Consider the following 144,179-nt stretch of genomic DNA (forward strand, 5'->3'; position numbering starts at 1 on the left):
AAATTCTCAGAGCTCTGCTCATTTCTTGATGTTACTGTTATACTTAAGGGGAATTGGAGTTGGATGTTCTATTTCATATGTGAATCCCTGTTTCAAGGTCACAGTTTTTCAGAGCATTAACATACCAATTATTATTATCATTTCAATTTATTAAAGTTGACAAAAAGTATATAAAATAAACACAATAAGCGGATCTTTTATGTTCTGTTTGAAGCATCTTCTATTTAATGTTGTAGTAATGTCACCATTTGGGAGGCATGTTTCAGGTGTTGAGAGCCCAAAGGAACTATCACTTGGCAGGCTGCTTTCTCTTAGGGACCCTCCTAAGTGATGTGGCATGTAACCTCATTATATAGACAATAGTTATAATCTGGTACTCTCAAGAATTCATCATTATTCCATAGAATACCAAAAAGCATTGAAATCTTTTTTGTTGTTGTTGTTTTAACTTGGACTAGTGAATTGACATGTCTTAAGTTCCATTGTATACAAATAAGTAATTTTCATTTGTCCCTTGAAACCACTTTTCTGTTATTTTTTAAAATTACTAAGTTTTTTGAGATGGGGTCTTGCTATGTTTCCCAGATGGGCCTCCAAACTTGTGAGTTCAAGTGCTCTTTCTATCTCGGCCTCTGACTTAAGCTGGGACTGCAGTCACTTGCTACCATGCCTGGCTCTAAACAATCTTCCACAGATGATCCTACTGAGGCTCAGAGATATTATAAAACTTTGGAAAAGGTCACATACAGTCATTATAATGTAATATTGATATTAAAAAAATTGATTCTGTTTGGCATAATTACCAAACTAAAAATTCAGTATAGCAAAAGCTAAGGAAAAAAATATATATAACTGCAATGAATGGGAAGAAGCAAAACAGGAGCAATGTCATATTGGTAAAGACAATGCAAGTCTTGAGAAGTGGGTGCTCAACATTGCATTTGTGGCAGGGATGGGGAATTATTAGAGATTACAAGAAGACTACTTGATTAGCCTTGATCCACTTACAAGGAGAGTGGGGTACTGGCACGGTGATGGGATGGAGGACAAATGAAGAGTTTAAGAGTGTTAGGAAATACAGAAAGAGATAAAATAATTCAATGTTGAAAATAAAGAATAGACAGCAACTAGAAGAATGGAAGAAAAACATCTGCTGGTGCTATATGTTATAGTTTGCATGTTAAATGTCTCCCAAAGATCCATGGGTGAAAGAACTGGTCCCAGGATGGGGTTATTGGAAAGTGGTCAGATCTTTATGAGATGGGTCCTAGTGGGAGGTTCTTATGTTGTTGGAAGTATTCCCTCAAAGTGGATTGGGACCCTGGCCCTGTCTTCTTCTTTTACTTCTTGGCCATAAAGTAAGCAGTTTATTCTGCCACACACTCTCTACCATGGCCATTTGTTATCCCAACTAGAAGCTCAAAGTAATAGATCTGTCTAATCTTGGACTGAAACCACCGAAACTGTGAGCCAAAATAAACCTTTTCTATTTTTGAACTAATTATTCAGGGGTTTTGTTATAATGATGGAATGCTGACTGACTGGGAATGCAAATAAAAAGAAATAATCTTGAACCTTGATTCTACAATTTAGTAGCCATAACTTCGGTCATTCAATTAGCCTGCTTGAGCTATAATTTCCCATCTAAAAATCAGGGGCAATAATAGCTCATTAATGTTGCAAGGGTAAAGTACAGTTATTAGATATCATTAGCTCTAGAGGATTTAAATGGTAAAAAACAATGGACTCTCTTGAAGTCAAAAGACAGTGCAGAGAGGAAAAAAAAGAAGTCATAAAAATGTTGGTCTGTGAAGAAATTTAGAGGTAAGGGAATCTAGAGATGAGGAAATGTTACACACAGCCAAAGGTCTAGATTGTATTTGTCTTTTTAAGTAAAACCATAAAGGAATTCCATAGCAATGAGATCACTACCCTGCAGAGAACTCAGAACAGGGGGGAAAAGGCTCTTGGATCTCCTTTCAGCTCTCTGGAGTCTCATCAGCGTTACCTGTCTCTACCAACTCCCTTCTGAAGCATCTGCTAAGGAAGAATGTAAGTCCTCAGAAATGCTTCTCAAGACCAACCATGATGATTAGGCTTCTGATTTGCTGTCTCAGAAGGTGGCCTAGTGTACAGTGGTGTGAAGGTGAAGTCTGGCACCTATGGAAATGTCATCTCTTCAGGAGAATCACGGTCAGTTAGGCTCCTGTGCATTTGGAGTGAGTGATGTGCTCACTCACCCTTGTGAGTGAGCACATCACTGCCACAATTGGAGTCTAGGAGGGAAGGTGACTAATGGACTATATTTGAACTGTGGTCAGGTTAAGCTATGAAGTTGTTCTTTCTTTTTCTTTTTTTTTTCCAGGAGAAATCATTACAACACAGAAATCAGCATGACTACTCAGTGCCTTTTCATATTTAGCCTCATAAAAAGTATCACTTTCCATTAGATTAATGCCAGGGAGACTTGACTGTGCCTCTTGACATCATATGATCCTTTTTTATCAAACATGAGCAAAAAATAGAGCACAGCCGTTGTGCCCCATTTCCCCACCCCCCTTTCTTATAGAAAACTCAAAACTAAGCAAAACACTAAGTGAAGTTAACTGTTATTTTGGGGCCCTTTGAGGGATTTTTATTTTTAAAATTCATATGACAATGCTCAGTAAAAAAAAAAGCATACTTATATATTCTACATAATTACAATTTTAAAAAAGATACTCAGAAAAGAACTACAGGGAATCAGCAAATGTGAATACAAATTGTGTTTGAATGATGGGATAATAGGTATGATTTTCTTTTTTTACTCGTATTCAATAATTTGAGTAGTTGTACTTTTAACATAAAAGAAAACAAAAGGAATTTATTCTATATGACCTCAAATCTCTCTTATCACATTTTAATCTACACATTTGTTTGCTTCGTTATTTTGTGTTTCCTGTGTCATCTCAAATTGATCATTCTTTGGAAACTATCAGGGAATACATAATATTTTACGGAACACAAAATGCTTTATTATGGAAATACTTTTGTACAGATCAAAGACATATCATTTACTTCTATCTTAATGCTTTTCTAAGTTGGTTTTAATTGTAAAGAATGTCACGTTGCATTTGAGGATTCTGAGTGGGAAAATAAGAAAAGGCAAGTGAACAGACAGAAGGCAAATCAAAGATAATCCAGATCCAATGGGAGAGACTTTCAGTACTAGACAACTCAGCCTGGGGTATTTGTTCTATTCAAAAGTGTTATTTAAAAAACAAACAATACACAAAATTATAAGAGGTTATGAGGGGCAAGGGGGTGGGGGGAAAAAAGGGGAGAGAATTGAACAACAGCAGAGGAGGTAGAGAGGGAAGATGGGAGGGGAGGGGAGGGGAGGGAGGATAGTAGGGGATAGGAAAGGTAAAAAAAAATAAAAAACAAACAAACAAAACAGAAATGTGATCCCAGAGAAGCTTTGAGGGGAATAAGATACGCTCTGTGTTATGGCTGGTGAGATCAAGAAATGGGGGTGTCCTGTCTGCCCCAGGTTGGCTCTTCTGGCCTCTTCTCCTGGTGTGTGTGTGTGTGTGTGTGTGTGTGTGTGTGTGTGTGTGTGTGTGTGTGTGTGTTTTGAAAGAAAACACAATGGAAGAGAAAAGAAGGAAGGGAGAGCTCTAAGCATCACACTTGGTGGAAATGATGAAGAGTTATTAATTTTGGACACTGAGGAGGAAAAATGTGGTGCAGTATGGACTGTTTTAATTTCTTCATTCTTTATATTTTATTTTTAAAGAGTTTGTCAATGTTATATGAATTTACTCTGGATGCAATAAAAAAATATACAACTTATGCTAAGTAACTGAGTGATTATGTGGAAAGCATTCTAATACAACGAGTCAATAGATTTGCATGTGAGTTTGAAAGCCTTGGCGTTGAACAAGTTTCTGCCTTTGTCTTCCAGTGTATTCTATAGTCTTTCCACTCTGTGCTATCACTAGATATAAGGAATATTCCATTTATGTTTTTGCTCAAGATAACTTTAGGGGCTGGAGATATGGATCAGTTGGTAGAGTGCTTGCCTAGCATGCACAAGTCCCTGGGTTCAAACCCCAGCACACACACACACACACACACACACACACACACACACACACACACACTAACTTTAAAATTTGAATAGGAAAAGGTTCTTAAACTTCCATATGTCATATTATTTAGACTTAGACATCAGTTAATTTTTAAGCCAATCTACTGCTGATGCTTCTAACTATATAATCACACACCATGAGTATTTTTTCAGCAATAGCTAAAAAAAAAAAACTTATTATTGACTTCTTACTTTAAACACTGTAATACTTCTATCTCTATGATAATAGAAAAATGGTAGAACCATGATTCCTGCCTCCAAGAAAACTGGAATTTAGTTAAGGAGATAAGAATATATTTAATATGATTTCCCTTGTAAAGTTTATGTGACCGGAACAAATTTAGAGGTATGAGAAATGAGAATAGGAAGAAATCTGTCTTTTCTTACTTGATCCAGAGAAGCAAATAATTGAAGATGCAGTGGCTTTGGGTAAGTAGAAGTGAAAGAATGGGCATTCAGACAGAGAATTACTACAGCTGAAACCTGAGGTAGCGGAAGCAAAGACATTCAGAAAAGGTCAGATCAGAAGAGGAAAGTCAGTTAAGTGACTTTAACAAGGTAGGTAAGCAAGTAGTGATCAGTTTTTGTTTTTTTGTAATTTTTATTATTTGCCTTAAACTCAAACCTACACACTTTCCCTTTGATAAGCTGTCTTTCTTTCTTTGACTCTCTAAGAAGATAGGAGGTACTCAACCTAGAGGCACTTAGGGACATGACTACAGGTGAGCTATGCAAAGATGGTTTTCAAGTGGTGTTTCATGTGGAGGAGTAGATTTTAGTCATTTATTTGAATACTACTTGTCTTGCTTGCCAGAGAATTCTTATTAAAATCCATAGGCTACCTCTCCATCGATCCATCTTCATCTAGCTCTTTAGACAAGTGCAAATTTTTCTATATTGACATGATGGATCTAGTCATGCGGCCTTTTTATGTTGCCAAAAAATAACTTTTAAGACCTATCAATTAAGATTTGGAAAACAATCTAAACCCTAGAAAATGGATTCATCTTTTAACTGGGATCTCTTAGGCCAGGTTTCCTAACAATGAAGATTAAACTGTTGTCTTGAACATAAACATCATCCTCTGGTCATTTGCAGCTCAGAAAGCATTCTGTAATCTATTCTCTGGGTGGAAAATCTTGCAGTGAAATTTCATCAGCTCTTTGAACTATTTACCAGAATCTTTTGTTAAAAATAGTGCCTTTGGGGACTGAAAGAACTAAAAAATATTTTTAGTTACGATAAGCACAATGGCAAAACATACATACTGCAAAGAATACAGGAAATCTTGAATTTGAGAACACCTACTTTGCAGAACAAGTTAAGAAAAATCACCGAATTTCATTCCAATCTTCTGCATTCAATTAGGTGGGGATTCCATAATCCCCATGCTTACCTTTATGGATCAGTAAATGTGCTTTGAAATGTTTACACTGCTCTGCAAATATTGTCAAGAGAATTGAACCAAATAATAAGCAACACTGTTTTAAGAGCAATAAACTCATATAGAGCTTTCCCATATATTATTTAAGGTCTTATATATGTATCATGTCTATATAGTCAAAGATACAGACTTTGTACAATCTTTCTTAGTTCCTCTAAATGGAAAGCACATTGTCAACTAGAGGAAGCAGGATAATCAGAAAAGACAGGTTGGACAAAGGTTTGGGAATAGTTACATTAAAATTCTCTGAATCTGAAATTGAAAACTTTTGCATTTTCTACTTTAAAATGTGGTTTTATTCCTGTTGGCTCTATCAGTTGTTCTTTTAAAAAACAATATTCTACAAAACTTTATAAGAGAAGGTTAAAGTTTTTGGCAAATTTCCTAAAGGGAATAAATAAATATGTATTACCTATATTATAATAAAAGTATACACCTAAGTAGAATAAAGCTTTTAGACCCCAATAATTAAACTCTATCTTTCCCATAGGCTATTTTAAAGTTAAAAGTTGTTTTTTAGAGAATAATGCTGTAATTTCAAGTTTTTATTTGAAATCTCAAATTCGAGATCATCCAAAATAAAGACCTGTGTTTTTTACTTTTGACATTTGCCTAAGTTCTCTATTATCTGGGCATTTGTTTGTTATTCATTTCTTCATTAATACTGTACAGTGGGTGTGACTACCTTGCTTGCTCCCATTCCAACATAAAAGTATTTTTAATGGTGGAAACTTGGGAGAATTTAACTTGCTAGATTTTCCTGTTCTTTGCATAGTGGGACAGATGAGGCTGGACACCGAGGGATGTCCAGAAGCAGGTTTACTAACTGCATCCAGGTTCAAAAAGTGGGGTTTGCCTCCATCAAATCACCCCTCAGAACCTAGAGTTCAGAAAGTTTTAGAACTTTATATATCCAGTGTGTAAGGGAGGGGCTCAGAGGCTCACAATCTGTAGAAGTTCACACAAAAGTGTCTTTGTATTTTTTCACTGTTCTGGGCACCAAATTCAGGCCAAGGACATTCTCTGTGAAAATCAGTGTCTGTCTGGGAAAGGAAGAGTTCCCCTTCCCTTTCTTCCTCCCAGCTGGCTAAGAGGATATGACTACAGTCCTTTGAGATGCAAATGCCTCTGTGGAGGTTCCAGACTGTGGCTGGAGGCCTTGAGTGATCACACTCTGTCTCTGCAAACACACTTTCCACCTGAAAACTCTGTTGTAGAAAGTCTTGCTGACAGTCTAAGAACAATTATGCTAAACAGAATTTTTGAGGGTCTCTGGAGAAGCTAAGTTAAGACCAGGGTCTTCTGGGTGGGGATCTCTGGCCTGCTTCAGTACTATTGGAAAACAATTAATTATAAAGGTAGTGAGAGCACTTAACATTTGTATTGAAGATACTCCTAGGATGTGCATTCATAGCTAGACTTTAATGGAAAGTGTGAGTCAGCTTTCCATCACTGTGACAAAATACCTGAGATAATCAATTATAAGGAGGAAAGGTTTATTTTATACCATGGTTTTGGGGGTTTCAGTCCATGACCTTTTGGTACCATAGCTTTTAGGTCTGTGGTGAGGAAATGCATCATGACAGGGGCATGGAGCAAAGAAAGCTGCTCATCACATGGCTGCTGGGAAACACAGAGAGGAAGCAGTCAGGGTTCCAATATGCCCTTAAAGGGTAGCTCTCAAGGGTATGCCCTATATGACTTAATGTCCTTTTACTAAGGCCTACATCCTAAATGTTTCACCTTCTCCGAATAGCACCACAGGCTGAGGACCAAGCTTTCAACACATGGGGCCTTGGGGGACCTTCAAGATCCAGACTTTAGTACAAGTTCAACATAATTTTGTGATTAGGTCCAGGAAAATAGCCAGAGCTTGGAATGTTTCAAACTTGCTTTTTGTTAGTTTTCTAAGATTTAGAGTTTCCAACTCTATACTACTAGAAATGCATTTGATTTACAAAGCAAGGAATTTAATGATGACTGTCAATAAAATGGCTATTTTTAAAAAATTATCTACTATACGTAAGAAATTAATTAAGCAGGTTTTAAGGTGTAAATTCCTTTTAATTTCTTTGATGGATTGATGGGATTTGTTTCCTGTAGAATGTAATGTAAATTTATGGTACCAGTCCCTTGTCCATGGTTAAAGGAGAAGATGGCTAACTAGATGGAGAACAATGGGGATTTGTTAACCCTTGATTCTACACAATGACTTCAAGAAAATGAAATAAGAAGTAGTGTATAAATAAAAATAAAGCTGAAACTTTGATCTGTTTTAATTCTGTAGTTCTGTACCATATTTTATAATTTGCTATCTAGGAGTTGACTTCAAATTTATCAGTATATACAACCCAGTTAGCAGATCAAGTAGAAATGTTATAAAAGATTATGAATCAGTGACTTTTTCACAAGATTTTAAAATTCAGTTAATAACAACAAACACTTAGGGAGTATCAGCAGGTCACTGAGCACTTTACTACAAGCTAGGATTTATATATGATTTCCTATAATCTAAGAGAAAGCTTTCTTTATCCTTCTAAAAAGAGGGTTATGAGTTATGTTTATCCTTACAGAAAGAGGGTTATCAGTTATGTTTAAAATCCATGTATTCACATGATCATTTGAATCTTGTATGTAAGTCTAAAGATTTTGTTACATTGATAATCCAAAATGAAATGCAATTTTAGAAATTAAATTGAATTGTTGAATGTTAAGGCCATGAAGAATCTAATATAGCATTAATATTATGCACATATCATTTAGTTATATAGGGGAAATTGATACATATTTAAGATCATATTCACCAACATTGTATGAATTAATTATTGATAGGACCATAAAATCTCCCCAGATTTTTATTTTCTCTTCATGAGAGAAAAATTTTCATAGATCTATAATTAATTTTCAGTTTTATTTTTAATAGAAACTCAAAATCAAATAATATCATTGGATTTAGTTGCATTAATACTCCAAATAAACAAGCTTAGCTTATATTTTTTTCCCTCAAGTTTAATTTTATCTTTCTATGGACCAGTATGCAAATCACATTTATACCTATACCTATAAGCTGTTCCTCCTCTTTCATTTTTCTCCTTTAATCAATGGACAATTTTCTCATCAGAATCCTATATTAAATGTGGTGTTTAACAGCAAAAGCTCTTAGTTAAAAGTTTCAGTCTTAATTCCTTATGTGGATCACTAACTATGCAACTTTAGACAACATATTTAATTACGGTAACTTTGCTTTCTCATAGTGTTCTTGCACAAATTAAATTGCTAATTACATGTGGAGTCAGAGTGCCTACCACAAAATAATTGCTCTTATTATATGGTACTGTGTCCATCAAAACTAAATATTTATATATATTTAGTTTTGATGGACACAGTACCTTTATTTTATTGATTTATTTTTAATGATGCTGAGGATTGAACCCAGTTCCTCATACATGTGAGGCAAGCACGCTGCCACTGAGCCACAATTACAGCCCTGTCCCTATTATTTTTATATGTAAAATATATAGTATACAATTAAATTTATATATATTTAGATATACATAATAATGTATGCAATATAATATATATGTGGGTGCTCAGTTGGAAAAATTTGCATCTGCTCATTTCCTAGGGACATATATTTTAAGAAGCTAACCCTTTCATATGTCCTGATGTCTTGGCTCTGAGAGTCTGAAAAAAAGTTTATCTCCAAATACTTGTCAAGGGCCAAAGAGTGAAGCAAAATAACCCTCGTGGGAAGAGAGGATGGGGTTGGGAGTTTGATGGTCGACCAGAGGGTTTGCTGTTGCTTGTTCTTGAGGCAAAGGGTGAATTCATACAACTTTTTGAAAAAGAATGGTGGAATGGCATTGGCTTTAGAAACTTGATATGTCCATGGGCAAGCGTTCAGACCTCAGCCCCTGGCTGTGGTAGATTCTGAGGGGCAAGTGAGAATGACAGTTTCAGGAGAACAGTGCAAAATCTGAGCCATGTGGCAAGCCAGGTCTTCAGGGACTAGGAGTAAAGGTGAAACCTGCGATAAGAAGTGTGTGCTCTCTGAAAAAAGAAAAGAGATCATATGTTCCAGTACCAGTGGTTGACGGAACATCTAAAAGTGAAGAGCAGATAACTCAGTTGACTTCGAGGTAAAATTTACCAAAGTAGGGTGAACTTCTATGTGGTCCAGACCCTAAGTATTCATAGAGCTAAAGAGTGGCCTGCTCCGAATGCCCAGCGAGGACAGCCAGGGACCTAAATGTAGATCACCACTGTAAGCTTCTTACAAGGAATGAAAGATTGAGGTCTTTCAATCATATGACTTCACCATCCCCAGCATTTTGTGGGTTGGTATTTACTGACCCTTGACCCCCAGTTTATACTCAGTGGCCAGACTTGCTCACAGGCAACAATTACATAGGCATCACAGCTGATTCTGTCCCACTGCTGCTAGAGCCATTCATTCCTCTTTCTGGAGCAGATAGAGACCTCCCGATGGGTTCACACACCCAGGCCCTCTACAGTCTCCCTCCAACAGCGTGATGCTCCTCTCCCTTCTTTTCTCTGCAGTGCCCCACCCCCCCCTCCTCTTCATACGTCCCACGGGACAGCTCTGTTCCTGTTCTCCTCTCAGGATCTATCAGGTTTTTCAACTAATCCACCACTGATCAAGAGTAGATTGCCTTCCAAATGGCAGGTATTCCGTTGACACACTAGAATTATTCAACTTTTATGTAGCTTTAGAAGAGTGATGAGAGGTGGTGGCATAAATTAAAACATTGTCAGCTTTATCTCCCTTTCATATGCACTAAGCAAGCTGAATGAGAAAAAGAAAGCACCCTGATTATTTTAATAAGCATTGATTTAAAATTTAGAAAGTGAGAATTCTGTATAATTCAGCAAGTAAATGGATTTATATAAACAAGAAAGCTCAATTGAAACTTAAAAAGTATTTAATTCCCAATCCCCATCATGCCCTGTGTATATAAATCCTCCAAAACAAGTGAAGCAATTTATTGGTAAGATGTTTTTTCCTACTAAAGTACCTTATTTATAAGTGATTGCCCCAAATTCTTACTTAATTGCTATTTTTATGCTCTTCCTAAAAGTGATTCATCATTACTTATCTTGCTGCAAATAACACATCTCCTCCCTTTCTCTCTGTCTCTCTGTCTCTCTGTCTCTCTCTCTCTGTCTCTCTGTCTCTCTCTCTCTCTCACACACACACACATACACACACGTACAAACACGCACAAAAAGAAACTCATTTTCACAGATTACAGAGATAGTATGTCTGATAGCATTTATCTTCTAAATTCTATTCTTTTAAAACATTACTCAAAAATTTAAGTTTCAAAACAAATATTCCCAGGACAGAGATCATCTGTGTCACTCAGGCATGGCATGATGAAGATAGAGGAAGGAGAATATGTTTCACCTCTTCTCAAAGAGAATTACAGGGAGATTTTTGTAACTTTGTGTTCTCCAAGGGGGAGGGAATCCTAAACAGATATAAAAAAATCAATGTTTCACCATGTTAGAACTTTTATCAAGATTATTCTAGTTTCTGTCAATGTTCCAAAGATAGATTTGTTTGGTTTTGAGATGACGTCTTACTATGGTTGCCTAGGTTGACCTCAAGTTCTTGGGCTCAAGTGATCCTCCTATCTCAGCCTCCCCTGTGGCGGGGAGTGTTGGTATACCACTGTAACTCCCATAGGTTTTTAAATGGTATTCCCCAACCCTATTTTTTCCCCTGTAAACTCTGTAAGAGTGCCAACCTAAGACTTTTAAGAAATGTATTACATTGGAACAGAAATGCTTGGTCTAAGTTCTTCTAAATTTTCACAATTTTATTAAGTAGGGAAGAAACATTAAGGCTTCAAGAGACTATTTGCACTCTGAAGTGTAAGGTGAAATCTGAGCAGCACAATTCAATCTTTCGTTCAACTCAGTGTGAGATTTATGATGGCAACACCACAGCCAATTATATTTCATGTCAATGCATTCAAATTTGAACGTGTGGTCTTATTTCCAAGGAATGTTGTTATAATTAAATGTTATAATTAATGTCTTAATTGTTTCCGAGGTATTCACAGAGCAATAGGATGGGGAACTAGGTCTCATTGATTAAATATTTCATATTTATTTTCTTCTAACCCTTGCCCAAGTGGGAAATTTAAAAAGAATTCATAGTATAGAAAATCTGAGCGTAAAATATGGCTGAGAAACAGGATTGAATCTGGTAAAACCAATTACATGACTTTATTTGAACACATTTTCTTACGGAGTATGGACAAAGGAAGAAAATAAGGTTAGTAATTACTTCTTAAATTAGGAGCATGGTGACCTTGTGCAAATTCTCCTACAATTCTGAGTAAAAAGACACATTCTGCAGCCCACAGTAGACAGCAATAATTACAGAAGTAATTCTAGAAGAAAAAAAAAAAGAAACAGCCTCAAGTTGTTGACTCCAGCTGTTCTCTTCAAATGAATCAGAAACTGAGCACTCCAGACCTCTCTTAACAATAGCTTTAGAGGAACTGAGGATCAAGGGTACAGGCTTGCAGAACAAGGCTGAGATATCTGCAATAATATATCATAGTTCAGACCTGGCTTTAACGACAGTGACTCAGTCATATTGATGATCACTATCAGGCAATTTTTCCTCTTTTAATTTTAACAACAATAGGCTTCATACATGGAAAATTTCTTTTTTCTTAAAAGTAGCTTTTGGCAAATTCGACAGGTTTGTATGTAGGTTTATGTTAATTTTTTTAGGTAATAATGATATAGTGAGGCATGAGACTAGTAAGTCATGAAGCAGTCATGCTTGAAGAATCCGGATAACTTCAGGAAAAAGTGGTTGAAGAAAGGGTTTTAAATCAGAGAAATTGAATTTGAATTCTGGATGTGTTGTTTATTTGTTGTAGTATGACCTTGGACATATAACCTCACTGAATCTTAGTTTCCTCAGTTACAACGAAGTACAAAACACATGGTTATGTTTTAACGCTAAGAGTCACTACTTTTAAATACATTTTTAGTTCTGATTAGAGACTTGGGTAACTTGTGAACTGGAATAGCTAGATAATCTCTTGCTATGTCAATTCACATCTTTTTTTTTTTTTTTTTACCACCGTAAAGCCATAAAATATGGTTACCAAAAATAAAAATGTAACTAATTTTAATGTGAAAATTTAGCTTAACTTCCTTTGACTGATCATAATTGAAGAGAAATATTGGTTGAGATCAGAAAGTTGATCTGTGACTCATACATTTTTCATACAAATGGAAAAACCCTCATTCATAGCTTCAGGTGTCAAATGCCATGTTATTTGGCTGCCCAATGAGAATGCCTCACCGAGTTTCCCACCACCAGCTTAAGGCCACCTTTGGATCCCAAAGGTTTTTGGTCTCTTGTGGTCAATGTGGGAGTGCATTAAGTGGTCTCAAGCTGGGAAGAGAAGAGAGAGGACTATTCATCATCATCACACTCGCCTTAATGTAGTTTAAAATCGATACCACCATTTGATCTTCTAAACACAGGATGGAGAGAGAGCAATTCAAAGACCTCCACATCATAAACTCGGGAAAAGTTCAGCTCCATATTTTTGAGACTAGGAAAAGATTTTACCTAAAAATATTCAGTGCTTTTCAACCTTTATGTAAGGAGTTTTAAGGAAACTGTTGTTCATTGTATTTCTTCTTTGGTACCCAGGGCTAATTGTTGGTGTCATTGAAAAGCACCTAGTAAGGAAATTGTGTAAAAGTAAAAAGAAAAACGAGTGAAAAGTGAAAAAAAAGGAGTTAACTCAGAGACAAATCCCCAGCTCTCTCTCTCTTTTCAAATTTAAAATAAATGATTTTCCCCCTCTCATTTCAGTTACATTGATTCTTTCCACAGCATGTAATCTAGTTTAAAAAGAGTTGTTGGAACTAACTGCTTTATAGGTACTGTTATCAGTTCATAATTTATCATTAATGGAAGGAAGATTAACAAAGCTGGGTGAATTTAACTTATGGTTGCTTTAGACTTCTGAACAGCATATGCTCAGCTCAGAAAACCGTGTCTCCACTGGAATCTAGAGATCTCATCCTGCTCAATATTTGGGGGAGGGGTTGGAGATTTGGAACAGAACCTCCCAAGAAGTTCAGCTGATAAAATTTCCAGAGGCTGTTGCCAATCATTTACTATATGAAGGGTTTTATATTTATTGTACCTTGTAGTCCTGAAAGGGAAGTGTAAGTAATTGTTTCCATTTCTCAAAGAAGAGTTACACTATACCAAAAATATGTGGATCAGCAAAGTGTTTCACATTAAAGCCTGTGTAATAATGTGTTATATAGGCAAATCAAGCTTGTCTTTCTCTTAATGATTTTCAAAATACTTCATTTAAACAAAAATGATTAGTTTTCACAGAAAAGAGCTTAATTATGAAACAGAAGCAGATTTATTACATCTTAGGCAAAATGCATTTGCAACTTTCATAATTATCTGTTGTCTCTGCAGTATTACTTCAGAACTTTTACTGGTGAAGTATGAAACATCTTAAACACCTAGAACATTTAAAAATAAATCAACAATATGACTGGAAGTTGAACTCTGTATTTTTTTTCCCATCATTATAGTCAACTCAGATTAGTTGGTCATTTATCTTGGAAAAAATACCATATTACCATGTATTTTTGCATACGTTATATTCAATTTTCAATAGTTTATTTCAATTTTCAGTAGTTTATTTTGTTAAAGATCAGAAAGGTTAAGTCAATTGTCAGACAAACTCAGACAGCTAATAAGTACCAGAGCCAGAATAAGAAATGAGCCTTATTTCTAATGCTTGTTAATATGTCAAAATTTTTACATAAAGAGACTCTACTGCTCTACAGCAGATTTCTCTTTGAGGTGGTAATTCAAAGTTCATAATGTATCTCAGATGTACAATGAAAATAGAAATCATCTGGGGGAAAATCTATAAACTAATTAATCTTAGTTTGGATTACACTGAGTAACAGCTTTTGGGGTCTCAGGGTCATTTCCTCTTCCTCTTCTTTCCCTAAGTTTGGGGTCAGTGTTTAACAAAGAAGTAGCAAAGTGACAGGACAGGGATCCAGTGCCCATCCGGAGTGGCCTCTGATCTGGTTGGTGGGATGAGACCCACATTGACACTTGTGTGGGTGCTGTTCGTCCTTGTGGGTTTTATGGTATAAGCATGCATCGAATTCGAGGCCAGTCTAGTTATTATCAGCTTGCGTAGAGTAAGATGATTTAGCCAACCTCAGTCCCAAACTCCATTATAGATGCTTCTGAGGTCTGGTTGATATTAATTATATTTTATGATGGCTTAAAAAGTCTTACCAGCAGTGCTTGCTGCATAATCACCTCTCGTATCATGTTAGCATACTCCCCAACCTATGGGCATAGGGATATATGACTTAGCAGAAGCAAAAAGAAAATCTGTCCTTTCTTCTGACTGGGAAAGAGATGAAAGAAGTAAAACAGAGAGTGAGAACAGACCACAGAAGAGAAAGGGGTTGTGTTAGTTAGGAAAGTAAACCCACAACTGGGAGGGCTTCCTAGTCAGTTTGACCACTTCTCTTTGTGCTGTGAGAAGGGCCACCTCCCAAGATTTCTAATACCACCCACACCACAGACCTGGAAGAGCAGGCTGGCGGTATCAGCATTTCCAGTCCCAGGGGAATAACATCCCCAGGGGAACTAACTATTTTCCCAAAGGAGGTTCTACTCTCAAGACAAATGCAAACATATGTCCACAAGTAAAGTGTAGAAAAGTTGATAACAAACTCATTTATTATAACCCAAAACTGAAAACAAGCTTACTCTCCTTTAAAGGAGAAAATAAGACCAGGTCCAGTAGTGCATGCCTGAAATCCCAGCTACTTAACAGACCGGGGCAGGAGGATGGAAAGTTTAAGGCCAGCCTCAGCAACTTAGTGAGACCCTGTCTCAAAATAGAAAATAAAAAGGACTGAAGATGAAATGTAGTGGGAAAGGACTCCTGGGTTTAAACCCTAGTCACACACACACACACACACACACAAACACACACACACACACATACAAGAAAAGAAAATACAAATAAAATTTTTGGCATGTTATATTCATACACTGGAATACTACTTTGTAATTTTAATGAAAATACAAAACACAAATGCCTAGTGTCCACAACATAGATAAATTGAATCTCTAAAACCTTTCATTGAGCCAAAAAAAACAGACATAAAAGAGTACTTTAAACTCATAAATAGAGAACAGAACAATCTGTGGTGATATAAATTAGAAATCATTTCCTGTGCTAAAGAGGGTATATTGACTAAAATATAGAAAGGAAAGTTCTAATTCTGTTTTGAGTGGTACAGAGGTACATATAAATCCCCGCCCCCTTCAAATACCAACAAAGCCACAATCATTTGCCTTGCAAAATGTTCTGATTTCCAGTGAGCCACCAGATTATTCAGGAAGTAACTATACTGTCTATGCATCAAGGCCATTCACTTGCTAATTTTGAGATTAGTCTATTTTATGGCCTGACATGTTCTCCTATGCCAACCCCATTTATGTAGGTAGTGGGAGGGAAACTTTCCTAAAACCATTTAGGAAACTTATATTTGTATTATGTTCTGAGTCTTAGTAAACACCTACATTTACTTTCTCATTTAATCTTCAATATACCTGTAAGACATAGCCACATAATTCATTTTGCTGGTAAAAAAAATTAAAAGTGGAAAGAAGTTAGTAACAGGCAGACACGGAACTTAAGTACTTTTCTTGGGTCTTAGTTTGGGCTGCGAACACAGCACACTATAGACCAGGTGACTTAAAGAACAGAAAGTTATTTCCCACTGGATTGTGGCTGGGAATTTCAAGATCAAGGTACTGGCAGATTTTGTTTCCTGGTGAGGGCTTTCTTCCTGGATTGCAGAAAGTTGTTTTCTCTTTATATACCACACAGTAGGGAGAGAGATTATCTTTCTCAATGTACTTTTTTTTTTTTTAAAGAGAGAGAGAACTTTTTAATATTTATTTTTTTTTTATTTTTAGTTCTCAGCAGACACAACATCTTTGTTTGTATGTGGTGCTGAGGATCGAACCCGAGCGTGCTACCACTTGAGCCACATCCCCAACCCTCTCAATGTACTTTTTGTATGAGCATTATACTATTCATAAGACTCTACTCTTCTGAACTAATTATGTCCCAAAGGCAACTCCAAATAGATTGGAGATTTAGGCTTTCACATATGAATTCTGGGGATACATAAATGTTTAGCACATAGCATCTTAAAGCTTTGCTAATATGAATTGCACATTGTCTGTTCTTCCTAAGTATGGCTGCCACAAACCATATCTTGAATTTATGTTTCTATACCAGAATTTTCTTGACTTTTTTTCATCAATCTCCCAGTGATCCTTGTTAGCCTGTTTAGGTAATAGTGAAGCAATAAGAATACTACCTTGTAAAACAAAAATATAATTGCACATAGGAGGGAAAAGATGCAATCTTAACTGACAAGTAAAACTGTAAAACAAAAGTTATTCCAAAGAGTAATATAAAAGAATGATAGCTACAATCTATCACATTTGCATTATCAAATCAGTGGTGTATATTGAATAATCATTAAAGCAAGTCTACATACAAAATAGTTTGGTAAGAGGTCAAACTTAAATATTTTATAATCGACATGACTCAAGAGACAGAATAATGGTGGTAATATTTCTGCTCTAATACAAAGAAGTTATATGTGCCTCTGAAGAAATGTCACATGTAGTGTTCACATGGAATGACAAACATGTTTTGTTTGCATGTCAATTCCCAGTTGCTTAGTGATGACTGCCTGGATATCCATGATGTGCAGGACTAACAGTCCTTGGTTGGGCTTTATGTAAGTGTCACTAAATGGGCACAGGATGAGAGTGGTGACCTTCACAACACATTTAGGACATTTCTTGACTATGGCTTTAAGAGATTCCTAGTCCCTAAGCACAGCTTTAGGAAAGCAGCCCCCACCACCACCTTTTTATTGCTTCTATACTTCCTCCAGACATATATTATCAAGAGACAAACAACTGCATTTCATATGCTTAAGATGCCTAAAAAGTAAGAGGCTGATGTCAGGACAGGTAATAGACATCAATGCATAGTGGCAGATACAATGCAGTATTAATCCCTGCGTCCCGCTTAGGGTAAGACCTTCCTGGAATCATCTGTCATAACTGTGTCACACTGAGGTATCTTTATCTCATCCAAGCACATAGCTTATTCTCTTCCCCAAACTCTATGTCTGCTCATCTGAAATGCTTTCTGTAACTCTTGTCTCTGCTCTATTTTCTGTGAAACAAAATAATAATAAAAATTTTACCTTGCACTTTATGTAGAAATTTAAATTCTGCCCTTTTTTCGGATGCATTAAATAATCTTAGAAGTTGGGCCAATGTAATTTCAGTGTCTTGTTTAAGGGAGGGGGAAAAAGGAACAAATGTGCAAGTAATCAAAGAAACAGCTTGTTTTCTTAAATTCAGCAAAACCTTAGCTACCTGACTTTTCTACCTTTAATATTTATTTGCTGTCTAAAAGCATATGCAGTTATGGAATATACAGACATAGCGTATGCAAAAGCAGAGTAGCATAAATATCCAGCAGAAATACATGCTGAATATATTAAGGTAGGCTCCAAACAATGCCAATGTGCATTGTCCAGCTCTTCTAAATACTGTGGTGGGATCTCCGAATTCAATCAATTTAGGTCCATGATGCTTAAAGTGCATCATGTATCCCAAAATGCTAACCAAATACTCAAGGAGAGACAATGGTTAATCTGATAGTTCCTTATTGCATGTCCTGCTACATAGAATATAAGAAATGAAATGTCAGAACAACCAGAAGTGTAAAACTTCACTTCGTATTAGTGGACTGATTTTAAAGATTTTTCTATTTCTCATATTCAGTGTCTGTGCCAGTGTGATTTGCACAGTGCCAAGGTAAATGCTACACTTTCTGCACTTAATCCTGGACAGCAGCTTCTCTGTTGTGTTCAAATAAACACACTGATCCCTACCAAGATTTGCTGCAATGCAGTGGTGATTTAAGATAATTGTGTCAATAGAATAAAAAAGAATCAATGATTCTCCCTCCCATTTATGGTAAGACATTTTTCAATCCTAGTATTTTTTGGATATGGTTGAGAAAAGAAAAAAAAATTACAGTGGTTTGTGTGAGGCTGACTTTCCTTTTTAAATAATAATAAAAGTGAAATGATATAGTAAATAAGTTTAAGTCCCTTTTTCATGTTTATTTCTTATGTAATTAGAATAAAATGTGTGTGTGTGGGGGGGAGGGGTGTGTGTGTGTGTATTGCTCCAGGGTTTTTCAGAGGATTAAATGGTATAGTGAATGGGAAATTATGGAGGAAAATGTTCTTAACCTGGATATGACCTGGGGATTCAAGATCAAACTGACACTATTCAAGCTATTAGAGTTCATGGACAAATTTTAGGAAAATGGGAATAACTAGATTTCTATGGAAATGTTTTTTGTGGATGTGCATTTGTAATGTCTCATATTTAAATGGTGCTTTTCTAATATCAGTATTTCCTTTAGTAAACACAAGTTGGGGTTATCCTTTTCCATTTAGATGAAGAAACAAAGGGCAGATAACACATTATGTGAAATGGACTCTGGTTCTCAGAATCTGGTTTTCTTGATTCTAATTCTCTCTTTTTTCCACTATCCTAGATATTCTCTCACAGTTACAGAACCAGAATTCTCCTTGAATGTATGCTATTGTAATTTCAAAGATATTGAAAAACATCTCAGTCATCTAAAACACATCCCTGTATAGATTTTAATGTTATTTATGATCATATTCTTTTAGGCTATGTTTCCTTTGAATAATGGACCAGGTAAGCTGAGCCAGCATTTAAATTCAGACAACCATTCCTCATTTGGGAGAAGTTTCTGGGTGAGAATCTGCCCCCTGCTGGAATGCATTCATATATGGCAAATGTTCCAAGAGGACATTCATTTAGCAGCTACTTATCAGCTTTGTACCTTGTACATTAGTATTAGATAGAGGAAAGAAAGGAAACCTGTCTCTTTCAGTTTCTCACTTGAGAAGGGTCTTGAGTATGCAGAGATATCAGATTAGCATTGCACAAAGTGAATCATGTGTGCTATTTAGACCACAGAGGGGTGAATAGCCTGGTGTATAGCTGAGTGATCCCTTAGGATACTGTTATAATAATTCAGCTGACAGTGATGAGTAGTGGAAGGAGGAATGGCATTAGTAATGGGAGGAAAGGGTGGATTTGGTAGGTATTTACAGATTCTTAACAGCTGTTGGATTGATTGATGAGTGGAGTGAGGGGAAAGATGGTTTGGTGAGGGTGCCTGGATTTCTTACATGCGCCTCCAGGATGGGGATGATGGTGTCATGAGCAATTGAGAGTGGAGATTTTTATTTAATGAAGTTTTTGAGTTTAACCATAGAACTATTTATTTTTCCTCAAAAGATAACATGACAACTTGAAAGATTGGGTGTAAAGACTTGAAGTTGTTTTTGATTGTTTCTTGCTTGTTTTTTTTTTTTTTTTTGGATGGTCAGAGGAGCTATCATAATGCATAGCAGAGAAATTTTCCACAGTTGAGGTCAGATCCAGCCAGTGGTTTGATTGTGTGAACTCTGTCCTGTCTCACCGATGGCACAATTTCCACGCCTGTCATGTTGTGGTGCGTCATGGAGACAGTCAACTGGCAGGAGTGCGTTCTGTTTACCGGGAGCATTCGTGGCTTGAAATTGATTTGTTAATTTCATCAGTGACTGCCAGGCATGCTAGGAATAGGAGGTGAAGGGGAACTTGGTACCCTGAACGATAGGCAGGAAACTTGGAGTTCTTCCAGGCGGTTCCCAAGTGGCTTTCTACATGTTGCCAGAAGCAACCTCAGGATATGTGCCACTTCTCCTTTCCCTGCTGTGAAATGAGGGAAGCTGCAGCTGTGAGATGCTGTGCTGTGGAGGTCCATTCACTCCATGGGGGCAGGAGGCCAGCACATAGCATCATGGGGCCAGAAGACTCAAGGAATAACCCTTCAATGCCACTCATGTGTGAGGTGAAATGACCCTCTGGCTTGATTCATCTGTTTTAAATGTTTCCTTTATTATAGAAAAATATGAATAAGGATTTTTTATAGCCACAAGTATTTCTAGTGTGACATTTATTTTTAATTCTCACTTCCACACTAAAGTGTAGGCAACAAAGGTAATATACTCATTTTTTAAAGAAAAGAACATAAGCAAGAGTTTCAGTGACTTGCCTAAGGTGGTTATATAGTGAACAGTATAAACCTAACCAAAGTACAAACCTAATCATTCACAGCAATAACAGAACCAGGAAGATTTTTGCCCCCAGGAGACATTTGGTGATGTCTGAAGACAATGGTTGTTGTAGACTGAGGGTTGGTAATAAGATGCCAAGAAACATCCCACAATGCACAGGAAAGCTCCCAGCCCGCCTCCACACACATGCTGCAAAGAATTATTCAGCCCCAAGTTGTGTAGTTCTAAGACTGGATTCAGGTAGGATATGTCTAGACCAAAGTTTGTAGGTAATTGTGGAGTTAATCTATGGAGTTTCTAGTTGTCCTACATACTCTACAATTTGCAATTTCTGGGGGGAAAATTCCAGTAGATGTGGAGATGGGGTCACATAGCTGCTAGAAGAAAGATTAGAAGACACATATTGCTATCTGGGAAGAATAGCCTATCCATTTTATCGTCATTACATAACTTTTCACCTATTTTTTGAAGAGTACTGTCGAGTACTCTGCAGAATGGAGGGAAGGTGGTGAGACCAAGATGGATCCATGAAAAACCACTGACACTGGGTCTCTGTGCTAGGACACTGTGGGAATCCTGTGGAATACAGCTACACCTTGATATTTTTCATTGTTAGTTCTGTACTCATGCCGAAGCTCTTTTTAAGAGCATGCAGAGGTTTCATTTGAACACATTCAGCCCTTCTTGCTCACCAAAAATGCTTTATATTCTCAGAAGTAATGTACATAAATCAAAGGACTGGGAAACGTGAGCAGTAATGCATCTATCTTTGGAAATTTCCTCTTTAGCAGTACCTTATTTATTGCTTGCTCAGAGAAAATGTGCCAATTTGAGAATCGTACAAAAGAAAATATTCAGTAAAGCTATTTCCTCTGTATGTACAATCACTCCATAAAAATACTGTTTTCCCATTTTTCCCCTGTGAAAAACAACCTAAGCATACTTTTTTTCCCCCTCACTGATTTCAGAGATGGACTCTCCTGTCCTGGATCGGGTAAGTAGGAAGTTCCATCTGTCTATTGCATTGTTTTCTAGGGTTATGAGCACCTCTATGTCCTTGAGACATCCTTTAGAACTGCAGTTATGAATACATTTAAATGACATTACAATGCATCTTACATGACATACTTAAGACTTGGAAAAATCATTGGTAATCCAAGCTCTGACAAATCTTGACATAGGTAGTAGAGATGAAGCTAAAACAATTAGAAGGGACATATGTTCTCTAAGAGCAGTATCGATCAGAAGTCATTGATGTCCATAATTGCTTCACATGGCTCCAGTGTCTGCAAATCCACAATAAATTTCCCTTCAAGTTAGAACCTGAATGTGGCAATGCAATCTCAATAAAAAGTGAGAGATCAAACCAAGTCAGTGAGATGGTGAACAAAAGGTACACCCCTATTTAGCATTGATGACAATGATCCTTGCAAAGAATCAGCATGTGATGGAGCACAGTATCTGTCCTGTCATAGGGGTTTATGGCACACACCAATGCCTCTCATTATGTCCCCTGTTAATAGAATCCTGATTGTATCTGGAGAAGAAAAATACAATGAATACAAATTTAGGGTTTTGCTCTCCTGAAGAAGGCAGACTTGCATAGTAGTGTATGGTTTTTTCCCTTTTTCTCTGTCTCTCCCTTGAAAGCAGACATGAAACCTGGAATTGAGCAGCCATCTGGATATTACAAGGAAGCAAATGCAAGGATGGTGGAAGAGAAAGCAGAGCTGCTAGAAGTCCAAGATGATCTCACTGAGCACCTGTTTGTCTGGCAACAAGTCTGCTCTGGACTTTACTGTATGATAAGACGTGAGTCTCTGAAGCATGATATACTCAGAACTGTTAGCATGATTTTTTAAAAATTGAAGTTGTATAATCAGGGTATGATATTTCTGTCTCACATGTTAGTATAGAATTTCAAGAAGTGCTGAAGATAGAAAGCCACTGTAATACATAAGGAGTAATTTCAAATGAGTTTTACAAGGTTATTTGACCCCTCCTTTAGTTATTACAACTATTCTAGTGATAGTGGTGGGAGGTGAAGCATAATGAGAATAGAAATAAGAAAAAGGATAATGGAAAAGTTGAGAATATAGAAAACTAAATATTAGAAATATTAGATGTGTTTCATATTTATATAGAACATTTTGTATAAAGATGTTAAATAACCCCCACACACATGTATGTGTCAGTATATGTGTATAAATTTATGTGTATATCATATATATACATATATATATGTGTGTACATATGTGTGTATACACACACACACACACATAGAATTTTATGCCTGATGCTGTTTTGTCCCTAATAAGCCATGTGTCATTTAACAAATCACTTAGTTTCTCCAGTCCATTTTTTTATCAGTTTGTAAATCACATTTTATATGAAACCCTACCTGCTATGCACGTCGCCTTTAAGTCTTATAAAGAGGTTTCTCTAGATAACCTAGATCAATTACCCTCCTTGACAAGAGCAGAGTTGATCTCATTGCTTCTAGTGGCTGAGGGAAAAGTCTAAGGTCATCAGAGGTTGTTTGCCCTGGGTGCATCATTTGCTGTCTTTTCATGTTTTTTGCCTGTGCTTTCTTTTACTCTGGATGTGCTTGATAATCTCCTGGCTAGTATAGACTGAAAATTTCCATTCACAACTCATATGTCAATTCCCTAATTGCCACCATAGCTATCCTTGAACTTGGGTCCCCAAGTAAGTAACTGGGGTTAACAAGATTATAGGGTGAGGCACTGATATGATAGGGTTGGTGTCCTTGTAAGACAAGGCGCCTGAGAGCTTACTCTTTTACTCTATCCCTATGTCTGCACCAAGGAAAGGCAAGAACACAGCAAGAAGGCAATTGTCTGCAAGCCAGGAAAAGTCCCCCTCTGAGAAACTTCATTTTGTTTAGTTGATTTCCTAGAATCTTGATCTTGGACTTCTAGCTTCCTTTATGGTTGCAGAATCAATTTCCATTAAGTCCATATTTTTCTGTTATGAGAGCCTGAGCAGACTGACATTATTCCAGATATTCTGCCTTCAGAGTCTCTAGGACTCTGCCCAGGTGGCTATCTGTTGCAGCCTGGAGTGGCCAGTCTTCCCATGATGCTCTGAGTTTTACCACATGAATGCAAAACCTTAACTTCAATTTAAACATTTTCTGAAATTTCTGTTGGATAAAAAGTCTTGCTGTCTGCCTTCTCCTAGCTGATGGCCACTTTTGTCTCTTGTTGGAATTCAGACAGATGTCTTTCACTTCTTCACAAAGTCTTTTTCTTTTTCTCTTTTTAATCTTTCTTTCTTTTCTTTTCTTTTTTTTTGAGAAATACCTAGATTTCATATATTTGATCCTAAAAGGATTTAATTATATTAGTCAGTATTCTCCAAAAGAATGAAACAAATAGAAGAAAAAAAATAGATAGATAGATAGATAGATCCAATGGCATCATTGCAAAAGCCTTAGTAGTATAATCAAGAATGTCAGAATCAGTTATGGGCAGATCATTACTAGTTCCAATGCATATTTTCAGTATTAAGCATTTAAATGGTTCTTTTTCTATCCAATTATGAATCTTCTTCAGTCTTTCTTTAAAGATGTTATTTCCTTTTGAATTCAATAACATTATAGGATATGATATCAACATATAAAACAGTAACCTTTTATATACATAATAACAAACATATTAAAAAAGAAATAATGAAAGCAATCTCAGTAACTCTTAAATTTGGTCTTTTTATGTATCCCATATTTCTTGAATTTCTTATCATTTTCTCTGTGTGGTCTATGTTCTTTTTAAGATGATTTATTTGATCTTCATTGTCTGATGTCCTATCTTCTAAGTGGTCTACTCTGTTGATGATGATTTCATTTGAGTTTTTAATTTGGTTTATTATTTTTTTCATTTCAAGGATTCCTGTTTATTTTTATTTTTTTGTATAACCTCTATCTCCTTGTTGAGGTGATCTTTTGCTTCTTGGATTTGTTTATGTAGCTCATTGTCGAAGTGATATTTTACTGCCTGTATTTGTTATCTTATGTCTTCTTTGAAATCCCAGAACACTTTAACCATGTATATCCTGAAATCTTTCTCTTGTCTTTTTTTCTGCTGTAGCTGCCAATGCTTCTAATAATGTGTTGTCCTGATTTATTTGCGGTACTTTCTTCCCTTGTGTTTTTATGTTGCTCATGTGTCTTCCTTTCCAGCTCTGTGAATCTGATGTGTTATTGTTTTTACCCTATAGATTTATGGTGCTCTTGTAAGGTTCGAAGAAATCTCCTTTGTGGGGAAAAACAATGTTAACAGATCCCTATATCAACAATACATCATCTATGAACAAATTGTTTTTATTAAGACATTCAAAGTTTAGTCTCAATGTCCAGAAATGTTGGATTCAATTATTATTTAAAATATAATCAGTAGATTCATAAAAAGGTTTACAGGACTTAAAAACAGCATACTACAAGGACACAGCCACATCAATGTTTATAGCAGCACAATTCACAATAGCTAAACTGTGGAGGCAACCTAGATGCCCTTCAGTGGATGAATGGATAAAAAAATGTGGCATATATACACAATGGAATTTTACTCAGCAATAAAAGAGAATAAAATCATGGAATTTGCAGGTAAATGGATAGTGTTGAAGAAGATAATGCTAAGGGAAGTTAGCCAATCCTCCCCCCAAAATGCTGAATGTTTTCTCTGATATAAGGAGGCTGAATTATAGTGGGGTAGGGAGGGGGAGCATGGGAGGAATAGTTGAATTATAGATAGGGAAGAGGGGTGGGAGGGGAAGGGAGGAGGCAGGGAATTAGCATGGATGGTGGAATGTGATGGACATCATTATCCAAAGTACATGTATGAAGAAACAAATTGGGTGTCAACCTACTTTATATACAGTGATATGAAAAAATATGGTATATATGTGTAATAGGAATTGTAATGCAAAAAAAGTACATGTATGAAGACATGAATTGGTGTGAAGACACTTTATATAGAAAAATATGAAAAATTGTGCTCTATATGTATAATAAGAATTATAATGCATTTCACTGTCATGTATTTAAAAAAATAAAATCAATAAAATAAAATAAATTAAAGAAAGCAATTTCATTTACAATAGCTCCAGGAAAAGAAAAAGAAAGAAAGAAAGAAAGAAAGAAAGAAAGAAAGAAAGAAAGAAAGAAAGAAAGAAAGAAAGAAAGAAAGAAAGAAAGAAAGAACGAACTAGGGATAAATTGAACCAAGAAGTTGTATAAAGTTTGAAGTAAAAATTGCAAAAAAAAGATGAAAAAAATTGAAGAAGACATTAAAAATGAAAAACCTTCCATGTTTTAGGATTAATGCTGTTAAAATGGCTATACTACCCAAACAATTTACATTTTCAATGTAATCCTATCAAAAGACCACTGTTATTCTTTCAGGAATAGAAAAAAATAATCCTAAAAGTCATGTGGAATTATAGAAGACCCTAAATAAGCAAAGTAATATTTAACAAAAGAACAAAGCATTATAATACCGTGTTTCAATGCATACTAAAGAGCTATAGTAACCAAAACAACATAGTACGGGTAAAAATAGACATATCTATCAACAAAACAGTGCAGTGATCTCCAAAATAAAGTCATTAATTTATAGCCATCTGATTCTCCACAAAGGCACCCAAAATATACATTGGGCAACCTTTTTCCAATGGTGCTGGGAAAACTGGATATCCATCAGCAGAAGGTTGAATCTCCCCCCTCCTCTCAGGGAATTATTCTGACATAAATTTCTTATGTACATAAATGGATACACCACAGTGAATCTCAACATCATGTACAACCATAAGACTGGGATTCTAATTAGAATGAACTGTACTCTATGTTTGTATAAATAAGTCAAATTATACTCTACTGTCATGTATAACTAATAAGAATAAAAATTAAAAAGAGGGGCTGGGGATGTGGCTCAAGTGGTAGGGCCCTCGCCTGGCATGCGTGTGGCCCGGGTTCGATCCTCAGCACCACATACAAACAAAGATGTTGGGTCCACCGAAAACTAAATAATAAATATTAAAATTCTCTCTCTCTCTCTCTAAAAAATTAAAAAGAAAAGTTAAAACCAAATAACAACAGCAACAAAAGATTCAATCTTCTGAAGATGATATTTCAATGTTTCATAAGATTAGACCCTGCCATTTACCTTAGGAAAACCAACAAGAGTACTGAGGCTCATCCAGTTGGAATTCACATACACATATGAAGTTTCACCAAACTCTCCTACATAAAAATTTATTAGGGCACTGGGTGCTGTGGTACATGCCTGTAAACCCGGCAACTTGGTAGGCTGAGACAGGAGTATTTCAAGTTTGAGGCCAGCCTCAGCAATTTAGCAAGGCCCTAAGCAACTTAGCAAGACCCTGTCTCAAAATAACAATAAAAAAATTAAAAAGACTGGGGATGTGGTTCATTAATTAAGTGCTCCTGGGCTCAATCTTCAGTATCCCTCCACCCCCCAAAAAAAGTTATTGGCTTTTTTCCCCCCAAAACTGTATTTTAAGTTGGTCTATTAACTAAGAAGGATTTTATTAAGATAAATTCAGATACCTCTAAAATTTCCTATCATGGTCAATCAGTATAGTTCCATGACTTAATTAGTTTTTGCAGGTGAGCAGTCTCAAGATGTAATCCTTTTGCTAGCTAGCCCTGGAGCAGCAAAAAGGAAAAAAAGAAGAAGAAGAAAAACTATCCACCTGAAGGCTGAAATTAGAATTTTTTCATTAGTAGCAAACAACTGGATATAAGAAAAAGAATCATAGTATCTCAGAGCTGCAGTGGTTCTTGCTAATCTTTTTATTCAAATTCTACATTTTTATAGAAAGTCAATTTGGGGATTAATGATAATGTATATTCATTTAAGAATAGAAGGTATTATAATGCTAGTAATTAATAAGTTAGGCCTCTGAGAACTTCTGAAAATGTATATATCCTTAAAGGCTGTGAGTTCCATATTGGTACTGAAAATTTCAGAACTGTGAAAAGAACTTGAACAACCCAGAAGCTCATGTTACTAATCTGACATCGTGAAGTATAGTATACCTTCTCTCTTTCTTTCTCTCTCTCTCTCTTTCTCTCTCTCTCTCTCTGAAAGATGCTGACTCTCTTCATTTCCTGATATGAAAGCTCCTTTTTTTTGTTTTGTCTTTTAGTCATTCTGAATAGTATCTGCTAGAAATGGTATTACCAAGACAGAATTAACCATTTGTATTGTCCCTAAGCTCTTTCCTCCCAGTTATTTTCTCTTGATTATGTAAAATATCTACCTGTCACTTACTTTTATTTTTATTTTCTCTCCATTGCAGAAAATTATCTTCTGGCCTCTGATGGTCTCATGGAAAGTAAAGTAGAAGACAAAGTATTTGTATTTCTATTAAAACAAAAAAAATCAACATGTTGATTTCCGTGTTAGTTGTTTTATATTAATTATCTCTATTATTTTAAAAACTATTAGGTATTATTGTTTCTGTACTACAAATTAAGAAAAGGTAAGCTGAGAATAGTTAAATAACAGGTCATAGTAACACAGTTAGTGTGTAAATTAGTATTCAGACCTAGTGTCTGCCTTTCTCACATATTCCTAGTCTTTTTACCATTGTTTCTGCAATGTCTTCCTACTTTAATAGCAAAACCAACAGTGAATAACAGTTATCCCTGAAGAGGGCTGCTGTGTGCCAGGCATGCTACTTACTGCATCATCACAAATATCAGTGTACATATGTGTGATATAAAGAGTGTCATTGATAAGAACACAGGTCATGCAAGACACTTATTATCTCTGAGATTCAATTACCAATCAATAATGACATCACTAAATCCTTGCTTTCTTTATTGCTGCCTCCTTGGAACATTATCCAAAACCACAGGCTCTCTAGTTCAAACTAGCTTTTAATATATTTCCATTGCCTGAGAATCTAACTGCTTATAATCTCCCTAGGTATTCCATACTCTTATGACTCGGTACCTTCACTTCCTATATTTTCTCTATTAAAGATAAATTTCTTATTTTATTAAAAGCCTTTCATTTTTTTTCTTTGCTCAAAATGTCTTATTCTCAGGAAAATCTCCCTTAATAAGCCATTCTTTATATGGATCCATCTTCCTTTCTTTTGGTTCCCAGTAGCATTTCTAATATATTTACCTAATGGACCCATGACTTTAAAATGTAGAAATAGATATTTCTACACTTTATTGTACTGTAGGATAAGGAATATTTTGTTTTTGAAATATTAATATTTATTTTCTCATTTAAGTTAGCATATTTTCTGTCAGAAATTTTTGAAAATTCAGAAATTTATGGGGAAGAAAAAATCAATGAAAACTTTATTATTCACAAATAAGTACTTTAAATACATAAGGACATTTTATCTTTGTTTGACCATAAATAGATATTATATTATTTATGATTAAACTATAGCTTTTAATCCAACTTTATATGAAATGATATCATGTATCTAAAATTTTTAAGAAACAAGAAATTTTGATGATCAGCATAGTAAGATTTTGTATTCATGGTTAATAAACATAAAAATGCACTCTTAAAAGCACATTACAATATGTAATAAGGGATGAGGGGCTGGAGTTGTGGCTCAGTGGTAGAGTACTTGCCTGGTATGTGTGGGGTCCTAAGTTTGATCCTAAGAACCACATATAAATAAATAAATAAAATTAAAATCCATATTAAAAAAATAAGTAATAAGGAATTCATGTTATTAAATATTTTGTTACCTATTTAATTCTTCTTCATTTGATTTTCTGCTTGCTAAATGTGATTCTGAGTGCTGTTTGCTTTTTGATGCAATTTATCTGCAAGGTTAAAAGATAGATGTTGGTTCATTTGCTGTGAGGACAGACTGGATTAATATTTTGTGACTAATGTAATTAAATTGCCAATATATTACATATTTTTACAGAAAACACACATGCAAGTAAATGTTTTCCAGAAATGTTTCTAGGATCACTTGTAAACTGTATCATGTCTAATATGAGGAGAAATACCAATGACACTTTATCAATTACATGAACATTGAATATTGACAAGAAATGTCATTTTTCCTTGGAATGTCAGAATGCCTTTTACAAGGCAAGATTTCCATAAATGAGTACTTATCAGAACTGAATGGCCTTGTCTTAAGCATGATGCATATAATGGCATAACATTAAAAAACATCCTTAGAAAATCTTGTTGTACTTCTTATGACACCATGCAAATATTGCTCACCCAGATTCACCTATAGTTTATTGTCTTATTCTATAAAGTCACATTTGGCTTGCATTTTGGTGCAAGAATAAAAGGAGAGAGAAGAAAGTGAATGTCAACAATAACTCAAAGGCACAAAAGTAGGTTGAAAGTTTTCTAAGATTCCAACACTGGAAATATTAAGTATCCAACTAAAGAAAAAAGACAGGCTGTCTGAAAAGAAAAAAAGAAAAAAATCAGAATTCTAGATTATGAGGAAGGGAGAACAAAAAGCAACTAAAGTTCTTTTGAACTACACAATTCCCATATTTCTTAGAATTATGGACAAAAAGATTTTTAAAGTTAGTGGTAACCTTGACTATGCTTAAGTTGATTATGATTTGAAAAATAAACAATAGGATATATGTTGATTTTTTAAAATTATAAGATTACAAGGCATCCTTGACATTTTACTTTAAGTATTCTTAAAGCAGCATAAAATAGTGTAACTTTGCAAATAATTTACACATGTTGTATTACAATAGTTCATTATTCTATAATAGTTAATTACTAGCATAGTTGTTTTTTTTTTGTTTTTTTTTTTTTTTAGTGGCTCTGGGGATTGAACCCAGGTCTTTGTGCATGTGAGGCAAGCACTCTACCAACTGAGCTAGAATAGTCCTCCTAGCATAGTTCTTTAAACTCTCTTTCTAAAAATGAACTGTCAATTCTGAAGTTTAGGTGACTAGAATGAACCATATTTCATCCACCTCTCTATTAGAGTCCATCCTTACCAAAAGGCTGGTTTACAAGTCACAAATTCTTTCCCCTCCTCAATGAAGCTTGCTTTTTCAACTACCTTTATTCCTATTAGCAAGTATTCTCCCTTTATTAATCATAATTTCTTAATAAGATGACAATGTAATTCAGTTTTCTACAACAAATAGTCCTTACCAGAGAAAAAGTTGGAGAATAAGAAACAAAATGTCACTTTTAAGGACATTGCAGAAAGATTTCAAGTACTTAAAACTATACATTTTCACGTAGGTAAATATATGTATGATCCTTAGGTTTCTTAAGATCCTATCAATTTCACCTGAGAAATTTTTATATTCTTTTAAGATTGACTTTAATATTTTTATTTTAAAATTGCTATTTTATAAGAATATTTTGTAAGGTTCTTTTTTTATGAAGAATTCCTGTAGGTAGGAATTTATTTTAAATAAAGTAACAACTCTCATGATACTCCAACAGAAAACTTTCCTTCACTATTCAAAAAGGCAACACCCCTTTCTTGAACCAGAGTCTTCATTGTGGAGCTAATTTATAATCTTGAACCAAATAAATGTCAAGAAAGAAGGTCTTGGTAATATTTTCTCCTGGACTTCAAGAGCCAGCCATGTTTTCATTCCATTAATATTTGAGGGAACTTTTGATTACAGAGTATCTGTGCTCACAACAGTCATTCCTCAAAGCAAACAAAAATCCAATTTTAATTATTGACCATAGCCCCCTCTTGTTTGCAGATTTTCTACCTTGAAATCCATTTTTGAGTGAGTAAAGTATTAGCTTTTCTAGTCATGAGGTGCTGTGAAAAATTTTAAGTCTGTTTTCATTGGAGATATGGCAAAAATTTTAACAGAGGACGTATGTCTTGTGTTCTTGGTCTGCCTCTGATAGTTTGGAGCTAGAAAGTCCAGTTGCAAGATCTTAGACTCAGTGTTTCAGGAATTGAGGTATAATTTTTTCTCTGAGACTTAAATAATCTAGGTGAAATTAATCAGCATGGTATCTAGAACTCAGTAGACTACCTCATAAACACTATCTTCCTTTTGTCTAACAAAGATGAAAGCAATTCATGAACAAACCAAGGCTTCATTTATATCAAACATAAACTACTTGCAGGAATAGTGCCAACCTTTAGGTCACTTTAATAACTTAAAATAAGTTTATTTAGAGACTCATTTTATGTCAAACAATTCATAATTAATATCCACATTAAAAACCTTCAGGTTGAGTTTTTCACTCAAAGATTTGTAACAATTTGTTTGGTATCCTGTATGTATTTCTCTTTAAGAGATTTAGAAGCTGAAACATATCTATGTCTGTGCAATTACTTGTAATTAAATTTGAGTATATAATCCAAGGCTGAAAACCTCCTTAGATTTATGTAAGTTTACTTCAGAGAATGTGGTTAGTTTTCAAATTTAAATTCACTAGGGTGAATAAAAGCACCTTGAAGAAAATGTCATTTGTCTTATGATTATATATGATTATGAAAAGGGTGTATTTCAAAGACTGCAATCTGAATTTTTGTTTTTAATCTTATTTTATCACCAGAATGTTATGACAGAGAAACTGTCAAATTACAAACAAATTCAGTTGAGGTAAGGAGAGGATTTATTCAAAATGGTAATTACAGGGGAAAGGAGAGCCATGACAATAGGCTTCAAACAGCATCTCCAAGCATTTCAAAGGTCACACAGGAAAGGCTTTTCTTTTACTGGGAGGAGTAAAAACAAGGTTGAAAAAACAGGTGTCAGATAGGTGATCATGGAATGTCCTCTTTATGGTCAGCAATCTGGGGAGGGCTGGTTTTGGGCGGGAGGGGGGGGTGGGGGGTGGAGGAAGTGGGTGGTGGTTGCTGATTCTCATTCTGATTTTAGCTCAGAGGAAGGTGGATCTCCAAACTCAAGATGCTGTATGAAGGAGAAAAACTGAAGTTTTAAGTCAAGTTAGCAAGCCTTTTGTTTGGCTTGATCTGTAGAGACAAACAGTTCAGGTAATCTGTTACATAGGAAAATAAAGAATTTGGAAACCATGCCTGGCTTTGTCATAGGTAAACAAGGGAACAACTGGAGTTTTACCTAAATCATATGGGAAAGGGTGGTTCTTTGGGTTTTTTTTTTTTTGTTTGTTTGTTTGTTTGTTTTTCAGGAACACAAGGTAAAATGCAACATTGTCAGACCCTAGGTAAATTTCTGGACTAGTTTTCAACTATTGGTAGGCAAATATCCAGCTGAGAGCTATGGAGTTCTGACTTGATAGTTGCATCATTCAGGGTCTTAACATTGCTTCTAGATTTAATAAACCCTTAAATGAATTAGTGGTGTGACCTTCTGCAGTTTCTAAAAGGAAGTCTCTTAATCACTCCCTTAATTGCAGTATCCTTTAATTGCAGAACATTATCAGATACATGTAGGCATTCATTCTATTATACACTGATTGAATGACAACAATTCACATTTAGTTAGTAATTACTAAGAAAGTAACATATTCACCATTCAAATCCTTGATTTCATGAGTACAATGGTAATATGTTAGAAATATTATCTATAATCTTCTTCTTAATTTTATGCATTTGAATGGAATATACCCTTATTTTAAGGAGAAGAGGTGTGGTTTGTAGGAAAGAAGAAGACTTAAAATCAAACATACCTGGGTTCAAATTTTGACTCGGCCAGAAAATAGTTCTATGATCACAAGCAAATGACATATCTTCTTTTCCCTCAGATTTTCTTTCTTTTTTTTTTTTTCAATACTATGACTCTGTAATGCCACTTTGAACAATTCTTCAGAGAACTAGAGATAATGTATACAGTCAGTCCTCATGACTATACATTCTGTATTGGCAAATTAACCTACTTGCTAATATTTGTTGGTAATACCCAAATCAACTGCTGTGGCATTTTTACAGAAGTTTATGGGTATGCACAAAGCAGCAAAACTTTAGGTCACCCAAAGTGCATGTCCCCAGATGGGTTTAGATAAGGCTTTGCTCCATCTGCTGCTTCAGCTCTCATATGTACATTTAATCTCAGGGTTTTCATGCTTTTGTGCCTTCCTTAACCATGAATTCAAATTAAAGGATCAAAAGTCCGTTTAAATAAGGTGTGTCTTGAAACAGAAACAGATGAAAAACAAGCTTATTTATCAAATGATTGACAAAAATATTGGAATTAAATATGGAAAACTAATCCCGTATTTCCCCCAAGAGGTATTTTCCCATATTCATAAATTCAATGTTCATGGCGATTTTATGAATATGTCAATATTTACTAATAATGAGAACTGATTTTATTTGTGTTTCTCTGTTTGTCTGCATAAACAAATTTAATGTTGCATACATTATAGTGACAAAGAAGCAATCCTGGACACCTAGAAGTCTAGCCTGGGCTGTCACTCATAGTAAGCTCTTGGTGTTCTCCTGCGGAGCTTAAATAATTTCACAGAAAAGGGGCCTCTGTGACCATGATGGCTGGGGACAAAAACAATACTACACTGTAATTTTGCCTGGACATAGACACAACATGAACATTGTACAAACCACCAGACACCACACCAAACACTTCCCTCTCACAATTAATATGCATGACTGCTACTTTTCTCCCGATTCACTTATTACTCTAGTCTGCTCTCTTCATAGATCAAGACTTACTGAGATAAACAGTCACAGAATGGGAACAATAGCCAGAGTTTAATTCTCTCAAAGAAAGTTAATTTTATTGCCACAGGGATGTTGCAGTGTCTGTGTTGTGTTGCATGGTCCTTCAAAGAATTAAAGTATGAAACTTTAGTTTATTAACCACACATTTTCAGCTGCTTTTGACTTGGGACTTTGCCAATCCTGGAGTGACTGATGGCTGTCCAGAGGTTATCTAACTCCTAGAGAGAGCCAGCAAATCCCTCTTGGCTTGCCTTTCATATGCAGACCAACCAATCCAGATCTATAGGCCCAACTACCTCTTCTATACTCTAGATCTCTATTTTCCTGTCCTAACACTTTAGTTCAGGACAGACAACTAGGGACTGTAATTTTTTTTTTTTTTTTTTTTTTAACAAGCTGATGTTAGGCCTGTGTTTATCCTACCTTTCCATGGAAACCACAACAAAGACTTGCCCACAGTTCACCCCACCTCTTCCCTGTTTCCTCTGTGTCCTGCCTGATCTCAGCATTTCCCATGTGGCCACCCCATGATCTAGTGGCCCTTGTTATCATTTGAATGTGAGGTGTCTCCATAAAGCTCATGTGTGAGACAATGCAAGAAGGGTTAGAGGAGAAATGATCCGGTTCTGAGAGCCTTCATCCAATCAGTGAATTAATCCTGTGAAGGCTGGTAGGTAGTGGCTGAAGGAGGTGGGTCATTGGAGTCGGGGGTGGGCCACTGGTAGTGGAATCTTTCTCCCTGCGACCTGATCATCATGTGAGCAGCTTCCTTCTGCCACACTCTTCCGTTATGTTGTTCTGCCTCATCTCAAGCCCTGAGGAAGGAAGCCTGCTGTTTATGGATTGAGACTGCTGAAACTGTGAGGCTCCAAATAAACTTTTCCTCCTCTACAATTCTTCTCGTTATGGCTTTTCGTCACAGCAGCAAAAGCTGACTAAAACAGCCCTCTTCTCTTCCAATCTGTGAGTATGGCAAATTATCTCTTCAATGGCAGATATGTCCTGTTCTGTTGGCCTTTCCACACCTCCATATTAATAAAAACTATGCTTTTGACAGCCCTTGTCATAAAAGAATTTAGACCTTTGAAATTGGAGACTTGATCATTCCTATAAGAGGTCAAAAAGGAAGCAATCAGACATAATATATAACTAGTGCGAAACTAGGCAAAATCAAGTGGGGAAGTAGGTGTGAGAATAACCAATATTGTTGGCACCACACAGGAAAAGGCTGTACGGGAGAGTAGAGACCGCTCTGTTTAGAGAAATGGGGTGCACTTGTTGGGTGAAGAATTTGAAAATCTTTTGGTAGAAGGTAATGAAAGAAGACTGAAGCAGAGTATTTGGAAATACTTGTTCCCCTGTGAAATTACTTGACTGAAGTGAGGCATTAATAATTTTAATTTTTCACTTTCTGATTTCAAGTTGTTTTTGTTTAATAAGTTTCATTAAATAATGGATTAAAATGGGTCCAAATGATGTTTATGCTCAAAAGCAAGCATCTTTCTGAGATCTTTTTAGAAGCAAAATGGAATCCAGGCTCTTGTTTTTATTTCATAAAAGAATGTCCTAGAAAAACATGATACTTATGGATATAAACTTCTGTATCTAGGCAACATTGCTTTGAAGTAAAGGGAAGATTGTTGACATTTTATAACTGAGGTTCCAAGAACACCAAAAGAAAAGCCAGTTGTGAAGCAGAAATAGCCCACAAGCCAGGGATCCTAGAAAATTGGGATAATTACTGAAATCAATTTTAGCTTACAAAGAACATAAAAGCTGAACACACACTGTTAAATTGCATTCTGCTCACCTGTGGTTTAGCATGCTGGTTTTTATTTTTTTATATTTTCTGTTTTTAATGCTCAGATTTTGTAAAGGCCAAGTAGAATTTCTAACAGATCATTAACGAGAAATAATGGAGGCACAGCTTTTAAAAATCTAGATTGTAGCTAGGTATGATGGCACATGCCTATAGTCCCAGTGATTGGGAGGTTGAAGCAGGAGGGTCACAAGTTCAAAGCCAGCCTCAGCAACTTAGCAAGGCCCTAAGAAATTTAGTGAGACTTATTTCTAAATAAAATGTGGCTCAGTGGTAACGTGCCCCTTTATTTTATTTGGGTTGGTCTCCAACATCAAATAAAAGAACCAAAACCAAAAAAATCTAGATTGTATATAATCTTAAAATTAATCAAATGAAATAAAAACTAAATTGATTTCAGCATATGACATTTATGTTTATCATGCATGCAAAATAATTTTCAAAGCTTTTAACACAAAAACCAATTTATTCATAAAATGGCCAATGTTACTTGGATTTGAGGTCATAGCTATATGAATAATCCTGTGAGTGTCTACTGATTATTCATTCATTTCCATGTCCCACACGTTCCACACATAATTCATGGATCATGTAGTTGAGTTTGAAGGTAACAGACAGCTGTGGGCATAAGTTCCACAGTGTGAATGACCACCTCCACTGAGGAAGGAATGATCCACAGTGTGCTGGCTTCATGCTCAATGATTGAGAGACCAGGAGACAAATAGTATTACTGCCTAGGAGGAGGAACAAATGCTTCAACCAAAGAAATGGTATTAATAAGGCATGAAGTCTACTTAGCCCGTAAGAAATTGAGGCAGTCTAGTTCAGTACAACTCTACTGAAGTGAATCAACCCCCTAGTGCATTCTTTAAACTTGTTACAAGACTATATCAGGAGTGATAGCAAAATTCATTTCTACTGCCTGATTAATATAATTCATATTTATACAACCCATACAATGGGATGGCAGGTAAAGAATAAAAGATTTTGAGACAGACTGAGTTTTATTTCTTGGTTTTGCCATTTTCTAGTAGAACAGCATCTTCGAGCTTTTCCTTCTGTATAATGAGTATGGAAACTATGTGTTCAAAAGCTTATGAAAATTAAATTGAAATGTATATAAAAGAACGAGGCTGTCACATAGTAGGTACTCAAAATACAGATCACTCTTGAAAGAATGAATTCCAAAGTAAATTGGGCCTTTTGGAAGCAATGGTGTGAAGTCAGTCCTGATCTTACCCGAAAATGAAAAGGGAGGGGTTTATCTTTGTCACCCACCAGTGTCCCTTTCTCAGCTGCTCTCTTGTGGTGATTAATGCTCACCATCATCCCTGATTAATTCCTGCTTTAATAAGAAAATCTGTCATTCATTCACCTGAGGTTTGTTACTAATCAGATTGCCTCTGCAAGAATGTAAAGGCTTTAACCCAGAAAAATAAAGCCTGTAAGAGTAGAGGCTTCAGCTAGTGCATGCAGGTTTTGTGGAGCTAGTGGGATGGGAAGTGATCAGGGAAGATAAATAGAAGGGAATTTAGAGACTGGAAATGTTTTAGATATTACTGCAGCATTCATTGGCTAAATTTAAACACCACAGATTATAATCAGGTAAAAACGAATTTCTGAAGGAAGATTTTGTCTTCTCTTTTAAGCTACAATATACCAGTAAGTAATTGCATTCAGAATATTTTCCATAAATGCAATTTCAATACAAAGTGCTTGTAATTGTATTTTTTAAATCTACAGAAATTTTGAATAGGTTTCCTGTCTAACACTGACCCACATGAAAAATTAAAAATTAAAGGATGATAAAAAATATTAACCTGCACAAAAGCCATGTTCTTTAAGATTTTAAGAAAATGTTTATCTACTTCTAGGTGTTCAGCTTTATTCACTTGTTTTTTGTCATTTTCAAGGTCAGTGTGCCCCTGTGCTTATTACTCATGTGTAAAAGAGAAACATAACTGATTGGAGATATAAATCCCTCATTTAAAAGGAGAGAATTATCAACAATTTAATATGCAAAAAATGAATATTTTAACTCACAGAACTAAAGCAGTTTGCTTATTGGTTAACCACCCCCACCAACACACATACATTTGGGGCACTAACATAAATGTGGCTGGATCTCTCCCTGTATCAAAAGGTAAAAAGCAGGATTATAAAATTGATTTGGGAAGATAAACGAGCATAACTAATGATTTAATCCTGAACGCACCACTTTTTCTAGTCAACAAACTTTTCAACATCCAGAAAAGAGTTTCTTATGCTTATGTGATCAGAATGTGGTCTATACTCCATGTAGCCTGGGAATTTTCTTCCCTGGGAGGAAAAAACATCACATGCCATTGAATCAAAATAATATCATATGGAGAAAAGCTCCATTTGCAAGAATGTTAAATTGGGTGCCTACACCTGGAGGCTCAAAAAGAAGCACATTATAAAATTAAAAAATAATTTGACTTGAAGTTCTAATGTGAGGAATATATGCTGTTGATTATTTTATATAGTTATTGGTGCTACTTGAAATGATTACTCTTTGGAGTCTTAATTCCTACCCTTCTCTGAAGGCAGGGTGGAACTGATTACACAAAAATAAATTTAATCTTCTTCCAAGTCATATGTTTTACAAATGCAGCTTAACTTTGGGCAATTGCATTGAAAATTAAAGGATTTTAGCTGAAGGAAAGTCATTTTAAAGGCAGTGTGAATTCTAAGACCTTCCATTTCCTTAAGCAGCATCTAACCAAATAGATATGTAAAACATAAACATTCCACATTTTTTTCTAACAACTTTCTTCCTTCTCCAATTGAAACGAGGTCATAATATAATAATGATCTTTGAATTTGCTGCTGTTAACACTATCTCCCTGTTCTTTCCCTGGATTGCTGTTACTTTTAAAATAGATGGCTTGAAATCCATGAGGATCTCAGAGATTGTCATGGGAAGAATCTCCTAAGAAGAGTCCAGAGAGTTCTCAAAGAGAAGGGGAATCTGACTCAGGGCCTCTGGGGTCCTTGGTTTACATGATAGAAAAATTCAGCATTCAACAGTTAGAGGCATAAACAGAGGTTTGCTTAGGAAAGTAGATATACATTCAAGGAAGAATGAGGGCAGTCTCTAGAGAGAGATACCTGTGGGGACAAAGCAAGGGATGCACATTAAAAAGAAAATGGTGCCATCACAAGAGTGTGAGGTGCATTTGGGTGTGTCTAGCTCTTCTTTTCAAAGGAAACTTGGTGAGGGGTGGGAATGGAAGGTTATTAAGGAATGATATCAGTCTGGTGAGCTTAAGGCAGGTTCTGATGGTATGGTCAGTCTCCAGATTTTTAGTCTGATGTGCTCTTCATTATCTGATCAGTAGATAGTGCTGTGGAAAGTCCTCCAAGGTATAGATTTCTCAAAATATTACCTCTCTCTGTACTATATTTATTGAGGACTTAATTTTAATAGGTAGATTCACAGACTTCCTAGGAATTTGGAAGTGACAGACATAAAAGAAGAGAAACTGGCTTAGGGAGTCACAGGCCTGGAAAAATATGCAGAACTTCTAAATTAAAATCTTATTTCCTTGTCCTTTCTTTATGTCTCCTTCCTACTACCTATTTGTTTTTATTTTATTTTATTTTTCTATCCTACCTCAGGGTAACTTTTCCTTAAAAAGAAACATACCTTTCTTAAATCTATGTAACTTCATTTGTTAATCATACCTCAATAAAACTGAGGAAAACCAAACTTCAATTTTAAAAAAAGCAGATAGATTATAAATAGACAGATTTTTTAAAAAGTCCCTTCTAGCTACAGTTTGTTCATGTTGGCTAATTTCTAGTTATTGATATGTTATCTAGCTACTGGTTGAAAAAGTAGTTGGAAGAGATACTATAGTATATCATTCTTCAATATTTCCACCATTTTCAAAAAAATCTCTAATTGATGCAAATAATTTCAAAAGCAAAAATGGTAAAATGCAGGAAGTGATACATTTTGTATAAATTAATCTGTTTTTATTGTAACATATTTAACTGCACATTAATATGTTTTTAAATAATATTAGTGTTCAACAACTGGCTCATCAGATTTCTAAAAATTTAACGGTTGGCTCTGATGGGGTAGCATGAGATGGCAGCATTATATCACTGGACATTTTAAATAGAAAGAAAAAGCAGTAATTACATAAGTTTTGGTTTCTCTACTATTGATATATCTTAAATAGCAGTTGAAATAACTTCCGTTACCCTTGGGTACGTTCATATATTACTTTTACATTTAATAATTTCAGAACATTTTGCACTTACTCTGGAATGGAATTGATATTAAGAAATCTAAAATTTTGTGTAGTTCAACTGTATTTTTAATCCCCCCAGAAAGGCAGTTAGCTACCTGAGAGGAAGAAGAGATGAATCCTTGCACTGAGCTAAATTCAGAGGCCCCACTTCCTGCATTCCCACCCTGGCTTCTCTATTGTTTTGTTTGTGTGTTTAGTTTTCTTTAGGCAAGTTATTTAGTTTCCTGTGTCTCTGTTTCTTTATCTTAAAAAAGTGCAAAATAGCAGTCCTTACTTCCTAGTGTTTATAGTGTCTTTGAAATGTATTCAATGTTTAATAAAATTTATTTGTCATTTGCTTTAGACCTTTGGAAAGTTTTCCCCTTCCAAAAAAAGGTCCTTCTTTCTAATCCTTCCCAAATGCAAGAATTCCCCAAAGCTGCAAAAGTAATGTACTGAGAGGTCATTATTAATTTCTCATAGACAGTACTCTTCTGACCCTGGGTCCCTTGTTGATGGGAGCAGAGCTATACTCCATTAGAGTAGATTCCTATTAGACAAGCATGCATTTTTCTGTGTGTGTCCTTTCTTACACTCAGTGACCTCTTTGCCTTCTATACAGTCTCTCCAGCATCTTTCATGGTGACTCCTTAATTTCCCTATTTCAGCCTACGCCTTCACATTCCTTTGCATACAAATCTTAACTTCGGTAATGTTAACAGGGTTTCATTTGGATAAAAGATGTAATTTATCCCATCATTTTATTTTCCATAGTATCCAGTAACTCTAGTTAAGATCAACCACTTATTCCTTCATTAAGAAATTACCTGTTCTTCCATTTTTTTATGAAAGAGAACAGCTATACATGGTTTTTAAACAACTTCATTGCTTTGGTAAAGATACTACAGGGGTGTTAAAACTGAGATCCCTTTCTAATGTGTATGGCTTAAGTTCCTGGAGGTTGTAAGATTTCATGGTAGCTCCCATTTTAGTTATTGAGTTTAAAGTAATGTGTGTGTGTGTGTGTGTGTGTGTGTGTGTGTGAGAGAGAGAGAGAGAGAGAAAGAGAGAGAGAGAGAGAGAGAGAGAGAGAGAGAGAAAGACAGAGGAGAAAAAGCTTACAAATGTGGATCAGAATTTTACATTACTTATGTTAGTACTAATTTCTTGAAAGATGTTCTCTCGTCATGCAGAGGATTTTTTATTAAATTCTCAAAGATTAATGCTTGCCCGGTCTCCTTTCCATTCATCAGATGTCCATGTCCTGTCTCCCTCCCACCTGAACAAAGAATATTAGTAACAGCATTTTCTTTCAGTCCTCTAGCTTAAAGATGATGAGAAGATATGGCTAGTTTTCCTTTCTTGTTTGCTTTCTTGATTTTTGTTATTTTCCAGGGGGAGTAGTTGCTCTGAAGTTTGTCTCAGATCTCAGTACCATCTACTCTTAACATTCTTTCAGTATGTATATGTTATTGTATGTAGATTTATCATGGGAATTTAAAATCATACAATGTGAACTGATAGTAACCTCATATTTTCTTCTAGTTAGGTAAATCATTAGAACTAATTATAACTAATTAGTTTTATTTTACAAGAAGATCTTGATACCAAGAGGAAAAAATCCACAATATTCTCATTTCTTTAATTCATCATATATATATATACATATATATGTATATATATATGAAAATAACAAGATTAAGATAAAAAAACAGAATTCAAATGACTTCTAAAATAGGTGAATTGTTGCAACATATCATGCAAAAGTCAATTTAATAATTTTTTCATTTTTCAACTTTGGATCAAAATGACTAATTTTTGTAAGCAATAGTTCTCAATACTTTCTTTTCACTCATGCATTTAATTTTCTATACAGTAGCTATATACACCACTTTTGAAGTGTTCTTATTACCTCAGACAACTAGCAATATTTATAACAACTAAATTGAGGCTATTTATGCCCTTGTAACACTTATTTGCTGGTCAATATTCACCTTAATTTTTTTTTTTAGACAGCCCTGTAAATAGCTTCTAAAATAGCCCCCAAAGATACCTGCCTCTTGTCTCAATGCCTTCTATTCAGTATGGCTTTTCCCAAAAGCTGGCTTCTGATGAATGAAATCAGTTAAAAATAAATTTAAATTTGAAAAGTATAAAATAAATTTAATGAGGTACCACATGTGTAATTGGATATTAGCTTTTCATTGCTGTGAAAAAGTACTTGAGAAAAACAACTTATAGAAAGGTTCATTTTGGCTCATGGTTTCAGAGGCTTCAGTCCATGGTCACCTGGCTCCATTGATTCTGGTCCTGTGGTGAGGCAGCAATCATGGTGGAGAACCTGTGGTGGAGCAGACTCGCTCACTTAGTAGTGGCTAGGAAGGAGAGAAAGAGAGAGTTAGGAAGGGCTACAGGGCAGAAATATCCTTCTTTACGTGGCCCCAGTAACTCACAGCCTCCTCCTAGGTCCCTCGTCCTTAAGTTTCCACCACTTTCCAATAGTGCCACCAGTTGGGGTTCAATATATAAACATTTCTGGTTTAAAAGTATAAAGTTGGGTTACAAAAACATTGTTGTTATTTTCTTAAAACTTTTGGGATGCCCCTCTGACTCAATTCCTCAGTGAGAAGTCAGCTGTCATCTTCTGTGCTGCCCCATGAGGAGGTGCACATTAAATGAACTGATAACTAAATGAAATAGCCAATGAGGACAAGGGGCCAGTCAAGAGACATGTGAGTAAGATCTATAAAGAGAGCTCAAGAATTTATAATCACACCTCGAATACTGCAGACCTGACCAACACCTTGAATATAACATTGTTAAGATTCTGACCTGAAGCACTCAACTAAATGCCCCATTCATGATCCATGGAGACTAACATAATAAATGTTTTTGCTTTAAGCCCATAGGTTTTAAAGTATTTGTTAGTTATTATTCATTGATAATAAAGCAGATAGATTTGTGGCCTAACAAATCTTCTAATTTATTACAAGCATAATTTGCAATGATATAGCATTAATTTTCCAGATTCCATTCTGTTCTCTAAGTGACTATATTGAAACCACGGGTTTAGAGAAAAGAGTCATCATCGCACCCTTTTGGTACTTTTACTTCTCATTATATAATAATAATAATATTTTCTTTAAAAATACAGAATATTAGTTTCAATGGATAATGATCTAGTAAAATAATACTTTTTTAAAAATGGATAGATCAACATAGACATCTGCATGAACTATTACTTTTCTTTAATTATATAAAAGAATCAATAATAAATTAAATTAATGTAAGTCATATGGGCATCCCTTCACTTACAAACAGACTTTTTAATTGAAATTTCCACCCCAAAATAAATAGAGCTCTTAACAGATAAAGAAATGAGAAATTAGCCTATGTTTAAAAAATATTAAATAAATTCTTAGTCACACTATAAAAACCTTTCTGAATGTCAAAAAACCTTATGGAGAACATGTGACTGGATTTTTATTGGGCTATTAAAATTTGTAGGACATTCAGAGAGATGAAAATACTTCATTTTGAAATTCTTCTCCCTTTCACCCCAGGAGGCTGCAATGGAAACAATCCATCCCTGTGGTTATATGCCCAAAATGGTCAACTTGAAGCATGCATAAACTTTACCAGATACATTTGACTATTTAGGGAGAAAATGCAAGAAAGTGAATTGTCTATTTTTATGTATTGTGTTTATTTATATTCACTGGGGTATGATTATATTCACTGTTTCCACAGAATTTGGTTCTGAATTTAAAATCATAGCAATAGACCCTTTGATTATGGTAAATTGCTTTCTGAAAATGAGATCTATGAATGGGAAAATATTGTCATTGCAATCGAGTGACCTGCTGAAGTGCCCCCTGGTATGCATATTGGGATGGATCTGCTAGATGCCCTCTTGATTTCAAGGTCTTAAGTTCTAATTTAAGAGGCACTTCTAAGCGCCTCCTGTTGGCATAGTTCTTGTAATAAGATAGGAAGTTCTCTGCTAAATGTTTCCTCAAAGTAAATGGGTAGGGAATAAAGAGAAGTTCAGAGGTGGGACTGTTGAAAGAAAGTGTTGTGTATTTTCCTGATCAACTATATCTTGGAAGAGACTTTAACATCTGTCTAGGTTTTTCAAGAATACATAATAAATTGCTGTGAACTATATCTCACCAAAAATAAACATTTAAGGAGATGAGAAAGGTAATTACTCTGATTTAATCATTGTACATTGTATACATGCATGAAATTAAAGAGTATCCCTAAAAATGTATGGTTGTTTTGAGTAAAAAAGAGAATTAAAAAAAAAACAAACTATCCTCAGCCAGGCATGGTGGCACATGCTTGTAATCCCAGTAGAGGATTACACAGGAGGATCACAAGTTCAAAGACAGCCTCAGTAACTCAGCAAGACCTTAAGCAATTTATAGAGACCCTTCTCAAAGTAAAAAAAAATAATAAAAATAAAAAATAAAAATTATATATATATGTGTGTACATATATATATATATATATATATATGTATATATATGAATGAATATATGACTGGGGATTTGGCTCAGTGGCTAAGCATCCCTATGTTCAATACCTGGTACCCAAAACAACAAAAAACTGTACTCAGCTTTCAATAAGTTCCACTTGAAAAGAATTATGTCATCCTATTGCAAGTTTCTTGTAAAATATTTATCAAAGAAAGTGCTTATAAACCTGATATGAGCAGGTTGTTTATGGCCAATAGCTTTACCTACAAATGAATGCTATTTCTTCTCCTATTAAATTAGAATTTTAAAAAATACTGCTATTTGGCAATTACTCTAGAATATATACTTGTGTATATATGGATATGCATATGGATATATATGGTATACACACATAGAAAGAGAAATAAATATGAATGCATAATATATATGCATATAAATAAATAGTTATCTATATAAAGAGATTTAAATCTTAAAATTATACTTAAGGCTTAATTCTAATAACATAATTTTATTAGTCATTTTAACATTTTTCTAACATTTCCCAAGGGCTTCTTTATTATAAGAGTATATTTGATAGTATTTTTAAACATATAAAGTTCTCAAGAAAATTATCTTTTGTGGAAAAGAATTTTGGCAGAATAGTTGTAATGAACATAGAAGAATTGACCAGAAATTTCTCGGAGTATTCAGAGTATTCAAAATAATATTGCTTTTAAACCTCAGGCACAGTTGAAATTGGTCTTGACAGTATAGCATTCAGATTAGTTGTAAGAGTGTATATTTAAAACAATATTAAAATAAAGATAAAATTTAAAAAGAATACAAATTTGTTTCACAGTTGTTTATAGCCCACTAACATTAACTTTTGGGGTAAAAAAAAATCATAATTCTAATTCAATACTCTTGACAAAGCTTAGTTTTTTCATGAGGTTTAAATGTCAAAATGCACTTTCCTTTAAATTGGTCTATTTTCAATCTGAAGACTATTTTTCTCCTGAATGAATGGTTGTGATTACAAATTCAATTGCTATAAAAATAATCTAGTGCCTAGAAAAAAATATATATAAGAAACAATCAGGATGTTAGATAAGAAATTTGCTCTATTGTGTTTAAAAGCAATAACTCGGTAAGTTGAAGGAAAGTGCTCAATGGACAATATGCCTCAAGAGGGATGAGAAGCACATTTATAAACTGAAAAAATACCTGCAATTTTAGATTAATGTGACAGAGGTAACATCACAGAGAAGAAACTCTTTTTACCTAATCAAAGCTAATCTTTTCCAAATTGATGAATTTTACTTCTTCAGAGAAAATCTTGCAATTTTAACATAGAGCCCTCACTTAATCTCAGCAAATTGTTTATCTAGATCAGTTGATAGGAAAGCCTCTTCATCATATAACATATGCAACTCTGATTAAAGAAAAAGTATACTTATTTTGAAGTAAAATTATGTTATTTAAAAACAACCTTATAAAGAAAATAATATGTAAGCTGTTCAACATTTTTGTGAATAAGATCAACCACTAATTGCACTAAAACTTTTAACATCCCAGCATTAGATCCCATATCATTTTGAGTAATGTTAATCATAAAATTAAATAATCATTGAACGTTATTCTAAACTCATGTATTTAAAGACTTAATTTAAATTCATTTATTATAGACTAGGCTCATAGGAGTATATCAGATCCTTAACAATTTCTCACTAATATGAATTTTTGAAATTTCTAGCCATATGTTTGAAACTTACAAATAGTAGTGGAATATGTTATTTGGTTACAGATGTAATAATATAGTAAATAGGGAAAAATAACTTCAGCAACAAGTTTTTGGCCTGAAAACACAAATCAGAAGTAATATGATAGAAAACAGTAGTGTAGACCAAGTTAAGTGGGCTGAATGCTTTGGGGTGTAGGAAGGAAAAAGAAAAAAAGCTTGAATTGAGCATCTATATGTGTCAGGCATTTTTAAACATACTCTCTATTCTTTATCATAGTTACAGAATGACAGAGTAAATAAATGTCTTATGTGTTTTGCAGTTGAGGACAATGTGAACAATTTTTTTTTTTTTTTTTTTTTTTAGCCAAGGCCACAGAGTTTATAAGTTCTATATCCAGTTACTTGTAGTGTCTCTGTTGAAATAGTTGAATAAGGCCTTCTTGGGATATTCAGAGGACCTTGCCATTTTACACATTCACATGTGGCTTCAATACCTATTCTTCTTTTCCTATACCTGGTAGAATCATATGAGCAAAGCCATAGGGATATATGAAATATCATTTTGTGTTTAGATAATGGACATGTGGCAGGAATCTGGATTATTAACTAATTTGGATTTGGATCAACATGGCTGTCTGTAATTTCACTCTCTGGTTTAAAAGAAATCATAAATATCAATATAAGGATTTGCATTTTATACTGCATGGAGTGAGAGACCCATCAAATATTTTGACTACAAGGGTCACCCAAACAAAATTATGAGCTGAATTTGTGAATTTTCTTAGTTTATTCCAGGGGGAACACATTCTCTATCATAGCATTCTTTCCAAAAATTGCTTAACTGAAATATATTATAGTTGTTTTATTTTGAAATAAGTTTATGTAATATAAAGTGAAACTGATTTCTATACAAGTTTTCCTTATAACTAAAATTTTAAATCTCCTTCATGGTTAAAAGAAAAATTTCCCCATAATGCACAGATATCCCTGAGGGAGAAAATAGAAGTCTGTAGATGGACAATGTTTATAGAAAAGTTGAGGTTTATGTTTTGAGGTAGAAGGAAGCTTGGAGTTTTCTCTAGTAGTCAACAGATATATGTGTGCACAGCAGTGAAGACAATATGTGACCTTGGTGAGCTGAGAAGGTAACAACAATAACAAAAATAGCCAAATTCTTAACAAATGAAACACAATGGGTAGTTGAGCTTTGTGGTGCAAACAGAAAGACCTGAAAGGAATGAGGAAGTGAGTTGGAAGCTTATCCAGCTACCATTTTAAGACAGGAACAAGTGCAAACTGATTTGCCAAAATGTTCCTGAAGTGCAAAAGCACTCCAGTTGTTCTCAGAGTATGTGATGGGATGGAGTATAGGAGAGAAGGAAGTGACCGGTCCAGGGATGAGTATCTGCAAGTAGCTATGGAGAGGCTAGAACATGATAGGATCTTGTAAGACATTGAGTTTGGCATTTCCTCAGAGAGAAGGGAATTTCTTGAAGTTTTTATATATGAGAGACATGGTTTTACATACATTTTGAAAGGATCATTAATGAATAGGGACAAGGACAAAAACAGTGATAGAATTTTTAAACCATTGCAATAATTCAGTTAAGAAATATTGGTGGTTTGAAGTTTACTTGTAGTGATAAACTTCAGTTCTGTTTTTAAGTTCAGGTTAAAAAATATATATATATATATATATATATATATATATATATGGTCTTAATGGTGGCCATTGGATTTTCCAGAATATATACATCACCACTGACCATGACAATGCGTGTTTTCCAAAGTGGTGGAAAATTAGTTCTGATTACATTGGATTAAAGAGAAAATGAAGGGGACTAAAGGGAAGCTATGTTTGTAAAGAGCTTTATTATTTAAGGGTATAAAGAAATAGAGCATTAACTGCAGCAGAAAGTCACTGCAAATATATCTTTTAAATGAGCCACGAATCATAACAAGTTCTTTTTCCAACTGAAAAAATCTAGCAGAAAGAGGAAAACTGTTAATGTGGTAAAGCTGGGGATTAAGAGGGGATTAATGTCATCATATAAATATACTTTGTCAAAAGTAAGAGGTGTTAGTTAGATTGGTAGATGTGATCTTAAGAGGACGTGGACATTCTCTTTGATTGTTTCTATTGGGGTTTTTGCTATATATCTATTGCCCTTAAAAACACATATTATTAAAATCATAGACTGAGCATTATCCCTATAATGATATCTGAGAAAAGGTGATGATCTGTAGGTTAATGAATAACTTCAGGTCTTCTGACCTCCAAACCAGTGTTTTAAAAGAAAATAATAAAAAAATAAATATTTATAGTTCCAGAGAATAAGTGACAAATATTTACATCATTTTCATGAATCTAAGCTTTTAATTTCTTTTATTTTTTTATTACAGATATTATTAATTTTTCTATGTTTTCTTACTATTTTCTAACTGGAGCATGCTAACTTCTCAATAAATATTAACTATTATAGCAAAACTCAGTTAGGAAATATAATTTCATGGTGGATATCAATTTATGACACTCATTTGAGACTTCGGACGTTCTTTAAAAAAAATATAAATAAAAGTCACTTCCTCAAAAGTTTGTTCAATTGTGGAAAAAAACATTCTACTAGGAATAAAAACTGGGGTAGCATGTTTAGCAAGTCAAGGTTGCATCTAATTTGCATTTCCAGGAAGATATCTGTGGATTTCTTAATAGAAATCTTGAAGGCCAAGAGAGACTGGAATGAAATATTCAAAGTGCTGAAAAAAAATTTGTCAGCCTAGAAAAGTGTCCTCCAGAAACAAAAGAGAGACAGAGCATTTCTCAGACAAATAAAACCCAGTGAAGTCCATCACCAACAGAACTACCTTAGAAGAAATGCAAAAAAAAGAATTCCCTAAGCTGAAATGAAAGGCCGCTAACTAGTAACATGACATATGAAAGTTTAAAATTCACTAGCAAATGTAAATATATTGTCAAATTCAGAATATTCTAATGTTGTAATGATACCGTGTAAGTCACTTATAACTCCAGCGTATAGGTAAAAGGATGAATGTATTAAAGATATCTATAGTTAAAGTAACTTGTTAGTGGATACACAGTTTAGAAAGGTGTTTATCATAATATTAAAAACATAAAATGTGGTGATCAGGGAGTAAGAGCGCAAAGTTTTACATGCAACATTAATTTGTTAAAGTTTAAAATAGACTTACAAGATACTGTGTGTAAGTTTTATTATAACTATAAAGCAGACACTTTTTGAAGATACATAAAAGATAAAGAGCAAATAATCAAAACATATCATTATAAGAAATTATTGAATCACAAAGCAAGACAGAAAGCAAAATTTATCAGCATAATTATCAGAAAACAATTAATAAACTGGTGATAGTAAGTCTTTGCCTATTATCAGTTACTGTAAATGTGAATGAATTAAATTCTCCAATCAAGACAAAGAGTAATGAAATGAATTTAAAAAAATACAAACCAGGCACTATGGTACACACTAGTAATCCAACTAAGGAGACTGAGGCAGGAGGATTGCAAGTTCAAAGGAAGCCTAGCAACTTAGCAAGGCCCTAAGCAGCTCAAAGAGACCCTGTCTCAAAATATAAAAAGGGCTGGGGGTATGGCTCAGTGGTTGAGTGCCCCTGAGTTCAACTCCTGGAACCAAAATCAAAACAACAACAAAAACCGCCAATTAAAAAAAAAAAAAACAGCAAAAAACCACAAACCCACAAAAACCTTATGTTAGCTTTAAGGACACAAAGAATGAATTTGAAAGAATTTTTTTAAAAAAAGACATTCCATGCAAATGTGAGACAGGAAAAAGAGCTGGGATAGTCAGATAGGAAACTTGGGCCCCTTCAAGGTAAGGCTTCTGTATAATAGGGCTGAGAGAGCACAGATGCAAAAAGCTGGGCCCCACCAAGTTCAGACCAATTCCTGAGAGGGCAGAAAAACTCACTGACAGTGAGACATCTGTTGCCTGGTGCCCAAACCCTCTCCAAAAAATGTATGGTAGCCTGATTGGACCAAAAGATGTGTGAGGAGCTTGTAGATGTGGAATTCCTTACTCAGGATTGAGTCAAAGGCTAGCTTCCTTACCTCTGTAGATTCATATAACCCTCCGTGTGGGACCCCTCTCCTTTCAGAAGCTGTGCTTTCTTTCTTTGTATTACTCTAATAAACCTTGTTACTTTGCTCTCCTCTTTGTGTCCATGAATTTTATTCTTTGAATTCACAAGACAAAGAAACCAATCCCATACTCTCTGCTATGAATGGAATTCTAAAGAAGAAAGGGTAGCTATACTCACATCAGACAAAATAGACCTGAAGTGAAGATCAAAATATAAGAACATAATACATTTAAAATCATAATTTAAAAAAATCTGTCACAAGAGGCAAACATGTAAATGTAGAGAATTCATTAAGATGATGTAACAATTGTAAATAAATATGCACCCAACATTAGAGTGCCAAGGTATATGAAACAAAAATGAGTAGATCTAAAGGGAGAGATAAACTTTAATACAATAATAGTAGGAGACTTTAATATCCCCCTTTTAGTAATGGACAAAATTTAGACAGAAAATCAATTAACACCAAACTTGAATTATACTTTAAGCCAAATGGACCTAGCAGATGTTTACAGAACATTCTACTGAATGGCAGCAGAATACAAATTCTTGTCAATTGTACATGGATATTCTGCAGATAGATCACATGCTAAGCAATAAAAAAGGCTTAACAAGTTTAAGAAGAGTGATCATATAAAACATGTATTATGAGTATGTGCCATGAAAGTAGAAATTAATAATAAAAGGAAAATTGGAAATTTCAAAAGTATGTTCAAATTAAATAACACATTCTGAGCAATCAAAGGGTCAAGAAGAAATTGAAAGGGAAAAGTACCATGAAGGAAATGAAAATAAAAACATGAACTACCAAAACTTATGGGATGCAGCAAAAGCACTTTCTAATAGGAAAGATAATAGTGATAAAATCCAACAGGAGGAAAGAAAAGGAGAAGAGATGAGGAAGAAGAGGAGAAGGAGAAAAATGAATAAGAGGAGGGGAATGAAGAAGAGGAGGAGGAAGAGAAAGAGGAAGAGGAGGAGGAGGAGGAGAAGAAGGAGGAGGAAGAGGAGGAGGAAGAAAAGGGCAAGCTGAAACCTAACTTCACAAAGAAGAACAAAGTCCAACAACAGTAGAATGAAGGAAAAAGCAAGATCAGTGCAGACATAAATTAAATAGAGATTATAAAAACAATAAAATATAAGTGAAACTAAAAGTTGTTTTTTAGAATAGATAAACAAAACTGACAAACTACTAGCTAGACTAAGGGAAAGAAAAGAGAAAAGATAGATAGATAGATACACCAGGAGACACTACAACTGATAGTACTATTCAAATAAACTCATCCAAGAATTTATAAGTTTGGGTTTGGACTGACTTGGAATTTTCCTCTTTCTTCTACTATAAAGATATATATTATTGAGCACTGAAATAATACCAAGCAAAAAACAAATTTCAGGAAGGCGTTTTCCTTAGTTACATTCTCATCTATACTTATGAAAGTATACAGAAAAGTTACAGAAAAGAGACTACTACACAGCAATTAATCTTTTCTTTATAAAAGGAAAAGGGAAAGTAATTAAAATTTTTGAAAACCAAACAAAAGTATTGCTTTTATGACAGCGCATGAGACAACCAACCTCTGGGAGAAACTAGTAATTTCCTTTAGGACTGAATTTGAAAGCAGATATCAATGGACATCCACACTTTCTTAAGAATAATAGCATTTAGCCAGGTGCAGTGGCACACTCCTGTAATCCCAGCAGCTTGGGTGGCTGCAGCAGGAGAAGACAAGTTCAAAGCCAATCTCAGCAATGTAGCAAGACCCTGAGCAACTTAGTGAGACCCTGTCTCAAAATAGGAAATAAAAAGAGCTGGGAATGTGGCTCAGTGCATAAGTGTCACTGGGTTCAATCCCTAGAACGGAAAAACCAAACCAAAACAACAAACAAACAAACAAAAAACCCACACATTTATGTGATGGCTTCTTCTCAGTTTTGACTTTCTTATAGTAAAGAATTGGAATAAGGATGTTTTCTCTTTCCTTCCAATCCCCATGTGAAAAGAGGCAAATGGACCAAAGCCTAATTTTAGTCAATATTTATTGGAATCACTCTATTCAACATCAAGGATTACATACCATTTTTTTAAACTACAGGTACTTATAGGATGAAAATTGAGAATTTTAAGAGACAAAGACAAAAGACAGGAAACAAAATGGACTTATATAAACTGATTTTCATCAATTTGCATTGAACATGCTTTTAGTTCTAGCCTTTTGACCACATGGACCACAGACTACTTGCTATATAATACTAGGGTTAGAGAAACTTTTGGACCCTAACAAACTATTAAAGGTTTTTGAAAGTCAAAAGGAGTCTTCTTGAGGCTTTTCTATGTTCACAAAATGAAATTATTTTCTCCTTCTTTATGTTAATCATCTAAACAAAAGCTATGTTTGAATATCCTGTAAGATTTGCAAAGCAGAACTGCCTCAGAGTTGGTTTAATAATAACATAGGAATATCCAAAGAAGTTATTTGAAAAATTCATTTTCTCTTCATCCCACATGCTCCATATCATTCATCTACCCACTAGCATGACTTCATTTTCTGTGCTTATTATCATATCAAAACAAAAGGCAATTTTTATACACATTGTATTTTATAAGATACACATGTATCTTATTACATTATATAAAGTATAGCTGGAAAGTAAGGAGAATAAAAATCTTTGCAGTAAGTATGATCAAGTAGGTGAAAAAATATGGAGATCATCAAATGAAACAAGAAATGCTTCATTGATCAACTTTAGAGCATGTCTGGACAGACCAAAGTGAAGCAAAGTTTACTCTCAGATGACTGCAGGGTAACACCTCTGCTGGGAGTCAGACAGGTGGCACTAATCATCACAAGTGATCTATGAAGAAACAAAACTACCACCTTAGCATCAATCTCAATAGCACACATTACAATTTCTTATTTTGAGTAAGACTGTATGTCCAGAATATTAACCTGAGAGTTACATGTTTCATTTATTCTTTAATTTCTTAAAGGCTGATAAAGTTTTTATTACATTAGAAGCTGAATAAAATATATAATATCTAATAGATTGATGTTTTATTGGAAATCATGTATTTAGCCTACTATTACCCATTTTACAACCCAGAGGAGAGATCAACTTCTGTGACTTTAATTACTCAGTTGAGAGTGACATCACAAGGGTTGTTTTGGAAAAACACATGTTTAAACAAAAAAACACACGGTGACTAATTCTCATTATTGTGTTCTAACTGTTCTCACTCTAAATATCAAATGAAGAGTGATCTAAAATTATAGCTCACTTTTGCAAATATACCAAAAAAAAACATTGTCTTTACCATAAAAAAATGCTCAGATTTATCTTCAAACGCCTTTCTGTTTTATCTTTATCTGATATGATTCTTCTTTTTACCAATATGAATGTGAGGAGAGGAGGCAGCCATATATAACCAACATGATGGAGTGGGAAACGGGTATAAACCTTTATGGCTTCAGTTTTTGGAGAGAAAAAACTGATAGTTACTTGAAGTGACTGGGCCTTATGTCCCATGTTGTCTTCTACTTAAGAACACTGCTTTCTACATAGTGATTTAGGATTATTGGGTGAAATGGTGAAGTATTTCTCAATATAAAAAAAAAAATTTCCAGTTAATACAAATGTAACTGAGCAGGGGTCCAAGGAGTTTCCCTAAGATGGATAAGGGGACTTCAATGGGCTTTGTCAGGTACTCGCCTTCACAGGTAGTACTTTCTGGCTAGGACTGACTAAAACAATAATCTTCCAAGCCCAACCTTGAATAAAAAAATTATCTCAGTATAAGAGCAAGGAGAGCCGAAGAGAAAAACAGAGGGAGCCAAAAGCCTTCAAGTTTTCCCTGTAATTAAAGTACAGAAGCTTACACATTGGAAACCAAAGTCAAAGCACAAAGTAGAGAAAGAAGCTTGGCTAAACTTCCCAAGGTTGGTGTTTCAGTTCACCTCCTGACTGGCTCACGACAGAAAGGTCTTGGGATAGGAGTGTGAGTAGGTTCCCCAGGAGAGAGATGGAGACCTCAAAGCAGCCCTTGTGGGTTCATAACTTTTGTCTCAGAAAGGAATTTTAGGATACATTAAAAGAGGTACAAGCAAAGATCATTTTCAGGAAAGCAAGCAATAGAGCAGGTTGCACCTTCAAAGGAGAGGTTTGGGCACTTGTGAGTGAAGTGCCCCTTTGGAATCTTAGGCTCTTCTTTTAAGGGAAACTTCTTAAAAAGTAACTTGAGAACTATAGGAATGATGTCAGCCCTGGCAAGCAGGATTCTCTCACTCCTGCACACAGGGTGGGTCATAGTGCTCTCGTTCTGTTCATAATCTCTAATTTGACACCATCCAGTCAATAGATAATGTTTAGAACATACCTACACCACAAGTCTCTAACTGCATTTTCCCTTGGCTTTATTTCGTGTAAAGAAAATATGATGTGTAAGTTAGCAATGTGTGTAGGCATTAATTAACTAGATGGGCAATGCTCTAAGATTCATGAGCTTTTGAAGAAGTTAGGTTTGGAGAATAAAGGTGAGGGTGTTCAAGGCTTCTTAGATTTACAGTGTTTTTTTTCCTGCCCTATTAGTATCCTCTCTACCTATCCTTATTTCTTCTATCCTACTTTAGAACTACTTATTTTTATAAGGGTTCTTTTTATATTCTTTCAGAGAACTTAAATTGACTAATATGAAGTAATTATTTGAAATTGAGATCAATCTTTTCTGAGACTCCATTTCAGAGGAAATATGAAGATATTCCTAAAACAACTTCTATCTTTGGTAGAAGTGTTACATGGAGGTAATGTATGTATAGAAAACTAGTGTCCTCCAAGTATTGGAAGAAGTTTTCTAATGTTTTGTTCTTTCCAACCATATCCATATTGATTAGATAAAATCTCAAACTCTGGGAGGAGCTATATTTGTTGTCAAATGCATGTTTTAAAATCAGTTTTGTTCAGAAGTTAGAAAACCTACAGTCTTGGATTATCTGAAAGATTTAAAATGAAACACAAGTGTAAAATGTTTCATAAGCATAATAGCCATCATGAATTAAGCATGATCTATGAGGAACAGTTTCTCATCAACACTATGTAGATACTTCTATCACCTATAATTTGCAAATGAAGAGATTCAAGCATCAGCAGGGTAAATAACTGTCCATGTGCTCACAGATAACTACATGGTGGAGCTGGAATTGAGATCCATGCATTTAGGTTGTGGAGTTCACATGCTTAATGATGATACTAATTATCTCATCTAACTCAATGTTCGAAAGGCAAAGTGTTACCTATTTTAGATTCTTCTTCCCCCTAAGAGATTTTCTAACTTTGTAACTGCTACCACAGAAGATGCATTGAGAGCAAGTAAAGAAAAATTCATACTGAAGGTTTAAAAAATATTAATATCAATTTGAAATCAGGTATCTCTTTTTTTAAATCGTAAGTTTTGTTTAATATATATACAGCAAAAAGATTTATAAAAACCAATTATGGTTCTAATGAGAAAAAATTACTTAAATTGTGCCTAAGACATTGAATTTCTTTAAAATTTGTTCTCTTGAATTTTTTTGAATTTTATTTTTTAATTTGTTTTAATTGTTATTGTACATGACAGTACAATTACCTTGACATATCATACATTTGAATCAGATGGGATATAATATCTCATTTTTCTGAGTATACATGTTGCAGAATAAAAGTTAAATGTACCAGTAGGCCAAAATGTATCTGAAACATTGGAAAATAGTATACAGAACAAAAGGCATCTCAAGGATGAAGACTTTGCTAGTTAAGGACAATCTTTTTATGATCTATCTATGTATCACCTTTAATTAAGGATTGCTATGATTAAAAATGAAGAAACTATTCACTTTCCACCAATTCCTTGTGAATCAGAGTTGTATCCATTTAAAATAGTAATTTTGGAATCTGTTTTAAATACATTTAAATTTACTAGTTGTAGCTCAACAGTATTGAGGGTTTGTACCTTCCTTTTTCATGTAGTTTCAATTTTAAACAGAACTAAACTATTTCTATATTCTATGCACTAGAATTCAGATATCAGAAAGTGAACCACATGCAAAGAACTGAAAGCCAATGCTGTAAATAATTTTGTACTCTTATATGCAATGAAATTAAAAATGATTCTAATTTTAAAAGATGGGACTTCATATTTTTACCTTTTGGTACATAATTAGAAGTTTAAAAGATCTTGTCATGGATTATTACTGACCAGAGGATCAGGAGTGGGGAAGATATGTAATTCCTAAATTTCAGAATGAAAGGTTTGTTCTGGTTATTGGTGAATTCTCAATTTTCCTGTTCTTGAATACTTCCAAGAAAACTCTAAAATAAAGTGGTATAAAGCTGTCGTGAAGGGACTTCTCAGACATGGATTTTGAATTGAAAGTAGAAAATCTCATCAAAACAGTCGTTCATAAATGTACTTTCTTGTTTTGCCCTGAGACTTTATGTTTCACCTATTCATCATCCTCAGATTTTATAGAGTTCAATGGTATAAAACTCAATCTATAAATAAAAAGAGGGAGAGAAAATCAATGCTTCCTAAACCATACTGAGAACTTAGGAAGTTTTACTTGTTCTGAATATACAGAATTCTGTTATCTAAGATGAACACTTTAGATATTTATTAACTTGTTGTTATTCTTACAAAATTAAGAATTCTGGGATTAAATTCATGCAAAAATTTCATTTTTCTTTGGAAAGTTTTTTTTTATCCAGAAAATTTTTAAGTGGAAGTATTTCACTTTTTTGCTCAATACCTGGAAAATATTACAAAATATAGATTCTATTGGCACCTCTTTTGGAAAAATTCAAAATAGAAAATAGATTTATACTGAGTGAAAATTAAAACTAACCCATGTTTTTAATAAAGTAAATGTGGCTGGTCGTTGCGCCTCCTAGCAGACCAGCACACACTTCTCTCATTTCATGGACTCCAAAGCTCCATCATTTTTCTGTGGCTATTCCAAGGTAGAGGGGTGTCCAAATGGGCTGCATAGAATTATATTGTGTGCATGTACCAATAGGTAACAAGAAATGCTACTAATATTATAATTATAATGTACCAATAAAATGAAAAAAATTAATAATGCATGCACTATTATGAGCCTGGCTGTGAATTAGCTTAATTAAAAAGAAGTGTTTTATTCTGAGTTTTGTTACTTGGTTTATTTTATTAAGCTTGACTTTATGGAATTTTCAATTAAATCCATATAGGACAACTTCAATTTTAAGTTATCTCAAATATATATATATATATATATATATATATATATATATATATACACACACACACACACACATACACACACACACACATACCAATAATATGTTGAGAACTACATATTTAATCTTAAGGTAAAAAATGCAAACTAACTCAATTAATAAATATTTACCTTTGTATATCTTAGATATGTATTTATATGAAGCAGTTATCTTGTACTGACTTATTTACCAAATGCACAGAGATTTGAAGACTTAATTTTTATTATCACATAACTGCAGGAAAATTTTATACACATACTCACACACACATAATTTTTAAGCACAGTTCTAGTATATATCAAGTTTAGTTACTATGATATGGTTAGATAATACCAGTCCCCAGCAAAGCAGCTCAAACTTTAGCTATCACAGTTTATTAATTTTAAGAAAATTGTATAAAGCACAAATTTTACTATGGTCCTTTGGTCCACAAATCATTGCATAAATAACAGATGCTCATTATGATCAATGAACAATGATGTCACTTTTTTCCAGGTCTGTCTATGGGTAGTCATTGCTCATTTGTTATTCAGTCCCTATGCTGACCTCAAAGCATGTAGAAGTGTTGTCTCCTTGTTTCCCAGGGATGCACCATAGAACATTGTACAAAAATAGATCTCTGAAAGAAAATTACCCAACAAAGTTGGAAAAACAGCAAAGAAACTGAAAGTGAAATTTGAATGATATACAATGGACTTATAAGGAAATTGATGGCCTTACGAATGTAACCACTGGTTTTATTCAAAAGACTGTATATATGCAGGCAGAAGAACTTAATCAACTCAAGTTTATTGACATTGATGGGAATGATGGTTGTGATAAAAATATAGATGAACATGACTCAGAAGATATGGTGTGAGGAAAATACTCCACATAAAATGAACTCTTGATGACATTTTACAACATTTATTAAGGAACCAGACTGAAGTTTTGGAAGACTACCTAAACTTAGCAAAGAGTGTGACAATTTACTAAGGCATAGAAAAAGTACTTGCTCAATATGGTTATTTATATGATGAGAAGAACAAGGGACACACTGTTCAAACCATCCCTGATTACGGTTTTGCCAAGAAATAAAATACATTAATTCTCAGTGGTTTGAATACTGCAAATGACAGCATGCTGTGACTTGAATGTTTGTATGCTCTCCAAAGTACAAGTTGAAACATAGTCCTCAAAGCAACAGTATGAAGAGTAGGGCATTGGGAGGTGATAAAATCATGAGGGATCCTCCCCAGTGAATGGGAGTAAGGTCCTTATAAATAACCACTCACAGTGTTTGGTTCATTTTACTCTTTGGTCTTCTACTATGTGAAGATGTAGCAACCAGGCACCATTTTAGCAGCAGAGAGAGTTATCTTCACTGCACACTGAACATGCAGGTACCTTGATCTTAGATTTCCCAAGTTTCCAGAACTGTTAAGAATAAATTTCTTTTGTTTATAAATTACCCTGTCTTTGGTATTTTGTTATAGCAGCACAATGGACTAAGACACAATATGCAAAGTAAATATTAGTTTTACTGTTTTTTATTGTCTTCCCTATTTATAACCGATGATAAGAGAACTTGGAATGTTTTGACAAAAATTTTAAAGATAATGAAAAATCATATATTTTTCTTATCCATCATGAAGTGCACTTTGCCCAGTTTCCAATTTCATGGTCATTTCATCACTGAAGACCTCAACCAACTTACAATAACAATTTAAAAAATACATTTCTTATGACAGGTTCATTTCTTCTTTTCCTTTACTAAACTGAGAAGAAACGGGCTCACCATTCTGATCCTAGTATTAAGTTCTGGGTAAGAAACAATATCAAAAGGGAAATGTTTCCTTAAAGACAGATACTGGGAAAAGTCCTCAATGCCATCTGATGACTTAGCAAGATTAAAATGAAGATTTTCTTTGTAATTATGTCTATAATACAGCAACTCATGGCCATTTTTAACAGCTTGAGAATTCTGTTTCTTCTAGTCATCTGCCAGTGAAAGGGCCATCAAAAGTAAAGATTCTTAAAGAATTTCAAAAGTAGAGAATCTCATGTTCTGATGTTATTAGATATAATCACAGCAATTCAAACCACGAAGCCCAGTGAAAGGAACCAACTAGTGATACACACAACCCAGATGAATCTCAAAATGTTATTCTTGGTGAAAGAAGGCAGACACTTCAAATCATTCAATGACTCTATTTACATGAGATTCTAAGGAATGAAAACTGGTATAGTGGTAGAAAGCAGGTCAGCAATTGTCTGGGACATGGGGTACAGGGAGCGATGGACTTCAGAGATGCACAAGGAAACCCGTGGAGCTAGTAGAAATGTTTGCACCTTAATTGTGTCTGTGGTTCTCAGGTATGTGCCTCTGTCTAAATTCATTGAAATGTACCACTTCTATGGGTGCAGTTTATTGGCTGTAAATTAGAATCATAGTAAAGGCATTAAAATTAGACAGATTTAACTAAGATTTGAGCAAGTTCCAGCTGGAGTGTGTCAAACCCTGGAGGTAATAAGATGTGTTCTTTGAATTTTATAAGTTGTCTATATATTTTTTTTTCATTTCTATGTTCTCAATCACAATGAAAACCTAGAGAAAATGAGTTCGAGCACTTTTCACAGATAACAGCTTCCTTATCTTGTCCCATTTGCTCTTGGACCACAAGTTCATTTGGTGCTATACAGAAATAGTATGATATTTTAATCACTGAAGTATGAGCAGAAATGAAGAGGTATATATTTTATATGTGAATTAAAATTTCCATTGAGTGAATATTAATCTATATTAACCAACCGACAAGTTTAAAAACTCAGAAAAACAAAAAGTCATTAAATCTACACAAAAAGTTATGCTGTTGACAACTCAAATGTTCTTGCTATACTTCTTTAATAAGGTAAAAATTATTCTTTAAATTTTAATTTTACTTTTTGATTTTGCAGATTATCTTGAAGATATGAAGATATCACTTTATGTCATGTGCATATATTTTTATGCACACAAGTTAAATATTGTTAAAATGACAAATATTTAAGTCATTTTTCCTTTCAAATGTTTTCATCTCCAATTTATTGAAATATAAGTTTTCAAAATAATCCCTAATGACCCTCTGCATTTCAGTGGTATCTGTTGTAATATCTCCTTTTTCATTATTAATTTTATTCATTTGAGTCTTCATGTTTTTTTCTTTTGGTTTATCTAAAGGTTTATGCATCTTATTTATTTTTTCAAAGAATCAACTGTTTTTTTTATCATTGATCCTTTTAATTGTTCTCTCATTCTCTATTTCATTCATTTCAGCTCTGATCTTTATTATTTCTCTCCTTGTATTCATTGTTAGAACAGTTTATTCTTGTTTTCCTAAGACCTTGAGATGCTTCATTGTTATTTTTTTTGGATATTTCCAATTTTTTTAATGTAAGCATTCGTAGCTATAAACTTTCCCTTTAGAACTGCCTTTGCTATATCACATGATTCTGGTACATTGCATTTCTTTTCTTGATTCTCAAAAATTTTAAATTTCTTCCCTGATTTTTTAAATAATCTATTCATCATTCAAAAGTGTATTTTTTAATTTCCATTTGTGTTTATAGTTTCTGTAATTTTTTATGCTATTGGTTATTAATTTCATTCCAGTATGTTCTGATAAAATGCAAGGAATTATTTCAACATTTTGTATCTGCTGAGACTTCCCTTGTGGCAAGAAACATGATCCATTTTGGAGAAATATTCATGACCAACTGATGAAAAAATGTATTCAACTGTTGTTAAAATGTCTGTTAAGTCTAGTTGATTTATAATATAAATTACAGTGTCTGTGTTGATTTTATATCTGGATAATCTATCTTTTAGTAAGAGAGGTGTATAGAAATTGCCCAGTATTATCATCTAGGGGCTCCTTTGAGACTTTATGTCAAGTAGTATTTGCTCTATGTAGTTAGGTAAATGAATGTTGGTCCATAAATATTCACCATCATATATTCGTGCTTGATTTTTTCCTTTACCAATATGTAGGGACCTTCTTTGTCTTTGTTAACTAATTTTATTTTGGGGTCACTTTGTTGGAAAAGAGAATAGCTACTTTTGTTTTCTTTGGGTCTTATATGGGCTTAGTGAAGAGAGGTTTTTAAAATTTTTTTAAATGGAAAAGCTAACAAAAGCTATGTAAACCTGCAATTGTGCTTCTTTTTCTTCTTCTTCTTCTTCTTCTTTAATCTTTGATTTATTAATTTTTTTAATGTGGTGCTGAGGATAGAACTCAGTGCCTCATACATGCAAGGCAAGCGCTCAACCACTGAGCTACAACCCCAGCCTACAACTGAGTTTCTTTAATATTTTTAGCGCGGTCAGTTAGTTTTACAAACTAAAATCTCCCTGATTTTGCACGAACAGGGCTCATACATTACATGTAAATGTGCCACACTAGAGATTAATTGTATGACTACATACAGTATCACCTAAAGCAAGTTAGTTTAATGATACCGGGGATTGTAATAGCAGCTCTTGTGAACTGTCCTTTGCTTTTGCCACCCCTCCTGCCTTCTGACCCTCCCTAATTCTTTTTTTTTTTCTGAAAAGAAGCCCTTCCTTAAGTTTTAGTTAACCCCAACTCACTTCAGAAGGTTCAAATCCCTTGCAATGTTCCAGCCACAGAAGAAAAGAGACTCACCTCTGGCTGATGAAGACTCCATGCAGTACATATAGCCTTCGGGTTCACTGTACCTCCTATTCCTCCTCCTAAAAGTCCTTCATATCCCACAAATCTGTTTCTAAATTTATCACCTATGATAGAACTTTGAAGTGAAAATACCAATTTTGGGTTTTTCACCAATGTATATCCTAAATTTTTGGTCACGGGGCAGGCAGTGCTGATAATTGATTTCAGTAGCAAGAAGAGACCCCCAGCTTTATTTAAATACACTGAATTCTGGATTGGCTCTTCCAAGTTATTTTTACCTTTCTAAATCTGTTTCATGTCTTTAAATGGGTGGACTAGATCTGACATTTTCGAATTAAAACTTTGATGTAGATGCCTCAGGGGGCCCCCAGGGATTGGACTGAGCAGGTGTTTATCTTCCTATCCCCCATCCCCATTAAATTGTAAAATACAGCTATTACAAATTTATATCCTTGTTTCAGTGTGGTTATTTTTGCTGCTGTTTTTAAAGGAAAATGGACCTAGAGATCTGTTTTTTGAGGGCTTGTAGTATTGGAATGGATTATTTCTATGGTGCCTTTTAACATCTATAATTAAGCCTACTGGCAATGAAAATTGGTGCCCAGAACTTGTTATTACTGTTAATAATGACACCACCATGTCACCCAATGACAGACATTTTCAATATAATAAGTTCTCCACATAATACCAGGTTTGAGGCAAACATTTGTTCATAAATTGTTTTCTAGAGAAACGGAAAACGTTTTTTCACAGAAACAGTTTTTAAGATGAAGTGGTTAGACTTGCTGAAAGAAAAAAAAAGCTTAACAAAACAAAATTAACTGTCATAGAAAAATTTGTTTTTTCAGTAAATTAGAGTGGGAAAACTATTCTCACAAAAGGTACAATTAAAATTTAGTAAGAAATCACTCTCACATATTGTTTTCAAAACTTTATAATTAGCATTGGAAGACAAATTATTTTAGAGACAAAAATATTTATTCCGTTATCTTCTTTGGTTTCAGAAGTTATCTAAAGAGATATGAGAAGAAAGATGGCTCTTTACTGAGATTAACATGGTGAAAAAATTTTGAAATATAAAATTGAAAACAAAAAAACAGTACTCACTTAACTTTACTCAGAACAAGAGATTTACTCAACTCTCCTTAATCCTTATATCTCTTTCCAAATTAAACTGAAAGAACTTGTATTAAAATTTTCAGAAAAAGCTTTTACCATCTATTCCTGCCTCTGTATAAATATGTAGAATGTTTTAGTCTGAAGATGTTAACTCAGGAACTAGCTTTATTAAGACTGATATAATGCTTATAAGTTTTCAGATTTTCCCTTTGATGCAAAGTTGAAAAGTGAAGAAGATCAGTAAAGGGAGATATAGAAAAACAATTTAAGAGAATCTAAATAATTTATTCTATAGGACTACTGTATAACTTTTATGCATACTATTAGTTCTACTTGAATTATAATATTGAAAATAATTCTTAATACTTAATATAAAATTTCTTTCATTTATGCTGAAATATTTTCCAACTAAACATTACACTTGACAAAGATGGTTCAGAATCCAGTTTATTAGTGCATCTTTCGGTGTAATGAATCAATGAAATACTTCAAAAGTGATCATCACAGCTTGGCATAGTGGTGCATGCCTGTCATCCCAGTGACTCAGGAGGCAGAGGCAGGAAGATCCCAATTTCAAAGTCAGCCTCAGCAACATAGCAAGACCCTCTACAATTTAGCGAGACCCTGTCTCAAAAAATGTCAAGAACAAGAAAATTCAAGATTGAGTACATAACCACAAGATTTTTAAACATTAGAGGAAATAAACTTCTTAGGCACTTATTTTTAGAAAGATGTTATGTACTTTTCCAGGTGGAGGTGCCATTTTGATGTGAGAATGATTGATATAACCCATAATATAATTCTATGTTGTTTGATGGAGATAAACATTACCAAAAGTAAATATATATGCATGTAGCATATGAAAATAATAGCTTACAAATTTTTTAAAATTTTTATTTATTCATTTTTTTAATTTCAGGAAAGACAACAGTATCTTAGAAACATAAATTTCAAAAGGAAAGAAAAGTGATTCCACATTCTGGAAAAGCAAAACCAAAAAGCCAACAATGACATTGCTTATCAAAATGTCGGCATGGTCTTTCAACAATGTCAGCATTTACTTGGATCTTGTCTTCTTTCTATATATTCTTTCTCTCTGTGTAAAAGCTAAAAGTGATTTGGTGGAAGAAAGTAATATATTATAGATTACAGGGGTCTTCAGCAGATATTTGAATCTCCTTGCTTTCTTGGTTCATTATCTCCTCCTAATTGTATAGAGAATTCTACATCTAACCAAAGTAATTATTCAATATAAAATTAAAATTTAAATACCAATAGTATTAAAAACTATAAAAATGCATTTTATAAGCCTTTAAAAGTATGATAGAATAAAACATTCTAAAAATGTTAACTTTCTTTCTTAAAATTTTGGGTTTTGTGTGTTTTTCTGTTTCTAAAATAGCAATACGTTTTCTCAAGGTAAAATATTGATTTTGAAATTCATAACTTTGATTTTCAATTGTAAGCATTCTGTTTGCCACATATTTTCTCTTATATATTGAATTGTTTATTTGCTCTTATTTCATTTGAGCCATTTCCTCCAAAATATAAATATAAAAGTGTGTGTGTAAATATATATGTGTATATATATGTAGATATGTATATATACATATACATGTATATTTAATATATATATATTAAAGTTGTTCACATGAGAAATCATATTATATATTGTATCTTATTGAAATTAATAAGACATCTGGATATTATTTATGATCATGCTTGAAGTTTAATAAATATTATTTTACCCAAGGTGGCTAAATTTTTCCCTTTCTTCTTAAGCTGCATGTTTGTGTATCGTTGCTTTAAAAATGAATTTCCAAATGATCTATTTTAAACATTAAAAGTTCATAGACTTTAAGATTATTTGAGAATGCTTATTTTATTCAAAATTTGGTTTTGAACTAATACATAAAACATAAAAGTATACTTATTAATGCATGCCAAGTGATGTTTTGATACACATATATAGTGTAACATTTAAATCATATCTCATCAATCATTTGCCATATCTCTATAGTAAAATCATTCAAAGTCTTTTCTTTTTGTTTTTTGAAATATATAGTAAATAGTAGTTATTTATATTCTTAGTCATGTATTTATTATGAATTAATGTGTTGTCTTGCATTAATGCTCTTTTTTCAATGATTACCTCAATATGCCAATGTTCTTGAATTATCAAATAAAATTTAGGAAAGGAAAAGCCAGTATCTTGATGCTAACTGACTCTAGTGTTAAACTAAACTTACCTTCTGAGGTGAAAGGATAATCACATTTTATGTTGTTGATATAAGAAGCCCTAATTTCATTTAGGCATTACCAAAAGCCTTTCATGATAACACTTCTAGAATATTGGAGAGATTTGCATTATATGATATATACACTTAGAAGCCCCCAAAGATCTTGTGGATTAATGAATTCACAGCACCTTGAAGGCTGGTCTCTTAAGGCTGATACAAAGCTATCAAGACTTTATCAACAACTTAGAAATATGAGAGATAAGTCACAGTTATCAAATTTATAAATGACAGGAAACTGGAAAAGTTAATTAGCATAAGAAGCAAGATGCATGAAAATGTCTATGATTATGAAGGGCTCAAGTCAACAGGATGAAATTTGACAGGTATAAATGTAAAATATAGATTACAAACTAAATATATATATATATATAAAAGTAGCAGATGAAACCAGCTTGATAATAACTGTGTGTGAGGGGGTATGGGAGTGTGCATGTGTTTAAGCAGGAGATTTTATGTGTGTGATGATAAAAGACTTAGTGGTTTTATTTGCAATTAAATTTAATCTGAACTCAGAATATCACATGACAGAGGTGCCTGGAAGCTTGATTTGTAACTAATAGAAAAATAGTGTTTCCATCAAGGGAAATATCAGACTATTTGTGCAAGCTTAAGGTTGTACAAGTTTGGGGATCACGTTTTACAATCAACAATAGGAGACTGAATAACGTTTTCATCTCTTTGAGCAATCACAGGTGATCTCCCACTGGGAAATGTCAATGGAGCCATTGATAATTCTACAGCGAAATGTGTTTGATTACATGCACACAAAACATTGCATACACTTTCAGAAGTTTTGCCACTTTCCTTGAACCTATCTATAAATTCCCTACGAGTCAGTGGACTTCAGCTTCAAAATCTCTGATCTAAGACCAAGTGGAGAGGGTGTTAAGGTGGCTGATGCCCTAAGATGTGAAAACATTTAAAGGAATTGGAAATGTTTAGTCTGGAGTTAGGAAGACTGGGAGGATGGAAACAAAATAGCTGTCATGAAATGTCTAAAGATTTTTCATGTTCAAAAGTTATATTTATTCTCTGTATCTCCAATGAGAAAAACAGGAACATGAGAGAAACAAATGTTGTGAATGTGGAAATAGGATGAATGAGAGGAATTTAATTCAGCATTCAGTCAGTACGTTCCACATGGCATGCTAGACTGGGAGGGTGAATGTGAATATCAAATGAATAAAACATTGTCTCTTTCCTCAGGATGTTTAGAGAAAAAGTTCCAGCTTATTTTTTTCTTTAAGAATTTAAAATATATACATGCCAGCCCTTTTATGACTATGAATGTTCACCTAAACTAGAGCAGATTATCATTAGTAAAAAAAAAAAATGATGCTTTGAATGATCCCATTTAGTAATATAAATCAACACTATTTTATTAGGGCTAATTTCCCTGGGGAAAAGTAGGACATGGCAGAAATGTTTGAGGCTCACATAGCTCTTATTTGGAAATTTCCTTTGTTGATGAAAATAATAGCTGGGGCACAGAAGAAAACGTTTGCATTAGAGATCATGGGACAGCTTGAGAAGAAATAATCTGGATTTTTTTTTTTTGCCTCTTTGAGGATTTATCTTTATTTCAGTCTCTGTAATAGTCTGAAATTTTCTGCTGAAATTCAGCCTGGAAAGTAATGTTGGAACTTACATGTTCTCATGTGAGGGCTGGTTCCAGTAGGGCATGCTGTTTATTTTGAAAGCACGACTTGATGCACTCCATTCACAGAGCAGTTCGATTCTAAGGAAAGTGTTTGAGCTTGCCAGTGGAATCCAGATTTGTAAGCTTGAGACGATCATCATCCTGGTATATATCAGAATTACTATTATTCAAAAAGAAATAAGAACAAAATTTGCTCCAAAGATCATTGAATCCTACAGGGAGTATACCTGAATTGGTAGATGTGCATTTTTCTTTGCAGTCTTGTCTAACACAAGTTAGAGTAATGACGTAACGATGGGAAATCATAAAGAAAATGATGTCCCACTTTATTTCCTCAAATTAAAGTCTAAAAGTCATATTAGAAGAAAAGAAGATCAGTTTATTCATATTGTGTGTCTGTTTACTATTAAACATCTTTTCATCTTGAATAGAATTTCTTTCTTTTCTTTTTCTTTTTGTACCAGGGATTGGACTCAGGGACATTTGATCACTGAGCCACATCCCCAGCCCTATTTTGTATTTTATTTAGAGACTGGGTCTCACTGAGTTGCTTAGTATAACACTTTTGCTGAGGCTGGCTTTGAACTCGAGATTCTTCTATCTCAGCCTCCTGAGCTGCTGGGATTATAGGCATGCACCACTGGCCTTGAGTAGCATTTCTGTACTCAGCAGATTATTATGAAAAACACAACTCTGAGCATAACAGAACAATAATTCTTCAGGAGATGGACATTATTGGCAAATTGACTCTGTGCCCCACACACTAATGAAATACAAATCTCTGAATCTGAAGCCTGGTCATCCTTATTTATTTATTTTTGGTACTGGGGATTAAATCCAGTGCCTGTGTATGCTAGGCAAGTTTTCTACCACCAACTAGAGAGCCTTTTTAAAAAAATTTTATATCAATATGGGGTCTCAATGAGTTAGCCAGGCTAGGCTCAAACCTGTGGTCCTCCTACCTTAGCCTCCCAAGTAACTGGTATTATAGCCAAGCACCATCATGGCCAGTATCTACAAATATTTATGTGCAGCCAGGATATTCTTTTTAAGGGGACAAAGAGATGTGTGCATCCACTTTCTCATATGAGTTCAGCCATCTGCAAAACAACACCAAACCTGCCAGCATGTTGATCTGAATTCCCATCCTTCAAATCTGTGAGAAAAAAAATTGTTCTATTGTTTAAGCCCCCCAGTCTGAGGTATTGGTTACCGTAATCTGAGCTGGCAAAGTAAGACACTGATTATGTTCATCCCGTACCAAGTCCTTTGCTTCCAGTGTGTTTTATTTTCCTCTGTTACTGAGGTGAATAAAGACAGATAAAACCTTGCCATTCACATATTCAACAGTTATTCACCACGTCTGTGGCTCAGTGCCAAATCCTAGTGTACAGTTGTTGGAATACTTTGGTGGGCAAAATAGACTAGAATCAGCCAGGCATCGTGGTGCATGCCTATAATCCCAACAAATGGAAGGCTGAGGCAGGAGAATCACAAGTTCAAAGCCAGCCTCAGCAAGGCTATAAGCAACTTAATGAGATCCTGTCTCAAAAAAAAAAAAAAGACAAGAAGAGAGTACCTCTTTGTGATGGAATAAATATAAAAGCCAATAAATATAAAAGCCAAAATGACATATTTGAAGAGTCATGCATATTAAGGAAAAATAATAAGTAGAAATAGTAAAGAGAATCAGAATGGCCGAGATGAGAGGGTGTATGCCATTTGCAATGTAGAGCAGATAATATGACTCTTAGAGAAAGACTTGAACGATGACTGGAATGAGGAGAGGGGGTGAGCTAAGCAGGTGTCTGCATGAAGAACTGTCTAGAGAGAGGAAACTGAGAAAAAAGTCTCTAAGGCAGGTTTTCCTGGAGGGTTTGTGGACCATCATGGTGGCCAGCATGGCAGGATCATTGTAAGCAAGTTGGGGAGAGCAGAGAGGAGGCCCAAGAGGATACAAAGCCCCATCTCTGAACAGAGTAGAGGGCCTTGTGGGCACTGTGAAAGGTTTTAACTTCTGCTATTTTCTGTGCTAGTCAGCTTTTCGTTTCTGTGATCAATATACCTGAAATGACCAACTTTAAAGAGGACAGATTTATTTTAATTTATTTTAAAAAATTGTTTGTTCTTTTAGTTAGACATGACAATAGGATGTATTTTGACATCTTATACTTACATGGAGTATAACATCCCATTCTTGTGGTTGTGCGTGATAGGGAGTTACACTGCTCATGTATTCATATATGAACATAGAAGAGTTAAGTCCAGTTCATTCTACTGTCTTTCCTATTCCCATACTCCCTCCCTCTCCTTCATTTCCCTTTGTCTAATCTAAAGTATATCTATGTTTACCACCCCTCTTATTGTGTGTTAGCATCTGCATATCAGAGAGCACATTCAGCCTTTGGTTTTTTGAGATTAGCTTATTTCACACAGTATGATAGTCTCTAATTCCATCATTTACTGGAAAATGCCATAATTTCATTCTTTTTATGTCTGAGTAATATACCATTGTGTATATATACTATCTTTTTCTTTATACATGCATCTGTTGAAGGGCACCTAGATTAGTTCCATAGTTTAGCTATTGTAAATTGAGCTGCTATAAACATTGATGTGGAAGCATTACGGTATTAATGCTGATTTTGGTCCTTTGGGCATATATTGAAGAGTGGGATAACTGGGTTAAATGATGGTTCCATTCCAGGTTGCCTGAAGAATCTCTATACTGCTTTCTGGAGTAGCTGCATCAATTTACAGTCCCACCATCAATGTATGAGTGAACGTTTTCCCTCACAACCTTGCCAACATTTTATTGTTATTTATATTCTGAATAATTGACATTCTGATTAGAGTGAGATAAAATCTCAGTGTAGTTTTAATTTTAATTTCTGTAATTGCTAGAGATGTTGAACATTTTTTCATATATTTGTTGATCAATTATATTTCTTCTGTGAAGTGCCTATTCAGTTCCTTTGCCCATTTATTGATTGGCTTATTATTATTATTATTATTATTATTATTATTATTATTATTATTATTATTTTGGGTGCTAAGATTTTTTAAAAATTTTTTTAATATATCCTGGAGATTAATTCTCTGAGATGCAAATGGCAAAAGATTTTCTCCCATTCAGGACAGATCTATTTTGGTTCACAGTTTCAGAGGTTTTCATCCATGATCAGCTGGCTACAATGCTTTGGGCCTCAGGTGAGGCAGACTTCATGGCAGAGGTGTGGTCCAGGAAAGCTGCCTAGTTCATGCAACCAGGAAACAGACGGGGGGCAGGGAGGAAGAGACCAGTCACAGAAACACTCTTCCATGCACATCCCCAGTGACTTACTTCCTCTAGCTAGGTCCTGCCTCCCAGTTTCTATCACCTCCCAATAGTCTGTTTAAATTATTAATCCATCAAAGGGATTAATTCAATGATGTGGCCGTGGCCCTGATGATCCAATCATACCCCAAAAGCCCCATCTCTGAACACTGTTGCATTGGGAAGCAAGTCTTCAACAAAACAAGTCTTTGAAGGATACTTCATATTCAAACCATACCATGCACCGTAAAATGGGAAGTCATTAAAATGATATAATGTGGTTTACTTTTTTAAATTACTTTAGCTGCTGGCTGAATCAAAAGCAGAAGAATTTTGTCAGAAAGAATTTTGTCAGAAGAATTTTGGCAGAAATAAGAAAGAAGGGATGATTGTTCAGATTAAAGTGGCAGCAGGATATCTGGTGTCAAGATTCTGGATCTATTCTGAAATTAGAGACAGAGAATTTATTTATGGGTCAGATGTAGATGGGAAAAATAAAGAGAGGAGCCAAAGATTGTAAGTTTTTTTGACTCAGGCTACACGAGGAATACCAAACAGAAATAAATTAGTGGAAGTATTTAAAAGTGTATAATAAGACTACATACTCTCAGGGATTAACTTACCCCTTCTGCCTAAAAATGTCCATTTGTGCTACTCAAAAAAAGAACACTACTCTTAGGTCACCTTGGGCTTGTCTTGTCAATTGATTGCTGAGTTTAGGAATCACGGTATTTATGTCCTTTTAAACTGTCATAGTACTTTCTTTGAAGCTGTGCATACCTAATAGATTTTTATTCATTTATATATTTAGCAAACATGAATCCGGCCCCAGGCGATGCAAAGACGCTGTTGAGAAATTGCTAACAAGACAGATAATGGTGCCGCTAATATGGAGCACACAGTAGACAAGATAATTTGATCATGTAGGATCCTTCACTTAAACTTGACAACTCATTTTACCTCTCTCCCTTTCCTGGACTGCCCGAGTGACACCTTTTGTTTAAAAGAAAAAAAAAGGCAATCTTTCTAATTTGGCTGACACAGCCTAACTGGTCTTGGGAACAAATACCTATAGATTTAACACAGGTGCAGGCAATGCTGTTTCTCAATATGTGAGAACACATAGAAAAGTCTCCAGCATTCTCTGAAACTTTAAGAACCTGTTGCATGGACCTGTCTACAACAACTCAAGCAAATTACTTCATTCTTCTTGAACAAGTTATATGAAAATGAGAGACATAAATTTTTTTTATGGATACATTAATATAGTTTACAAAGAAATTTGACCTAAGAACGCTTTTCTTCTTCTTTGCTTTACTTAATTGTGTCTTATCCTTCCCTCGCCCCCCCCAAAATGAACACTATAGGTTATGTTTAGGGAGATAGTAATTATTAGGCATTGACTTATTGAAAGAACCATCTCTTCTTCCGATAGGACTTCTTGGTGGACCCATAGGTATTAGCAAAATTATTTCCACAAAAAGCCAAGGACTTTACTAACTTACTTAAATTTTTTGATTTTAATATGTCATAAGCTTTAAAAGACCAACACCAAAAGGCTATCATTAATAATTGTTATTTTCTATAGCTGCAAACTCAGTGTTTTTCCTAGCACTTAAGGCTTTAATTATGATTTCCCTATCCCAAAGCATGTCATGAAATTGATGAATTAAATGCAATACATGCAGCTTTTGATGAGATTTTTTTTTGTCTGTTTGTCAACTCAGAGGACTTTTTAAAGCCAAAAGATAAAATAAACATATTACATGTTGAAACTTCCTTTGGGGAAAAAATATATATATGCCTAAATTTACGCATAGCAAAATGAGTTCCCAGAATATTGTTACAAAATATATTCCTCTGTCTTCATTTCTCTCCCACCCCCCAGCAATAACAAAAACAAACCAAAATAAAAATAAATCTTACAGGAAAACGACTCTCAGAGGGACGATTTAGCAATTTTAGTATGATAGGCATCATCTTGCAGCAATACAGACCTCCTTAGAAAAGCGTTGCCAGGTTCTGTTCAGCAGGCAAGCTTCTGCTCCATGCAGCATCACCTGGGCAGCACAGCTAGCGCAGACAGCAGCCTGTCATTCAGAACCCCTGGTGATGCACCAGCCACACGCAGGGCACCACAGTTTTCACTATGGGATCTCAAGGGAAGCATCTGTTACTGTATGAATGTGCTTCCAGAGAATACAGAACATTCTAATGAGTAGGGTAGAGAAGATGTGTGGAAGAAGAGAAAAAATAAGAGAGAGATTATTATATGAAAGCAGGCCTAGGGTAATCTTTAGAATTGATGACTGTGAAAAACTGGTTCTAAGTATCCTCAAAGACATCTGTGGCATTCAGAACAATCACTTATGCATTATTGGCAATGCATATAGTTTCCAATTCGATATTTGAAAGATCTAGGCTATTGCTTTTGTATGATGTATGTACATAAGTATGCATAATTGTATGTACACACGCACCATATGCACATAGTCCCTACACACCAGTATAGATGTGCAGATGTCTACTGATAGGATCCTGAAGTTTCTTAGATGGAGAGATAAAGTTGAGTCTATTGAGGTACAGAAAACATGAGTCTGTTTTGCCTGGTTTATGACCTTCGATACTCTACTCTCTTATTCCCTAAACTCATTTAGAAACTCAGTTTCAAAGGACTATATCTGCTTTGCTCTGGAATGGTATGCTTATCAGAGAATTATGTCTTCTTCAAAGTTAATACTTGAGAGAAGAACAGATGCCAAATAGAACAAAAATTCTGAATATTTGGTTTTTCTTCATAGATCAATTGAATTTTTAAAAAAATTAAATTGCAGTTTAGGATGGCATTCAATTTTCTCCTCTTCATATTTTAAGAGTCCTGGATATCTTGCCAACTATATAAAACACGTTGTATTGGAATTGTAACACTTTAAGAAGTCTCAGATACACACACACACACACACACACACACACACACACACGCACACACAGCAGGACAAAACTCTCATTAGCATCTTTTATCAAGGTCTCAATTTCCTCTCTTGCTAAATGTTCATAAGATTTCAGCTTCTCATTGACTGTCTTCTTGAGCTCATATTTTGGTCTTTAAAGATCAATTTCATAAATTTTCTTTCTCTCTTCCTTCCCCTCTCCCTATCTCTCCCCCTCCCTCCCTTCCTTCCTTCTTATACAAATTACACTGTTCATCTAATGTCGTTTAAGAACTTATTTGCCTCTTAGAAACATTGCCATTTCCATCAATAGGACAGAACTGCTGCATGAAAAGTCCTTCTCCTTAATTCAAATAGCGAAAGCAGGGTTTTAAAATCTGAGTTGTAGCTAGTCACAAGAACTTCTATTTAGACCAGCCACCATTTTATCGTGTCTGTCCTCTCTGAGAAGAACATTATTCTCTGTAAGCATTCCTGACAGGGCTGGGAAGATGAATTGCCTAATAGTGTGGTGAAGAACAAGAGAAAAGAAACATCCCAGTCTTCTTTTTTACTGATTCTCCAGATAATCCATGAAATTTAAATAAGGTATTTTTCAAAAAAGCACACTAGGGCAAAGATTCTGGCTTACTAGTTAAACAAACAAACAAACAACAACTACAACTACAACAACAAAAACATTATGAGGCAGAAAAATCAAGTGTCTTTTATTTTTAAGGCAGAATTACTATTTCTTCAAAAGAAATTTGAAATAGAGGCACAACGTAAAATGTCTCAATAGCCAAAAATGTCAGAAGGGAAAATCAAGGATTTTGTAGCTCACTTCACACCCTCAAAGGAAACAGAGACCTCATCAGAATCTTGAGAGCTTTCCTGACACAATCAGAAAACAAGAGTCCTAAGTCATGCCAAACTCTGAAAGGTAAGGTTTAATGTATCTGACAATCCCCTCATGATGCATTCTGATTTGGTGATTGCTTAAAGTCAGCTCTTGAATATCCATGCTTCAAAGCATATTTAAAGAAAAATAGTGTTATAAACAGGTTCAATTTTCAAATTTTATGGCACTACTTCACAGAGTGCTTTAGAAACTACTATATCTCATTCCCAAATTGAACTGTATTGCATCTTAAATAGTAATGGTAAAATGTGACCCGTTTCCAACAGTCTCACTTCAACGGCATTCTCACAGGACAAACATACAAGGGAACCAAAATATCAAATGACAGACCCTCCTCTGGAAAGAAGTTTTGAAACTGGTTGCATTCTGGCACCACCCAGCTGTTATGGTAATTTTCACCACTCTTGCTAACGTCATCTTTTTGAAGATCACCTGGAACTATGAAAGATGAAACTAGTTCTATGATTCAAATAGTATTACTTAAGTTTTATTTTTAGTTAAAAATTTCACTCATTTAAGGTAACTGCTTTTACTCCCAAAGGAAAGTGTGTTTTTCTGATGAGGGTTCTTTAAAAAAATTGACAAATTTTCTTTCTACCTTTTTGTTGTTGTTTGTTTGTTTGTTTTTCCCTGTTCTGCATAAAACGTTGAATAGCTCCATGTTGATTTCAGAATAAAATCAAGGGTCTTCAACTTTAATTCAGACATCTTTTGGACAAAAATATCTTTCCTACATTCAGGTTGGCTATCATTTTTGTAGTACTGGAGACTTCCTGCCTCTACAGTTCTGTTGGTGTACACCTGATCCCAGGGTGACAGATTTCAAATCTCCCTCCTTATAGAGACACTGAGTCAACTGCCTATCATATTTTAGAAATCATTTCAAATCCATATCCTTATTAAACTTTCTTAGTCCCTAGTCCTCACCCTGTTTTGAAGCCTTATACTATTTAGTTGATGGCTCTCAGAGGGTTTATCCTTCACAGGGGAAGAGATTCATGCCTATGTTGAAATCTGTCAAAAGCTGCTGTTGGTTAAGACGATTTATTAAAACAAGTTTTCTGTCTCTAGAAAACCAGATGAACATCAGTGGAAATTACAGCTACAGAATAGACTTCTTCATTTTAGCTTTGAGTCAGTTTCAACAAATTATCAGCTTATGAACCTTTAGAAAGGGGAACAAAACCTCCAAAGACATATAATCTACCCTTGGAGGTAACATTAAAATAGCTGTGAAAACGGAGTAATGAGACAGCGATCACCTCTCCTCATTTCCACAGTAGTTTTGTTTATTTAGTTTAATTTTAACAGTTGGTAGTTACGAATCAGAGGCAAAGGCATATGAGAAAATATGCCAGAGAAATATTGGACTAATCATTGGTTGCCTTTCATTGGGCTCCATGGACAGCACATCAGGAGAATAGAGCTGAAATGGACAAGAAATTTCAGCACAAAATAATTTCAACCTTGAATTAAATTAAAAAGTGATTTCAATAGATATTTTAATACAAGCCAGGAAGTTGCTAATTATAAAGTAAACATTACAAAAATTGAAAGTTACTTGAAGATCTTAAAAACCATGTAGGCGTATTATTCTGTACTATTTGTATATTTGATAATAAAGTATTTATTATAAAATGAATTTTATAATACTATAACTTTAGAGTATTAGAAAATGAATTATTCCTTGAGGAAAATTCTCTTGAAATGATAATGTACATACTATAAACTGATAATTCGACCAAATCTGAATAAACATTTGGAATAAATCCACAATGGTTTTCCTTTAAACTTCATGAACCTCTTCTCTAAGTGCTGCTAAAATTATGAGAGATTTTATTAAATTTACTGCATTTACCATCCATGATGACTTAACAAAGGCTCATAGGATATGTGTGTAATGTTGAAGCCTAGAGTGTCAAAAAGCTGTATATCATTATTTACATGATTCTGGTGTGAAATCCTGTTAATAGTCCCCCCCCCCTCTGGTGGGAGCAGCCATCTCAAACTTTGGGTTTCTTCTTCCCTTAGGGCTCATGTGCTCTAAAGACTTTAATCCGCTGGCAAATGTGTGAAACAATGATAGACAAATGGAATGTCTAACCTGAGCTAAAAATGGATGGCAGGTATCAGTCATCTCTAGCTTTTTCCCTGAGTGAACATTTCCTCTCAACCTGCTCAAGGAGAGATGGACGGCTTATAGTTCTTATTTCAAATGGCTTCATTTACTCCAGTGATCCAAGGAAAAGAAGTCCCCACTCTTTCACTTGCAAAATATTATATGAAAGGTCAGCTGGAACATAATTTCTAGAACCTTGCCAGAAATCTTCGCTTATAGTTTAAAAACAACTCAGAATTTCCCAAACCTTCCTGTGTAGCGAGTGTATCACATGCTATTTAACTGATTGCTCTCTTTCTCCCATGGTTTTAAGCTACTGTGGATTTTAGCTGTTTGGTCATCAAGTACTTCGTTGCTTTTGCTTCCTTTTATGCTTCTTGGGACCTGTTGAGTTTCCAGAACCTCAAAATTTATATCTTTCACCGAATTGTGAAATTTTTCAGTCATTATTTCTTCAAATACATGCTTATGCTCCATTTAATGTCTCCTTAAAGGCCTTCATCTATTTGGCATTTCAATATTGTCCCACAGGTCCTTAACTTTCTGTAGATTAAAAAAACATTTTTATCTGTTTTTGAGATTAGACTTTTTTTTTTTTTTCGAACTATCTTCAGGCTGTCATCCATATTCTTCTGGTAAGTCTATTCAGTGAATTTTTAGCATCAGATATCCAGCATACTTTTAGCTCTAGATTTTGCATGTCATTATTCTATTTTAGTCCTATGCCGAGTTATCTTACAACTCCATCATCCTTTACCACTTTGAAAGTGTTTAGAATAGCTATTGGAAGCCTTGGAGTCTTTATTTCTTATCATTTCAACATCTGTCAGCTCAGAATTGGCCTCTGTTGATTTTTTTTTTATCTTGAAAATGTGTTGTCTTCTCCTGCTTTATTTACATCAAGTAATTCTTATTTTTGTATCCTTTGTTAATGTAATCTCATGGAGATTCTGAAATAGTTTATATTTATTATTCCAGAGTGTTGAGTTTTTGGTTTGTTTTAGCATGCAATTAACTCTATTGGACTCCAATTGTAATTTCTGTCTCTTGGATAGCAATTAAAATCTCACTTTTTGTTATCTTTTCCCCATTAGCATTCAGTTTAATACCTGCCCCACACATGAATGATGGGGTTCAGTCAGAGACCCAGATAGAAGTTTTCACAGAATTTAAGACTTCCATTGTTAATTATCTGAAAAAACAAATACAGTAGAATTGCCAAAATTGGAAAGAGGAATAATGAGGAAGAGCCTGTCTTGTCAAATTAAAATATAGCATAAATTCCTATCATTAAATAAGCAATTTTTATCATTAAACATTTAATAACTGAAAAAATTAATTCTCAAAATAGACCTAAATAGACCTACATGCTTATTTAATACTTAGTAAAACTGGATTTTTAACTCAGTGGGTTAACTGATTTATTTTCTAGGACTTAATAAAACAAATGCCTTGCTTACTGGAGAGAAAAAAGAAAGGAAAATGTCAATTCATAAGTCACTAGCTATTCTGAAAACAATAATATAGATAGGTCCAATACTCAAATATAAATGATATTTTTCTGAATAGTTGACATATACTCATGTTTTGTGGATGTACAGGAGCTCTGGAAAGATACACTGGCATGAAGAGATGCGGAGTGGTGACTGTAAGTACTGACCATCAACTATCACAGTTTGGAAGCCGCATGAGCTTAGCAGCACATTTTAAATCATGTTTTAGTGTGTTCATTGCCAGTTAGGAAACTCAAAAATAAGGGAAGGTGGGTGATCACACAGGAGGAGGAATCTGGTCACCTATTGCTGGGAAGATACCAGTGGTGAAAGCGTTACCAGCTGCTACAAGAAGTCTACCATCCTAGGCAGAGGGTTGGTAGAGGATGGCAGTAACACAGCACAAGAATCAAATGGAAGAATCTGTTCTTAGACGACAAAATGTCCTCTTTTGAACCACAGGACATAGTATCTTTTTATTTGTTGAGATTTACTAGGTCAAAATTCAGTTTTTGTTAAGATAGTTTTAAGTATTTGAAATAAAAAATATTACATTTCCCTTTTGAGAAAAATATTCATTGTTTCTTATTACCATAACCATTTTTCATTCATCTTTCACCCTTGAGAGCTGAATTTACATCTTCCTTTGTGCTATTCCACATAGTGCTTATATGTTCCTTGTCTGTTATGTCTTATATATTTTTCCCCCTACCTCAACACGTTTCTTGCTCTTCGCCTTTAATCCTCACTTGGAATCTTGGAAGAGTGGGTTCATTTGTTAAGTGATCTCTGCCAGCTGTTACCATTTTCTCTCTACTGGCTTTGTCCTTAGCCCCTACCATCTGATTTCCTCCCCAGCAATTTTCTACTCAAAAGACCTAATTATTAAAGCCAAAAATATGTTTAGAAACAATGCTTCAACACTTCCACCATGCCCATGGTCACATTCTTCACAGCTATTTACAGTACATGACTCATCTTTTTTTGTCCTCCTTAATCAACTCCACTCTCCTATCAGTGATGATAAAATCCAGCCAATTAAACCATTCCCTAAAATGTCAGTACTCATATCTAAAATACTCTGCCAAATTTCAGATTTAAAAGAGGGAAGTTTGATTTTTCAAGGAAAAAAAATTACCAAGAGAAAACTATAAGTATTTTAAAAGTATAAGTAGGAAAAAAGGCAAATAAGAAATTTGCAATTTGCATCCTGACCCGAAACTTTCGAGTTGAATGTGGTAGCTTCCACTGCCCCAGATGAATACTGTAACCTCAACAGCATTTTTAGGCTTATGGTTCATGGTCTAGTGGGCAAGATAACTTTTGTAGTCTCTTAGCTTTTGTTGAGAAAACATCTTAAAAATTTTCCCCAAGTATTAAAGAAAGTAGTAATCAATATTTAATAAAGAATTTCAAATGACACTTGCCCAACACCAAAAAATTCTGGTGATTCTAATACTTCTTCTTTACTCCCATGGTAGAGTGAGCATGTGAGTGTCAGGAGGAGAGAGGCTGATTCATTAGTTTTGTAACCAAAGTGGAACTTTATATCCACAAAGTTTATAGAAATTTAGGATGGGCCAAATCTCAATGAAGACATGAGACAGAATTTAACATTCATAATTTTTAGATTGTTATTATGTAAGTCAGCTTTCTGTCACTCTTATAAAATACCTGAGAAAAAAACAACTTAAAGAAATATTTATTTTGGCTTATAGTTTCTCAGTCTTTGGTTGGATGGCTCCATTGCCTTTAGGCCCACAGCAAGGCAGAAACATCATGGTGGAAAGCAACCAGGAGAGAGAGAGAGAGAGAGAGAGAGAAAGGAACTGGGGCAAAATGTTGACCCCAAGGGCATGCCTTCAAAGACACTTCCCTTCAACTAGGTTCTGTCTCCTACATTGTCTATTACCTCTCAATAATCCATTCTGCTATGAATCCATCAATGGATTCATCCATGAATGAGTGTGGTGATCCAATAACTTCCCTAAAGCCCCGCCTCTGAACATTGTTTGTATTCAGGACCAAGACTTCAACATGTGAGCCTTTGGAGGGCATTCCAGATCAAACCACAATAATAATTTTTATTAATAAAATTCAGAATACCTGGTCAACTTTTATTAATATATTTATAGTTGGGAGATTTCCTCTGAAAAATCCAAAGTATATGACCATTCTGGATATGGGCCTCATAGATGCCCTTCCAAAAAATATACCAGCAACACACAGAACATGATTCAGTTAGATGAAGTATTCAAGAAGACTGTCCCATGCTGCAAACAGTGCGGCCAACCTAGCCCAGCAAAGGGTGAAGGGAGATTGGAAGAAATAAAGAGCCAACACATACAGATATTGAAGATAAAGCTGGGATCAGATGGAGTTCTGCTCTCTGATGGAGAAGCAAGTGTCAAGAATTACACCAGCAATCTTTATTAGATATGTCTCTGAATCAGATTAAAGACTATACAAGCATTATTCTTTATATTCATGAAAGTTAGAGTTAGCAACAGTATGCAGCTATTTCCTCAGTTACAATCTACAGTTGCAATGTGCAATGTTAGAAGCATTGTGCAGTTCTCAAGAAAGTCCATTTTGTTTAAAGCTACTAATTCTGGGCAGATTCGGGAGCAGCAGAACTGGTGAAATATTGTGGTTATCTTAGCAAGGAAGTTCCTTCATTCCCAGGAGCTGCTGTGCCTGAGAATAAGGTCGAAGCTGATAAGACTCTAGCATGGAGGACATTTCCACAGCAACCAGGCATCCTATGCCTTAGCTCAGAAACTTTCCCAGCCACCAAGTATGCCACAGCCATGAAGTCATCAGGGACCCCAATCTCAGACACTGGTGTCCTAGTCACTGTCACCGCTCTCCACAGTCCCAAGCAAAGAGACAAAATCTAGACATGAATTCAGGGCTACTACAATGAAGGGCAGGAAGGGCAGGAGGTGTCATGGAAATTCTTGCATGCCAACCAGATGCCCTCTTTGAGAGGTACTCATTCTCCCCAGCCACCATATGCAATGTCTGCTCATGGCTTACAACTGCATTCCTTCCCGGGAAATGTCTCAAGATGAAGAGATATGCCATTTGCAAGTATAGGCCTCCTCCCAGGTAGCCTCATCTAATGACTGTTGATTTGGGGGTATGCAAACCCAGCCCCTTGTTTTATGTGGAACAATATGAAAAGCCTTTGATGTTCCAGAGTCACTGTGGGATGGAGGAGGCTTCTATTGCAGCTGCAATACAGTGGAGCTTCTCCTCTTACCCAATCCTGCATTCTTTACTCCTCTCACTGCGGATATTGTCACTGAAAGCCACTCTGTATGCTAATTTCTGTTTCAAGTTGTTTCCTGGGGAACACAAGCTAAGACAGAGGTTTGGGTTCCAGTTCTATTGTGAGTCAGAAGAATGTTTAAGTAAATGTTGCAAAGGGAGAATCCAGGCAAAAGGGATTCCATAGATATGTGGTGCTTCTTGGGAATCCCAGATCATCCCTGGAGTTTCCATCTCAAAAGTACTGGAACCGTGTATGTTTACAGAACTATTAGGAAAAAGGAGAGCCCACCAATCTTGCTCACTGCTTGAATGCAAAGATGTTTTGGATTCCAAAAATTCAAATTCTAAACATGATTTTGCTTTTTGTTAACTATGCATACTATAAAGTGACTTCTGTGATTGCTGATTTTTTTTTCCTCTTTAATATTATGTGAGAAAATTTGTGAAGGGCACAGTGACTGTAAAAGAAAAAAATAACCATCTCCTTATATTTCTGCAAATGTTACTTCACTTAACTTTCTACATAATTATATAAGGCATCTTTTTTTTTTTAAACAAGGATAAGTAAGTAGTTAACATCAAAGTGGTAGAAAGTAGTGAAGTAAAATAAATGAAAGAGTCATGAAATTGTTGGTAGGTCATATTTTGGAAGGAAGAAGAGATCCGATGACACAGAAGGATAAGTAGCTTTCAGGGACGAGCAGGAACTGGTACAGGGGTCTCCTGGGGCTCTTACCACCCTCTATGCTCTACTATTCAATAAATACTTGATTAACTTAAAAATTCATCATATGAGGCAGAAAGAAAAAATTTCCATCATAAGCAATAGCTTACGTGGAAATGACTTAAGAAAATTGAAACAGAAGCCCCCAAAGAAAATCATCTGGATTAATTGGGGACTTGAAACTTCTAGAACCATGTTGTAAAATTTTTACCATTATAATTCCACACTTAAAAGAAATGCCTTAGTCACCTCAGCAGTAGTTTGAACAATGTGATGCTATGTGGGAGGCACTGTTTTTTTTTCTAATGGAATCTTCTCTTTGCTTAAGTGGTCATCAATTGAAAAAGACATGGAGGTTCTTATCAATATTTTTGGGGGGGGCATAGAAATTAAGAAGGAATAAATCCAATTTCTTCAGCTTTTGTAGGAAGATTTCTCTGTTCAGTAGCTCACTAACAGTGCGTTTCATGGTTACATTGTATTCATAAAATAGGAGACAATCTGATCTCTAGTTTTATTTTTCTATTTATACCTTGATGATTACTTATCCTCGGTAATCAAATAAATATTTTTTTTTCACATTTGAATCCTAGTTGAATTTTAAAAACTGGGATTCACTGGGAGTTAACTTAGTCACCTCCATCTTTGCACACTGTTTTCCCACAGCATTTTTTCTCTTCATTCATTATTGTAGTAGGGGGAGCACAGTAATACAAAGGAACATAAGGAATGTCCCTACAGGGTCATCCAGGTGGTAGATCTGGAAATAATTGGGGGATATGATATCAATTCTGAATCTAGTTTTCAGTTTCGTAGGTTTGGGTATCTGCCACTATTGCTGAGATGGCCAGATTCAGGGATATGGACTCACATTAACCAATATCTCAAGAAAACAAAATGTAAACATATTAAACCTCACTACAAAATTTAGTGATCATATAACATGCAATTGTCCAAACACTAATTCTTTTATTCACTCTCAGAAAGCTGCCTGCTATTATAATTAGAAAATCATTTAACCAGAGTGATGGAGTTGGATAATTTTGGTGGATCCTGGAATCAGCCTCTAATTTTCCATTGCATCCATCTCCGCACTGGGTATGTATGCTAAGCAGACCCATATGTTAATGACCATAGTCCACAGGACTCCCACCATAGGAAATAAAGGAAAAAGTTGTTAGCTTCTTTTTTCTGAATTAGCATTTCTGTATTTCTTTAATCATCTGTCCACTTTCAATGCACATTCTTTTCTTTCTAATTTATTAAAAGCATTATGTTAGTCACAATTTGAAAATGGTAATGTAGTTATATTTTGACAGAAATGACACCCTCGTTCTTTGATTAGGACCACCCATTTCTAAGAAATTATTTCTTAGGTGGGTGTTTTTCCATGTGGCTGACTTCATCCATTTACATATTGACTTTCTGCAATCTATTCTCGAAAGTTAACAGATTTCTAAGTTCTTAGGAAAACATGTATGTTGGCTTATCTCAATCTTTTGAATATGATTGAGATTAGTTCATTTAGCTTTAACTGTCTTGTGATTAATTTTATATTCAGATTATATAAGGTTTTAATTAGGGCATCTTTTACATGGTTCAACATCCAAAAGTAAAAAAGAAAAAAAGGGAAGGGAGAAAAATATGTCCCTAATTCTTCTTTCTTTTTTCCTTTACTCACTCTCCTATGAACACCAATTAGTTTTTACTACATCCTTCTAGAGTTTCCATATTCCATATGAATATGCAAATGTGAATAGATATTTTCCTAGTTTCCCATAATTATAGAATTGCTAGATAAATGCTCACATTACTCTGCAGCTTGCCTTTTAAATATAGAAAAGCTATTTAGAAAGCTTCCCAAATTGATACATAGAAAATTGCATTATTTGTACTGGTGTATAGTATTCCATTAATTAGTATACCATGATATGTTCAACCAATTCTTTACTAATTAATGTTTATAGGTTTTTCTATTCTTAACTTTTACAAAAATACCAATGAATAATTTGAAGATATATCATTTAATCCATGTGCAAATACTAATGGATTTCCCATACTAAGGTACATATACCATTTATTTTAACAGATATTACCAAATTTGTTCATGTGTTTTGTACCATTTTATATTTTTGCCAGTAATTTATAAAAGTATGTTTTGCCTGAGTTTATTACCTACTTCCCTTATTTGCTGATTTATTAAATAGAATTTAGTATCTCGTTGGAATTTAAAAGATTAAGAGTACAATTAAAATTTTCACTGAACAAATATTTATTAACTACAGCATATCAGTATTAATCTATGTTTGGGGTATATAAAAGTGAACAAAACAGAAAAGAATTTATTATGTGTACCTGATCATACATATTATTCTATATGCATAGTAAATTATATTTCAGGTGATAATAATTGTTAGAAGAAACAAAACAGAGTAACGTGGAGGGGAGATAACAGTCAGGATAAGGAAGTAGACTCAAGAGAGATCTGGGGAAGGTGAGTTTCAGGCAGAAGGAAGAACTAGTGCAGAAATCTCAAGGTGGAGAAACTGGACATTTTGGAGGAATAGTAAGGGGTATTGCTGCAGCAGAACTGGGAAGGAGGGGATGATAGAAGTTGTCAGTGAGATCCAGAGAAGCCAGAATTTACAGGTCCTTACAGATGACTTAAAGACTTTGGCTTTCATTTCTGATAAAAAAAGGAAGACCACTGAGTAATTGGATCGAAAGGTGAACATAATCTGTCATACATTTTTTTTTTAATTTCCTGTAATTGCTGTTAAGATTAAGCCATACAGAGCAAGGGTAAAAGCAGCAAGCCCATTTAGAAGGCTAATGCAGCAATTCCATCAAGAGGTTATGGCAGCTTGGGCCAAGGTAGTGGTGGTAGAAGTCCTTGTCAGGTTCTGGATAAATGTTGAAGATACAGTGAATCGAACCTAATGAAAGATTGGAAATGTGGAGTAAGGGCAATTAAAAAGTAAATTTAACTCCAGGTTTTCTGGCCTTAGCAACTGGAAAGAAAGAATTGCCATTACTTGAATCATTTTTACAGTCTCTTTTTATTTATCTTTCCCCTTTGAATTTGCCATTCACTTGCTGTCTTTTTTTTTATTGTGATTCTAATCTTTCGCTTAAAGCTTTCTAGATTATCTATCATTTATCTAAAAATTACCCCTTTGTAGGTAATATGAACTGAAAATGTTAATTTATGTTTTTCTATGCTCATGTTATTTCTGTTGATTTTCCTTCATTCAAGGCATGAAGATCTTCTGTTTAAAATTATTTGAATGTATCCATTTTAATGGTTGCTGAATGTTTAGTCAAAATTGAACATATTATTCCTCCTCCAGAGTAAGTAATGAATCACTTTATGGTCCTGTTGGATGATTTTATATTTTACATTTACCTCTTTATTCCCCTAGAAATTTATTTTGGTGAAAGGTGAAGGTGTGACTTTGACCATGTCTAGATGACTATTTAGTGTCCCTAACCCCTTGTACTGAACTGTCAACTTCACTGATTATATATTCTGCTTTTCATAACCAAGTGTCCTAAATGCTAGATCTAATTCTAGCATTTCTATTCTATTTGTTGGGTTTTTGCGTCTATACATAAGATCAGACATAACCATAAAATCTTATGTTTGAGGTTTCATAATTATTTTAATAAATGATGACACTAAGCTCATCTCTGACTTTCATTTCATAGTATCTTAGGCATTTTATTTTCCCATTTGAACTTCAAAAACACTGTGAGTAATTTTTAAAAAATTAAATGTTGGTATTTTATTGATATCAAGATAAAACTATAAACTAACTCAGAAAGAAATTATATATATATATATATATATATATATATATATATATATATATATATATATATATATATATTTTTTTTTTTTTCCTGCCTTCCTACAGATCAGGATCTGGGTTTACTTCTGTTTCAGATCTTCATCTCTCCTCCTCCTGCTCCTCCTTCTGTTCCTCTTCCTGTTCCTCTTCTTCCTCCTTTGTTTTCAAATATTTCAAATATTCATTCATATTGGTCTTTTGCTTTTCTTGTTCATCATCAGAAGCAAAGCATGCTTTGTTTGGGTTGTCTGATATCAACTGCCTGATATCTAACTTATAGGTAAACACAACGTATTTAGGTGATTTTTCCCCCCTACAAGGTTTGGGTAATGCTAGGACCTGAAATTTTAATCTGATAGTGGAAGTAGAAACTCTGAGGAAATTCATTAGTTCACTTGAAATAGTGCATCTCAGGTAATATGCCTCATCTGTGCTTGCAGGATATCATATTAGGGATCAATAACTTTATGAAGGGCTTACCGTGAAACTCATCAATTGTTTGCATTTATAACATGGCAAGGTAGGAGCAGATTTTAGTGACTGAGATGATATGGAGTGAAGAAAAATAATCAAAACTAAACAAAGAACTTAGACATGCTGGGCACACATTTGCAAAGGAAGGAAGATAGGGAGGCAGCAGAGTTCTTGGGGCAAGTCTTCACAGCTAATGTTATTATTGAAATTTCCTTCTGAAGAAAGAGGAAAACAGAAAGATCATTTACTCACCAGGAACAGAAACCAGCTCTCTTAATTTCCTGTATTATCTTCCCTCATGTAACAGTCTGCCTGATGCAGAACACAGGAAAACAAAGAAAGATGCAAAAGAAAACTGTGTTGCGTTCTTTATTGAGTGTCTCTAAAGATTGAATAATGACAGGAAGAGTTTTGACATTTTTGCAGAAGATTATATGGGAGGTATCCAAAGAAAAATCCACTTAGCCTTGGCAAGCTGACGAAACATCACAGCACTGATTTCCTGAATGAACTCTCCTGGGCATGTTCCTCTCTCCATCCTCCTCCCTCCCACCCACCCTTCTTCATCCTAACATATCACCTTCTGCTATTTCTTTTCATAATTTTTTTCCTGCTGATTGACCTTAAAATAAAACATACTGAACTTAAACTATAAGCTATAAAAATATTAGACTATTTATTCTGGCTCTCATTCAAAACATAGGTGAGTCCCTTCTTCATAAGAAAAAAGAAATAAGGGTTTATTTTTTTTTCTCCCTTCTGGTTATTAGAACAAAGACAATGTAGTGAATAATGAAATAATCTCAAAGCATATCTTTTAACTAAATGCCCAGCATGGTACTCCCATACTGAATATTTTAATTGGCTACTTTCATCCTCTGGAGCCCAGGATAAAAATGTTAATCTTATTTTCCAGACATTGTTAGCACGGTTTGGCATTTTTCTAATAAAGCCACAAAGCTCTCAGCCTTTCATCATAGCTTTCCGGTAGGTTCTCCAAACCATGGTACTCTAATTATCGTAGCCTGGAAACATCACCTCCCACCCCATTCAAGTTTCCCTGAGCAATTTGCTGAGAGGCAGGATGATCATGTTATATTTCTCAGACTTTCATGTAGCCAGACCTCTCTTAAATCAACTCACAGTTTTATGTTCAATCTTTGAGGGATGGTAGTAGGGTTGCTATTTCTAAATCTCAAAGAGCAATTTGTAACAATAAGTAGAAATACCTCCAATAAAGAAACTGTTATCATGTTGATTAGCATGTGGATCAGATCTGGGTGAGAAGTTAGGTGGAGAGTGCCACATGAGATGGGATGTCATCTCCCCAGAACAAGCCTATGGAAATGTGATTACATTAGCATTGTTTTCCCATATTTTCTGTTTTAATCCTTGTTAAAATGGAAAATAAATATCTCAGGATATTAAGATATCTGGTTACTAACAGCATTGCCTGTAAGTCAAGATGCCATTTTTGTTTTGTTTTGTTTTTGTTTGTTTGTTGTTGTTGTTTTGTCACATTAGTCATTCATCATTCCCCCCAAAATGGATAAACCTTAATCTTGAGATTTCTTTTTGAACTTCAAATGGTGAAATTCAGGCTAAATTAATTATAGTGAAATAATTCTTATATTTTTCCTTTTTTATTTTGTTATGAAATACTTCTTGTTCATACTGTCCTTAACAAATAAAAGTAGGAGTGAAGGATAGGTAGAAATTTGAGTCTGACAATTATAGCTATGCATTAGAGGAAATGTCTGAATTGCATAGTCAGAAGAAGAGGAAAGAGGAACTGTCATCATCAGAAAGGATGAGATATAGGGGTTGAGTTTTCTGAAACACTGACAAAAGACCAGCAATCAAACTGGTAGATGATAGAATACCATAGCATGCCCCAATGTTCACCTGGAGAACCTATGTTAGAAGAGAAAAGGAAGGATCAAAAAATGGTGATCATCTAATATCTTCAAGAAATTTCACATGCAGCATCTCATTTGTTTTTCAGAGCAGTCCTTGAAGAGATATTATTTTCATTGTATAGACTGAGTATCAGAAAGTTTAAGATGTGTCTTCCCAGTTACCAATCAAGAGGGTGGAAGAACAGATTTGTTGGATTCTGAACCTCTGCTCTGTCAGCTGTAGCACACCATCTCAATCTAAGACTCAATTAAATGCAAAGAAAAAAAAAAGTTTAAATCTTGCTATAAAAATTCTTTAAGCAGATAATTATAATGTTTGCTAAGTTTTTAAATCATTAATTAAATGCATATTTATCAGTATTCTATGAGCCTGGAATATTATAATAAAAAATAGATAAAATATGTTTTTTAGAAAACTCTCACAGTATAGAAGGAAAAATAAACCATGAGCAAGTAATTAATAGTGTGATAAATGTCTTCAGAGAACACTCACAGATGGTCTAAAAGTGCATAATGTCTCATTTAGTTAATGTATGGGCTTCTAAAATATGAGGATCTTAGGGAACAGAAACAAGGTTAAGAGAATAATTCTATAAAATAGGCCCACTGTGTTGACCCCCACATGCTTTCTTTCCCAAGAAGCAATGGCCTACGTGAACAGGGCATGTCACATTCCTCATCACAGTACCTGTTAACTTCAGGAGAAATGCAGACCCAAAATAATGTTGATAAGAGGGACCCAAGTTACCTTGAAAAAGGAGAGTTTTGTAATCAGATCCTGAAACTCTGGGAGATAAGAATAAAATCTGTAAGAATGCATGATTAAATCTAACTATAAAATCTGTAAGAATGCATAGTTAAAAATCCAATTAGAACCAGTCAGCATGGACCAGGGTAACAGAGAGTTGCCATGACAGTGGGGACTTGAAAGTCTGATGTCACCTTGCCATCAGTCAAAAGTCAAGAAGTGGACCTGGACAGGACTCTCTGGAAACTTCTTTGGGGTCCCCAATAAAACTCTAGTGCAGGAGACGCGTGTTGTCCCTAAACAGTTTACCAAGGTTACCAACACCTCCTGGGAATCACTGGTTCCAGCACAAGGAGTTGCTAGTAAGTATGCCCTGGGAGGCACTTTCCCTGCATTTTGGTCACATAAGCAAGCTAGGAGGAGGAGGGAGCATGAGAAGAAAGGAAACCTAAACTCTATAAAGGAAAACGGCACACCCTCTCCCATTGGGCACCAGCTCTGGGTTCCTGCAGGTCCTCTTTGGAAGATTCTGTCTCTGGGGTTCTCTCTCTCTTTCTCCTGTCCTTCTCTCCTGACTCTTAATTAAATTCTGCTTTCTACACATGCCTTGGTGTTTCTTGAGTGTTTTATCTTCAATATCAAGGGAACAAGAGGACAGATCTTGGCTTTCAAAATCAGTATCACCTTTTCTCTATCCTTTCAATAAACTCATTCCTGTTACTCTGAGCAACATGTCTGAAATCTGTCAGACTTGTTCACAAGAATTGGAGTTTAAAGAGGGGGGTCTTCTTATTCCCTCGTTTCTTGGAAGGCCCCAGCTCTGTAACAGGGACAGGGGCTGAGATTGTATAATCACTTTTAGGGGTGTGTGAAAAACTCAGAAGAGGGTGGTAAGATCTCTTAGAAGACTGTGTTCAGTTAGAAAGTGAGAGAAGACCCAATTTTAATTGGCTTAGGCAAAAAAAGGAATTAATTGATCCTGGTGAACATTTCAATTTTATGCATGTTCCAGGCATAGAGGTCCCCAAGTATATGGCAATGCTTTACCTCTGAGCTCTGCTTCTCCTGTATTGGCTCCATTTCAATCCCAGGCAGAAATAAATCATAAATAAGCAAAATATATCTTGGAATGAGAAGTGACTATTAACTCAAAACTTAAAAATATGTATACAGAACAATTTATTTGCATATCTCCTCAAAAGTAAATTTTGAAACTAGGTTAAATGGATGATGTCATAAGAAATTAGAGTTTTCTAAAATTTACCACAGTAGAGATAAAAAAAAAAAACGAAAAAAATCTCAATGGACAATTTCCAATAATGAGAAAGTTATAAAGAAATTGCTCCATAATAAGTACTAGAACCATTATTCATATTCAGTAATGTTCCATATATATTCTCAATGTCTTCATTAATGAATAGAGATATAACAATAAAAGATGAAAATTAGAAGAAAGAGTCCAACATCACATTAAGAAAATAATGCAATATGATCAGATGGGATTTATTTCAGGAGTACAAAGCTAAGTTTAGCATTAGAAATAAGTTTCTATAATATACCTTATTAATAGAAGTGAAAAGAACATGCATATGATTATGTTCTCACAACCTAAAAAGCATTTGACAAAATTGCTTGCTATTTCCAATTTCTCAAGGAAATAGAAAGTGATGCATACCCCATAGCATGATAAATGTGCAGAACTCATTGTAAAAATGAAAATTTATAACATAGGGAAACACTAGAGATAGATCCTCTGAAATCACAGACAAATTAAGAATTTTCATCACTTCCACTATTATTAAATGGACATAAAAAAGATAAAAGAAATGATTAGGAAAAATATGAGGTAATACATTTCCATTAACCATGATTATGACAATAGTCCTAGAAAATTATAGAAAACCTGTAGTTAAACTAGTTAATGGGATCTATAATTGGCAGAAGGAAATGGTGATTTATATGTATGATAATTTAGTTATCACATATAAATAAATAATATAATTTATAATAATGCATACATGATGTGTATAAAACATACTTTATATAATGCATACACAAAAAAATCATTTATAAGATGCAATAGAATTAAAACCACATTTTATAATAACAAGATAAATTATTTTTAAAAATAAGAAGATATCAACATTATATAGCAGAATTCAATAGGACAAATATCATTTATTAAAACTATTAAACTTTAAAAATATTACAAAGCAGTATTGTAGATTATGAAATGAGAAATGATAGAAGCTATTTAATAATAGGCACACACACAACCTTATGAATAACAGATACTTGAGGGAGGAGAAAACAAGGGTATAGAATATCTAAACTGCAGTATGTATCAATTTGGTTGTGACAATTTTTATGATTTTGTTCAAATGTACCATATTTCCACCTACAACTTATTTTTCTATTCTGTTCTTGGTTCTTTTTCTTTTTCTTTTGGATTTACTCATTTTATTTTTACCTCCTTAGTGACTTATAAGCTAAAGCCCTTTAGTTCTTATTTGGATTATTGTATATGGATTGTGCTTATTTGGATTTATGGTGTATGCTTTTAAAAGTCTTGTAGTCTAGCTTCAAACAATACTATCTCACTTCTCAAACAGTACAAACCTTACAACTTCTATGTTCTCCTTTCTAGCATTTTTGGTGTTATTTTCATTTATTTTATTTTGACTTATGTTTTAAACCCTCCATAGGTTACTGTTGTTCTTATTTTAAATAAGTTACATTTAAAAATATTTTGAAATTAATAAGTAAGAGGTTTTTACATATTCACATCTTTACAGTTTGTGTAGATCTGTCCTAGTCCCTTTGTGCTGCTGTTACAGAATACACAAGACTGGGTAATGTATAAACAATAGAAGTTCATTCTTTCACAGTTCTAGAAGATGGGAAGTCCAATATCAAGGATCCAGAAGATCTGGATCTTGAGGGCCTATTCCAATGGTGGTGTTTTCTCACTGTGGCATCTGCACATGGTGAAAGGCAGAAGGGAAGAAGGACTAAATGAATTCATGTAGCAGAAGAGCAGAGTGAGGAGAGCTCACTCCTGCAGCCTTTGGGAAGGTGCTAGTCCACTCATGAGGCAGAGGCCCATGGCCTAATTACCTGCTGAGAGTCACACCTCTAATACTATCACTATAGTTTTTACATATAAAATTTAGAGGAGACACATTCAAAGTATAGTATATCCAAAATTTTTGTCATTTTCACTTTTTCAGAAGCAGTTTCTTTGAAATGACTTTTAGCACTGGTCTGACAAATTCTTTAAATTTGTTATTTCCTTTTGAAGAACCAGTGTCATTATCATAATTAAATAAACATGTTTTTATCACTAGTAATATTCCTAATTCTGGAACCAATTTTGCCTGCTATTAACATAGCCACTCCAGCTTTTTTTGGATGGATAAAAAATTATTTTTTTTATTCTCTTGCTTTTAATGTTTGTGGGTTTGTTGTACTTAGATTGTGCCTTCTTTGTAAATCCACTCTTCCAATTTTTGACTTTTCATTGGTATGTTTTCATTATTTATACTTAATATTACTTATATGGTCAGGTTTAAATCTCATATTTTAAAAATTAACTTTGTATTTCTACCACTTGTTCTTTGTTCTAAAATTTTCTTCCCTTAAAATTCATTATTGAGTATTTTCATTTTGATTTTTTTGTGTGATTTGTTTACTAAACATAACATTATTTTACTTCTACTGTTTTCTTTAGTGTACAATACTACATGTATTTAATTTGTTACATGTTACAACTGAACTTCAAGTAATCCCTTCACACTTAAGGAATTTGCAACAATATACTTCCCTACACCCCTCTCAGTCTTGATGCTATGCTTTCCCACATTTCACTTTTACATATATTCTAAGCATTACAGTACCTTGATATTGTTTTTACTTTAATTATCCAGCAAATACATTCAACATAGGAAAAAAATGCTTTTTCTACTTATGCACACATTTACCATTTCTGGTGCTCTTCATTTCTTTGTGTAGACATAAATTTTCATCTGTTATTATTTCACTTCTTCCTGGAGAATTTCCTTAACATATAATGTAGTACAGGGCAATTATTAAAATGTTTTTTTAGCCCTTGTGTATCTGAGAAGCTATTTTTCTTTTTCCTCACAAAAGATAGTTGAACTGACTGTAAAATTCTAATGTGATAGTTATGTTACTCTACTGCTTTAATTATACCACTGCATAGTCTTCAAAAAGTGTGCAAATAGGAAGAAAGTCAAATTATCTCTGTTTGCAGATAATGTCCTTCTAAATATTAAAAAAACTAAATATTCAAGTTGAAGAATATTAGATATAATGAACAAATTCAGTAAAGTTGTAATATATAAAATCAAAGTTAAAAAAATCAAAAAAGTTTTTTAAAATACATCAGTAACATGGTTTCGACAAAAGAATCATGAAAGGAAACCCATTCACAATAGTTACGAAACAACAATAATAAAAAGAAAAGACAAAAAACTAAGAAACAAATTCAACCAAAAAGTTGAAAGACTTCTACAATAAAATTCACAAAACCCTGATTAAAGAAATTGAAGAAGACAACAAGACAAAACAACAATGACAAAACAAAAAGAAAAAGAGAAATAAAGATTTCCCATGTTCATGGATTGGAAGAATTAATATTATTAAAGTGTTCATACTATCTGAAGTTAAGCACAGATTCAATACAATCACCATCAAAATACCAATGCTATTCTTCACAGAACTAGAAAAAAACAATACTGACATTCAAGCAAAAAGACCCCAAATAGTGAAAGCAATCTTGAACAAAAAGGACCAATCTGGAGATATTCCTATTTCCTGTCTTCAAAACAGGCTACAAAGCAAGATTAATCAAAACCACATCGTTTGGGCACAAGTACAAACACAAAGTACAGTGGAATAGGACTGAATGCACAGATATAACCCCACATCTTCGGTCAACTCATTTTTGAAAAAAGTGCTAAGAACACACATTGAAGGGCGATCCTTTCAATAAATGATGCCTGGAGATTTGGGTATCTGCCTGCTGAAGAATGGAAAGAGAGCCCTTTCTCACCAGGTACAAGAATGAACTCGAAATAGGTTAAAGTCTTAAATGTAAGACTGGAGATTATGAAGGTACTAGAAGAAGACAGGAGAGACACTGTAGGACATTGGAATACATATGGACAAGACCCTAAAAGCACAAGAACAAAAAAACAAAATCATCTAGGATTGCATCAAACTCTATAAAGAGCTTGTGCACAGCAAAGAGAATAAGCATCAGAGTGAAAAGACAACCTACAGAATGGAAGACAGTCCTGAAAATTAGACATCTGACAAGGGGCTTATATTTGGACGATGGAAGAAACTTAGAAAACTCAACAGCTATGTGAAAAAGTGGCCTTAATGATTTCTAATGAAAACTCTGTTGCCATGGTTACCTGTGTTCATCATTGTGATTTTTCACTTTTGCCACCTTTAGTTTCTTTTTGTCTTCCTCACTGATTTCAAACAATTTGATTATCATGTGCTTTTCTGTAATTTTCTTCCCATTTCATGTTCTTGTTCATGTCTCTTAGGCTTTTTTATTCTGTTAGAACAATTGTCCTTTCCTCTTAATATTTTTGCCATCTGTACATATGTCATATTTATTAGGAATAAATATAAATGGGTTATACAGGAGTTAAGACTATCTGCAAATTTAGTCCTAGTCAACTCTTTTATAGAATTCTGCCACTGAGTAATATTTATTTGCCTTTGCTTTTCCAATATGCTGTCTTAGCTTTGGAAACCATGGGTGTGTCTGTACAGGATCACTGAAGACAATTCTCCCAATTCGTTAGCCATTTTGATATGCCAGTGTTTTTTTAGACAGCATTCCTTATAGTGTCTTTAGATTCTTCTAATGTAGAAAGTAAAAGAGAGAGAAAGGGAGATGAAGAGTGGATAAACAACAGTGTCTTCATTTACACACCATGGTCCCCTATTTTCTCTTTAAAACAGAGCAGTTTTTATTTAATTTTTGCTTAATGTATGAGTTGTGTGTACATGTGTATACATGAGTGTCTTTTAATAGACATCTTATTATTTTGTTTTGTTCTGTTATTCTGTGTTAGAATATTTTAAAGAAATTTGAAAAAAATCATGGAAAATTTGACATAGCTTCTAACACCTATACAGAAAAACGTTTTAAAATATTGATTTTTGTTGAAGAAGCAGCTCTAGATTTTTGGTAGCTTTATTATAAAAAAAGGAAGTTTACTGTTTCTTTTTCTGAAATAGAAAACCAATCTTCTATAAAGTTTTCCAGTAATGCTTCTGAGAGTACTTTTTCTCTTTTTCTTTTTCAGCTGGATGGATAGTCTCTTCTTTTCTGCTGTTATTATAAAAGCATGGCTTCTTACCCATTTAATTGAAACAGGGGAAAAACTAAGCAGAGCAATTTTTTGAACCAGATTGCCATTTTGTACACTTCTCTCATTCCGTTGAGTAAGGAATATGAATGATAGTGAAGTTTTAAATATATTGCTTAAACTAATTACATCTCATACTCCCAGATGTCTTGATATGAATATGAATTGCTAAATATCCTCAGAGAGATTTTATCAGTTGAAATCTGATCCTAATTCAATTCTCCCTTCTCAGTTACTTTGTTCATGAGCATGCTCAGAATAATTCAATTTTGGGGGCTGGGGTTTTGGCTCAGTGATAGAGCACTCACCTAGCATGGGTGAGGCACTGGGTTTGATCCTCAGCACTACATAAAGATAAATAAATAAAGGTATTGTGTCCATCTACAACTAATAAATATTTTAAAAAGAATAATTCAATTTGGACTAGATGACACAGAAAGGCCAAGCTAGAACCATGTTAGTATGGCTATCCCTATCATAGTCACCTACATCTTGGATGAAGTAGATGGTTATTCCTGGGCCAGTGTGTGGATATAATGGGACAATCATATAAACAAATTAAAATGCACACATCATTGCTGACTCATCAAAGGAATTTTCATTTGCTAAGAGATGACAATGATTCAGAATAATCAGAGGTTCTTTCTGTTCTTTTTCCTATTTCTCTTTAGCTTGGGAGAAATTAAGAAATCTATTCCTTGGTTTCTAGCTTGGAAGATATCAAAGGTAGATGCAAGTGATCTCTTCTTGATATTTTGTTGATCTATATTCCAGATGCCTTATTTCAAAGAGTCTGTTTAATTTGCCTTATAAATATTTGCTTTAAAAGTGCTGGAATGCATCAAAAATGCCTTATTTCCATCAAGGTTGATTGAAATTGAACAGAGATGTTCTTATGTAGTACATACACATAGGAACACAATAGATTGCGAATGTTTGTGTGTATAACTAAACATTTGTATGCAACATGTTCATACCCTCTGTCATTCTTTATCAAATCCTCAAGAGCTATCAGAAGGAAGTTTTACCTGCTTGCTAAGATGTCTGGGCCAATTTCAAGTAGTCAAGAAATCCTCTGATATATAATTAACTCACTGAAAGGGATAGCAATGTCCTTAGAGTGTTTCAGCACTGAAATTATTTTTTTAACTATAGTCCTTTGTTCCCTACGATTGAAAGTAAATTAAATTTTGAAAACTGAGTAAAAAAAAAAGCATTACAATGTATTGAGTATCCACCATTAAACTGATTGCTTCCATACAAATTACCTCATTTAGTTTCGCAAAGTTTTAAAGTGTTTCATTCCCCTCCCCAAATTCCTGGTAACACTAAACTATATCCCCAACATTTTTTTTTTAAGTTTTTACTTTGACACAGGTCTCACTAAGTAACTGAGGTTGGCCTTGAAATTGCTTGTGATCTTCCTGCCTTAGCCTCGTGAGTTGCTGGGATTATAGTCTGATTATAGTTGCTGGGTTAAATATATGAATTATTAAGCACCTACTTCAGAGATCACTTTATTCACTTCAACAGAAAATTAATATTTCCAAACTTTACTTTTTGTTCCATTCTTACAAGTGTTACTTGTAAGTTCCTAAAAATAAATACTGTAACAAATTTAATATATAAAAATTGTTTATTTATAAATCTGATAGAATTTGAAGTGAAAAGAATAGGAAGTAGGTTCCATTTGTAGACAGGGAGAATCAATGAAAATCTGCAAAGGGTAATTTTTTTTTCAGGGGTTCATTATTGAGGCTACTTTTTATATCTGCTTACTCTGATGCTTTGAAACATATTCTTGAATTTCAGAGAAGTGTCCATTGGAGGAATGAAGTGAAAGTGAGTAACATCTTTATTTTCCTTACTTGACATATCAGAGAGACAAGATTAAAAAATTAAAATGCAAAATTAGAATAGAATAAATCTTGTCACAATAAAGAAATAAACATACTAGCATACTTTTGAAATCATGTCCTATACTTTATTCTTCTATATAGATTTCAATTATCACCATAATTTAAAATATTGTTTTTATTTTTCTAAAGTAATTTATAAAATGGAATTCTGAATAAAAATCTATCACAAGAAATTTTGTTAAGATTTTAAACTATGGCTCAAGAAATGACAGCTCTACATTTTATACATATTCTCCCTTGTTTGCTAATAAGCACAAAAAAATTTCTTCCGTTTATGAATTGAAGGAAAATATAAGTAATGTAGAAAAGAAGAGAAAGAACCATGCTTAAGATAATCACATTCGTAAAAAGAATACACAAATTGTAAATTAGTTTTTGAATTCAAAACACTAAGGTTAACAATTCTAAATTTTCTCTTTCACCATGGGTATTAATTTAATGTTTTTAAAGAAAAATGCTTGCATTTTATTTTGAACCTGCACTCACATAAAAATTTTTATTGGTGCACTAAAATTATACATAATACTATGATTCATTGTAATATATTTCTACTTGCACTTCACATAATTTGGCCAGTTTCATTCCTTAGTACCTTCCCTTGCCCTCTTCTCCATTTTCTTCCTGATTCCCTTCCTCAACTTTATTGGTCTTTCTTCTATTTTTAAAAAATGTCTCCCCCTCCCCCACCTCTTTTCTCTCTGGCTTGCACATATGAGAGAAAGCATATGACTCTTTTCTTTTTCAGTCTGACTGTTTCACTTAACATGATGTTCTACAGTTCCATCTATAAAAATTCCTGCAAATGACATAATTTTGTTCTTTTTAATGGCTAAGTTAAACTCCATTGTGCATATATACCCCATTTTCTTTATCCATTTATCTGTTGATAGACACCCAGGCTGGTTCCATAACTTGGGTATTGTGAACTGTGCTGCTAAGATGGGTGTGCATGCATCACTATAGTATGCTGACTTCATTTGGATAAATACAAAAAGACATGCTTTGTTAGATCTCCTAAATAAAATTGGAACCATCAAAATTCTCCACTTTTAGCAAATGTGGGACAAATGAGAAAAGCAAGTCTTCACCTGATTTTGGGTAGAGAATAAAGTTTCTCTAAGAATAACTGTTTCGTCCTTGTGAATATAAATTGGCTTTTTGTTTTTGTTTGTTCCGAGTACTGTAAATTACAGAGCTAAATCTCTTATCATACCATGGGAAATGCTAGTCCTCTGAGTGATTATTTAAATATCTTTTTATTGTAAAAGATTAAAAAGAAAAACCTTCTCAATAGGTAATGCATAATTAACAGAATAAAAATATTGAGCAATTTGGAAAGCATCTTATAGTGTTGCTTTTGTCAGTGAAAAAAGGACAAACATTTTGAATTCTTTCACTCTCTGAATAAGAGCAAGGATCATGATTACAGAAGAAGCTATAGAAGCAGAGGCTGTTCAGGCACACACACACACACACACAAAAAATGGAGTGGAGAGATTTCCCAGTTCTCAACAACAAAAAACAATCCAGACTTGATGATTTGAATATATCTTTCAAACCTTGAAGCATTGAAAGCTTGGTCCTCAGCACAGACCTGTTGATGTGATAGAACCTTATAGAGGTGGAGCCTGATGGGAGGTGATTAGGTCTTTGGGGGAGGCATCCTCAGAAAACACTAATGTTGTTATCACTCACAGTAGCCCAGTTAGCTTCCTTGAGATTGGTTTGTTATAAGAAGAGCAATGAGCAAGCCCAACATCTGAATCCTTCTGGTTTTCTGTCTTGCTATGTGGTCTCTCCCTCTCCACTATAAAGTACACAGTAAATAGAATGACACCAGGATTAAAATGAATGAACAATCAATTCCAAGAAATCAGCAGGAAAATGTAGAAGTTAGTAAATTTATGTTAAGAAGGTAGCAGAAGTAAAAACCATAACTTAATAATTACCTTGGAATACATGTAGGTTGGAAATGATAGTTTTCTACAAAAAGGATAAAGAAAAAAGTAAAAAGAGGGTAAATTGCAGCTAAATGTTTTGTTCAGTATAACGAGTAACTTTCTTATGGTGCATCAAAGAAAAGCACCTTTAAAACTCAGCAGTTGACTCTCTTTTAAGAATTACATGATTGGTTTTCTGCTTTAAAAGATTAAGGTAAATCTCTTTTAATGGCAGGGGCAGGGATTAGATGACCTCCTTCCATTCCAGTTCTAATCTTGGAAATTGTGATTAGAAATCACAGTCTTTAATATGCAATTTGCAATTTCTACTGCTGAATTCAAGCGGCCTCAGTTGGAAACTGATAGCAACTATTGTCTTTGAACTGTAGCTGTGCACTGTGAGGTTTTAATGGATATTTTAAGATCATCAGAGTGAGCATTCCTCCTACCCCTTCTAGGTTCTAAGTCTTATTCTAACTTTGGGAGAACTAAAAGTAAATAAAGCGAATATATAAATAGGTAGATGAATAAATTCATAAATATTCTATAAATAATTTCCCCATCTCTTCTTCAAAGAGTAACACATTATTAAATCAACGAAAAGGGTGCTCATTTTTCATAATATAACAATGTTGACCCCCCATATTAGTTATAATCATCTGCCTTTAACATGACCCCTAAAGAAAAACAGACTTTGGGCAATATAACAAGCATGCACATAGACACACACACACACACACACACACATGCTTCCATTTGATTTATCATCTCTCTCATACACGTACTCTTGCACTTGATTTATCATAGAATTATTTAAAGCAGCAAGAATGTCATATGGTTTCTAGAATTTTTTACATTGATTAACAAATAAGATATGTTGGCTTTATTAGGTAATACCCATGCTGCTTCTTTTAGTCTCCAGTATTATCTGAAGTTTTGCACCTCTTCAAAGTTCATAGGTTCAAATCCTAACTCCAATGTGTTAGGAGGTAATAATAAGAAGTGAATTTTCACTTGCTTCATCATGATGTCAGTCTTTGTTGACTATCACTGCTCTGAGGTGGTCTCTCATTATTGGTGGTCTCTTCTAGATCTATGACTCACTCTGTAGATAGAACTCTATCCTCCTCAAGATCTTCCTAAGGCTCTACCTTGTTATCCTTTTACTATTTAAAACATTAAAAAATAATAATTTTAGAGCTTTTTTAATTGTCTCAGTAGAATATTAAAGTAAATATCATTAGGTTTATATTTTAGAGGAATTAGTACAATCATAAAATCTGCAAATGCAAACGTTGGAGTCCAAAGCATTCAAAATTGTCATGGTTATTTTATGTGTCAATTTCCCTGAGTCATGGTGCTCAGACATTTGGTCAAATATTATTCTGGACGTCTCTGTGAAAATGATCTTTGCATGATATTATCATTTAATAGGTGGACTTCGAATAAAACATATTATCCTCTACAATGTGAGTGAGCATCATCCAGTTGAAGTTCTTAACAGAACAAATCACTGACATTCCCTGAGCAATGAGGAATTGTGCTAGAATACTGTTGTCTTTTTCCTCTGGGAAAAATATACCCCAGATCTTGAATTTCCCAACTCTCCTTACTTATACATTATAAAAACATGTGTATATGAATATAGTGTATAAATGCAAGATAAAGAATAATGTATGAACATCTTTGTATCCAACATCCAGCAAAAATCAGCTTTATTAGCACTTCTGAGGATTCCAGTATATGCCACAACTTTGCTTTTCTATATATTTTTGTCTTAACATTTATAAATCTCCCAACTGTATAATATTCCCAACTGTTGTTTGACTTTGACTCTAAATATAAATGAAAAAAATGTGTATTCATTATGGTGCATTTGATATTACTTTTTGCTTTTGACACTCATCCAGGTTGAGTAATGCTAGAATTCATTGTTAAATGCTATATAGTATTATAATATATGAACATATTATGTTTTGTTTATGTTTAACTATTTAAAAGCTTTTGGTTAATTCAACTTTTTGGTTTAAAAACCATACTTATTTGAATGCTGTATTTGTTATATGGTATATTGTAAGAATTTCTCCTTGATATGTTAAGAGTGAAATATGAGGATTAGAACAGATTTATTTTCAGCTTTATAAGACAATTCTAAGTTTTCTAATGTCAGCTCTTCCCAAGAAGAATGCAATCATACATACTTCCATTAATAATATAAAGTATTCTCAAAGCTTTCAACATTCTAATAATTTGAAAGAAGTAGGTATCTCAATTTTCGCCAGAGTGGTGGCTACATTATTTTTACTCCTCATGTTTATAATTTTTATGCTGGCAATCGCTAATGTGATTCATATGTTGACTTACAAAATAATAATAGTTGTTCTCCTCTGTGGACATTCTGTTACGGAATTTTTATTTTTCTCTTGGGTTGTTTTCTCATTTCATTGGTTACTATGAGTATTGTGTATTCCGGATGCTAATCCTTTGCCAGTTATTGGTGGAAAAAACAGCTCCTAGAGAATGCTAGTACCTCCTATTTAATTTTTTTGGCAAATGTATAAATATTTCACTAAAATATTTCAGAATTTAACTTTTTTAGAAGTCTGTACCTACATTGAGATCATGAAAATCTTTTCTTATTGTGAAACATCTTAGGTAAAATGAGATTTTATCTCCTTGACTTTGGTAGAACTCATTCTTAAAATCTATTATATTGGTAGAACATTACTAAATTATTCTAAGATTATAGAATAATTCAGATATTCTAAAACCTTTGAGTACATTTAGTGATTTTTACTTTATGGTCATTGATTTCACCTAAATTTAAACATTTCAGACATAAATACTTTATTAATTTTATTTATGTTTATAATACTTGCTTTGTTTGTAGAATTGTCCAACGTTTTAAAACTGGTATTAGTTATTTATGCCTCTAACTTTCTCTTTTATTTTTTGGTTCTCTGCTTGCCACTAATGGTGCTGCTCTTTTGTTTTATTTTTCTATTTCCTTAATTTACTCTTTATATTCATTTGTTATTGTTATTTTAATCTCTCTATATATTTCTCATTTCATATCATGAGTAGTTTGCTAATTACATTTTATGCTTTTTCCTTTTCTAATACAAGCATTTAAGTATGTATATTTTCTGTTAAGTGTGTTATCTTTGGGGGTATGTAGTACTTCCCTTATTAGTTGGTACTAGTTATATGTAGTTCTTAGTTTGATCAAAATGCATAAAAAATTATTCTTCTTGAGTTATATCTATAAAAAAATCTCTTTACAAAATATCCATTGGTAATAAATTCTCTCAGATTTTGTTTTTGTAGAAGTACCTTTGGTTTGCCTTTATTCTCAAGACTGTTTATCTTTAGTTCTAGGTTTATTATGTTTCTTTCATCACTTTAAAGTTATTCCAAAGTTTGCTGATTGCCATGACAGTCTTTGAACATTCACTTAATCTAATTACCATACTTTTACATGGATTAAATAATTTCTCTGTAGTTTCTTTCAATATCTTAAAATTTTGCTAACTGTAATTTCAATTGCAAGATAGAAATATAATTAAAAATAATCCTTCTTTGAATTTCTGGAGCTACCAGAAACTGAGAATAATTTTTTTTTCAATAATTCTTATCTTTTGAATACTTCTTTTCCTTCTCCTTTTGGAACTCTGATAAAATAAAATGTTCAGTATTCTCACTTTATCTTTATGCTTTTGATATTTCTTTGACAACTTTCCTGTTCTGCTTTCTTTTTTTAAAATTATCTTTGGCTGTTCTGGTAATTTCTATATCTCCATCCAATTTGCCAATTTTCTAATTAGTTTTGTGTATTCTGCCATTCATTAAATTTGTTGAGTTTATAATTGCTATGATTATATTTTTAATTTCTAGAAATTCTAGTAGTTATTTTTTTCATTTTTTTAAAATATTCTTTTCTCTTAAATTTTAATTTCATTAAGTTCTGGGTTAAAATATATTAAGTATGCCATTTTTATATAAACATCTGGTAACTCCAAATTTATAGGCTTTGTCTATTTGGCTATTTATTTCTTGTGCTCTGTATTGCTTAAGGTGGTATGTTTTCACACAAGTATTGTGTTTTAAAACTAAAGCCATGTTGTCTGAAACATTTATTCTGGTAATATTTGAGGTCTGGGTTGAGGTCTCAGGTGCTTTTTCCAAAGAGCTCATGCCATTGCTTCCACAAGGCACCACTTTTATAAACTGAAAGTTTGGAAAGGATTTTCAAGGTCAATGAGCTAGTAGGATTCTGGTCTCAACTCCCTAGATGAAAGTGGACTCACAATTAGGAAGATTCCTGGATAATCTTTGTTTTCTTTCTCCCAGAGCCTATGTTGAAAGTTAAACGTATTCTCAGTATGTCTGAGATCCAGTTTCATTTACTCATTTGTTATTCCAGTCGATTCACTATGGATGTTAATTCTCTAGGATTCCTTCTCCGTCTCTGACCTTATATTTGGTTTTATAAGCTCCCAACTTGGGCAGGCTCTAGTTATCTCTCTCAACATTTCATTAACCTAGAAAGCTAAAATCAAAGTCAAGACCAGGTAAAATCAAATTCAAGGATATGGCAGGTGCCTACAGGATATATGCCAAACTCAAAACTTTTTTCTTTTCTCCTAGGATTCAGGGATTTTATTTTATTTTTATTTCTGACTTATGGAGATTCCCCTTTCTTCTTGCAGATTGAGTCAGAGTTCAAAATATAAATTTAAATCGGAAATGTTGGAGTCTTTACCAAAATAATAATAATAATAATAATCCAACAATCCAGTCTACCCTGCAAGTACAACTAAAGTCTATGTGAACCGCAATTAGTAACAACATCGTGCAGTCAGCTTTGTTATTAGAATTTTAGGATTGAGCTTCAGTAATCTCCAGACAGCATGAATTTCTGCCAATGGTATAAAGATCTGGCAATTATAGTATGATAACAATCTTATTTTGGAGAATGTTTTCTGGTTATGGTGATTGATTTCATCTGCCATCATTTATCTATCAGCTTTTGTAGCAACAAGCCTACTTAAAAATACTCTATTCAGAAATAATTTACAAATAATAAGAATGTATTTAGAAGAATTATACATCATGTAATCACCACCATACTCAAAATTTAGAACATTTTCATCCCACAACAGGATGCCAGCATGGCCAATTGTATTTAAAATCCATTTCTATAGGTTTATCTCATAGAATATTCAAGATACAAGTGTAATAAAGAAAATATCCACTTTTTAAACATGAAATTCAAATTTAACTGGGCATCCTATAGTTTCTTTGTGAGTCTAGCAACCTAATTTGTCTCCTTCCCAGTTGATCCCTTCCCCCACTCCCAGACCCAGGTGAAAATTAATCTGCTTTCTGCCATTATAGATTAATCTCTTTTAGAGAGTCATGGTCACAGAATCTTGCAATATGTTATCTTTCATGTTTGACTTTTTAAACTCTGAATAATGTTTTCAGGCTTCATCTGTTTTTATGTATATTACTATTTCATGTCTATGTATTTATGAATTATATTTCATTGTATAAATATACTGTGATCAACTACCAGCTATTGATGAGCACTGGATTGTTTATAGTTTCAGTTACTATGAATATGGCTGTAATTAATTTTAATGTACCAACTCTCTGAGTGGACACATGTTTTTCTTTTCTCCTGTAGTTTTAACTAAAAGTAGAATTGTGAATTTTATGGTAATTGTATGTTTAATTTATAAAAGGTTTTAAGACTATTTTTCAAAAGGATTTTATTATTTTATATCACTACCACTTGGCTATATTAGTGTTGTCTTTTTAAGTTAAATAATTCTAATAGCTGCCCATTTATGTAGTGTTCTCTCACTATGGTTTTAATTTGTATTTTTCATGCAACTAATGGTGCTGAACATCTTTTATGGTGCTTATTTGTCATTTGTATATATTCTTTCATGAGATGACTTTTTAAGCATTTTGCTCTTTTAATAATAGGTTATGGTTTTTTAATAAATGGCCTAAGGATTGTTTATGAATTCTGTGTAAAATTATATATATATATATATATATTTCTCTCTTCATATCACTTCATATCATAATCTATGATAATTTTCAAATGTTCTTCCAACATGACTGTCTTCATTTTTTAATGCTATCTCTTGAAGGCTTTTTCATTTCAGAAAAGTTGACCAAGTTTTAAATTGTTTTTTGATTTTTGAGTCTTATCTAAGAAATTTCCACTTATCTCAAGATCGTGAAGAAGTTTCCTCTTATCACTTTCTCTGCACATCTTATTATTTCAACTTGACATTTGGATCTATGATCCATTTTGACTTAATTTTACTGTATAGCATGTGGTTAGGGTATAAGCTCATTTTTTTCAGTTGAATATATAATCATGAGCAAATTTTTTAGAAGTAGTTTCCTAGGATAGGAAATACAGTTGGGACCAATAGTGTTAACAAGAATATTAAGTTAATAAGGCAGAGAAATGAATGACCTTATCCTAGTGAATATTAACCAAGTTTAGTAGCTATAGAAATGTGCAGTCATAAGGCAATAGAAGGATATTGTCTGCCATTTGATTTAATCACCTTCTAACTAATTGCAAAATAAAAAATGTCTTTGAATTTATTTTCATCTTGTCACTCTCCAAATTATATATCCTTCATTTCTGACCCCTTCCCCATTCCTTATCTCACCAAGTTACTTTTGGTGAAACTGGAGTCCCAGCTTCTTCCCTCCCTACAGTCTGGATTCAGTGTACAAGTAAAGTTATCTAAAATGGAACACAAATCATTTAATTCCTCTGCTCACAGCCTTCTAATGATCCCTCATCTTGTTTTTGAATAACATAAACCAACAATAAAATAGATAATAGAAATATAAATATTCTATAAATCACTACCAAGGTATGACCCCAGTTACTGGTTCAGCTCATCTCCTATCAATCCTCCTCTCTTGCCCATCCCTTACACCAATGACCCTGATGATTGACACTACAGTAGAAATTCTGATTCAGGGCCTTTGTTTTTGTTCTCTTTGCTCTTTGATGAAACTATTTTTCCACTATATTTGAATACCTCCCTCTCAGAATTTGGTCTTTACTCAAATATGAGTCTTCCCTATTTATTATTTATTGGTGCTGGGGATTAAATCCAGGGCCTCCAACATGTTAAGCAAGTGCTCTACCACTGAGTTATACTCCAGCCCAGGCTTCCTATGTAAAATTGCCCCCACCAATTCACACCTGGGATCTCTCTGTCCCTTTCTCATAGCACTTAGCTTAGTGCATAGCACTTATTACTACCTGACATATAACCTTTTTTTCAAAAATTAATTTATGTGCATCTCCTTTCTTATGAATGCTCAGTTGCATTGGTCCCCAGGGGAGTGCTGAGCATACAGCAGAACCACAGTACATTCTTGCTGATCGAGTGAATGTGGTCAGTGTCCTAATGGAGAGTGAGTGGCAAATGTTCATTAAGTCACTGCTGTTGAAGTGTATCTTCAGTCTGCCCTTAGGTAGAACTTGTCACCTCCTATGTTTGCTGTCTAATTCATTATAAACCCCATCTTTGCACCTCCAGAATCAACCATCAACAGGCATTTATTGAATACATGGAACTGCTAGATGATAGTAAGCCAACAAGAAAGGAAGACACTGCCTCTACCAATAAGTGGGTTCAGGGAAAGAGTCAAGATAACAGATCCATTTTGGTCTTCAAAGGTGTTTAACAACACCTTTATTAATTGCTTAGAAAACTATATCTAAACAATGAGAATGTTTAGCATTTCCTGAGCCAGAGAACTTGGTTTTAAATCCTCATTCTGCCAGGATCCACCTAGGTGCCCTTGGTAAAGATGCTGAAATTCCTTGTCCCTTAGGTTCCTCATGGTTAAAATAAGGGCGATAATTGTAACTTCGTCACAGGGTTGCTGAAATCCTAAATAACGTACTAGATTAAAAGCACTTATACATAGTACAAGGGTCTTATAAGTAGTAGTAATTCAACAATTATTGGAGTTACTATCATTGTTGTTATTGACATTAGTACTTTTACTAATAGACCACCTATCTTCTTCTTAATCATTTAAACCGTTTTGCCAAATCTTACTACACCTACAGCATGACCTATCATAAAATTTTCCTACCACAGAGGGTATAGGAAAAGACAAATGAAAAAGGGAGAAAGAGAGAGGGAGAGAAGGAAAGATGAAAGGAAGGAGGGAGGAAAGCTATGTGTCTTGTGGAGGAAATAAGTGCTCATCCTGGAGCAGAGCAATTACTGAATCCAGATTCCTTGGCCTATCAATAAATGTTTCCTAATTCCAAATCTATAAGGCACAGTAGTCACATTTTGATCTATGTTTAGGGCATAAGTTGGTCCATAGATATGTGTCTCCAGTCAAGTTAATATCTGACCTGTTACATGGGTTAGATTTGATTTGGCATCCTAGGAATCTCTGCTTTCAAAATTAGATTTTCCCTCTAGTTTTGTGCTGCTTAAAAGGTTAAAAATCAAATTAAAAGTTGTTTAATTAATTTAAGTTGGTTTTAGTAGTCATATGTGTATCAAAGTGAACAAGGGCAATCATATTAGTACTATTTATAATTCCAGGTCATTACATGGCAGAATGAAGACAGATATAATTTAATATAGCTCAATTTGGAGAAAACCAAACCCCAGTCTTGGCTTTTGTTCAAACTCTAAGAAATCCAACAAAAATCCATTGTTTAGAAAAACAGCTCAGGCTGTAAGAATGTGGAAGATTTGAATCATTAATTTTGAAATGTACATGGTTGCTTACTTTTGTCCCCCTGATTCTAAGGTTAAAATGACACTCTAAAATAATAACCCCAATCATAATAGGATTAACAGGTTATCTCTTGGAGTAACTATCACAGATGCTTAAGGGCAAAGGTCAAAGGCTTGACTCATCCTCATAGAATAAGTGAGTCTGTATGGTATGGCAGTGGATTTTGGGTTGATAATATAAACCTGGATCTAAACACTGAGACTGTGATGCTTTAAGAAAGTTCTATAAGTTTTGGGCTTCCTCATTGAATAAAGGTACTAAATCATACTTGCTAGTTTGGATTAAAATAGATAACATGTCAAAGCACCTAGAACAGTGCCTGTAGAATAATTCAGTTATTATTAATACCAATTAAATATGAATCTGAAACTTCCACTGCACCCAAAAAGATCTGCTAAGGTTTGAATCTGTCCCCTTCAAAATTCGGGAGTTGTCAATGTTGGCAGTGTAAAGACATGGGGCCTTTAAGAGGTGGTTAGGACATGAAGACACCCAGCCCCTTGTGAATGAAATTAGATCCCTTATGAAGGGGCTTGGAAGAAGGAACTCATTCTCTTCTTCTGTCATGTTAGCACATAATATTTCTCCCCTCTGAAGGTCATAGCACTCAAGGAAGCATCTTAGGAACAGAGACTAAATCATCACCAGACACTGAACCTTTTGGGACTGTGATCTTGGACTTTCTAGCCTTCAAGCTGGGACAAATAGATTTCTATTTTTTTACAGACTATACTGTCTTCAGTGTTTTGTTACAGCAGCACAACATGGACTAAGACAGACTGGTACCAAGAGTGGAGTGGTGGGTGGCTTCTGAGGAGAGTTTGTATTTTTGTGTTTGGCAATTGCCTCATGGAAAACTATCACCATTTCCTCAGGCAATGCAGGGTTAGTCTCTTCTGAGAGAGGTGAAAGGGTTAACAGCACTGTGGATAAGGATGCCTTTTGCCTGGACCTCTGTTTGCAAAGAGGCGCCTCAGAATTGAAGAGTTGTGTCTCTAGTTTTTTTAATATTTATTTTTTAATTTTAGGTGGACACAATATCTTTATTTTACATTTATGTGATGCTGAGGATCGAACCCAGTGCCTCGTGCATGCTAGGTGAGCGCTCTACCAAAGAGCCACAACCTCAGCCCATGTGTTTCTAGTTTTTTGGGGGTTTTCTCATATCTTCCCATTCCAACTTTCAGGGTCTGATTCTTCCAAAATAAATACCCTTACTTTAATATTATTCACCCTGTAAGGCTGAGAGTTCAAATTTTATTATGATTTCAGCAATTGCATGATGAGAATTTGTGTTTGATTTTCAGTGATTTTATCCCTGTTGCTATAGGAAAGAATATTCTCCTTCAGGCCATACTTAGAAATTTTTAGGATATTTTTGAATACTTGGCCCTGAAGTCATCTGTTTTCTTTCAAAGCTTTGTCCACAGACAATAGGGGAAATTGCCAACATCATGATATTCTTCATGTCCGGATACAGTTTGAAAGAATATACAAAGTCACCAATTTCCTAGCCTCTTACAATGGCTCATTAGGAGAACCCAATGCAGATACTCTGAGTATCTCCATAAACAATCATGCCACAGTCTATTAGTGCTCTCTGTATTACTGGAATTGTTGTCTTTAGTATTTTAAATGTAATCAGGCAAAAAGCCCATCATTGGTACCAAAATGTGTTTTAGTCTGGGTTCTCCAGGGAGAGAGTGCATATGTGACTCATATAGCACTAGCATGCATGCTCTCTCTCTCTCTCTCTCTCTCACACACACACACACACACACACACACACACACACACACACGGCAGTCTAAGAATTCTAACTAAATGATAAACCACCTAGGTGTTCCTTCAGCAAAGTATATGCTAAAAGACTGTTTTAGTGATTGCTGCAACTAAAGGATCCAACCAGAACAATTTTAGAGGAGGACAAGTTTCTTTGAGGGCTCATGGTTTCAGAGGTCTTAGTTGATGGAAGGCCAGCTCCATTCCCCTGGGCTCAACATGGCAGAAGAGTGTGGCAGAGGGAAGCAACTCTCACCATGATCAAGAAGCAGAAAGAAACTCCACTCACCAGATACAAATATATATCCCCCTATGAACCATTTCCTATGGCCACACCCCATCTGCCTCCAGTTACCCACCTAGTTAATCACATCACAGATTAATTCACTGATTAGTTTAAGGCTGTAACCCAATCAGTTCTCTTCCATACCTTCTTGCATTGTCTTACCTGTGAGCTTTTGGGGGACATCCTCACATCCAAACCATAACATAGACAATCCCAAGCACTGGAGTAATTAATTCAATGATGGAGGAGAAATAATGCTTTTGAGAGCTATCTGGGTATCCTTTAATTCAATCAAATTGACACCCACAATCAACTATCACAATAGCCTTTAAAAATGTATCCCTATGAGTGAATGTGAATTCAATGACTTAGGATTGATTTATTTAAATAGAGGTAGGAAAAATGCCTCAAATTCCTAGTTTAAATATTATCTTTAGCCTCCAAGCTATATAGTACCTCAAATTTGCTTAGCATCTTGCTGTTCTTCAAACAGACACTACAACAATATTTCTGGACTTGAAAAGAGCAAGCAAACAAAAAACTCGACCAAGTTAAATAAATAAATTATTTTTTAAATGTAGAAGCTAATTTGGATATTGGAGAAAGAGTTTTAATGAAGACATAGGTCATAATATGATCATACCTATCATGAAAAATAGGTTGTGAAGTCCTATTCCATCCCGGGAATTACTTGAGTGTCACTCAAATTGTATATACAATTCCAGGGAAAATATTTCCTTGCAAACATAATGATTAGCTAATAAATAGATTGATGATACAGCTGATAGTTCATTGTAGGCAAAGAGGACTGACCCCAGTGATAGATATGATAAGAATTTTCAAAGGGAGCTAATGAGAGGACTGCTCATGATGACAGATGACTGGAGGTGCTGGGAGTAGTCTTCAGGGACTGCATAGGAGAGCCTTTTCTTGCAAAGAGGTTAGGGCATAAATACTTGCAGAATCAATCAAGGGACAGTTGAGGTTCAGTGATCCTACGTAACCCCTACAAGAAATTGAGAGCCTCTCCATATCTGGGATCTGTCCAATGCCACTTTAACACAGAATAAAATGTAAAGTACCTGTATTGGATATTCAGTACAATAACTGTTGAAAGGATAGGAACTATACTACTGTGTACCTTTGACTTTGAAATACCAAACTGGGAGGTTTTCAAATCAGAATCTCTCAGATTCCAGATTCTTTGCACTTATATATTTTAAAGTAGCTGCTTCAAATATATTTTTAAACCAAAATTTATTTACTTAATTCTATATTGCTGAGCATTTAACTTATTTCTAGTTTTTTTAAATTTATAAACAACCCTATGATAAACTACTAATTATATTCTTGAAAATTTTCTTTAATGTGTGACATTTTAATTTGCTTATCTGGCCTTCCCTCTCCACTATTCCCTGGCAACCATTGATCTTTTTACTGTTTCCATAGTTATACATTTCTAGAATGTCATCATTTTGGAATCACATATTATGTAGGATTTTCTTGTTGGCTTCTTTAATTTTATAGTACGTATGAAGTTTCTTCCATGTCTTTCCAGAGCTTGATAGCTCATTTCTTTTTGACACTGAATAACATGCCATTGTTTGGATGTACCACAGTTTACCATTCAGCACATAAGGAGAATTTGGTCGCTTCTGAATTTTGGCAATTATGAATAAAGCTTCTATGTTATTGAAACTTATGTACATAAGCTTTAAACTCATTTGGTTAAATACCAAGGAGCATGAATGCTTGATCATATGGTAAGAGCATGTTTAGTTTTGTGACAAACTGCTAAACTGTCTTCCAAAGTAACTGTGCCTACTGTATTCCACCAGCAAAGAATGCTGTTCCACTTAGTCAACAACATTTGGTGTTTCCAGTATTCTGGATTTGGGCTATTGTGTTAGGTGTGTAGTGCACTTGCCTAATGACATACAATGTGGAACATCTTTTAATATGCATATATGCCATCATCCCTGGGACTTCTTAAACTCAGTTGCTTAACTGTCTTGATCACCACCACCACTGTCCTCTTTCTCACACACAATCACACTCTGCATAGCAGCCTGGGTAAATCTTTTATAAATTAAACTACACTGTAAACCTCCAACATGCCCCTACCTCCACCAGAGTGAAGTCAGAGTCTTCATAAGCCCCCAACTGATCTGACTACTTTCTCCAGTTCTTATTTCCTGCTCATAACACTCTTGCTTCATTCACACTGTGGTACTCACACTAGCCTTTGTGCTGAGCCCTCCCACATTAGTGCATTTCTGCATTCTGCTTCTAACTGAAATGTCCTTCAGAATAGCTGCAGGGTTCTCTCTCTTACCTCCTTCCTGCCATCAATACCGCCCTTGAAGGAGCTGTTAATGTCAAAGCCTTGTGGTCTTTAATAAGACTCCCAGCAAGAGCTTGTAGGTGAGGCCATCCTCGCTCTGTAGCAGCAGAGATTGTGAGCAGTACTGCTGCCTTTAGTGATTAGGTAATGTGCCTAAGGAGATTTCTATGTGACATGTTAAGAATGTTAACCATTTTATTTTATTGCTACATGTAGTAAAATACAAGAGAAGAAAGATAAACGAAAGACTCCTGCCAACAATCATAGAAATTAGTATTAAACTGCATTCTCCATCTTCAGTTAAAGTCTTTAGAGAAAGTCTGAATAAAAACTCATGAGACCCCCTTACCCAGAACCACCCAGCTAGGGCTAAAAACCCAGTTCCCTCATCTATAGAACCTCTATGAGATGTTTGTTGATTCAAGATACTAAATGTTGGGATAATTTGCTCATTACCCAGCAGCAAACAACTAACACAATTATCTTGTTTAATTTTTTTTTCTTTACAGATAGTCTACATTTTGTAAGCAAATTTTTGCCACACACATATCAGATAGAGCACTAATCCCCAGGATATTTAAAGAACACAAAAATATTAACATCAAAATAACAAACAATCAATAAATGGGCTAAGGAGCCAAACAGACACTTCTCAGAAGAAGATATACATTCGATCAACAAATATATGCAAAAATGTTCAATTTTTATCTCTAGTAATTAGAGAAATGCAAATCAAAACTACTCTAAGATTTCATCTCAACCCAGTCATAATGGCATTTATCAAGAATACAGACAACAATAAATGTTGGTGAGGATGTGGGGGAAAAGGCACACTCATACATTGCTGGTGGAACTGCATATTGGTGCATCCAATCTGGAAAAGCAATATGGAGATTTCTTAGAAAACTTGGAATGGAACCACCATTTGATCCAACTATCCTACTCCTCAATCTATACCCAGAGGACTTAAAATCAGCATTCTATAATAATGCAGCCACATGAATGTTTATAGCAGCTCAATTCACCATAGCCAAACTGTGAAACCAACCTAGATGCCCTTCAATAGATGAATGAATAAAGAAACTGTGTTATATATACACAATGGAATATTACTAAGTATTAAAAGATAATAAAATCATGGCATTTGCAGGAGTTGGAGAATATCATGCTAAGTGAAGTAAGCTAGTCCCCAAAAAACCAAAGGCCAAATGTTCTCTTTCATAAGTGGATGCTATCCATAATGGAGGTGGGGAAGGCATGGAAAAAATGGAGGATCTATGATTGGGCAAAGGGGAGGGTGCGTGGAGAGGGTGCAGGGGGACAGGAAAGATGGTGGAATGAGATGGACATCATTACCCTAGGTACATGTAAGACTGCATATAGGGTGTGATGCTACTTCATGCACAACCAGATAATTGAAAAGTTGTGCTACAATTATATACAATGAATCAAAATTCATTGTGCTTTCATATATAACTAATTATAATAAATTTTAAAATTTTTTTGTTTCTTTATGAATTCTCCAGTATTTGATTTTTCTTCTCTGTAGAGTCAGTTCTTTAATAATAGACAAGTGAGAGGAGGAAGATCAGGGATCCTTTCTGGGTGATCAGACAAAAAAGCTGCTTCTCCTATTTCTGAGATTACAGAAGTTATTACAACCTTCTTATGTTTTCAGCTGTTGACAAGTTTTCCTCTTTTGAATACTATGTTTAGGATTTTTGTATGTTTGTGTGTTCATTTAATTAAGGAAGACTGGAATAGAATTAACCAAAAATGAGTTTAAAAGCAGGCAGCAGGCTGGGTGTAGCTCATGGTGGAGTGCACACTTGGCATGTGTGAGGCCTGGGTTCCATCCCCAGCACCATTAATTAACTAATCAGTTAAATAAAAAGAGTCAGTATCTTTCTGCCTTTCTTGCTAAGTACCTTTCATGTGTACTGTTTTCCTAACATTCCTTTGACCTTATTAGGGCTTTCTACCATCCAAATGTGTGCAAATAGAGTTTTGTTTGGGATGGGTAGGATGGACAGGAGGATTGTGGGACATTTTAAGGACATTATGTGGGGACATCAGGCTTAGTTTCTGTATGTCATAAAATTATTACTTTCTTTTCCAGCCTTTCAAAATGCTAGCTCTCCCCACATGAAGCCACCACCCTACTCACAATTATGTAACCAATACCTATATGAATTCGTATATTTCACTCCTTCACTTCATCCCTGAGGTAACTTTTATCCTAAAATACGTTTCATCTCGAGGCCCTGAGGACTTTAATGAGGCCTCTCCAGCCCTTGATTTGCCGGTGTCTAGGTCCAGGCTTCTGGCATTTGGTCCGTTTGTATGACATTTCTGTCACCCATGAAAATCATATATGAAAGAAGCTGTTTTACCTCTAAAACTACATTGTAGCTGAAAGCAAACCAGGAGGACTCGAGTAGACCAGCATCCTAAATACCCCCAAAATGTTACAAATGATGATGGGGAAATACGGCTATCACTACAGAAATAAACTACAAAAAAAATGTGACTACTGTACTTCGCCAGCACCTGTCCAAAGCAAGCAACTGTCATTCTCAACTAGGAAAATAAAGTAGGCTCACACAATTTGCAAGGCTTCACGGAAATATATATATATATAATGGAGCTTTTTGAGTGAGCTAATAATCAGAACGTCCCAGTATAAACAACTCTTAATTATTTGCTATTTGTCCATATACATGGAAGGGTAGCTTATAATTTGGAAGGAAGAAGGTGACTATTATTGATTGTGAACAGAAAGAATGAGATGTGCAAATAGAATTTATTTACCATCCATCCCCTTAGATTGAATTAAATGTGTACTATTAAAAGATTTATAGATAGGGAATGTTGAAATTGCCCAAGAGTGACTTTATAAAGTCCGGAGCACATAGGGATTTGCCCATGATTCCTGGCTGGCAAAGGCAATAAAGAAGGTGCAGAAATGGGAAAGGTGTTTTATCCTGTGTCTGCCTGGAATCCAAGTTGTTCTGGTACCTTGGAAGTTGGTAAGTTTAGACACTCTCCTAAGTAGTACACTTGAAATGCCCCCATTTGCACAAGTTTGAATGTCTAGGATGGCAGCACTGAAGGACCAAAAATAATCTCTCTGAGAAGTAGGAAGTCAAATAAGAGAGAGAGAACACCATGTAAACAAGTGTCTGCACCTAGGAACTGGTTTATAAGATGTATGCCCTCTCTGGAATCACTCAGCAATACAGGGCATAATTTGAGGAATGCTACATTTCTATTTAGGTAAATTTAAGAAGGGACTTCAAAATCATTATATATATATATATCTTTGTGGCTTTTCTGATCTAGAGTTGCCTAATAATAACATGTGTACTGTCTATTTGAATCTCGTTATGAATTGTGGTCTTGGTGGTATTTGTGTCTGATACCTGATAACGTGCTTGAAGAAGTTTTCTTTTCCAAAAATTCTCAAGTATGCTGCATTTCTTATTATCTATAAAATATGCCACATCTTTAGTGAAATGTAAAGAACCAAATTCCTAAACTCTGAAGCTATATTTCTAACACAATAAGCTAAAAGGAGTCAAAAGACTTTCTCAGGCACACTGACAAAAGGAATGTAAGACATTGTGTTTCCTTTTTTTATTGTTTTCTTTTAACTGAATCATGTTCATTTAATGTTCTTATAATTGCTGTCATTTTGAGGTGACTTGATAGCATTATCAGCATCACAAATTTTTTTCTTGAGAGTAGGAAAAAATCTATTAGATATATCTTTTGGGGAAAAGATATGAGAAGAAACCAAATGTGAAATTTAAGTTATATAGGTTATTTGAATTTAATAATTTAGTATGTTCAAGTCCTTGGTTATCAAATTTTAATCTAGGAAAGTAGTTCCTAAGATATATGTAAAGAGAACTGAAACTGAATGAAATACCATCATCATTTACTGGATATTAACAGAGGGATCAAGAATGCAGAAGTACATTGTACTTCCCCTCCTTTGGGATAAGCATGGTATAATTACACTGATGGATACTCAGCATGAAGATGTGATGTGCATATGGAGGTTCTTTGAGGTAAAAGATGCACATCATGTTAATTCATAACACTGCAACTAAACTTCAAGTCATAAGTTTTTTGAGGATCTAGACTGGCTCTTGACAATCATTTGAAGTAGCATCATTTACTGGAAGTAAATCAAACATATACAAGTAAAAGCCAATATCTCTACCAGCAGAGATTTCATTTCTGAAGCTTTGGTTTCACTATTTTGTGATAGGAATAGCAGGGTCTATCTTATAGATACTGGTGTTATTAATGTGCTCAGAGTATCCTGTCCAGTGTATGGTACACATGATGTGATTGGTAAACATTTATCAACATCTTCCATTTTTTTTTTAGTCTTGAGTTCTACTATACAAATTTTAGGGCAAAAAATATTATAATATTTTTTGGACATTTATTGTTACTAAAGCTATAGACCAAATTTAGAGTTTAGATTAGGAAGGTCTAAAATTCTAAAAGAAATTTTCATGTAATAAAATAGAGAAGTAGGTAAATGACATTGAAAGATATTTTACAGAGGAGGAAATTTATTTAAGAGCTTCAATCTCATTAATCATTAGAGAAATGTGATTTGAAAAAAAAGTTAGAGATTCTTTCATAACTACCATATTGATTATGAAAAGTTTGACTTCAAAGGTTTTAGAGAGTAAAGGCATAATGAGTTCCTGTGTGCTCTTGGTAGGATTGTTTTCAATTGGTAGCATCCCTTCTTATATCAATTTGTTGATATATAATCGGTCACTGCACAACAATAAACGTGAGTTACTATAGCAATACACATCAACATAGATGGGTGTCAAAAAATATGCTGAGGAAAACAATCTAGTCACTAAATAATATGCATATTTTATACTTTATATGAATTTCATAAAAAGTGAAACTATTTGAGATCCATTTATATGAGATTGTCTTAGTCCATTTGTGTCATTTAAAGGGAATACCGCTGGCACCATGATTTATGGAGGACAAGAATTTGTTTCCCCCAGTTCTGGAGGCTGAAGGTCAAAGATCAAGGCACCAGCATCTGATGTCCGATATGAGCTGCATCTTCTGGAATGGAAGAACAGATTGTTGTGTCCTCACATGACAGAAGACTTTTCAAACATTTAGGACAATTTACTTGGTGAAAGACAATTCTCTTTAGTTGCTTCAGGGAATGGAGGGTGTGATGTTCATATGTGAGTACATCTCATTCTTATTTTAAAAATCAAATCCTTAAATGATTTCTGTCTTCATCAGATTTTCCATGTTTTATAACAAGTTATATGTCTTCTTTTCAATTTCAGTAATTTTACAAATTATTGGATGAACTGTTACTTTACAAAGCTGGTTAACCATCCACAAATCTGTCTATTACACCAAATCTAGAGCTTCACTGATTCTTTCTTGCATGGATTCCATTATGAGTTCCTATTCTTACTTTCAATAAAGCCATCTACTCCAAGGATGTCTGATATTGAATTTTAAGTCTTCATGCCAGTATTCATTTTCCAGAATTGTCAATACTCTAGTAAAGTGTTTTTCTAATATGGTGTTCGCTCAATTTTTACCATCTTCAGTTGTCATTTAACTCAAATGAAACCATTGAGATGTATTTTGCTAAAAATTGCATATCACTTTACTACTAGAGGATACAGATTGGGCAATATGGAGGTATGACACTAACTGGATTTAGAACAGCAACAGCAGAAGAAAGATTTTTTGGGGAAAAAATACTTAAATTGAAAAACACATGAAAAAAAAAAAAAAGCAGACAGAGATTTAAATCCCTACTCCACAGTTAATATATGGATGACAGTGGGTAAGCGGCCTCACCTTCATAGCTCCACATGCCTCAGTTGTTCTAGACTTGGTTGGTATTTGTGTCAGAGATACATGAAAGAAACTCTTAATCACAGCGCTTATATGAGAATTGACAGGTATTAAATAATGATTATTAGCATCTTTGTGAATATTGGTTTGATCATATTAAAAGAACTTGGAAAAATATTTAATTGTAAAATTTTTGACATGTTTTTCTTTCCTAGAACAATTTGCATCCCAGGTTGCTCACATATGTTGAAAATTGGTTTTTACTCTTTTATCAACGTAAAAGACTACTAGTTTGAAGGCTAGCTTTTCTATCATTTCTAGTAATAAGATGCATACGTTTAGTAAGAAGCATCACGTCTCTTTTCAATGATATTAAAACATTAACTGTCATTTGATTTTTAAATGAATTCAAGCAAATTTGTCAATGTTCCAAACTCTGTTGACAGCTCTGACCAAGAGAGTTTTAATGTTGACATTAAGACCATATTCTATTTCTCTATAAATTCTGTCCTCTGATTCACTCTTCCAATTCACTGGTTTTGTCAATTCAATCAGCATTCATTTACTCATTCATTCATTCCTCTAATATCTAATCAGCATCTAATATATGCCTGCCCTTATCATATTTATCTCCCTTTTACTCAGGATAATACTCAAAGTCCTTCAGGGAAGCTATGAAATTTCTAATTTTCCTTCTGAGACATCACAATCCTACTTTACTATTTTACTCTATAAAGTTCTGTGTTTCTTTACCACCTTGATTCCTCTTTTGAATTTTTTTTTTTTTGTGTGGTGCTAGGGATTGAACCCAGGGCCTTATGCATGTGAGGTGAGCACTCTACCAACTGAGCTATATCCCCAGCCCTTGAATATTTTTATATTGCTTGCAAGATATGATTTCAATTGAAAGTTCTTTTTTAATATTCTATCTTGTCATATAGAACATTACCTTAAAAATGTGTTTGATCTTTCCATGCTTAAAAATACATATACAGAGACTAATAGATATTTTGTAATAATTTGAACCATTGATCCCCAAATTTCCCTGGAACTAAGAATCTCTTGGGAAATTTACTAGGTGTATAGATCATGAAATGTCAACCTTGGATATTAGTCATATCTGAATCTGGGAATCCTGCTTTCTTTTTCTTCTCTTTCTTTTTGAAAATTGAAATAAATACTCAGTTTTTATTCTTGATTCTATTCTTCAAAGAATTTGGAAAATAATAGCATATTTTTATAAATACAATTTTACAAATTATAATCATCAGTAATAATTATCCTACACACTTAAATTCCTTCATGGATTTTATATATTAATGTGTGGAATTTAAATTAATGCAATCTCAGAATATTTCAGAGTGACCACTTTGTAATCTAACTCAGTGGGATAGAGGGCCAAGGCCGTGGATAATCAAAAGACTTATCTGATCTTGTCACTGACTGGCTCTGTAACCTTGGATGATGATACGTCCATATTGGAAAATAAAACTATGGCCCAAAAACTTTGCAACAAACAACCTAGAAAGCCAGGTCACATCCTTCACACCAATCAAGGCTTGTTCAACAATGCCACCTTCCTTAATTTTTCTCTCTACTTCCTGCTTCCAATTTAGGATAACAAAAGAAAGCCAAATATGCCACTAAACTGTTCATTGGTTCTCCATCACTGTGACAGAATTTCTGAGATAATCAACATAAAAGAAAAAATGATTTCCGTTGACTTATAGTTTTAGGGGTTTCAGTCCAAGATCACACTAATTTTCTCCCATTCTCCACTTCTTAATCTATTAAAAAAACAGATAAAAATATTTTGTATATATTTCATAGAAGTTTTAGAGGATAAAATTAAATAGGATGTAAATAGATTTGTACTAGGATAAAACCCAAATAAATTCAAGGTTATGATCATTAAGAACTAGCAATAACACTTCTAGATATTAGGTAAATCATAATCAACTCATTAAAATTAAAATTTTCCAGTTTTTCTTCATTTAATAGAAATATTAAATGAGCATGTGTCATCTTATACACATCCTGTACTTAAGAAACATTATGGGCTACTGAAGGTTGTATGTTGTTAAATACATCCATTCTGTCCTGGCTTTGAAACAGTTGGAAATATATACAACTATTTATTCATAAAATGCCTGTTGGTCCAATTGAGTCCTCAGGGAAGAAGAGTAATGTAATCAAACCTAAGGTTTTTGTACTGATGAGACCAATCTAAGAACCAAGTGCACTTGTCATTTAATAATGCTGTGGTTGGTCATGACACTTTGAGCAAGTAATCAGGTGAAGGTCTTCTGTGCTCTTTAGTACATGCAATTTCAATTTATTTCAAGATGCTCAGTGGGAAATTAAAAAAAAAGCCAACACCATTGTAATGCTTTCTATGGCTTGTTTGCTTTTGTATTTCATTTTTTTCTTGTATATGTCCCCTTTTCTTTTTAGGTTTTATAGAATAAAACGTTGTGCCTCTTGAGTCAACAGGTGTTTTCCTGTTCTTTTTCTAAAATGTTCTCTCACTTTTACCTATTGTTAAGGACATTAACTAGCTGCCTCAACTCACTATTCTTGATAACAATCAATGGTATAATAATGATTGAATTCTTCTAATGTATTCTGAATTGGGAATGAGTGTAATATGTCTATAGGCAATCAGCTTACTACTTTGCCATCACAAACATTTCTCACTGAGATGCACTAGGATGTACAGTTTGGGGTATTTTGTTCTTTTATACATGCTTTATAATGAACACTTCCACATTTTCATTCTATAAAGTTTTGTGTTTCTTTATCATCTTAATCCCTCTCTTTTGAATATTTCTAGATCTCTTGCAAGCCATGATTGCAATGGAGTTCCTCTCCCACATACTCCTATTGCCCCGTACACCAGGGCTAGAGAACAAAACCACGTGACCTTGGACTGAAACCCCTAAAACTGTAAGTCAACGGAAATCATTTTTTCTTATATGTTGATCATCTCAGAAATTCTGTCACAGTGATGGAAACTGATGAATAGTTTAGTGGCATATTTGGCTTTCTTTTGTTATCCTAAATTGGAAGCAGGAAGTAGAGAGAGAAATTAAGGAAGGTGACATTGTTGAATAAGCCTCGATTGGTGTGAAGGATGTGACCTGGCTTTCTAGGTTGGTTGTTGCAAAGTTTGTGGGCCATAGTTTTATCTTCTTCTATGGACCTCCATGTGTGTATTTAGTCTCATGATACATAGGAACTCATTGCCACAGTAAGAACAGTCAGTGTTCATCTGGTATCAGTTACTGACAGTAGATTCTGAGTCAAACTGATTAGCTGACATAATTAACTGAAGGATCAAAAAGGAGGAGGAAAAAGAGAATGAGAAATGAAGGTTGGAGGAAGAGATGGAAGCCAAAGCACTCAAGAAACATGGCAAGCCAATGGCCAAAACCACGAGTGATCGTTCATAAATGAACATCTATAAATCAAGCATAGTGATCATGGAGGTCAACACATACTTATTGATTTCCTATAAGCAAAACTCTCTGCTAGAAGCAGAGTAGATGTTAAGATAAAATGGCATTATCAAATTGTTCTCAGTTATTTCCAAAACATAAAGTTCTTTCCTTCATAAATCAGCAGCCGAAATCCACTGTTCTCCATTTCCTTCAGCAGAGAGGGCTGAGAATCCCCAGTGTTCTCAGTGATCAAAGCACGTATTTTCTCCTCCTTATAATTTATTCCCTGCAGAGGGATGAGAAAGCCACACTTGACCTGCTTTCCACTCCTAGGGGACTCTGCATCTGTCCTCTGATGTTTAAGAGTGTGTCAATGTCTTGTATTCAGAAACTAAAGCTTGCATATGGGGAGGCAGAGCACCGTTGAATCTTCACCCTGCACCCATATTTATTTCCTACAACCCACATCAATAGTAATACCATTGTTTTAGCTATTTAAACCTCCAAGGGTGATGACCTTTCTTTATATATAAATATATATTGAATATTTTATTTTATTGTTGATAATAACTGTTGCAGAAAAGATGAATAATAAATACATAGGACAGCTTCAGTATCACTAGAGAACAGAAGTAGTGTTAAAAATGAAAGCATTTGAAAATAAGGGCATCATATACATTTAAATATATAAATCTATTCTCAGAGACCAAACTGTAGTAGGGAGCCGCTATTGCCTTTCTTCCCCAGGAAGATTCATTTGTACTTTTGAAAGATGTTGTTTAAAGGAAGTGACAGTGTTAATCCAGTTGATCTTATTTGCTCTTCTTTATCCTTTTCTCCTAGCTCCCTTTCTCCCTTGCATTATTTTGCTAAATTGGTTTTCTCTTCCTGAACACAATATGATCTGACTGAATTTACTTTTGTTTAGTGAATCTCTGAACTCATGAAATGATAAGTCTCCACTTACGCAGAGGCTTTTGGGAAGTAATTGGATGTATAGTCATCACTGGGATATTGCACTGCAGACAATTTCATTTTGTGTACAAGGGGTGGGGGAGAAGACCTAACAGCAGCCCTGCCTTTAGGATGTATTACATTGTCTTCTGTGAGGTCCTTTTCTTATCAGTCAAGCTTCTACTTATCAACTCACTGAGCCACTTGGATCATTTACATATATACACAACTTGATAAAAACAAACAACACTGAAAGGGAAAGCCACTGAAGTAAGATATGTTGTTACTAAGATAAAAAAAAAAAAAAAAAAAAGGTTGTTGCTTTTTAAATCTGATCTCTCTGTCCCTAAATGGAAGAGTTGGCATTCATTTAAGATCAGAGAGCACTTTTAGGAATCTTTTTAAAATTGTTTTTTAAAATGTCTTCAGTGTCTCATTAGCTTTGTGACTCATGCATTTGATCATTCAGAAGAGAACCTCGTATTTTCTTCCAAATAGGCAAAAAATTAAAAAAATAAAAATAAAAATAAAAAGCAGTAGTTGTTCTCCCTTTAGATAATCCCAAAGATCTGATCACACTGACTTTGAATCTCTCCAATCCTATCTTTCTGCATATTTTTTAATTAGTGGTTGATTTTTTTATAGCTACAATGCTCCACTACCACTTCTAATACTCTAAAAATACATAAGAATTTCACAGGAAAATCAGATCAGCTCAAAAAGCCGGGTTAATTTACTTGTAGTTTCTTGGTGTCTTGTTAACAACTAAATTATAGAGAGGACTAAAAAAAACCAAAATTCTATCCTTGATAAAAACTTGAGATGGACATCTTTAAGATAATTCCACTATTATTTTATATCCAATTGTTCAGAAAATATTTATTTATGATGTAACCTGGATAGAACATCAGAAGAAAAATACATTTAATATCACATCATCGTAAACAATTAATTTTAAAATTGTTGAGAATCACATTCTGAGTTGTAGAGAGGTAAGGAGTAGTTCTCATGTCAGAGAATAGAGGGAACCTGGGGGTAATACAGATGAGATCTGTGCAAGGAACCAGTTCAATAGAAAGGAGGAGCCCTGAGTCATGTTAAGCAATATTCCCCTAGCATTGTTCCCTAGACTTTCGAGAAACCTCTTTCCATATGCATTATTTGTTCTCAGTTGTTTGGATATCTGCTTTGGGCATGAATGAAGGGGGAAGAAGGCACTAGGAGACTAGCACAGGGGACACATTGTTTCCCCACACAAGCCTGGCATCATCAACAGGGGACAAAGACTTCATCACCAAGTGGCAATCTCATTAAAAAATGTCTGCATAAACTGGGTGGAAGTTGATATCCAAAAATGGGATGATGGGTGATGGGGCCTGAACCATGTAACCTCTTGAAAGCATTGTGATATAATTAGTAGAAGTGGGTTGGTAAATTCTGAGATAGGTTGGGGATGTCAACTAGTACCTATATACAGATATACAGATATATATATTCTGTACCTATATAGAGAGATAGTATAGACAAGGCTCAAATATACCAGTGTTTGTGCATGGTGAGATTATGAGTGAGATTTTAGGACTTTTAGCAAATTATCTGTAGTACAAATGTATTAATTTAATAATACTAAAAAGAGATAAGAATTATTATATTTATGTAACAGTAAGACTTCAAATGCAATAAGCTAAGGGCCTGAACTAGGGTGGTAACATGAAGCTATCTGAATGGACGGGTCATCAAGAAAGATATATAGATGGCATGTAATCATATGAGCAGATGATCTACATTATGCATTATTAGGGAAATAAAAGTAATAATAAGGAGATACTATGGCACATCTGTTAGAATACCCCCCAAAGTCATAACACTGGCAATATCAAATGTTGATGAAATATGGAACAAGAGAGGCCCTTACTCATTGCTGGTGGGAATGCAAAACGGTACAGTCACTTTGGAAGTCAATGTGGCAGTTTCTTAAAAAACTAAACATACTCTTACCATATGATCCAGTATCGTGCTCCTTGGTATTTACCAAGTAGCATATGTTCATACAATCCTATGCATGGATGTTTATAGCACATTATTCATATTCACCAGAACTTGGAAGAAAACAAAATTCCTTCAGTACATAAATGGATAAATAAAGTAGTGTACATTCATATAATGGAATATTATTCAGTGCTAAAAACATGGGCTATCCAGTTATAAAAAAAAGATATACTGTGTGATTACAATGATATGACATTCTATAAAAGGCAAAACTATGGTCATAGAAAAAAAGATCAGTTATTGCTAGCAATGAAGGAGGGGGGTGGATGAATAGGTGACGTAGAGAGAAGTCTTAAAGCAGTGAAACTATTCTGTATAAGATTATAATGGTGGATATACGTGATTATTCACTTGCTATAATCTATGGAAGGCACGGCATCCAGAGTGAACCCCACTGTAAATTATGGGCTTTGGGTGACAATAAATTCACAAAGTAGGTTGTTCATTTTTTAAAAAAAAGCTTTAGGATGGGAGGTTAATAGTAGGAGTCGACAGCAGCAGTGTGTACGGGATCAGGGAATAGTTGGGGACTCTTTGTACCTTCTGGTTAATCTTTCTGTGAACCTAAAGCTGTTCTAAAAAGCAGAGTTTATTTACATGGGTTATTAAAAAATAGCATAAAACTCAAAACCAAAGAAAACAACAGTAAAAACTGAATTGATCTTCACAACAAATGAGCCATTTTCATTCTGTTGACTTGATCCCACCACCAGGACAGTGAGAGAGGTGAGGGAAAACACAGGAAGGTATGGCTAGTCCATCTTCCTTGCACGTCTGCCTTCTATTCTTCAAGGAATTTGAAAGCCATTATTATCCAGACATAGAAAAATAATGTTTCAGAAGAAAAATGGACAACAGAAATTATTGCCTCAGTGAAATCCTCTGGAGTACCAAACAGATCCACAAGAAAGTTGGTCTTTCCTCATTTAGAGCTGAATGAATTGTATATCACCAAAGATGCAACAATTATTTGTCATATTCATTTTGGTTTGGTCAGAACTTCTTTATATAGATTTATTAATAAAACTTAGAATAATTGTATGAAATGATTTTAATTTAAGAGCCTGAATATTAGAAACTGCAGCTATGGCCAGAATCTTTGCAATGGTATGTATGGTTGCAAAGTGGGTTAGTGATTAGAGCCTCTTAAATGCATTCAAGCATCTGAAATTCAGAATATTTATGGAGAAAATGAGGCAGTGAGTAGAGAAAAGGTAGCAGATTTTTCTGCTGCAAAAGTGTTCATAATTTAACAAGATATTTTGGTTTAAATGGCATATTAAGTAAATAAGTAGTAAGGAATAAGCCTTCTTTTATTGTTAAAATAGACAGAGAAAAATGTTCAGTTACAATAATATAAACACTTCCAAAATACTTTGTCTTTTATTGATGGCCATTCCATTGTATAAATAATATTTTACTTAGAGATCTATAAAAATTTTATCAACTGCAAATAAATCATCTAATCATCTTTTTGTATAAGTATTGGGGATATATTTTTAAAAATAGACCTATTCCCACATTCCCTTTTTCTTTTCTTTACAAAAAAGGAAAATCATTGTTGTTTTAAAAGTGATTGCAAACCTTTCTCTCCCACAAGTCTTTTCAATATTTTGCAGCAGCATTGGGCAATACTTATCTTATGCCTAATCTTTCAGTATCTGAGAAATGTTATACATTTTTAAAAAATGCTTTTGGAAACAAAAGCTATTTATGAAAAATAGCCCTGTAAAATCACAAGTCAATTTTCAATTTGAGAACTACTATAAAAGGGATAAATTATCCATGTTCCTTAAAGCTCACTCAGTAAGCTCTTCATTCATAATTCCTCTCTTTGTATGTTAGTCAGCTTTTTGTCACTGTGACCAAAATACCTGACAAGAACAACTTAGAGGAGGAAGAGTTTATTTTGGGCCCACAGTTTCATAGATTCAATCCCCCCGTAACCTACTTTCTCCAGCCACAGCCCAGCTGCCTACAGTTACCACCCAGTAATTCATTCAATTTATAAATCCACCAAATGGATCAATCCACTGGTTAGGTTATATCTCTCAGAATCGAATCATTTCACTTCTGAACATTTCTGCACTGCCTAACACATGAGCTTTTCAAGGGGACACCTCATATTCAAACCATACTTTGCAACTGGAATGAGCATGAAATTTGACATTGAAAGCAAAAACATAAATGCAGGAGTCATAATGAGCAAATCACTTCCAAAGGTGGAATCTTCCTCTCCTTGCCTGCAATAAGAAATGAATATCTCTGTTGGTAGTAGGAAAATAAATTCAAGTATATATGACCATTCCCCAGACATTGTGCAATTCCATGGCAATGTTGATTCTCATTTTATCAAGAAGTTGGCATAGTCATTAATAATGTTCTGCCAACCATTCCCCATTCTAGTTCCCACTAGATGGGTGCTTTCTCAGTTAACAGATTTCCACAGTGTATAAAACTGCATTGAAAAGGTACAAGTTTTTAATGAACATTTATAAAAGATTTGTTCAGTAGGTACTTACATTGGGAAGTATTAATATGGGTTCTGAAAAAAAACACAGAGTCAGATAAAGTATCTTCTTCAAACAAGTCACTATAAATCACTATAAACCAAGCAATTCACGTGCAGAGCAGCAAATCAGTGACAGAGCAGGAAGAGGACTACAGATGACACCAAGAAGGAAGAGATCAATCCTGCTGAAAGGTGGAAGCTGAGTTAAGAAATGATGTTGTAGAGAAGTTAACATTTGAGTTAGTGCTTGGAAATTTTAAGACAGATAAATAAAATACTTTCAGGCAGATACAACAGGATTTACACATGCATGAGTGAATGAGAAGGAGTTATGCACTCATGGAATTTCAAGTATTGTTGTAGTATAAAGAACAGAGAATATGGCAAGAAATGCTGCTGAAAAAGTAGGCCAGGACTGGATCATGTGAGATTAGCCATACTAAATAAAGAGTTTGGCTGTATTTTTTGTTTGCTGTTGTTGTTGTTGTAGTTGTTTGTTTGTTTTTTTGTTTTTTTCCTGAAAGGGAGGAGAAGCAAAGATCAGCTAAGATTGAACTACCTAGCCTACATGGTTAAATCTGCCACATGAACACAAAATGAAGGATACAACTTTTAGATCTTAGAAATGTCGTAGAAACTCAAATAAATGACAAGGTTTTTAGGAAATAGAAAATATAAGGATGTTTGACAGCTGACTGGGTGAAGCATATGTACACAGCCCACTCACAAACAGAACCCTGTAGACAATGAGCAAGCAAATTCCCTGCTCCAGAATCCTACACAGTGCTGAATGTACAATTAAATTACTGCAGAAAGACCACAATGCATAATTCTTCATCACAAAATTAAACATAAGTCTTGGAAAACAAAAATGGATTTCAATATTTTTCATGCTCTCCACGTAAAGCTTAACATCTAGACTTTTCTAGGCCTTTTCATTTTAATACAGTATACTTTGTAGTTGGTCTGTCTCTAAGGTCATCCTATGACATTTTAGAGAATTCTCTATCTTTCTTCCTAGAGAAAAATGAAAGTAGATGGCAAGCATTTGTTAAAATGCAACTTTGATGTAAGTACTTGCAGCCCATTTCAAGGGGTGCATATAACTGAATGGGATCCACCTTTCCTCCATGAAGACAATGAGAAGCTGTAAGGTAAAAGAAAGACTGTGGCTATGAGCTGAGGTCCAGAGTCTGATCAAAAGTAGGCAAATAATATACTCAATAACATTACATCCCCTTCAACTCTATAAGAAATAGAGTTTCAAGTAAAATATTTTATATAAAGGGTTGAGTGCATGGTATAGCACACAGTAGATGCTCAATAAATGGCAGACACCTCTGTCAGTCTTCTCAGTCACATGATGTGAAGTTTAATTTGTATTATAGGTGAGGTCCTTTTGGCTCTAACAGGTGAATTTTAATTGTGGTCATCAAATACTTACCAAATTTTAGGTCATTTTTTCTTTTCTCTTAGTCTTTGGCAGAAGTTCTTATTCCTTAGACATTAATTATCTAGTTTTGATAACACTGGTAATCATATTTATAAGCCCTAAACAGTGTTTTTCTTACCCACCAGGAGCAGTTCTCACTTTGATAATGTGTAGATTTATGAACCTAATCAGAAACATTCTAATTCAGTAGATTAGTGGTTGAGTATAGATGACTCTGATGCATGTGGTCAAGAGACCACAGTTTGAGAAATATTGCAGTAGAGAAATAATATTAATAAGGTATCCTATATTCAAGAATAGCAGAAACTGTAACAAAGATGGCATGTGTTGTTGTTTTTTAGAACATAAACAACACAGATGACTTTTTTTCATAGTAAAATAGGCGCAAAATTGAAATTCAAATCTAATTCCTGCATAAGACTATGACTTGGCAAGTGCTTGTACCATTTCTCATCCTGACATCACCTGTCACTACAGAACATGGGAAAGATTTTTGCAATTGTAGCACTTTCCATCAGCAACTATCACTGTGATGTGTTACATTATTCACAGAAGCAAGAATGTATAGCCAGAGATGCACATTGATTTTTATATGTGTTTTGCAACTGGAAAATATTAGAAGTTCTTTAAGTACCACTGCAACACTCTAGCCATGAAATCACTAATGATTTTTATGTGGTAAATGCAGGCTTTCAGTTTTTATCTGAACAGTTTTTTCTTGACAAAAAAAAATGCAGAGAATAAAAATGATCAGAAAACCAAAACAAGCCTGCTTTATGTGGCATGCTATTTCTCTGACAACAGAATTTATAACTCCTCCTTCAGTTCCCTTTTGAGGCTGTCATCAAATAAACATGCATTACAAACGTCTTTGAAGACCTCTGGATCAACAAAGAAGAGAAAAGCAGAAAAGGTAGACCTAAAATTCAAGGCTGAGGTTCAGAAAGGATCAATGGGAAATGCTTGCCAGAGATTTTAAAAGGAGATTTAACTAAAGAGAGTAATAAGATAATTCTTGTTGGCAAGGTTATCTGCTTAAAAGATTAAAGTACTTCTATTTTGTCATCCTGTGGGAATTTATGATGACATATGATCCCTTCCAGCTAGAAATGAGATGCTTGTAGGTGAAATGGTTAAATGATGAATTTATAAAATAAAAAAAATCAGCAAAGAAAATGAAAATTTCTCTACCATCATCTTCCTAATACCTTGTCCAGCTAAACAGGCACATTCAAAGATGCCACAGCCCACGTGAGACTTTGCATACACCCTCTGAGGCTTGGCCTAAGGAAACTCCCTCATGATGGAGCATATTTGCTTCTTGCTACTAAATTTAAACCATAAATTTAGCCTGTGGGATTATGAAGCCTCAGCCTCAAGATGGACTTCATCCTCTGAGACAGCAGTAGAGCATGCAAACCTGAAAGCTGAATGGGACACAGAAAGATATAAAACAAGGATACTCATATCCATTCCATTCAAAAACCTAAGATTCTGAAAACAGATATGGAAGGTAGGAGTTTGGGAGCTAGAGACATAAAGACAGAGGTAAGATCCTAGTTGTTTATAAACAAGGGTTAGGGTTAGGGTTAGGGTTAGGGTTAGGGTTAGGGTTAGGGTTAGGGTTAGGATCCTAGTTGTTTAGAAAAAAGGGCTAAAGATGAGGTCACCCTTAGCTAACAGCCCAGGCAAAGGGAAGGTTACTAGGGTAGAAGGGACAAGGCCAGGTTACCACTAAGCAAATAAACAAGTCTAGAGGCCCATTTTTTTTATTTGATAGGAACACTATAAACCTCCCAAATCCTTAAATTGGTCTTGGAATAAGAAGTAATATAGGTTATATTTCCCAAGAGGACCAGACAATGGAACATCAGGGTTATTTTCCATGTTGTAATCAGTTTTTTTTTTTCAGCTGGGATAATTTCCCTTTACGGATCTGTCTTCAAGTCCACTGATTCTTTTATCATCACTTTTCTGCTCTGAAGCTCATCTATTTCAAGTTTTGTTTTAGTCATTGTATTTTTTGGTTCTGAAATTTTCATTTGGTCTTTCTGAACATTTTGTATTTATTGGATAAAATTTTAAATTTATCTATTGGCTTTGATAGTGTTCACAACTACTTATTTAATCATTTTTTTTGTATTTACTTTATGGTCTTTGTTAGTAAAAATCCAATATCTGTGCCACTTGATGCCAGAGTCTATTTATTGCCTTTTTTCATGCAAGTTGAGATTTTCCTAATTTTTTTATATGCCAAGTAATTTTGTCTTGAATCTGGATATTTCCAATAGCATGCAATGAAAATCTGAGATCTTGTTTATAACCAACAGCACATAGCTGATTGTCTGTTAATTCACTTCTCAATGCCTTTGATAGGCTTCATAGAATCAGATCCATGCAGGGGCAGGTTGGAGATGCACCTTCTGAAGTTCCTTCCTCTCACTCCATGACTAACCCAGTATTTTTGAGTTCTCTGGAGCTCTTTTATTGTTCCTCTAAGGGAAAGGCTGGAGTATTGTTGTCCTACTTTGCTATGGATTTCTACAGCTGTTTCAGTGTCTGGGGGTTAAGAGGTAAGAAGACAAATAGAGAAAAGAAATAAAGAACATCCAGTCCTCTTGGACCTAGAGCTTCATGGAACACATAGAAAGAGTTTAGGCACCTGGAGGATTGTATTTCCACTGCTTGATCAACACCATGGAATTTCTTGGGGAGTAGGTATAAGAGCACAGAGAAAAGGAGGGACAGCAACCTCCAAATGGTTTCCACACTCCCTTTGATTGTCAGGCGCTCACGTTTCTGCTACTCAAGACAGAACTAATGGGATTCTTCTCAGCTCTCTGTATGCTTCACTTCCTTTATCTGCTATGTTAAGCTCAGACTAAAATAATAGAGGAAAAGGAATCACAAATTCACTCCTTGCCCTGTGGAGTTTCAAATTCAGGTTCTATTCACCAAACATCATTCTATGATTCACGTTATAGAGTACAAAGTGCTAGTGCATGTATGCTGTCCACATTTTAGTGCTGTAGTCAGTGATAGAGACAAAGAAGAACCAGGACACCCAGAGTTAACTTTACAATAAGTAAATTTAAAGTAAATTTTAAAAATTCACAATTACTACATGAAGTTACATATAAGACAACTGGAAGAATGATTATATATGGTGATGTATATGATGTGATGTGCATGAATGTGTTCTTAAGTCTATGTAAATAGGTAAGAACTTAAAAGTGTGGGTTCATCCTATTAATATAAATATTCACTGAGTGAAAATAGATGCATTACTTATTTCTTTGGTTGACTAATGCTATGGTTTGGATATGAGGTGTCCCCCAAAAGCTCCTGTGTTAATACAGGAATATTTAGAGGTAAATGATTAGATTATGAGAGTGATAACATAATTAGTCCACCCTAGTTTGAATGGATTAACTTGATGGTAACTGTAGGCAGGTATTGCATGGCTAGAAGAGTAAGTCACTGGGGGGGGGGGAGACATGTCTGGAAAGGTTATCCTTATGGCCTCCTCGCCTTTCTCTCTCTGCTACCCAGATACCATGAGCTGAGAAGCTTTCCTTCACTGTGCCTTTCCACCATGATGCTCTGCCTGATGCTAGAAAGCTATAGACTGAACCTCTAAAGCCAAACAAACCTCTAAAGTCAAAACAATCTTTTCCTTATTTCCCATGTAATTTTTTAACTGAAATATACTCTCTGATATATTACATTCGTTTCACCAGCTATCAGTTGCAAGATGCATGATCACATAAGTCAATAATGGTGTGATTCCCTTCTTTCTTGGGTTGTCCAGTTAAGTGTATCACATTAATAGAACACCCCAAATTAATGAATAAACATAACTTTCTATATTTCATATCATTAGAATTAGTGTTTCTAAATTTAGTACTTGCTAATGCACCTGTCTTTCCACTTGAATTATGAGAATTGCCTGAACATTTTACCTATGTTCATAATCAAAATATACTTGCAGATTTTTGGAGAACCCTTTTTTAGAGCTAACTGTGAGAAAGATAGAACTAGCTAGCTAGTAGGTGCTTTTAATTTAATGGAGTTAAATATAAAAGGATAGCACATACAGATTCTATTTCTGGGAGTTTTAAATGCATAACTTTGGGTTTTAGATACAGAAAATGAAAAATACCTTTTGTTTAACAAATTTATGGCAGGCACATCAGTAGGCTGGAGGCTCAGTGGTGTCCTGTATACGTGGACTAAAGATACTGGAGATGATCAAGTAGATCGAAGTTTCCTGAGCTAGAGTAATCTTGATGGTGTATTTTGGTCTTATGTGTATTTATTTTATTTCCTCTTTTGGCCACTGTGTAAATCATTATGCTGGGGAACTCGGTTGAAATTATGTTAAAAATGCAATTGAGTTTTATAGAGAAATAAGATAATTTAGATATGCAAGAGATATTTTAGCAGAACAGGATTTGTAGAAGTGATGAGTTTAAGGAAAAGAGAGGTTAGGGTAAGATATTAATCAGAACACGGTAGGAAAAAATTCTAGAGAAAAAAAATCGTTCCTGTGCAAATGGATCAGGTTCCAAAATGTATAAAAATCTGTAGGAGAATATAATAACTATACATCAATTTCTCATGGCTATTTATACATTTAGTCCAACTCAAAAAATGCAATGAGTTATTAGCATATTTGTGAAGAAAAGGATAAAGTATAGATAAAAGTTCAGTTTATGGATCCCAGGGTCAGACTATCCATGATTGAATGGGAGATTCATCATTTGGTACGCATAAAATTTGAAGCAATTACTTGGCTTAGACTCTAAGTCTCAGTTTCCTCATCTGCCAAACATGGCCACAGAGAGGTGATGAGAATAAAATGAGTTAACATGGGATTTGACAAATTATTAAATAATAAGACTGAGTCAATCCCAGAGAATTATTCATACTATTCCAACTCATTCTGAATTAGGTACCAAGTAGGAAAACTTATTTCAAAACTTCTTTTGGATGATGGTGGGGAAATTATGAGTTGAAATTTACTAAGGATTAGTTGCTAAACTTTGGAAACATGAAAGTGAGGTGAAGGAAAAAAGAGAATAAATATACCATCTCCATAGAACTGAAAAATTGAGTAAGATTTAATTTTTTATATTCCAATATAACTAATTTAAAAAAATTTATTAAGTCTGCAGAAATTTTTTCATCATAGCATATTCCAGTATATAGTAGACCAAAACCCATTTGGATCATATTAACACTTCTTTATAGTATCCATAAAATTAAATTTACCAATGAAATCTAATTTATTTAAAAAAATTTAAAATATTTAGAAAATTCAGTATTAAATCATTTACTCTTAAAATCTTCATTTTGGTAATGGTCCTAGTAATTTTGCATACTACAATTTCAATCAGTGCAAAATCCAGCCAGGGGAACATCTGATAAAATCTCCTAAATTGCCCAGAATCCTCAATAAATACTCTGTGAACACTGAGTACTTCCTTCCTTGCCAGACTTTTTCTTGTCCTTCTTCCTTCTTTCCTTTGGCATAAGATCCTAATTTAAGAGTATACTAAAAAGAGTCTTTGACAAGCTGAGGAGCATGGAGGTCCCAGGAGGAATTTAGTGAGATGGAAAAATGATGGTGGCCAAGAAAGAAAAATAGAAAAGAAAAAACATCATAGTGACTGCCCCCCCCCACACACACATACACACACACACAAAAAAAAAGCGTAGGGAAATAGGAAGAAAGTCCTTGTAACTCTCCTGTCATTCAGAGTCTTCTCCTGAGAGTAGTCTAAATAGCATTTTGGAAACCAGTAACTGAAGCAGGGTGACAGGGCCAGTTTCAACAGGGCAGAAAGAGACTTCCAGTATTTTAGATTTTTACGGGGGGCGGGGGGAGATGACAGGCAAATATGCCATCTAGCAATATTTCATAAAATTAGGACATTACATAGCATGCCTTTGGAATTCTAACAGTACTATCAATCCATCTCTGAAATCAGGTTTACTTGCTATAAGGGATTTAGTTTTTGCTTTGTTTCTGTTTGCTGTTGTATTAACACTGTTTGATCCAATTTTGAGGCCCTGGTTATAGACAATTTCATTTTCCTTATTGAGCAGCTGATTTAGTCCACACTAATTATTTTATCAGACTTTGTCATGCTCTGGCTTCTATGTAACCTTTCTGAGCATTCCAGAGCTAGATACAATTAGGGACAGCCCTATACCTTGCCCCAAAGCCCACAAAAGTATGCCATTTAGCCTATCCACAGGGAGCTTGCAATATCTACCTAACCCCACTGATTTGGCAAATTAAAGCCACCTCCATCTTGCTTTAAGCTGTTCTTGGTTGCAATCACCTGCATGTGGCCCTCCAAAGTGATGTTCCCTCTTTTATAGCTGGAATTTACTAGATTTGATTTGTAAATCAGAGAGCTTTTGTATGAAGTCTTGCTCTGCGAAGAAACTATAATCCTGACTAGTATAATTCTGAAACAATGCCAACTTCAGTGAGATTCCTAGCAGCATTGCATTTGATTGATCGTGGAAACAATCTTTATCTTATTGATGAGTTAATGCCTGTCAGGCACAAAGATTCTGTAAACCTCTGAACACAAATGGGAAATGACCCTGATATTTGAGGGAAGGCAAGGAGGCCAAAGCATACAGTAAGAATGAGGGGTAATATGATTATGCAACCACAGTGAACCTGTGCTTCCTCACTATGCAGCACATGGCCACCATATTTCAACTCCATTTCTTGACCAAGTAGAGGTCATTTTGGAGAAAATATTTTTAAGCAGAATAAAGGAATTACGTTTCAGAAAACTAATCTGGAAGCAGAATACTAAGAGGGATATTAGTTATATAAAATTTGGGAATTGGTCCTATAATGGCAATGGCATTTCCATAGAGGTAAGAAACTCCTGAAAAAGTCAGGAAAAAAATAAATTTTTATGACTGCAGGTGAAATCAAAGGGGGATACAGAGGGATATAAGGACAGAATATCTACATCAGTGTGTACTATTTACTAAATATACTGTTATGAACTGTGTTCTTATTTTATAGAGAAAGAAAAAGAGAAATTAAAACAAATATATTTTACTCAAGTGAATCCAAGCTTCAAAATAGCATTATTTTCTTTTCCAGAAATACTAGGCATATTATTTTTAGTTGGCTTTTTAATAATACATTTTAATGAAAGACATTATTTTAGGATATTAAATCACAAAATAAATTCAATAGTGCCCTGTTTTTTTTTAAAAAAGTTAATAATAAACTTGAACATCAACTAACAAAGATTCTCACTTTAAAATTGAAGTTTGTAAAGGTCAGTTATATGAACTTGAAGAAATCCTATTTTAAAACTCAATCAGTATTAATTGGGACAATGAATTTTATGAATATTAGTTTTCTATATTCTAGCCCTATTTGGACCTGTATTTGGACCTGATCTATATTTAAGTGTGGAATAGTTTACCCTTTCTTTCTTTTTTTTCTTTTCCTTTTTCTTCACTCATTTACTCTTAAAATTATCTCAATTCTAGAATGAATAAGAACGGTATGAAAATTGGGCATTTTATTTATGTCTATAAGAGACAATTTTTATGATTCTGAATTGGTGGTCTGGGGTCCAATGTCCAAAGGATACCAGGAGTCAGAGAAGGGCATTCAAATGATACTTGGGAAAGAACAGTTCTAGAGGTCAGTAGATGAGACCAAAAATAAAACCAGAGCTGAGAATGGGTCACACTTCCAGAATTGCTTCTCTAAATAACACTTCACTTCTTGGAATGTTACATGGCCCTTCACAGTGGGGAAGGGAGGGGCCTATAAAAGGCTCATCCATGGTCCCAGCGAGAGAGCACATTGGAGGCACTGATTGCTTTCATGATCTCAAGGACTTTATGAAATTAGTGAATTTTCCCAAGATAATCAAAGCTAAGCACTACACTGTCTTCTTTGATTCACTCAAGGATTTTGGGAACGAGAGCTACTGTAATATGATCTAGTAGGGAAATGAGGAATTCTTTGTAAGGGAATTCTAGTGACAGTAATTGGCTACAGTCTGGTGCAGAGATACTACTTAAAACATCATGGTAGTTGTTTGTTAAAATAATGAGTGCTTCATGAAAGAAATGAAGAGAAGAAGGTGGATTTAGAGGTTATTTTTTAGTAATATAAGCATTGGGAAATTTTCTCATACACAACACGTGGAAATTGTATTGAATGCTGTTATAGTTTGCATCTTAGTGTATCTCAAAGGTCCCTGGGGCTTGGTTTCCAGCATGGTGCTGTTAGGAGGTGGTAGAAACTTTAAGAGGTGGAACCTAATGTGATATCTTTAAGTCACTAGGGGCATGCCCTGAGACCCCAGTCCCCAATCCTCTCTCTTTTGCTATCTATTCATGAGGTGACAGGTTTTGCTCTGTCTTGATGATCCATCACAGGCTAAAGTAACCAGGACAACAATCATGGACTGAAACTTCTAAAACTGTGAGCTAAAATAAACCTTTACTCTTTATATGCTGATTATCTCATACGTTTGTTATAGTAACAGATAACTAACAAACATACTTTTATGACTCTCTACAGTTCTAATAGCCTCTGAATCAGGGTGTTACTTGCAAGTAAGCAGATATTATGAAAGTGTAGGGTATGAGGCTTGGAAAGCATAGTAAAGGGGTACAGGAAATTATGGAATTTAAGATACATCTGTCCTAGTAGTTTGCCTAAATCATATCTCTTCCCAGGCTCAGAAGATCAAGAAATAGCTCTCTAGTTAATATACAGTGGACATGTACATTGTCCTCACCATTTGGGCCCCTTATCTGGCAATATAAGAGCCTCTACAATGGTTCATGTCATCACTCAAACATTATGGGCATCCAGCCTCACCTGATTTCAGGTGCATCAGCTGATATTCACGCACTCCAGTTAGAACAATATTAAATAACTAAGGATGGTTCCCTTCCTTCCGCTTCAGGGGCTACTAATGTTGAGATAGTGGACAGCATGCTCCTAGAGCATCTTGAAAGGAAGGTACTAGATGTTATTAAACAAACAAGGAAAAGTCATGAAATACATAGGTGTGTAAAATAGTACAAACCAACTGCAGTCTTGCTTGAAGGGACTTGTCCAGAAATGAGTGCTTGTTTATTATCATTTGTTTTTCTTATTTATATATGCCTATGTGATTAGTAAGTATAAATTGATTGCTTCTTTGTTTTTTAAAATTCATGTTACTATGTATATTTTTAATGTCTAATCTTTAGTCCCTTAAAACCCTGAGGAACAAAGATTATGCTCACTTAACTTACTTTAGGTCAAAAAGCAAAATAATTAGAAAATTATTCATAACACTAAAGATAGCCAACCACCAAGCCTATCATATGAACTAATATTCAGGATCACTCACTATCTAAAAAACATACTGTTGTGAAACACATGACTTGACACATTTAATCTTTCTAACAACTCTAGTCATTAAAACAGGCTCCCCCATTCCCAGCCCACTGCTAGAAGCAGTATTCTAGGTAGATTCCTAGACTTAAAAAAAAGATCAAGCAAAGTAAATTGCCTTAAAACTTGTTATGCTAGAGAGAAGGATGCTTAATTATTCACCCTTCAAGTAGGATTCTTAATTTCTCTTCAACAAGGGATAATCAATCCCAGACTTTGTTGTAAGGATGAGCCTGAAATTTAGCTTCACATACATGTAAAAGAGTAGTGCATGCAGAGGTCCAGGAAACAGGAAAGACTCTATACGCCTGGTGAAGAAGAATGCTTTAAATACAGTTGTTTGGAGAAGTGGTTCACATGCATCTGTGACCACATGTTTACAATACACACATTTTAGTGGCTGAAGATTCCCTTTGGGTGATAATTCAAATTATAAGTTAAACTGCATTTGAACAGATTATATGCCAAATCATGATTATAAAAACAAGGAAACTCTATTTGGACAACCTATCTTTGAAACCAAGGAGGAGGATTTCATGAATAATGATAGAAGTTACCAGGAAACTCAGTAGTTTGCCATTTGACTCAGCATGGAAGCAGAGACTATAGTAAACAAAATAGGAAGAGAGACGCGTGTGCTCATTAAGGGGGCCGTTTTCCTCCATTATTAACACAATCTAGAAGGAAACAGAATATACAGAAGACTGAGGGATGGTGGAGAAAGCCAGAGCCTGAGCTAGATAATGAAAATAGATCATAAGTAGAGCTATTCTCTCCATCTCACACTGAGGCTCCCCGAGTTCTTTAAAACTCGCCATTTACTAATTTTCCCTACGTTAAATCACAAAGCATTACTTTCTTTCAACTCTGACCCCCAGTTGTTTCAAGAAGCGTCTTGTTTTATCCCTCTTTTTAAACATAGATAAAGAGAGGTATATGTGTGTGTGTGTGTGTGTGTGTGTGTCTGTGTGTGTGTGTATGGAGGAAGAGAGTTTGTTGACTTGCTTCATTTATTTCTTGTTGCTTTTTTCTGACTTTATTGAGGCATTATTGGGATATAAATGAAAATTAAAATGGTATGATCTTAAGTGGTACAATGTAATGGTTTGATAGACATGTGTTTTGTGAAATGATTTTCACAATTAGTCTACCTTCAGGCCTTCCAAGCCTCTGTCTTTAGCTCATAAAACTTTACCTCCTCCATGTACCACATTCTCAGAATCTTTGTACCTATAGCTAAATCAGCTGATGTTTCATTTCTTGCTAATCAGTGGTTTTAAATGAGGAAGAAGGGAAAGCAATATGTCACAGTAGCAAGAAATTTTTCCAAATATTATCAACCAGCCTGGAAAAGAAGGGTTTCTGCTGATTGAGAACACGTCCAGAAGGGGTGCAAATAAAGGCAACTATAATTCTTGGGATGAGCAGAAATGGAATGGTAAGATCATCCAAGTCAATTTCTTCATTTTTAATATGAGGTAACTATTTGATGACCCAGGTGTCTTACTCCCAACTTAATAAATACTTATGTGTGTATTTTAACAAGCTACTTTGAAGTCGTGGCCTCAACTGAAGAAATTTGACAACTTTCAGAACAGTGTCAGGAGAGTGAAGAATATGGAGTACCTGCTCACATTGCTTATAAAATCTGCTGGGATGGTTCACAATGCATTATATTAATACATTATAAATATATTACATTATAGTGCATTATATTAACATTATAAATACATTATATCATAATTTCTATATAGTTGACATATTTTATATCCAAGAATCCTTAAAAGTATCCCTGTAGAGTATGGAATAAATATTTATAGCAATTAAACAAACAGTAACAGCAACAATAGCATAAACACAATACCATAGAGCAAAAGGAGGCTCATGGTTCTATCTTGAAGTGGGCCATTTTCTACCTGAATATTCATGATTCACTTCGAGTGTAGGTTACCCATTTGTAAAATAGACATGATACCTTATGACTACCACTGTGAAAATCATTCATTTATTCAATGAACTGCTATTCATAAAACACCTATTTGTACAGTTTTCTAGGTGCTAGCCTCATCAGACCTTATGATCATGCATACATGCATGTGTATTGCATGTGTACTGGAGGAAGTATAAAAAATAAATAAGTAAACTTATAAATAATAAAAAAAGATGATTTCAGGCAGAGATAAGTGCTGCAAAGAACATGAAATAGGAGGCTGTAATGGAGAAGAAAGTATAAGAGGTACCATAATTTAGGCATTAGGAAGAACTTAGGAAGCACTTCACCCTTGAACAATAAGGAGGATTATATAGGTGTGAAGACTAGTTGAAACAAACTGCAGCATAACTTAAAAGGACTTGTCCAGAACTGACTGCTTGTTATTATTTTTTTCCTTATTTATATATGCTTATGTGATGGGTAAATATAAATTGGTAAGCAAAGACACAAAATAAAATATTTCAGGCATTGAAATTAATAGGCAAACAGTTCCCGAGTTAGGCATAAATATGGCAGAAATAGAGAATAGATAGGATAGAATTGTTAGGGCACAGTGAGGGTGAAGGAGATCAATTAGGAGAAGACAGGGGCCGATGCAGATTCTTCTGGACCAATGTTAGAAGTCTGGCTAATATTTTAAATGCAATGGGAAACCATTACAAGGAATGAAAAAGAAAGGCGAGGCCTTGTTTTCTTGTTTAACATACCATTCTGACAGTTATGTGCAGAACAGTGCAAGGGAAGAAAGGAGAAGATTTATTACACTGTCATGGTGGTCCAGGCAAGATATCTTGGCAACTTCTAGTAGTATGGTAATCACCCCACAGAAATGTTCAGATGCAAGAAAGTAGGCACATTTAGAATATATTTGGGAAGTGTTGATGGATTGTGGATGCATGAATTTATGAGGGGAACAAAAGATGACTCTGACTTTCCGACAGATCTGGGAAGTGACATATTTCACTGACACTGGAATGTGGGAGAAGAACAGATTTTAGGGAGAAACATTTTTTTTTTATTTTGTTCTTTCCTTATTAAGTTTGAGATGGTTATTAAACTCCCAAGAATGGACAGCAAATAGGCAACTGGTTAAGAATCTGGACCTCAGTGAAAGAGTTGGGGTAGAAATAGAAAGTTGGGGGGTGAGTCACCAGAGGGTTAGCATTAAACCCAGGGGGCTGGATGAGGAAGCTTTGTGAGAGAATGTAGACAAATTAATAAAATATGGAACCATATTTATAAAAGTCTCTGTCACAGTGTTCTGGTTTGCGGCTTGCTGTTTTGCTACATTAGTAATTTTTAGTGGACATATTTAATTTTAAATTCAGTGTACTCACATTTATAAGATTTTCTTTTAGAGTAAGCTTTCTATTTGTCTAAATTAGAAAATGCTTTCTTCCTATGTTGTCATTAAGAACAGTCTCTATCATCGTCCATATTTACATATCTACATTCTACATGGGGATGAGGGCTGGGAAATAGAGTGAAGGGCTAATAAAATTTCTTTTCTTTTTTTTTTTAAAAATGTGAATGTCTAATGGACTCAGCATCATTTATATTAAAGCCTTGTTCCCATTAATTTTCTAACCATGTCATAAATTACACAACTGCATGTGGAAGGGTCTATGTCTAAACTCTCTAATGTGTGCTGTTAGTTTATTTAATTGTCACCATTGCACACTGCCTTAATTTAGCTTTGTAATAATTCTTGAAAGCTCTTGGGACAACTTATTTTCTGAGAGTTTTGGGAGTTTCCTTGCCTTTTAATAGATCTTTATATTCCCAAATACATTTGAAGATTGCTTTGTCAAGGAACAGGGAAATGAATCTGCTCTGAATTAAATTAGGATTGTATTTGAATATTCATATGTTCAAATGTCTTCAAATTTTCCACTTAATGTGCATTGATATGTTTACAGTACTAAATGTTACAGTGAAGATACACAGTAAATCAATTTATTTGGATTTTCAAAAAATTGTCAAGCAGCTGTCAGAATTTTTTATTTCAAAGTTCTTTCCTCCTCTCAGATTTACTTCTAGGTAAATCAGAATTTTATTGTATTGTAAAAAGCATATATTTTACTGGATTTAAATTTTTTTTGTTGTTAGTGCTTTTGTAATGCAATTGGACATCGCATATTGATATTATTTTTATCAAGAATATCCTAATCTACAATCTCTAAATTGATGAGCCCTCTTTCAATGGTTAGTAGAGACACAAGATGTACACAAATATTTTATTACTTACAAGTCCTGGAATGACAAACTCAGAGGACACATAGAGGTCAAGGTGTGCATGGAGAAAGAGAGGGACCTGTGGACCAGCATCTTTATTGGGCCCAGAGCATTTTCCAAACAAATTTCCACGGGGAGTTTTAAATAGTGAATTTAAAGTAATCAGACAGGAGTTCCAAGAGGTTGTGCTGTGACTAAGATGTGATAGCTGTAATGTAGCTTCACAGTTCAAGACAGATGTGGGGGTCAGTGGGGCCAAATAGATTGTATCTAGCTGTCTCATAGGAAGGTGTCAACAGGTAAAAATTGTACAATGCATATATCTGGTTGGACCATATGGAGGACCTGGGGAGTAGGGAGTGGAAACTATCTCCAATGTGTCAAAGCCCCTCTTGTGGCATGAGAAAATTAAAGTTGTATTTAAAGTGGATTATAAACATAAAATTATAAGAATTCACCATGCCTTGCTGCTTCAGTATTATGCTCCAAACATAAGGTAATTCTGTGGATGGTGGAAGTCTATTGACTGGAAGGGAAAATATGGTTACACAAGAGGAAAAGTAGTAATTTCCATTAATTTTAGTGAGCTGTACCAGAGTTTTTGTTAGTGATAGAAGTGAGGAGGTTGAAGAGAACAAGAAGTATACCAGGACCATGGACTAAGTAGATAGTGAGTTCAAGAAGAAAAATTAAAAAAAAAATATCCTGGGTCCATTTTCTGCCTTAGGAGATGCAGTCAATCCATGGGTGTTACTGAGTAGACGTTTCAGTGTCTGGGGTGAAGTCATCTCTGGCACAAAGGTTGAAGTCATCTCCAACACTGGGTTAGGGTGAGTCATCTAAGGTGATGTCATATCCAGGGATGAAATTTGAGGTCAAGATGATGTCTGGGATGTAGGAC

The 144,179-nt window shown here is 34.5% G+C and overlaps 2 long non-coding RNA genes across 2 annotated transcripts; one reads left to right on the plus strand and one right to left on the minus strand.

Annotated features, from left to right (window-relative positions):
- The first annotated feature begins 18,877 nt into the window (after window positions 1-18,877).
- LOC144369399 (uncharacterized) lies at window positions 18,878-28,344 on the plus strand. Its single transcript, XR_013429039.1, has 3 exons — window positions 18,878-21,912; window positions 22,572-22,730; window positions 28,260-28,344. It is a non-coding gene; the product is annotated as an uncharacterized LOC144369399 (long non-coding RNA).
- A 14,459-nt stretch (window positions 28,345-42,803) lies between these two features.
- LOC144369606 (uncharacterized) lies at window positions 42,804-68,174 on the minus strand. The gene is made up of 2 exons (XR_013429397.1): window positions 68,027-68,174; window positions 42,804-43,036 (listed from the first exon to the last, which is right to left on the minus strand). It is a non-coding gene; the product is annotated as an uncharacterized LOC144369606 (long non-coding RNA).
- Window positions 68,175-144,179: the final 76,005 nt, after the last annotated feature.

This window comes from Ictidomys tridecemlineatus, chromosome 12 (assembly GCF_052094955.1).
Source record: "Ictidomys tridecemlineatus isolate mIctTri1 chromosome 12, mIctTri1.hap1, whole genome shotgun sequence".
NCBI lineage: Eukaryota > Metazoa > Chordata > Mammalia > Rodentia > Sciuridae > Ictidomys > Ictidomys tridecemlineatus.